This window comes from Triturus cristatus, chromosome 11 (assembly GCF_964204655.1).
Source record: "Triturus cristatus chromosome 11, aTriCri1.1, whole genome shotgun sequence".
Classification (NCBI taxonomy): domain Eukaryota; kingdom Metazoa; phylum Chordata; class Amphibia; order Caudata; family Salamandridae; genus Triturus; species Triturus cristatus.
Window position 1 is genome coordinate 586,540,575 of NC_140594.1, and position 144,179 is coordinate 586,684,753.

Sequence of the window (144,179 nt, forward strand, 5' to 3'; positions counted from 1 at the left end):
CCTGAAATTGGTCGAAATTGAAGCTTCTGAGTAGGAGAAAAAGTCTGTAAAAATGGCAATTTTGGTCACATTGAGGCTTTAAAAAGTAGTTATTCAACACGAGGCCCAATCCAAGTGACATTTTGAATCAATTTTTCTACAGTCCAAAAAATTTATTTTCTGATGAAAAACGATGACCCGTGACCTGTCGAACCTTCTACAGATGGTCAGAAATGGTAATTTTTTAATGTTTAATTTTTTGACTGTAAATGACTATTGCATGTGAATTATCACTTTTGGAACAAAAATAAGTGTGTTTAGAGTCATTTTAATGCCTGAAATTGGTTGAAATAGAAGCTTCTGAGTAGGAGAAACAGTCTGTAAAAATGGCAATTTTGGTCACATTGAGGCTTTAAAAAGTAGTTATTCAACATGAGGCACAATCCAAGTGACATTTTGAATCAATTTTTCTACAGTCAAAAAAATCAATTTTCTGATGAAAAACGATGACCCGGGACCTGTTGAACTTTCTCCAGATGGTCAGAAATGGTAATTTTTTAATTTTTAATTTTTTGACTGTAAATGACTATTGCATGTGAATTATCACTTTTGGAACAAAAATACGTTTGTTTAGAGTCATTTTAATGCCTGAAATTGGTCGAAATAGAAGCTTCTGAGTAGGAGTAAAAGGTGCGATCACAATCCGGTAAAAACCGGGTACGAACCGTCGGACGGAGCATATTCTCCGTCCGACGCGTACCCGGTCGTCAAAATATACAAACATGGAATTACGATTCGCACGGGTACACCATTACCGTACGAATCGTAAAAAAGACCGACCGAACAAAAAACACCTACCAATGCGATCCGGGAAAGCGCCGACCTGACGTCGGGACGCACGCAGCCAGCCATTCACGACCCAGGAATCACGATTCGCACCGACGTCACCCCGCACGGTGAATATTTTGCGGCAGCCAAAAACTGCCGGGAAATCAGGACGACGCGAACAAGGACCACCAGTACGCGACGGACAGACGACGACGCGAACAAGGAGGACCAGTACGTGACGGACAGACATGGACCCGAATCTACGAGTCATCCCTGCCCTCATAGCAGTCCACCTCCTCTACAGGTTACGACGCAGACGCCGCAGAAGGTCAGAATAACTAAGGGAGGGGGGAAAGTGGGGTGGGGTGGGGGTGGCACTACCAGGGCAGGCCACAAAACAACCACATGAGTGACACACTACACATGGCCTGGACATACCTGACTCCCATGCCCTGGTCACCACGAGGGGGTGGGGGCGTGTCCTGATAATCCAGCGACCGCCACAACGGAAGTCCGTCACCACGCGAACCGGCAACACAACCAGACAGGTACGTCCCGTACCCACGCCTGAAGAGCGTGGGTACGAGTCGGACCACGCCCACACACGTCACCCCAACAATGGCGGGACGGATCGCACCCACGTGGCAAAGGCCTGGGTACGGGCCGCACAAACATCACATAGCGTGGGGACGGATATGTACGGACCCTACCCCCACCCCGTATGCAAGGAGCGTACCCCCCACCCCAACAGTGAAAGTACGACCCGTACCCCCACCCGCGTATGCAAGGAGCGTACCCCCCTGCCCAACAGTGTAAGTACGACCCGTACCCCCACCCACGAATGCATGGAGCGTACCCCCCTGCCCAACAGTGTAAGTACGACCCGTACCCCCACCCACGAATGCAAGGAGCGTACCCCCCACCCCAACAGTGTAAGTACGACCCGTACCCCCACCCGCGAATGCAAGGAGCGTACCCCCCTGCCCAACAGTGTAAGTACGACCCGTACCCACACCCGCGGACGTACGGAGCGTACCCCCAGCCCAACAGTGTAAGTACGACCCGTACCCACACCCGCGGACGTACGGAGCGTACCCCCAGCCCAACAGTGTAAGTACGACCCGTACCCCCACCCGGGGACGTACGGAGCGTACCCCCAGCCCAACAGTGTAAGTACGACCCGTACCCCCACCCGCGAATGCAAGGAGCGTACCCCCCTGCCCAACAGTGTAAGTACGACCCGTACCCCCACCCGCGAATGCAAGGAGCGTACCCCCCTGCCCAACAGTGTAAGTACGACCCGTACCCCCACCCGCGGACGTACGGAGCGTACCCCCAGCCCAACAGTGTAAGTACGACCCGTACCCCCACCCGCGGACGTACGGAGCGTACCCCCAGCCCAACAGTGTAAGTACGACCCGTACCCCCACCCGCAGACGTACGGAGCGTACCCCCAGCCCAACAGTGTAAGTACGACCCGTACCCCCACCCGCGGACGTACGGAGCGTACCCCCAGCCCAACAGTGTAAGTACGACCCGTACCCCCACCCGCGGACGTACGGAGCGTACCCCCAGCCCAACAGTGTAAGTACGACCCGTACCCCCACCCGCGAATGCAAGGAGCGTACCCCCCTGCCCAACAGTGTAAGTACGACCCGTACCCCCACCCGCGTATGCATGGAGCGTACCCCCCATGCCAACAGTGTAAGTACGACTCGAACCCCCACCCACGAATGCAAGGAGCGTACCCCCCTGCCCAACAGTGTAAGTACGACCCGTACCCACACCCGCGGACGTACGGAGCGTACCCCCACCACACCAGTGTCAGTAGACTCGTACCCTCACCTCTAATGCAGTGTGCGTAACCCCACCGTGTATGTGCCAAGCGCACATATCCAGAAATCGGAGGTGTGTGTGCAGAGTCCACCCAGCAGTGCCCTGAGACAGGAGTGGTGGGTGTGGAGTCCTCCCAGCAGTGCCCTGAGACAGGAGGGGTGGGTGCCCATCACTCCCAGCAGTGCCCAGAGACAGGAGGGGTGTGTGCAGAGTCCTCCCAGCAGTGCCCTGAGACAGGAGGGGTGGGTGCAGAGTCCTCCCAGCAGTGCCCTGAGACAGGAGGGGTGGGTGCCCATCACTCCCAGCAGTGCCCAGAGACAGGAGGGGTGGGTGCAGAGTCCTCCCAGCAGTGCCCTGACACAGGAGGGGTGGGTGCAGAGTCCTCCCAGCAGTGCCCAGACACAGGAGGTGTGGGTGTGGAGTCCTCCCAGCAGTGCCCTGACACAGGAGGGGTGGGTGCAGAGTCCTCCCAGCAGTGCCCTGACACAGGAGGGGTGGGTGCAGAGTCCTCCCAGCAGTGCCCTGACACAGGAGGGGTGGGTGCAGAGTCCTCCCAGCAGTGCCCAGACACAGGAGGGGTGGGTGTGGAGTCCTCCCAGCAGTGCCCTGAGACAGGAGGGGTGGGTGCAGAGTCCTCCCAGCAGTGCCCTGACACAGGAGGGGTGGGTGCAGAGTCCTCCCAGCAGTGCCCAGACACAGGAGGGGTGGGTGTGGAGTCCTCCCAGCAGTGCCCTGAGACAGGAGGGGTGGGTGCAGAGTCCTCCCAGCAGTGCCCTGACACAGGAGGGGTGGGTGCAGAGTCCTCCCAGCAGTGCCCAGACACAGGAGGGGTGGGTGTGGAGTCCTCCCAGCAGTGCCCTGAGACAGGAGGGGTGGGTGTGGAGTCCTCCCAGCAGTGCCCTGACACAGGAGGGGTGGGTGCAGAGTCCTCCCAGCAGTGCCCTGACACAGGAGGGGTGGGTGCAGAGTCCTCCCAGCAGTGCCCTGACACAGGAGGGGTGGGTGCAGAGTCCTCCCAGCAGTGCCCAGACACAGGAGGGGTGGGTGTGGAGTCCTCCCAGCAGTGCCCTGAGACAGGAGGTGTGGGTGTGGAGTCCTCCCAGCAGTGCCCTGACACAGGAGGGGTGGGTGCAGAGTCCTCCCAGCAGTGCCCTGACACAGGAGGGGTGGGTGCAGAGTCCTCCCAGCAGTGCCCAGACACAGGAGGGGTGGGTGTGGAGTCCTCCCAGCAGTGCCCTGAGACAGGAGGGGTGGGTGCAGAGTCCTCCCAGCAGTGCCCTGAGACTGGAGGGGTGTAACACATGTGTGTGAGGCCAGAATTATCCACATGCATACTGGCTACAAGGGAACATGTCCCCATGAACTCATGTCAACAGACTCCACACACAAGTACAGTGATCACCAAGGATGCCACGATTGTCGCAGGTGGAGACATGGCCCTGCATGCATGGCCAAAGTAGAAGGGCTCCGTCACACACACAGCTCATGTAGACACAGCTCTGCGCTAAACATTGGGAACACCCTGCAGGGAAGAAAGCTGGGTACACAGAGGAAGGAATACACCCTTGGACAAGTGCACCATGCAGTAACTGCCTACATGAACAAAGAAAGTTAGCCAACACCTTGTGATGGCACACAGATCACAGGGTCCCACCAATGAGCAGTACACTACTACATATCCCACACACCCAAACCCTTACACACCACCCAAAACCATGTAGCAGCCCCACCAACACCAATACCAGCATAGCAGTAGTGTGATAATGAAAACAAAATTAAGCTTTATTCTGCAGGAGCACAATGTCCGTGGATCGCAGGCAGTTCAATCTTCACAAAGCCCATAGGGCAGTCAATGATTCTCAGCTGGATGGGGGACACAGTGGGATGCGTGTCCCCTACCTTGCCTGCACAGTCAAATGGCATCGTCTTCCACACTGGTGAGGGCATCAGGGGGGGGGGGAGCAACAGGCACCGCAGGGACATCAGGGCAAAGGGGCGGCGTTGTGGGTGCAGGGATGGAGGAGTCCACCACAGGGGGTGGGTCAGTGCCAAAGGCGGAGGCCAGGATGGCACTACACACCTTTGCAAGGTCATCCAGGGAGTCCCCTGCACCCGAAGGGACCTCAGGCCCCAAGGAGGGGGGGGGGTCAGAGGGATGGGTCGCAGCGCCACCGGGGGAGGGTGGAGACAGGGGGGGAGACTCAACCACCCTGACCGGGGACCTCCGTGACCGCTTGCGTGGTGGTGTAACTGTGGGGCTCAGGGACAGAGCGGCCATGAAGGAGTCCTTGGGGGAGATGTGGCCAGGAGAGCTGAGGGGAGGGGATTTGGAGGGAGTGGACTGGGTGGAATGCGGACTCCCACTATGGCTGCGTGTCACACGTTTGCCCCCCGACCCAGTGGGTGTGCCTACCTCACCCTGTGTGTGCGTGTCAGGAGGAGTGCGGTGGACCTTCCCTGCTGGTGTGGTGCCCGTGTCCGTTGATGTGGGTGCATGCCGACGTCTGGGTGTACGTGTGACAGGCATGGGAGTGGGAAGTGTGGATGGGGCAGGGGTAGGTGGGGGGAGGTCGCGCTGCAGGAGACCCACTGCTGCAGTCAGTGTGGAGTCGATGGACCTCAGCAAGTTGCGTTGGTCAGCCTGCGATGAATGAATGCCCTCCAAGAAAGCCTCGATGTTGGTGAGGGTTTTGCCGTGGGCATGGAGGACATTAAGGATCGCAGCCTGACCAACCTGCAGTTGCCGCTGGATGTCCACAGACTCTGCATTGGCGGCAGCAGTGGAGACAGGGGCAGGGGGCGCGGTGCCTGGCAGGAAGGAGACATGCTGTGACCGGGCACGCTGGGAAGGGACACGAGCAAGTGGGAGGCGGCTGGTGGAAACTGAGGGGGCGGTGCGAGGTGTTGTTCCGCTGTCAGCTGCTGGTGCAGCCTCCGCCCACTCGGAGACATCGTCCCCGGACCTGTCAGCTTCGTAGTCTGATGTGCCAGTCGACAGGTCCTCGGCCACACTCTCCTCCGCCTCTGTCCCACTCGATGTGCCAGCCCCGATGTCACGGCTGGCACTGGTGCTCGGTCCCTCCGCCTGGTCTGTGTCCATGTCTCCCTCTGTGTCCCCCGACGATGCTGTGGGCAGGGTGGAGAGACAGAAATTATTCAGACACCTGTACACATCTGTCACATGAGTCCAATCTACATAGGTAACATTGCATGGCCTGAAAAGGAAGATCACTAACATCTACTGAACAGGGTACCGATGTAGGGCATGCAACACACAGTTGGTTGAGCCACCATGCCACTGAAATACCATGGAGAGCATGAGACAATAGCTAAACACAGGAAAAGGAGTCTGACATAGCACCCAGGTCCTGGGGACAATCCAGCACTGCATCTGCACCACACAGCGTTTGCGAAAATACCGATGACCAGGGACCATATCCATGAACTTGAGACACATGCTGCATAGGTAATGCTGAAAACATGCACAACATGACTCGGTCACTGCACATTGCGTGTGTGTCCAGGCACATCACACACTGCCCAGACCCAGCAAGTGGTAATCAGGATTTAACACATAGGCATTGCCCGCCCCAACAAGACCCTACACGAGGCAAATTGTGGAGACACAGGTGGCACCAACATCTCATGGTCTGGGTGATACACACAGGGGCAGGCAAAAAGCAAGATTGGACGCCAAACAGCCAAGGTGTGCGCCTGTACAAATAATGAGGTACCAGTGCCCATCCTCAGATGAGTATAACAAGACACACAGGCACTGGCAACTGTGAGTATGAAGAAGGACAATCAGGTCAGGCTGCACAGTGGACACCTGTACAAATTAGCACGTCTATATACATGGTGACAGGGGACAATGGCACAGAGCACAACTTACGCTGTAGACACTGACAGTGGCCACGTTCATGATGACACATACACCACTGAGGAAAAGGTGCCCCAGGGGACAGTAGTGGGCACGCAACTACATGCTACTGAATGGTAATGACAGCAACACACGTCACCATCCCTGCACTATGTGTATCGCACAGTCATGCACATCATGTCACAGGCCACTACATAGGACATGCGCGCTGTAAGGCATGACACATGAGAGACCAACTCCCATGTCTGGAGTCAGCATCAGTGCCAACTGACATGGAACCCACATGCAGTGAACTTGACAGTGCACAGGCAAGGTCCCACAACCTGTTACACACCACCCCCACACATGATGCTACAGACATTGTTCCCGTGGACAAAGCGCCAGCCTACATTACCCTGGGAAGGAGTGACTACACACAGACCAGGGAACACATTGCAAGGAGGGGAAGGGTGGCAGGGGCACAGCGCTATACTGGGCCAAACAGGATCTGCACAGCACCTTTAAACCCTGCCAGTGGATTCATGCTACTGTGCCCTTACAAATGCCGGTGACACACAACAAACACACATGTACCTACCCCCTTCCGGCTGCTGCATCGCCTGTAAGCGCCTCTCCAGGTCTGGAAAGACCACCGGCAGCACACGCCTGTGGAGGTGGCTCAGACGGCGGCGGCCGCGGTTCTTGTGGCTCTCAGGTGAGTCCCCCAGCAGGAGCCGTGCAATCCTCCGCGTCCAGCACCGGATATCCTGCCAGCGTTTCCTCACCTGGGCCAGGCGCCGCCTCCGACCATCCACACCCCTCACGGCACTGACGGCGGTCAGCCAGATCTGCTCCTTGGCAGTGGCGCCTACCTGTGAGGAGGAACAAGTGACACCACATCAATACACCAGCCACATGTCACAGAGAGACATATGGGTACAAATTAGCTGGTAACAACAAGGCATGTCATGCAGCCAACGCATTGCACCTTTGTCATAGGGACATCATCCCCTGGTGAGGGAAAAAGCAGTACGTGCCACAGTGGGTACACAGGTGGAATGATGGCAATGTCACAATCAATGATCTAGGCTCACACTGTGCATCACACCCACCCCTCCTGGCTCAGGGCACTGCTGTGAGGACTCCACACCCACCCCTCCTGTCTCAGGGCACTGCTGGGAGGACTCTGAACCCACCCCTCCTGTCTCAGGGCACTGCTGGGAGGACTCTGCACACACCCCTCCTGTCTCAGGGCACTGCTGGGAGGACTCTGCACACACCCCTCCTGTCTCAGGGCACTGCTGTGAGTGATAGGCCCCCACCCCTCCTGTCTCAGGGCACTGCTGTGAGGACTCCACACCCACCCCTCCTGTCTCAGGGCACTGCTGTGAGGACTCCACACCCACCCCTCCTGTCTCAGGGCACTGCTGTGAGGACTCCGCACCCACCCCTCCTGTCTCAGGGCACTGCTGGGAGGACTCTGCACCCACCCCTCCTGTCTCAGGGCACTGCTGGGAGGACTCTGCACACACCCCTCCTGTCTCAGGGCACTGCTGGGAGGACTCTGCACCCACCCCTCCTGTGTCAGGGCACTGCTGTGAGGACTCTGCACCCACCCCTCCTGTGTCAGGGCACTGCTGTGAGGACTCTGCACCCACCCCTCCTGTCTCAGGGCACTGCTGTGAGGACTCTGCACACACCCCTCCTGTCTCTGGGCACTGCTGTGAGGACTCTGCACACACCCCTCCTGTCTCTGGGCACTGCTGTGAGGACTCTGCACACACCCCTCCTGTCTCAGGGCACTGCTGTGAGGACTCTGCACACACCCCTCCTGTCTCTGGGCACTGCTGTGAGGACTCTGCACACACCCCTCCTGTCTCTGGGCACTGCTGTGAGGACTCTGCACCCACCCCTCCTGTGTCAGGGCACTGCTGTGAGGACTCTGCACACACCCCTCCTGTCTCTGGGCACTGCTGTGAGGACTCTGCACACACCCCTCCTGTCTCAGGGCACTGCTGGGAGGACTCTGCACCCACCCCTCCTGTGTCAGGGCACTGCTGGGAGGACTCTGCACCCACCCCTCCTGTGTCAGGGCACTGCTGTGAGGACTCCACACCCACCCCTCCTGTCTCAGGGCACTGCTGTGAGGACTCCACACCCACCCCTCCTGTCTCAGGGCACTGCTGGGAGGACTCTGCACCCACCCCTCCTGTGTCAGGGCACTGCTGGGAGGACTCTGCACCCACCCCTCCTGTGTCAGGGCACTGCTGTGAGGACTCCACACCCACCCCTCCTGTCTCAGGGCACTGCTGTGAGGACTCCACACCCACCCCTCCTGTCTCAGGGCACTGCTGGGAGGACTCTGCACCCACCCCTCCTGTCTCAGGGCACTGCTGGGAGGACTCTGCACACACCCCTCCTGTCTCAGGGCACTGCTGGGAGGACTCTGCACCCACCCCTCCTGTGTCAGGGCACTGCTGTGAGTGATAGGCCCCCACCCCTCCTGTCTCAGGGCACTGCTGGAGACATCAGGCACCCCCCCCCCTGGGACCCCCCCGACAGTACATGGCATGTGTGTTACACCTGGACGCAATGGCAGAAGTCACAGTCACCACATAGGGACAGTCTGTGGCAGTGGCCTATGCACTCACCTGATAACCTGGTCGCCCATACAGCATGGAGTACTGTGGGAGGATCACATCCAGCAGAGCCATGTTCTCCTCCAGGGTGAATGGCTGTGTCCTCTCCACAGCCCTTGACATGGTTCCAGGGAATCAGTAGCAGCAGCTGGGTCGACGAATGCAAAGATGTGCAGGCAAGTGCTCCCTCATGGGACCTGGCTGCCTTATATGTGCCCTTCTGCCCAGTCTCATGCACAGGAGTACAGAGAGATTGGTCACTCACATTTGCATCCTATGTTTCCACCAATCCCTTCAAACCTAGCAGTCTGTGGGTTCTCTATCGGTTTCATTCTCCTGCATGATGTCAGCCCCACAAACACATTGCAACAAAGTAGACAAATCCCAACTGACTTCTGCTGTGCACCTTCCAGAACAATTTCCAATTTTGAACTTGGTCTCCATGACAACCAGCATGCATGTAGGCCTTAATACTTGTCCCCCATGTAATTTTGAGCATCACACACAGGTACGGTGCGTGTGGGGGCCCTAGGGCACCCCAAATGCATGGCAACGGCCCGTACATGCATGCCTACGCTCTCCATCACTTTTGGTCTGCACGCGTATGCGTACTCGTAGTGGTACGGACCGAACACTCGCATCTACGCTCACTATCACTACGGGTACGCATACGTGTGCAGACCCATAGTGATAGTGAGCGTAGATGCGAGTGTACGGTCCGTACCACTACGGGTACGCATACGCGTGCAGACCCATAGTGATAGTGAGCGTAGATGCGAGTGTACGGTCCGTACCACTACGGGTACGCATACGCGTGCAGACCCATAGTGATAGTGAGCGTAGATGCGAGTGTACGGTCCGTACCACTACGGGTACGCATACGCGTGCAGACCCATAGTGATAGTGAGCGTAGATGCGAGTGTACGGTCCGTACCACTACGGGTACGCATACGCGTGCAGACCCATAGTGATAGTGAGCGTAGATGCGAGTGTACGGTCCGTACCACTACGGGTACGCATACGCGTGCAGACCCATAGTGGTATGGACCGCACACTCGCATCTACGCTCACTATCACTATGGGTCTGCACGCGTATGCGTACCCGTAGTGGTACGGACCGTACACTCGCATCTACGCTCACTATCACTATGGGTCTGCACGCGTATGCGTACCCGTAGTGGTACGGACCGTACACTCGCATCTACGCTCACTATCACTATGGGTCTGCACGCGTATGCGTACCCGTAGTGGTACGGACCGTACACTCGCATCTACGCTCGCCATCACGATGGGTACACATACGGCAGCACTCCCACAGTGATTTGGGAACATGCACAGGCCCTCTCAGCAGCAGTACGGCGGATTTTACACATCACTGTGGTGATAGGCGACACACCTGTCGGAATAGGGCGGACATACTTGTCCATGGATGGACATACTTGTCCAGGAATGGACACCAAGGCATCGTCTGTGCATTACCACATGTGTTGGGCACAGGTGTCACAGGCTGTGATGTGGAACATGACTCCTGAGTGGAGAAGGCACCAGATGTATGATGAGATGTGTACATGTGTACTGTGTGAGGGTGCAATGTGTGCCAGGCATGCCCTTGACTCCTTTGACATGTGTGCATGTGGGACTGCGCACTTGGGGTGAGCGTCACTGGCATGGCACGGACACCAACACACGGAAGTGTCCCATGATGCCCGGTACAGGGGTCATGACACATGACTCATCACTACCCACAGTGCACAATGTGACTATGCCATATATGTGTCCGGGATTTACATCGGGTTGATGTTGTTGCACCCTCAAAAGCTGCAGCCGTTGCAGCAACCAACATGTGGCTGTGTGTAGATTGTCATTGCACACTGTTCCCAACACCATGCCTCATGTGTTACCGGATGTGAGGTGCACATGTATGCAAGGGACACGGAGTAGCGTGACAAGGCCATGTCAGCAAACTCACAAGGAATGTGTGGGGAGTCATGACATGTGCACCTTCATGGCAAGGTGTGTGGGCTGGACTAGTGTAATGTCATGTGACCTGTGGCTCAAGTGTTCCGCTGCCAGTCTCTGCAATCAGCATCACACTTCTGCTGATGTGTGGGTGTATGTCACTCCTGTCTTGCGTCGGGCAGTGCACTTGCACTGGGACACAGCTATTCCCATGGCGTGGCATGGGGAGGTTCTCAATCACCGTGTGTAGCTGGGTCTTGGAAGGAGTGTCACCTTGCATCCATACGTGTCCTGGGCATGTAGCACATGCCTGACTCCCTATGTGGCATGTGTGTATTGGCAGATTTACATGTGCTCAGTAGACATGAGTTGTTCTCGTAGTGCACTCACTCTTCCTTGTCACTTCCAAATTACTGCAGAGCGCCTCCTGTTGCCCGAAGAATTCCAGACTTGGCCACCATGCAGGAGAATGACAGGATCCGGCTCTACCGCTTCACCCAACCGTTGATTCTGGAGCTGACGGCGAGACTGGCACCACACCTGCAACCGCAGCACAGGTATCCTACGGCACTGACACCCCAGCTGAAGGTAATGGCTGCCCTACATTTCCTTGCCACGGGTACCTTCCAATATACCATAGCTCATGTTGGTGGCATGTCCCAGAGCATGTTCAGCGGTGTGCTGCATGATTTCTTGGAGGCCATGTTGATTCACCTGGATGACTTCATCAAGTTCCCAACCCCTGAACAGATGACTGAGGTCAAGCGTGGTTTCTATGCCCTGGGAGGGATGCCCCATGTCATTGGGTCCATAGATGGGACACATGTAGGTTTGGTACCACCACACGCACGGGAGGTGGCGTACCGCAATCGGAAGCACTACCACTCCATCAATGCCCTTGTGGTGTGTCTGTCCAACATGGTGATTTCACATGTCTGTGCTCGTTTTCCAGGATCAGCACACGATGCCTACATCATGAGGCGTAGCGGGATGCCTGATATGATGATGCAGCTGCGCAACGAACGTGCATGTGTTGTTGGTGGGTACAGTCTGTCTGTCCTGTATTCTGTTTGGCCGAGCAGCACTACCGCTTCGCCAGTTCTAACGATATCCATGTGCTTTCCATTTAGGGGACGCTGGCTATCCCAACATGCCTTGGCTGCTGACACCTCTCCGCAACCCCATCACGCCGGCCCAGCTCCGCTACAACACCGCCCATGGCCGGACAAGGCGAGTGATAGAGAGGACGTTTGGCATGCTGAAGAGCCGATTCCGGTGCCTGCACAAGACCGGCGGCGCACTCCCATATGCCCCGGCGAAGGTCTGCAAGATCTTCATGGTCTGCTGCATGCTGCACAACATGGCAGTTGAAAGAGCTGTGCCCCTCATCCTGGATCAAGATGACGAGGACCATCCACCCGTGGAGGACGAAGGGCTTGGCAATGGGGCTAGTGATGTGGAGGATGTGGAGCCGCAAGAGGACATCCGGACTCGGCTCATACGCGACTTCTTTGCTTAGTGGTGAGTACCAGGGTCTGAGTGTGCACGCATTGGTCCCCGTGTGGCATGCGTTGTGATGTGTGTCTCCACCTGCATGTATGGCACGTGGGTCAGAGGTGTGTGTGGGTGTGTCACTGGAGTGATGGTGGCAGTGATGGTAGTATTTCCCCAGGCATAATTGTGACCTAGCATGTTGTCATACATACATGTGTCGAGTAAATGCACATGCAAGTGGCTGTGCTTCTTGTGGCTGACTTCTTGTGTGTCTCTCTTCCCCAGGTACCTGCGCATGCCGTTTGCTGGTTGCATTGTTGTGGCACTGCTATTCCTCATGGACATGGCATCGTGGGCTGACTCAGCGTTACAGGCACGGACACGTTTGGAAGTCTCCATGGGGTAAGGGATGCATCTGGGGTGTATTGGGTGTGGCAGTTGTTCACGATGTGTGCACACTGCCCCGGTCTGGGTTTGGGTCCTCTGCAGACATGTGGCATCCCCATGGGACACGACATGCAGCTGGGTACACCTGAATAGATGGGCTGCCTGGTTGTCAGTCATCAGTGATGGGATGGTGGATTGTGATGAAGGCATCAATGTGTGTGACACTGCCCTCGGACACATACGGTTAACATTGTCTTGACATGGCGTGGGACTTCCACATCAGCGGATGTATGGTGTATGGCAGGCTCTCCGTGAGCAGCTGTGGGTATTTAGCTATTATCCGACACTTGTGTGCCAGTCCCATGGCTATCACGCATTTGTGCTGCAGAAGGGGGGTGCCAGTGTTGGAGCCACATGTTACTCCACATGATGTGTTCATGTGTACTTCAAGTTGCCTCTGCAATCCCAAACACATGACTATTAAAGGTGTCCCTATGCCTCCAAGGTGCCTCTTCTCAGTCAATGCTGGTGTGTTGGCACGGTGCATCCTGCATGTCTGGCATGGTATTCCCTGATTGTGGCTATGTGTCAATGTGTCGAGTGGCAAGATGCCAGCTGTGTGTGTGTGCTGAGACTGTGTAATGGGCATGATGTCCATGACTGTGTGGGTATTGTGACATGTGCCATCCCCATGCATCCAACGTTGTCCATGACCCCATTCTCTGCATCCACCGGACTCAAGCTTGCAGGACATGGTTCTGCCACCTGTCTACACGTACCTGGGTGCCCCCCAGGACACGGGCCAGGATCCCTGACCTCTGCGCATGACTGTTGCTGTACTCAATGTGTCTGTCAGCACGGTTGTTCGGCCACCCCCTCAGCTGGTTCTGACCATCACGGGTGTGTATGGTGCTCCATGTCTGTCTTGCCTAGAAAACTGTGACCCATGTGTCCTGTGCCAGACTCAGGCCCCAGGGTGTGGATGGTTGAAGTGAACAGATGACTCAGGCATGTTTAGACTGTACAAGACACATGTTAGGTAATAATGCTACCAGCAGGCATCTACTCTTAATAGTGTGATTTATTATTGGGGGGGGGGGGGCCAAGTGAGGGCCTTTCCGGGATTAGGGAATCCAAAGTTCAGTAGGGGAGTTGGTGTCCTTGCCATTGGAAATCCTCAGAGTCCATGCCACAGTCTTTGTCAACATTGGTCAGCCAGTGACCAGCAGGGCCATGTGGCAGAGAATGTCTCTTGATGCTGTGATGCTGTTGCTCCAGTGGGCCAGGTGCCAGGCCAGGTGTCCTGGGAGATGGTGATGTAGCAGCCACCCTCACGGTCCTTTCCGTGGACGACCGGGCTTCCTGCGGGGAACCTCAGCAGCAGGCCGTGACGACGTCTGGGATGCTCCGTCGGATGTTTCCTCCTCCTCCTCATGATCCCTCCCTGTGGGTGGTGATGTTCTCCGCCTTCTGGCACAGGGAGGGTCGGCCATGGTGTCGGCCATCCGACGGAGTTCAGCGTGAATCCCCTGGGACGCCGTCACTTGCTGAGCCTGTCTGTCCTCCATCCTCCGTTGGTGTAGCTGTAGACAGGCTATTAGCTCCGCATGTTGCTGGGCCTGCTGGACCTTGATCCCCTCGAGGACGGACACAACCTGGGCCATGCCCGTGGTGTCCTGCCGGTATGAGTCCAGGATGTTACGGACATGGGAAAATACCGGATCCCCAGCCAACTGGTCAGGCTCGCGCCTCCGCCGCTCTCCACTCCCACCACCCCTGCCCACTTGCGTCTGGCCTGCACTTGTGGGCACATGGGGTCTCCGGGACCCCTGAGGGGTGGCATTGGCGTTGTCGCCTGCCTCCTCCTGGGTGCCCGGGACACCGTGTTCCTCCTGGCGAGCCTGGCTGCATTGTGGTGTTGGGGCAGGGATCCTGGGTGTCTCCTGGGATGTGGCAGGAGTGGGGGTGGTGGTTGGCACGGTTGTACCTGACGCAGGTGCTGCAGGTGGTTGGACACCAGAGGGGCCAGGTCGGTCGGGGTCGTCCGCAGAGTGGTGAGAGTGGTCGCTGCCGGTGGGATCGGTCTCCTGCAGATCCGGGTCCTGTGAGTGTTCCCCCCCAGTGTTGGGGGGTGCAGCACGACGTTGACCTGTGTGTGAGAGAGACAATGTTAATTTTGATCCATGCAACATCCATGTTTCATCCGTTACAAAGTTGGCACATTTCCTCTTGGAATTAGGATCTGTCTTGCATTCCACTCACAGTGCACTTGTGCATGTGTGTGTCCCTTGGGCACCAATTTGGCCCCTTTAACTATGTGTGGCACAGTCTTACTTGCTGCGTCAAGTGTGACTGCAGTCAGCAGTGGAGTGTGCATGTGTGCCGAGCTATGCGTTTGCGCCTTCCTTGTAGCACTGTACATGTGCACATGGAGTGGATCCACACACTCATATGATGCAGGTGGCTGTCCTTGTGCTCGTGTACAGGTTGTAACATGGCCCTGCGTTTTGCCATGATGAAGAGGGGGGGTTCTGGCACTGGGCACCCTTGTCTACATGCACGCAGTCCACCTGCTGACGAGCAGACATTCCCACACACCAAAGGACTGATTTGCTCTCCCTGTGTCTCCCTCCTTCTCTGTCCCCCTCTCCCTCCCTCTCTGTCCCCCTCTCCCTCCCTCCGTGTGTCAGCCTCCTCCCTCTGTCCGTCTCCCTCCCTCTCTGTCCCCCTCTCCCTCCCTCTCTGTCCCCCTCTCCCTCCCTCTCTGTCCCCCTCTCCCTCCCTCTGTGTCCCCCTCTCCCTCCCTCCGTGTGTCAGCCTCCTCCCTCTGTCCGTCTCCCTCCCTCTCAGTCCCCCTCTCCCTCCCTCTCTGTCCCCCTCTCCCTCCCTCTCTGTCCCCCTCTCCCTCCCTCCGTGTGTCAGCCTCCTCCCTCTGTCCGTCTCCCTCCCTCTCTGTCCCCCTCTCCCTCCCTCTCTGTCCCCCTCTCCCTCCCTCTCTGTCCCCCTCTCCCTCCCTCTCTGTCCCCCTCTCCCTCCCTCCGTGTGTCAGCCTCCTCCCTCTGTCCGTCTCCCTCCCTCTCTGTCCCCCTCTCCCTCCCTCTCTGTCCCCCTCTCCCTCCCTCTCAGTCCCCCTCTCCCTCCCTCTGTGTCCCCCTCTCCCTCCCTCTCTGTCCCCCTCTCCCTCCCTCTGTGTGTCAGCCTCCTCCCTCTGTCCGTCTCCCTCCCTCTCAGTCCCCCTCTCCCTCCCTCTGTGTCCCCCTCTCCCTCCCTCCGTGTGTCACCCTCTGTCACCTTGGCCCAGCTTCCTGGGCACACACTGTTAGCAGATCTTTGAGTGGCCCTTAGCCTGTTGATGTGAGTTTGTTTCTGATCTCCAGGCACCCATTTTGTCTGCTGTGTGTCTGTGCGCTGCTGCTGTGGTGGTGTGTGCTGCCACTCTTTCACACTGTTGGCTGTTCATTAGCTGCTGGCATGTGCAAAACAGTGCCTTCACCCCCATGTGTTGATGCAAGGCGTCCGCCATTTGCTGGCAAGTCATTCCTGTGTTGGGACGCAGTGTTTGTCTGGCTGTGACCTAGGCCATATGGGCAGAGGGCATTGTTGTCTGCTTTGGAGTCGCACTATGTGATTCTTGGTGCCCAGCCTCCCGCCATCCGGGTTACCGTGTCATGTGTTGTTGTCTTCTGTGGCCTGTGACTTGACATTGTCCAGCTGGGTGCATGGGGCATGGTGGCAGCAGTGGCATGTGCCTGCTCATGGAGTGTGGTTGAGTAATGCGATGGCTTGTGGTGGTTGCGTGCCTGTTATTGATTTTGGTTGTGGTTGCAGTTCCCCCCATGTGAGGTGCGTTGTTTGTGTACTCACCCGGGTCTCGGAGTCCTTCTACTCCTTCAACTGCCTCCACCGGCAGTATGGCCATCACCCTCTCCTCCCAGGGATGGTACTGTACGGCTCTGCGGGAGGGCCCTCCTCCGGTGGCGTTGGCCTGGTCGTGTTCCTCCTGCCTCTTGGCTCTGACCCTCCTCCGCAGATCGTACCACCTGTTCTGGCAATCCTGCTTGGTCCTCCTGGTGTCCGCAACAGCATTCACAGCATCGACGATGGTCTGCCACATGGCTGTTTTGGCTGCCTGGCTGGTGCTTCTGACCAATGTTCCAAAGATCTGTGGCTCGACTCTGAGGATTTGATCAACAAGGACCTCCAACTCTCGGTGACTGAACTTTGGATTCTTGGTAGTGGGCATGGTGAGGGGTGTGGGTGGGGATGGTGTGGGTGTGGGGGGGGTGTGGATGTTGGGGGGGGGGTGTGGATGGTTGTGTGTGTGTGTGAATGTGATGAGAGGGTGTTTGTGAGGGTGGTCGTTTGAAGGTGTGCAAGTGTAAGGTGTGGTGTAGCTTGTAGTCTGGTTCTGTGGTGTCTGGCAGCAGTGAGTCTGTTGGAAAGGCTCATGGTTTGTGTGTGTGGGCCCTTTTTATTGGTCCATGGGTGGGTGTGGCAGTTTTTGAATTTTGGGTGGGTGTGTTATAAGGAGTGGTGGTGTATTGGGCCTCTGTTTGTTTTTGGCAGTTGCAGGTCAGTGATTGTGTTATTTAAGTGGTTGTTGGCCATGTTTAGTGGCTGTGTGCCTTTCGACTGGTGTATTCTTGTGTTGTTTTATTTTGTCCTGGTTGTGTACGTGCGTTTTGAGCGTGTGTACGGTGTGTACATGGGCCATTTGGTTGTACGATTTTGTCCTTGTGTGTGGCTTTGTAAGACTCGTACATGCGGTTGTGATGTTGGGGCATGGGGTGCGCTCCGTACTTAGGAGGTTGTGTTGGGGGTGCGCCAGGAACGTACTGGGGTGGGGGTACGACTGGAACGTACTTGGGTGTAGGTACACGGGGGGTACGACACGTCCAGGGGTGGGGGTACGACTGGAACGTACTTGGGTGTAGGTACACGGGGGGGTACGACACGTCCTGGGGTGGGGGTACGACTCGAACGTACTTGGGTGTAGGTACACGGGGGGTACGACACGTACTGGGGTGGGGGGGTGTACATTGACGGTGGTACGACACGTACTGGGGTGGGGGGGGTGTACATTGACGGTGGTACGACACGTACTGGGGTGGGGGTACGACTGGAACGTACTGGGGCGTCGGTACACGGGGGTACGACACGTACTGGGGTGGGGGGGTGTACATTGACGGTGGTACGACACGTACTGGGGTGGGGGGGTGTACATTGACGGTGGTACGACACGTACTGGGGTGGGGGTACGACTGGAACGTACTGGGGTGTCGGTACATGGGGGGTACGACACGTCCAGGGGTGGGGGTACGACTGGAACGTACTGGGGTGTAGGTACACGGGGGGTACGACACGTACAGGGGTGGGGGGTGTACATTGACGGTGGTACGACACGTCCTGGGGTGGGGGTACGACTGGAACATACTGGGGTGTAGGTACATGGGGGGTACGACACGTGCAGGGGTGGGGGGTGTACATTGACGGTGGTACGACACGTACTGGGGTGGGGGTACGACTGGAACGTACTGGGGTGTAGGTACACAGGGGGTACGACACGTACAGGGGTGGGGGGTGTACATTGACGGTGGTACGACACGTACTGGGGTGGGGGTACGACTGGAACGTACTGGGGTGTAGGTGCACGGGGGGTACGACACGTACAGGGGTGGGGGGTGTACATTGACGGTGGTACGACACGTACTGGGGTGGGGGTACGACTGGAACGTACTGGGGTGTAGGTACACGGGGGTACGACACGTCCTGGGGTGGGGGTACGACTGGAACGTACTTGGGTGTAGGTACACGGGGGGTACGACACGTCCAGGGGTGGGGGTACGACTGGAACGTACTTGGGTGTAGGTACACGGGGGGGTACGACACGTCCTGGGGTGGGGGTACGACTCGAACGTACTTGGGTGTAGGTACACGGGGGGTACGACACGTACTGGGGTGGGGGGGTGTACATTGACGGTGGTACGACACGTACTGGGGTGGGGGGGTGTACATTGACGGTGGTACGACACGTACTGGGGTGGGGGTACGACTGGAACGTACTGGGGTGTCGGTACACGGGGGGTACGACACGTACTGGGGTGGGGGGGTGTACATTGACGGTGGTACGACACGTACTGGGGTGGGGGGGTGTACATTGACGGTGGTACGACACGTACTGGGGTGGGGGTACGACTGGAACGTACTGGGGTGTCGGTACACGGGGGGTACGACACGTCCAGGGGTGGGGGTACGACTGGAACGTACTGGGGTGTAGGTACACGGGGGGTACGACACGTACAGGGGTGGGGGGTGTACATTGACGGTGGTACGACACGTCCTGGGGTGGGGGTACGACTGGAACGTACTGGGGTGTAGGTACACGGGGGGTACGACACGTGCAGGGGTGGGGGGTGTACATTGACGGTGGTACGACACGTACTGGGGTGGGGGTACGACTGGAACGTACTGGGGTGTAGGTACACGGGGGGTACGACACGTACAGGGGTGGGGGGTGTACATTGACGGTGGTACGACACGTACTGGGGTGGGGGTACGACTGGAACGTACTGGGGTGTAGGTGCACGGGGGGTATGACACGTACAGGGGTGGGGGGTGTACATTGACGGTGGTACGACACGTACTGGGGTGGGGGTACGACTGGAACGTACTGGGGTGTAGGTACACGGGGGTACGACACGTCCTGGGGTGGGGGTACGACTCGAACGTACTGGGGTGTAGGTGCACGGGGGGTACGACACGTACAGGGGTGGGGGGGTGTACATTGACGGGGGTATGACACGTACTGGGGTGGGGGTTCGACTGGAACGTACTGGGGTGTACCTAGACGGGTGGGGGTATACATACACGGGGGGTACGTGTCGGACGTACGGGGGCTGGGGGGAGTGTTGGGCGCGTATGCGGGCACATGTCTCCATGGTTGCTATGGGTGTTCGGTGCGGACGGTGTTTTTTCCATACGGTTGTACGCTCGGACGCACGGGATGGATCGTGATTCCTCGGTCGGACTTGGCTTTTCACGTTTGTAAGGTAAATCGTCCGAGGACGTGTCGGACACATTTTCCGACCCGAGGACGTGTGGGGAATGATTCCCAGTGCGGTTCGTATGGACTTTTTACCATGCGAATCGTGATTGCCAGTTCGTACGGCACTTGTACGATTCGTACGGTAAAAAGACCCGATACGAGTCACACGGGGGAATTTTTTACCGGATTGTGATCGGCACCTAAGTCTGTAAAAATGGCAATTTTGGTCACATTGAGGCTTTAAAAAGTAGTTATTCAACATGAGGCACAATCCAAGTGACATTTTGAATCAATTTTTCTACAGTCAAAAAAAGCAATTTTCTGATGAAAAACGATGACCCGGGACCTGTCGAACCTTGTCTAGATGGTCAGAAATGGTAATTTTTTAATTTTTAATTTTTTTACTGTAAATGACTATTGCATGTGAATTATCACTTTTGGAACAAAAATAAGTGTGTTTAGAGTCATTTTAATGCCTGAAATTGGTTGAAATAGAAGCTTCTGAGTATAAGAAAAAGTCTGTAAAAATGGCAATTTTATTCACATTGAGGCTTTAAAAAGTAGTTATTCAACATGAGGCACAATCCAAGTGACATTTTGAATCAATTTTTCTACAGTCAAAAAAATCAATTTTCTGGTGAAAAACGATGACCCGGGACCTGTTGAACCTTCTCCAGATGGTCAGAAATGGTAATTTTTTAATGTTTAATTTTTTGACTGTAAATGACTATTGCATGTGAATTATCACTTTTGGAACAAAAAAAAGTGTGTTTAGAGTCATTTTAATGTCTGAAATTGGTCGAAATAGAAGCTTCTGAGTAGGAGAAAAAGTCTGTAAAAATGGCAATTTTGGTCACATTGAGGCTTTAAAAAGTAGTTATTCAACATGAGGCACAATCCAAGTGACATTTTGAATCAATTTTTCTACAGTCAAAAAAACTCAATTTTCTGATTTTAATGCCTGAAATTGGTCGAAATAGAAGCTTCTGAGTAGGAGAAAATGGTCATCGTTTTTCATCAGAAAATTGATTTTTTTGACTGTAGAAAAATTGATTCAAAATGTCACTTGGATTGTGCCTCATGTTGAATAACTACTTTTTAAAGCCTCAATGTGACCAAAATTGCAATTTTTACAGACTTTTTCTCCTACTCAGAAGCTTCTATTTCGACCAATTTCAGGCATTAAAATGACTCTAAACACACTTATTTTTGTTCCAAAAGTGATAATTCACATGCAATAGTCATTTACAGTCAAAAAATTAAACATTAAAAAATTACCATTTCTGACCATCTGGAGAAGGTCCGACAGGTCACGGGTCATCGTTTTTCATCAGAAAATTGATTTTTTGGACTGTAGAAAAATTGATTCAAAATGTCACTTGGATTGTGCCTCATGTTGAATAACTACTTTTTAAAGCCTCAATGTGACCAAAATTGCCATTTTTACAGACTTTTTCTCCTATTCAGAAGCTTCTATTTCGACCAATTTCAGGCATTAAAATGACTCTAAACACACTTACTTTTGTTAGAAACGTGATAATTCACATGCAATAGTCATTTACAGTCAAAAAATGTAACATTAAAAAATTACCATTTCTGACTATCTGGAGAAAGTTCAACAGGTTCTGGGTCATCGTTTTTCACCAGAAAATTGATTTTTTTGACTGTTGAAAAATTGATTCAAAATGTCACTTGGATTGTGCCTCATGTTGAATAACTACTTTTTAAAGCCTCAATGTGACCAAAATTACCATTTTTACAGACTTTTTCTCCTACTCAGAAGCTTCTATTTCAACCAATTTCAGGCATTAAAATGACTCTAAACACACTTATTTTTCTTCCAAAAGTGATAATTCACATGCAATAGTCATTTACAGTCAAAAAATGAAAAATAAAAAAATTACCATTTCTGACCATCTGGAGAAAGTTCAACAGGTCCCGGGTCATCGTTTTCATCAGAAAATTGATTTTTTTGACTGTAGAAAAATTGATTCAAAATGTCACTTGGATTGTGCCTCATGTTGAATAACTACTTTTTAAAGCCTCAATGTGACCAAAATTGCCATTTTTACAGACTTTTTCTCCTGCTCAGAAAAATTTCAGGCATTAAAATGAATCTCAACACACTTATTTTTGTTCCAAAAGTGATAATTCACATGCAATAGTCATTTACAGTCAAAAAATTAAACATTAAATAATTACCATTTCTGACCATCTGGAGAAGGTTCGACAGGTCACGGGTCATCGTTTTTCATCAGAAAATTGATTTTTTTGACTGTAGAAAAATTCATTCAAAATGTCACTTGGATTGTGCCTCATGTTGAATAACTACTTTTTAAAGCCTCAATGTGACCAAAATTGCCATTTTTACAGACCTTTTCTCCTACTCAGAAGCTTTTATTTCAACCAATTTCAGGCATTAAAATGACTTTAAACACACTTATTTTTGTTCCAAAAGTGATCATTCACATGCAATAGTCATTTACAGTCTAAAAACTTTAACATTAAATAATTACCATTTCTGACCATCTGGAGAAGGTTCGACAGGTCACCGGTCATCGTTTTTCATCAGAAAATTGATTATTTTGATTGTAGAAAAATTGATTCAAAATGTCACTTGGATTGTGCCTCATGTTGAATAACTACTTTTTAAAGCCTCAATGTGACCAAAATTGCCATTTTTACAGACTTTTTCTCCTACTCAGAAGCCTCTATTTCAACCAATTTCACGCATTAAAATGACTTTAAACGCACTTATTTTTGTTCCAAAAATGATAATACACATGCAATAGTCATTTACAGTCAAAAAATTAAACAATAAAAAATTACCATTTCTGGCCATCTGGAGAAGGTTCGACAGGTCACGGGTCATCGTTTTTCATCAGAAAATTGATTTTTTTGATTGTAGAAAAATTGATTCAAAATGTCACTTGGATTGTGCCTCATGTTGAATAACTACTTTTTAAAGCCTCAATGTGACCAAAATTGCCATTTTTACAGACTTTTTCTCCTACTCAGAAGCTTCTATTTCGACCAATTTCAGGCATTAAAATGACTCTAAACACACTTATTTTTTATTCTAAAAGTGATAATTCACATGCAATAGTCATTTACAGTCAAAAAACTTAAACATTAAAAAATTACCATTTCTGACCATCTGGAGAAGGTTCAAAAGGTCACGGGTCATCGTTTTTCATCAGAAAATAGATTTTTTGGACTGTAAAAAAATTGATTCAAAATGTCACTTGGATTGTGCCTCATGTTGAATAACTACTTTTTAAAGCCTCAATGTGACCACAATTGCCATTTTTACAGACTTTTTCTCCTACTCAGAAGCTTCTATTTCAACCAATTTCAGGCATTAAAATGACTCTAAACACACTTATTTGTGTTCCAAAAGTGATAATTCACATGCAATAGTCATTTACAGTAAAAAAATTAAACATTTAAAAATCACTATTTCTGACCATCTGGAGAAAGTTCGACAGGTCACGGGTCATCGTTTTTCATCTGAAAATTGATTTTTTGCACTGTAGAAAAATTGATTCAAAATGTCACTTGGATTGTGCCTCATGTTGAAAAACTACTTTTTAAAGCCTCAATGTGACCAAAATTGCCATTTTTACAGACTTTTTCTCCTGCTCAGAAAAATTTCAGGCATTAAAATGAATCTCAACACACTTATTTTTGTTCCAAAAGTGATAATTCACATGCAATAGTCATTTACAGTCAAAAAACTTAAACATTAAATAATTACCATTTCTGACCATCTGGAGAAGGTTCGACAGGTCACGGGTCATCGTTTTTCATAAGAAAATTGATTTTTTGGACTGTAGAAATATTGATTCAAAATGTCACTTGGATTGTGCCTCATGTTGAATAACTACTTTTTAAAGCCTCAATGTGACCAAAATTGCCATTTTTACAGACCTTTTCTCCTACTCAGAAGCTTTTATTTCAACCAATTTCAGGCATTAAAATGACTTTAAACACACTTATTTTTGTTCCAAAAGTGATCATTCACATGCAATAGTCATTTACAGTCTAAAAACTTTAACATTAAATAATTACCATTTCTGACCACCTGGAGAAGGTTCGACAGGTCACGGGTCATCGTTTTTCATCAGAAAATTGATTATTTTGATTGTAGAAAAATTGATTCAAAATGTCACTTGGATTGTGCCTCATGTTGAATAACTACTTTTTAAAGCCTCAATGTGACCAAAATTTCCATTTTTACAGACTTTTTCTCCTACTCAGAAGCTTCTATTTCAACCAATTTCACGCATTAAAATGACTTTAAACGCACTTATTTTTGTTCCAAAAATGATAATACACATGCAATAGTCATTTACAGTCAAAAAATTAAACAATAAAAAATTACCATTTCTGGCCATCTGGAGAAGGTTCGACAGGTCACGGGTCATCGTTTTTCATCAGAAAATTGATTTTTTTGATTGTAGAAAAATTGATTCAAAATGTCACTTGGATTGTGCCTCATGTTGAATAACTACTTTTTAAAGCCTCAATGTGACCAAAATTGCCATTTTTACAGACTTTTTCTCCTACTCAGAAGCTTCTATTTCGACCAATTTCAGGCATTAAAATTACTCTAAACACACTTATTTTTGTTCTAAAAGTGATAATTCACATGCAATAGTCATTTACAGTCAAAAAACTTAAACATTAAAAAATTACCATTTCTGACCATCTGGAGAAGGTTCAAAAGGTCACGGGTCATCGTTTTTCATCAGAAAATAGATTTTTTGGACTGTAAAAAAATTGATTCAAATTGTCACTTGGATTGTGCCTCATGTTGAATAACTACTTTTTAAAGCCTCAATGTGACCAAAATTGCCATTTTTACAGACTTTTTCTCCTACTCAGAAGCTTCTATTTCGACCAATTTCAGGCATTAAAATGACTCTAAACACACTTATTTGTGTTCCAAAAGTGATAATTCACGTGCAATAGTCATTTACAGTAAAAAAATTAAACATTAAAAAATCACTATTTCTGACCATCTGGAGAAAGTTCGACAGGTCACGGGTCATCGTTTTTCATCAGAAAATTGATTTTTTGCACTGTAGAAAAATTGATTCAAAATGTCACTAGGATTGTGCCTCATGTTGAATAACTACTTTTTAAAGCCTCAATGTGACCAAAATTGCCATTTTTACAGACTTTTTCTCCTGCTCAGAAAAATTTCAGGCATTAAAATGAATCTAAACACACTTATTTTTGTTCCAAAAGTGATAATTCACATGCAATAGTCATTTACAGTAAAAAAATTAAACATTAAATAATTACCATTTCTGACCATCTGGAGAAGGTTCGACAGGTCACGGGTCATCGTTTTTCATCAGAAAATTGATTTTTTTGACTGTAGAAAAATTGATTCAAAATGTCACTTGGATTGTGCCTCATGTTGAATAACTACTTTTTAAAGCCTCAATGTGACCAAAATTGCCAGTTTTACAGACCTTTTCTCCTACTCAGAAGCTTTTATTTCAACCAATTTCAGGCATTAAAATGACTTTAAACACACTTATTTTTGTTCCAAAAGTGATCATTCACATGCAATAGTCATTTACAGTCTAAAAACTTTAACATTAAATAATTACCATTTCTGACCATCTGGAGAAGGTTCGACAGGTCACGGGTCATCGTTTTTCATCAGAAAATTGATTATTTTGATTGTAGAAAAATTGATTCAAAATGTCACTTGGATTGTGCCTCATGTTGAATAACTACTTTTTAAAGCCTCAATGTGACCAAAATTTCCATTTTTACAGACTTTTTCTCCTACTCAGAAGCTTCTATTTCAACCAATTTCACGCATTAAAATGACTTTAAACGCACTTATTTTTGTTCCAAAAAATGATAATTCACATGCAATAGTCATTTACAGTCAAAAAATTAAACAATAAAAAATTACCATTTCTGGCCATCTGGAGAAGGTTCGACAGGTCACGGGTCATCGTTTTTCATCAGAAAATTGATTTTTTGATTGTAGAAAAATTGATTCAAAATGTCACTTGGATTGTGCCTCATGTTGAATAACTACTTTTTAAAGCCTCAATGTGACCAAAATTGCCATTTTTACAGACTTTTTCTCCTACTCAGAAGCTTCTATTTCGACCAATTTCAGGCATTAAAATGACTCTAAACACACTTATTTTTGTTCTAAAAGTGATAATTTACATGCAATAGTCATTTACAGTCAAAAAACTTAAACATTAACAAATTACCATTTCTGACCATCTGGAGAAGGTTCAAAAGGTCACGGGTCATCGTTTTTCATCAGAAAATAGATTTTTTGGACTGTAAAAAAATTGATTCAAAATGTCACTTGGATTGTGCCTCATGTTGAATAACTACTTTTTAAAGCCTCAATGTGACCAAAATTGCCATTTTTACAGACTTTTTCTCCTACTCAGAAGCTTCTATTTCAACCAATTTCAGGCATTAAAATGACTCTAAACACACTTATTTTTCTTCCAAAAGTGATAATTCACATGCAATAGTCATTTACAGTCAAAAAATGAAAAATAAAAAAATTACCATTTCTGACCATCTGGAGAAAGTTCAACAGGTCCCGGGTCATCGTTTTCATCAGAAAATTGATTTTTTTGACTGTAGAAAAATTGATTCAAAATGTCACTTGGATTGTGCCTCATGTTGAATAACTACTTTTTAAAGCCTCAATGTGACCAAAATTGCCATTTTTACAGACTTTTTCTCCTGCTCAGAAAAATTTCAGGCATTAAAATGAATCTCAACACACTTATTTTTGTTCCAAAAGTGATAATTCACATGCAATAGTCATTTACAGTCAAAAAATTAAACATTAAATAATTACCATTTCTGACCATCTGGAGAAGGTTCGACAGGTCACGGGTCATCGTTTTTCATCAGAAAATTGATTTTTTTGACTGTAGAAAAATTCATTCAAAATGTCACTTGGATTGTGCCTCATGTTGAATAACTACTTTTTAAAGCCTCAATGTGACCAAAATTGCCATTTTTACAGACCTTTTCTCCTACTCAGAAGCTTTTATTTCAACCAATTTCAGGCATTAAAATGACTTTAAACACACTTATTTTTGTTCCAAAAGTGATCATTCACATGCAATAGTCATTTACAGTCTAAAAACTTTAACATTAAATAATTACCATTTCTGACCATCTGGAGAAGGTTCGACAGGTCACCGGTCATCGTTTTTCATCAGAAAATTGATTATTTTGATTGTAGAAAAATTGATTCAAAATGTCACTTGGATTGTGCCTCATGTTGAATAACTACTTTTTAAAGCCTCAATGTGACCAAAATTGCCATTTTTACAGACTTTTTCTCCTACTCAGAAGCCTCTATTTCAACCAATTTCACGCATTAAAATGACTTTAAACGCACTTATTTTTGTTCGAAAAATGATAATACACATGCAATAGTCATTTACAGTCAAAAAATTAAACAATAAAAAATTACCATTTCTGGCCATCTGGAGAAGGTTCGACAGGTCACGGGTCATCGTTTTTCATCAGAAAATTGATTTTTTTGATTGTAGAAAAATTGCTTCAAAATGTCACTTGGATTGTGCCTCATGTTGAATAACTACTTTTTAAAGCCTCAATGTGACCAAAATTGCCATTTTTACAGACTTTTTCTCCTACTCAGAAGCTTCTATTTCGACCAATTTCAGGCATTAAAATGACTCTAAACACACTTATTTTTTATTCTAAAAGTGATAATTCACATGCAATAGTCATTTACAGTCAAAAAACTTAAACATTAAAAAATTACCATTTCTGACCATCTGGAGAAGGTTCAAAAGGTCACGGGTCATCGTTTTTCATCAGAAAATAGATTTTTTGGACTGTAAAAAAATTGATTCAAAATGTCACTTGGATTGTGCCTCATGTTGAATAACTACTTTTTAAAGCCTCAATGTGACCACAATTGCCATTTTTACAGACTTTTTCTCCTACTCAGAAGCTTCTATTTCAACCAATTTCAGGCATTAAAATGACTCTAAACACACTTATTTGTGTTCCAAAAGTGATAATTCACATGCAATAGTCATTTACAGTAAAAAAATTAAACATTTAAAAATCACTATTTCTGACCATCTGGAGAAAGTTCGACAGGTCACGGGTCATCGTTTTTCATCTGAAAATTGATTTTTTGCACTGTAGAAAAATTGATTCAAAATGTCACTTGGATTGTGCCTCATGTTGAATAACTACTTTTTAAAGCCTCAATGTGACCAAAATTGCCATTTTTACAGACTTTTTCTCCTGCTCAGAAAAATTTCAGGCATTAAAATGAATCTCAACACACTTATTTTTGTTCCAAAAGTGATAATTCACATGCAATAGTCATTTACAGTCAAAAAACTTAAACATTAAATAATTACCATTTCTGACCATCTGGAGAAGGTTCGACAGGTCACGGGTCATCGTTTTTCATAAGAAAATTGATTTTTTGGACTGTAGAAATATTGATTCAAAATGTCACTTGGATTGTGCCTCATGTTGAATAACTACTTTTTAAAGCCTCAATGTGACCAAAATTGCCATTTTTACAGACCTTTTCTCCTACTCAGAAGCTTTTATTTCAACCAATTTCAGGCATTAAAATGACTTTAAACACACTTATTTTTGTTCCAAAAGTGATCATTCACATGCAATAGTCATTTACAGTCTAAAAACTTTAACATTAAATAATTACCATTTCTGACCATCTGGAGAAGGTTCGACAGGTCACGGGTCATCGTTTTTCATCAGAAAATTGATTATTTTGATTGTAGAAAAATTGATTCAAAATGTCACTTGGATTGTGCCTCATGTTGAATAACTACTTTTTAAAGCCTCAATGTGACCAAAATTTCCATTTTTACAGACTTTTTCTCCTACTCAGAAGCTTCTATTTCAACCAATTTCACGCATTAAAATGACTTTAAACGCACTTATTTTTGTTCCAAAAATGATAATACACATGCAATAGTCATTTACAATCAAAAAATTAAACAATAAAAAATTACCATTTCTGGCCATCTGGAGAAGGTTCGACAGGTCACGGGTCATCGTTTTTCATCAGAAAATTGATTTTTTTGATTGTAGAAAAATTGATTCAAAATGTCACTTGGATTGTGCCTCATGTTGAATAACTACTTTTTAAAGCCTCAATGTGACCAAAATTGCCATTTTTACAGACTTTTTCTCCTACTCAGAAGCTTCTATTTCGACCAATTTCAGGCATTAAAATGACTCTAAACACACTTATTTTTGTTCTAAAAGTGATAATTCACATGCAATAGTCATTTACAGTCAAAAAACTTAAACATTAAAAAATTACCATTTCTGACCATCTGGAGAAGGTTCAAAAGGTCACGGGTCATCGTTTTTCATCAGAAAATAGATTTTTTGGACTGTAAAAAAATTGATTCAAAATGTCACTTGGATTGTGCCTCATGTTGAATAACTACTTTTTAAAGCCTCAATGTGACCACAATTGCCATTTTTACAGACTTTTTCTCCTACTCAGAAGCTTCTATTTCAACCAATTTCAGGCATTAAAATGACTCTAAACACACTTATTTGTGTTCCAAAAGTGATAATTCACATGCAATAGTCATTTACAGTAAAAAAATTAAACATTTAAAAATCACTATTTCTGACCATCTGGAGAAAGTTCGACAGGTCACGGGTCATCGTTTTTCATCTGAAAATTGATTTTTTGCACTGTAGAAAAATTGATTCAAAATGTCACTTGGATTGTGCCTCATGTTGAATAACTACTTTTTAAAGCCTCAATGTGACCAAAATTGCCATTTTTACAGACTTTTTCTCCTGCTCAGAAAAATTTCAGGCATTAAAATGAATCTCAACACACTTATTTTTGTTCCAAAAGTGATAATTCACATGCAATAGTCATTTACAGTCAAAAAACTTAAACATTAAATAATTACCATTTCTGACCATCTGGAGAAGGTTCGACAGGTCACGGGTCATCGTTTTTCATAAGAAAATTGATTTTTTGGACTGTAGAAATATTGATTCAAAATGTCACTTGGATTGTGCCTCATGTTGAATAACTACTTTTTAAAGCCTCAATGTGACCAAAATTGCCATTTTTACAGACCTTTTCTCCTACTCAGAAGCTTTTATTTCAACCAATTTCAGGCATTAAAATGACTTTAAACACACTTATTTTTGTTCCAAAAGTGATCATTCACATGCAATAGTCATTTACAGTCTAAAAACTTTAACATTAAATAATTACCATTTCTGACCATCTGGAGAAGGTTCGACAGGTCACGGGTCATCGTTTTTCATCAGAAAATTGATTATTTTGATTGTAGAAAAATTGATTCAAAATGTCACTTGGATTGTGCCTCATGTTGAATAACTACTTTTTAAAGCCTCAATGTGACCAAAATTTCCATTTTTACAGACTTTTTCTCCTACTCAGAAGCTTCTATTTCAACCAATTTCACGCATTAAAATGACTTTAAACGCACTTATTTTTGTTCCAAAAATGATAATACACATGCAATAGTCATTTACAGTCAAAAAATTAAACAATAAAAAATTACCATTTCTGGCCATCTGGAGAAGGTTCGACAGGTCACGGGTCATCGTTTTTCATCAGAAAATTGATTTTTTTGATTGTAGAAAAATTGATTCAAAATGTCACTTGGATTGTGCCTCATGTTGAATAACTACTTTTTAAAGCCTCAATGTGACCAAAATTGCCATTTTTACAGACTTTTTCTCCTACTCAGAAGCTTCTATTTCGACCAATTTCAGGCATTAAAATTACTCTAAACACACTTATTTTTGTTCTAAAAGTGATAATTCACATGCAATAGTCATTTACAGTCAAAAAACTTAAACATTAAAAAATTACCATTTCTGACCATCTGGAGAAGGTTCAAAAGGTCACGGGTCATCGTTTTTCATCAGAAAATAGATTTTTTGGACTGTAAAAAAATTGATTCAAATTGTCACTTGGATTGTGCCTCATGTTGAATAACTACTTTTTAAAGCCTCAATGTGACCAAAATTGCCATTTTTACAGACTTTTTCTCCTACTCAGAAGCTTCTATTTCGACCAATTTCAGGCATTAAAATGACTCTAAACACACTTATTTGTGTTCCAAAAGTGATAATTCACGTGCAATAGTCATTTACAGTAAAAAAATTAAACATTAAAAAATCACTATTTCTGACCATCTGGAGAAAGTTCGACAGGTCACGGGTCATCGTTTTTCATCAGAAAATTGATTTTTTGCACTGTAGAAAAATTGATTCAAAATGTCACTAGGATTGTGCCTCATGTTGAATAACTACTTTTTAAAGCCTCAATGTGACCAAAATTGCCATTTTTACAGACTTTTTCTCCTGCTCAGAAAAATTTCAGGCATTAAAATGAATCTAAACACACTTATTTTTGTTCCAAAAGTGATAATTCACATGCAATAGTCATTTACAGTAAAAAAATTAAACATTAAATAATTACCATTTCTGACCATCTGGAGAAGGTTCGACAGGTCACGGGTCATCGTTTTTCATCAGAAAATTGATTTTTTTGACTGTAGAAAAATTGATTCAAAATGTCACTTGGATTGTGCCTCATGTTGAATAACTACTTTTTAAAGCCTCAATGTGACCAAAATTGCCAGTTTTACAGACTTTTTCTCCTACTCAGAAGCTTCTATTTCAACCAATTTCAGGCATTAAATTGACTTTAAACACACTTATTTTTGTTCCAAAAGTGATAATTCACATACAATAGTCATTTACAGTCAAAAAATTAAACATTAAAAAATTACCATTTCTGACCATCTGGAGAAGGTTCGACAGGTCACGGGTCATCGTTTTTCATAAGAACATTGATTTTTTGGACTGTAGAAATATTGATTCAAAATGTCACTTGGATTGTGCCTCATGTTGAATAACTACTTTTTTTTGCCTCAATGTGACCAAAATTGCCATTTTTACAGACCTTTTCTCCTACTCAGAAGCTTTTATTTCAACCAATTTCAGGCATTAAAATGACTTTAAACACACTTATTTTTGTTCCAAAAGTGATCATTCACATGCAATAGTCATTTACAGTCTAAAAACTTTAACATTAAATAATTACCATTTCTGACCATCTGGAGAAGGTTCGACAGGTCACGGGTCATCGTTTTTCATCAGAAAATTGATTATTTTGATTGTAGAAAAATTGATTCAAAATGTCACTTGGATTGTGCCTCATGTTGAATAACTACTTTTTAAAGCCTCAATGTGACCAAAATTTCCATTTTTACAGACTTTTTCTCCTACTCAGAAGCTTCTATTTCAACCAATTTCACGCATTAAAATGACTTTAAACGCACTTATTTTTGTTCCAAAAAATGATAATTCACATGCAATAGTCATTTACAGTCAAAAAATTAAACAATAAAAAATTACCATTTCTGGCCATCTGGAGAAGGTTCGACAGGTCACGGGTCATCGTTTTTCATCAGAAAATTGATTTTTTGATTGTAGAAAAATTGATTCAAAATGTCACTTGGATTGTGCCTCATGTTGAATAACTACTTTTTAAAGCCTCAATGTGACCAAAATTGCCATTTTTACAGACTTTTTCTCCTACTCAGAAGCTTCTATTTCGACCAATTTCAGGCATTAAAATGACTCTAAACACACTTATTTTTGTTCTAAAAGTGATAATTTACATGCAATAGTCATTTACAGTCAAAAAACTTAAACATTAAAAAATTACCATTTCTGACCATCTGGAGAAGGTTCAAAAGGTCACGGGTCATCGTTTTTCATCAGAAAATAGATTTTTTGGACTGTAAAAAAATTGATTCAAAATGTCACTTGGATTGTGCCTCATGTTGAATAACTACTTTTTAAAGCCTCAATGTGACCAAAATTGCCATTTTTACAGACTTTTTCTCCTACTCAGAAGCTTCTATTTCAACCAATTTCAGGCATTAAAATGACTCTAAACACACTTATTTTTCTTCCAAAAGTGATAATTCACATGCAATAGTCATTTACAGTCAAAAAATTAAAAATAAAAAAATTACCATTTCTGACCATCTGGAGAAAGTTCAACAGGTCCCGGGTCATCGTTTTTCATCAGAAAATTGATTTTTTTAACTGTAGAAAAATTGATTCAAAATGTCACTTGGATTGTGCCTCATGTTGAATAACTACTTTTTAAAGCCTCAATGTGACCAAAATTGCCATTTTTACAGACTTTTTCTCCTACTCAGAAGCTTCTATTTCGACCAATTTCAGGCATTAAAATGACTCTAAACACACTTATTTGTGTTCCAAAAGTGATAATTCACGTGCAATAGTCATTTACAGTAAAAAAATTAAACATTAAAAAATCACTATTTCTGACCATCTGGAGAAAGTTCGACAGGTCACGGGTCATCGTTTTTCATCAGAAAATTGATTTTTTGCACTGTAGAAAAATTGATTCAAAATGTCACTAGGATTGTGCCTCATGTTGAATAACTACTTTTTAAAGCCTCAATGTGACCAAAATTGCCATTTTTACAGACTTTTTCTCCTGCTCAGAAAAATTTCAGGCATTAAAATGAATCTAAACACACTTATTTTTGTTCCAAAAGTGATAATTCACATGCAATAGTCATTTACAGTCAAAAAATTAAACATTAAATAATTACCATTTCTGACCATCTGGAGAAGGTTCGACAGGTCACGGGTCATCGTTTTTCATCAGAAAATTGATTTTTTTGACTGTAGAAAAATTGATTCAAAATGTCACTTGGATTGTGCCTCATGTTGAATAACTACTTTTTAAAGCCTCAATGTGACCAAAATTGCCATTTTTACAGACTTTTTCTCCTACTCAGAAGCTTCTATTTCAACCAATTTCAGGCATTAAAATGACTTTAAACACACTTATTTTTGTTCCAAAAGTGATAATTCACATGCAATAGTCATTTACAGTCAAAAAATTAAACATTAAAAAATTACCATTTCTGACCATCTGGAGAAGGTTCGACAGGTCACGGGTCATCGTTTTTCATAAGAAAATGGATTTTTTGGACTGTAGAAATATTGATTCAAAATGTCACTTGGATTGTGCCTCATGTTGAATAACTACTTTTTAAAGCCTCAATGTGACCAAAATTGCCATTTTTACAGACCTTTTCTCCTACTCAGAAGCTTTTATTTCAACCAATTTCAGGCATTAAAATGACTTTAAACACACTTATTTTTGTTCCAAAAGTGATCATTCACATGCAATAGTCATTTACAGTCTAAAAACTTTAACATTAAATAATTACCATTTCTGACCATCTGGAGAAGGTTCGACAGGTCACGGGTCATCGTTTTTCATCAGAAAATTGATTATTTTGATTGTAGAAAAATTGATTCAAAATGTCACTTGGATTGTGCCTCATGTTGAATAACTACTTTTTAAAGCCTCAATGTGACCAACATTTCCATTTTTACAGACTTTTTCTCCTACTCAGAAGCTTCTATTTCAACCAATTTCACGCATTAAAATGACTTTAAACGCACTTATTTTTGTTCCAAAAAATCATAATTCACATGCAATAGTCATTTACAGTCAAAAAATTAAACAATAAAAAATTACCATTTCTGGCCATCTGGAGAAGGTTCGACAGGTCACGGGTCATCGTTTTTCATCAGAAAATTGATTTTTTTGATTGTAGAAAAATTGATTCAAAATGTCACTTGGATTGTGCCTCATGTTGAATAACTACTTTTTAAAGCCTCAATGTGACCAAAATTGCCATTTTTACAGACTTTTTCTCCTACTCAGAAGCTTCTATTAGGACCAATTTCAGGCATTAAAATTACTCTAAACACACTTATTTGTGTTCCAAAAGTGATAATTCACATGCAATAGTCATTTACAGTCAAAAAATTAAACATTAAAAATTTACCATTTCTGACCATCTGGAGAAGGTTCGACAGGTCACGGGTCATCGTTTTTCATAAGAAAATTGATTTTTTGGACTGTAGAAAAATTGATTCAAAATGTCACTTGGATTGTGCCTCATGTTGAATAACTACTTTTTAAAGCCTCAATGTGACCAAAATTGCCATTTTTACAGACTTTTTCTCCTACTCAGAAGCTTTTATTTCAACCAATTTCAGACATTAAAATGACTTTAAACACACTTATTTTTGTTCCAAAAGTGATCATTCACATGCAATAGTCATTTACAGTCTAAAAACTTTAACATTAAATAATTACCATTTCTGACCATCTGGAGAAGGTTCGACAGGTCACGGGTCATCGTTTTTCATCAGAAAATTGATTTTTTTGATTGTAGAAAAATTGATTCAAAATGTCACTTGGATTGTGCCTCATGTTGATAACTACTTTTTAAAGCCTCAATGTGACCAAAATTTCCATTTTTACAGACTTTTTCTCCTACTCAGAAGCTTCTATTTCAACCAATTTCACGCATTAAAATGACTTTAAACGCACTTATTTTTGTTCCAAAAATGATAATTCACATGCAATAGTCATTTACAGTCAAAAAATTAAACAATAAAAAATTACCATTTCTGGCCATCTGGAGAAGGTTCGACAGGTCACGGGTCATCGTTTTTCATCAGAAAATTGATTTTTTGATTGTAGAAAAATTGATTCAAAATGTCACTTGGATTGTGCCTCATGTTGAATAACTACTTTTTAAAGCCTCAATGTGACCAAAATTGCCATTTTTACAGACTTTTTCTCCTACTCAGAAGCTTCTATTTCGACCAATTTCAGGCATTAAAATGACTCTAAACACACTTATTTTTGTTCTAAAAGTGATAATTTACATGCAATAGTCATTTACAGTCAAAAAACTTAAACATTAAAAAATTACCATTTCTGACCATCTGGAGAAGGTTCAAAAGGTCACGGGTCATCGTTTTTCATCAGAAAATAGATTTTTTGGACTGTAAAAAAATTGATTCAAAATGTCACTTGGATTGTGCCTCATGTTGAATAACTACTTTTTAAAGCCTCAATGTGACCAAAATTGCCATTTTTACAGACTTTTTCTCCTACTCAGAAGCTTCTATTTCAACCAATTTCAGGCATTAAAATGACTCTAAACACACTTATTTTTCTTCCAAAAGTGATAATTCACATGCAATAGTCATTTACAGTCAAAAAATGAAAAATAAAAAAATTACCATTTCTGACCATCTGGAGAAAGTTCAACAGGTCACGGGTCATCGTTTTTCATCAGAAAATTGATTTTTTGCACTGTAGAAAAATTGATTCAAAATGTCACTAGGATTGTGCCTCATGTTGAATAACTACTTTTTAAAGCCTCAATGTGACCAAAATTGCCATTTTTACAGACTTTTTCTCCTACTCAGAAGCTTCTATTTCGACCAATTTCAGGCATTAAAATGACTCTAAACACACTTATTTGTGTTCCAAAAGTGATAATTCACGTGCAATAGTCATTTACAGTAAAAAAATTAAACATTAAAAAATCACTATTTCTGACCATCTGGAGAAAGTTCGACAGGTCACGGGTCATCGTTTTTCATCAGAAAATTGATTTTTTGCACTGTAGAAAAATTGATTCAAAATGTCACTAGGATTGTGCCTCATGTTGAATAACTACTTTTTAAAGCCTCAATGTGACCAAAATTGCCATTTTTACAGACTTTTTCTCCTACTCAGAAGCTTCTATTTCAACCAATTTCAGGCATTAAAATGACTCTAAACACACTTATTTTTCTTCCAAAAGTGATAATTCACATGCAATAGTCATTTACAGTCAAAAAATGAAAAATAAAAAAATTACCATTTCTGACCATCTGGAGAAAGTTCAACAGGTCCCGGGTCATCGTTTTTCATCAGAAAATTGATTTTTTTAACTGTAGAAAAATTGATTCAAAATGTCACTTGGATTGTGCCTCATGTTGAATAACTACTTTTTAAAGCCTCAATGTGACCAAAATTGCCATTTTTACAGACTTTTTCTCCTACTCAGAAGCTTCTATTTCGACCAATTTCAGGCATTAAAATGACTCTAAACACACTTATTTGTGTTCCAAAAGTGATAATTCACGTGCAATAGTCATTTACAGTAAAAAAATTAAACATTAAAAAATCACTATTTCTGACCATCTGGAGAAGGTTCGACAGGTCACGGGTCATCGTTTTTCATCAGAAAATTGATTTTTTTGACTGTAGAAAAATTGATTCAAAATGTCACTTGGATTGTGCCTCATGTTGAATAACTACTTTTTAAAGCCTCAATGTGACCAAAATTGCCATTTTTACAGACTTTTTCTCCTACTCAGAAGCTTCTATTTCAACCAATTTCAGGCATTAAAATGACTTTAAACACACTTATTTTTGTTCCAAAAGTGATAATTCACATGCAATAGTCATTTACAGTCAAAAAATTAAACATTAAAAAATTACCATTTCTGACCATCTGGAGAAGGTTCGACAGGTCACGGGTCATCGTTTTTCATAAGAAAATGGATTTTTTGGACTGTAGAAATATTGATTCAAAATGTCACTTGGATTGTGCCTCATGTTGAATAACTACTTTTTAAAGCCTCAATGTGACCAAAATTGCCATTTTTACAGACCTTTTCTCCTACTCAGAAGCTTCTATTTCGACCAATTTCAGGCATTAAAATGACTCTAAACACACTTATTTTTGTTCTAAAAGTGATAATTTACATGCAATAGTCATTTACAGTCAAAAAACTTAAACATTAAAAAATTACCATTTCTGACCATCTGGAGAAGGTTCAAAAGGTCACGGGTCATCGTTTTTCATCAGAAAATAGATTTTTTTGACTGTAGAAAAATTGATTCAAAATGTCGCTTGGATTGTGCCTCATGTTGAATAACTACTTTTTAAAGCCTCAATGTGACCAAAATTGCCATTTTTACAGACTTTTTCTCCTACTCAGAAGCTTCAATTTCGACCAATTTCAGGCATTAAAATGACTCTAAACATACTTATTTTTGTTCCAAAAGTGATGATTCACATGCAATAGTCATTTACAGTCAAAAAATTAAAAATTAAAAAATTACCATTTCTGACCATCTGGAGAAAGTTCAACAGGTCCCGGGTCATCGTTTTTCATCAGAAAATTGAGTTTTTTTGACTGTAGAAAAATTGATTCAAAATGTCACTTGGATTGTGCCTCATGTTGAATAACTACTTTTTAAAGCCTCAATGTGACCAAAATTGCCATTTTTACAGACCTTTTCTCCTACTCAGAAGCTTTTATTTCAACCAATTTCAGGCATTAAAATGACTTTAAACACACTTATTTTTGTTCCAAAAGTGATCATTCACATGCAATAGTCATTTACAGTCTAAAAACTTTAACATTAAATAATTACCATTTCTGACCATCTGGAGAAGGTTCGACAGGTCACGGGTCATCGTTTTTCATCAGAAAATTGATTATTTTGATTGTAGAAAAATTGATTCAAAATGTCACTTGGATTGTGCCTCATGTTGAATAACTACTTTTTAAAGCCTCAATGTGACCAAAATTGCCATTTTTACAGACTTTTTCTCCTACTCAGAAGCTTCTATTTCGAACAATTTCAGGCATTAAAATGACTCTAAAAACACTTATTTTTGTTCCAAAAGTGATAATTCACATGCAATAGTCTTTTACAGTCAAAAAATTAAACATTAAAAATTTACCATTTCTGACCATCTGGAGAAGGTTCGACAGGTCACGGGTCATCGTTTTCCATCAGAAAATTGATTTTTTGGACTGTAGAAAAATTGATTCAAAATGTCACTTGGATTGTGCCTCATGTTGAATAACTACTTTTTAAAGCCTCAATGTGACCAAAATTGCCATTTTTACAGACTTTTTCTCCTACTCAGAAGCTTTTATTTCAACCAATTTCAGACATTAAAATGACTTTAAACACACTTATTTTTGTTCCAAAAGTGATCATTCACATGCAATAGTCATTTACAGTCTAAAAACTTTAACATTAAATAATTACCATTTCTGACCATCTGGAGAAGGTTCGACAGGTCACGGGTCATCGTTTTTCATCAGAAAATTGATTTTTTTGATTGTAGAAAAATTGATTCAAAATGTCACTTGGATTGTGCCTCATGTTGATAACTACTTTTTAAAGCCTCAATGTGACCAAAATTTCCATTTTTACAGACTTTTTCTCCTACTCAGAAGCTTCTATTTCAACCAATTTCACGCATTAAAATGACTTTAAACGCACTTATTTTTGTTCCAAAAATGATAATTCACATGCAATAGTCATTTACAGTCAAAAAATTAAACATTAAAAAATTACCATTTCTGGCCATCTGGAGAAGGTTCGACAGGTCACAGGTCATCGTTTTTCATCAGAAAATTGATTTTTTTGATTGTAGAAAAATTGATTCAAAATGTCACTTGGATTGTGCCTCATGTTGAATAACTACTTTTTAAAGCCTCAATGTGACCAAAATTGCCATTTTTACAGACTTTTTCTCCTACTCAGAAGCTTCTATTTCGACCAATTTCAGGCATTAAAATGACTCTAAACACACTTATTTGTGTTCCAAAAGTGATAATTCACATGCAATAGTCATTTACAGTCAAAAAATTAAACATTAAAAAATTACCATTTCTGACCATCTGGAGAAGGTTCGACAGGTCACGGGTCATCGTTTTTTATCAGAAAATTGATTTTGTGCACTGTAGAAAAATTGATTCAAAATGTCACTTGGATTGTGCCTCATGTTGAATAACTACTTTTTAAAGCCTCAATGTGACCAAAATTGCAATTTTTACAGACTTTTTCTCCTACTCAGAAGCTTCTATTTCGACCAATTTCAGGCATTAAAATGACTCTAAACACACTTATTTTTGTTCCAAAAGTGATCATTCACATGCAATAGTCATTTACAGTCAAAAAACTTTAACATTAAATAATTACCATTTCTGACCATCTGGAGAAGGTTCGACAGGTCACGGGTCATCGTTTTTCATCAGAAAATTGATTGTTTTGACTGTAGAGAAATTGATTCAAAATGTCACTTGGATTGTGGCTCATGTTGAATAACTACTTTTTAAAGCCTCAATGTGACCAAAGTTGCGATTTTTACAGACTTTTTCTCCTACTCAGAAGCTTCTATTTCGACCAATTTCAGGCATTAAAATGACTCTAAACACACTTTTTTTGTTCCAAAAGTGATAATTCACATGCAATAGTCATTTACAGTAAAAAAATTAATCATTAAAAAAATACCATTTGTGACCATCTGGAGAAGGTTCGACAGGTCCCGGGTCATCATTTTTCATCAGAAAATGGATTTTTTTGACTGTAGAAAAATTGATTCAAAATGTCACTTGGATTGTGCCTCATGTTGAATAATTACTTTTTAAAGCCTCAATGTGACCAAAATTGCCATTTTTACAGACTTTTTCTCCTACTCAGAAGCTTCTATTTCGACCAATTTCAGGCATTAAAATGACTCTAAACACACTTATTTTTGTTCCAAAAGTGATAATTCACATGCAATAGTCATTTACAGTCAAAAAATTAAACATTAAATAATTACCATTTCTGACCATCTGTAGAAGGTTTGACAGGTCACGGGTCATCGTTTTTCATCAGAAAATTGATTTTTTTGACTGTAGAAAAATTGATTCAAAATGTCACTTGGATTGTGCCTCATGTTGAATAACTACTTTTTAAACCCTCAATGTGAATAAAATTGCCATTTTTACAGACTTTTTCTTATACTCAGAAGCTTCTATTTCAACCAATTTCAGGCATTAAAATGACTCTAAACACACTTATTTTTGTTCCAAAAGTGATAATTCACATGCAATAGTCATTTACAGTCAAAAAATTATTCATTAAAAAAATACAATTTCTGACCATCTAGAGAAGGTTCGACAGGTCCCGGGTCATCATTTTTCATCAGAAAATTGATTTTTTTGACTGTAGAAATATTGATTCAAAATGTCACTTGGATTGTGCCTCATGTTGAATAACTACTTTTTAAAGCCTCAATGTGACCAAAAGTGCCATTTTTACAGACTTTTTCTCCTACTCAGAAGCTTTTATTTCAACCAATTTCAGGCATTAAAATGACTTTAAACACACTTATTTTTGTTCCAAAAGTGATCATTCACATGCAATAGTCATTTACAGTCAAAAAACTTTAACATTAAATAATTACCATTTCTGACCATCTGGAGAAGGTTCGACAGGTCACGGGTCATCGTTTTTCATCAGAAAATTGATTTTTTTGACTGTAGAGAAATTGATTCAAAATGTCACTTGGATTGTGCCTCATGTTGAATAACTACTTTTTAAAGCCTCAATGTGACCAAAATTGCGATTTTTACAGACTTTTTCTCCTACTCAGAAGCTTCTATTTCGACCAATTTCAGGCATTAAAATGACTCTAAACACACTTATTTTTGTTCCAAAAGTGATAATTCACATGCAATAGTCATTTACAGTAAAAAAAATTAATCATTAAAAAAATACCATTTGTGACCATCTGGAGAAGGTTCGACAGGTCCCGGGTCATCGTTTTTCATCAGAAAATTGATTTTTTTGACTGTAGAGAAATTGATTCAAAATGTCACTTGGATTGTGGCTCATGTTGAATAACTACTTTTTAAAGCCTCAATGTGACCAAAATTGCGATTTTTACAGACTTTTTCTCCTACACAGAAGCTTCTATTTCGACCAATTTCAGGCATTAAAATGACTCTAAATTTACTTATTTTTGTTCCAAAAGTGATAATTCACATGCAATAGTCATTTACAGTAAAAAAATTAATCATTAAAAAAATACCATTTCTGACCATCTGGAGAAGGTTCGACAGGTCCCGGGTCATAATTTTTCATCAGAAAATGGATTTTTTTGACTGTAGAAAAATTGATTCAAAATGTCACTTGGATTGTGCCTCATGTTGAATAATTACTTTTTAAAGCCTCAATGTGACCAAAATTGCCATTTTTACAGACTTTTTCTCCTACTCAGAAGCTTCTATTTCAACCAATTTCAGGCATTAAAATGACTTTAAACACACTTATTTTTGTTCCAAAAGTGATCATTCACATGCAATAGTCATTTACAGTCAAAAAATTTAACATTAAATAATTACCATTTCTGACCATCTGGAGAAGGTTCGACAGGTCACGGGTCATCGTTTTTCATCAGAAAATTGATTTTTTTGATTGTAGAAAAATTGATTCAAAATGTCACTTGGATTGTGCCTCATGTTGAATAACTACTTTTTAAAGCCTCAATGTGACCAAAATTGCCATTTTTACAGACTTTTTCTCCTACTCAGAAGCTTCTATTTCAAACAATTTCACGCATTAAAATGACTTTAAACGCACTTATTTTTGTTCCAAAATTGATAATTCACATGCAATAGTCATTTACAGTCAAAAATTTAAACAATAAAAAAATTACCATTTCTGGCCATCTGGAGAAGGTTCGAGAGGTCACGGGTCATCGTTTTTCATCAGAAAATTGAGTTTTTTTGATTGTAGAAAAATTGATTTAAAATGTCACTTGGATTGTGCCTCATGTTGATTAACTACTTTTTAAAGCCTCAATTTGACCAAAATTGCCATTTTTACAGACTTTTTCTTCTACTCAGAAGCTTCTATTTCAACCAATTTCAGGCATTAAAATGACTCTAAACACACTTATTTTTGTTCCAAAAGTGATAATTCACATGCAATAGTCATTTACAGTAAAAAAATTAATCATTAAAAAAATACCATTTCTGACCATCTGGAGAAGGTTCGACAGGTCCCGGGTCATCGTTTTTCATCAGAAAATTTATTTTTTTGACTGTAGAGAAATTGATTCAAAATGTCACTGGGATTGTGCCTCATGTTGAATAACTACTATTTAAAGCCTCAATGTGACCAAAATTGCCATTTTTACAGACTTTTTCTCCTACTCAGAAGCTTCTATTTCGACCAATTTCAGGCATTAAAATGACTCTAAACATACTTATTTTTGTTCCAAAAGTGATAATTCACATGCAATAGTCATTTACAGTAAAAAAATTAATCATTAAAAAAATACCATTTCTGACCATCTGGAGAAGGTTCGACAGGTCCCGGGTCATCGTTTTTCATCAGAAAATGGATTTTTTTGTCTGTAGAAAAATTGATTCAAAATGTCACTTGGATTGTGCCTCATGTTGAATAACTACTTTTTAAAGCCTCAATGTGACCAAAATTTCCATTTTTACAGACTTTTTCTCCTACTCAGAAGCTTCTATTTCAACCAATTTCACGCATTAAAATGACTTTAAACGCACTTATTTTTGTTCCAAAAAATGATAATTCACATGCAATAGTCATTTACAGTCAAAAAATTAAACAATAAAAAATTACCATTTCTGGCCATCTGGAGAAGGTTCGACAGGTCATCGTTTTTCATCAGAAAATTGATTTTTTTGATTGTAGAAAAATTGATTCAAAATGTCACTTGGATTGTGCCTCATGTTGAATAACTACTTTTTAAAGCCTCAATGTGACCAAAATTGCCATTTTTACAGACTTTTTCTCCTACTCAGAAGCTTCTATTAGGACCAATTTCAGGCATTAAAATTACTCTAAACACACTTATTTGTGTTCCAAAAGTGATAATTCACATGCAATAGTCATTTACAGTCAAAAAATTAAACATTAAAAAATTACCATTTCTGACCATCTGGAGAAGGTTCGACAGGTCCCGGGTCATCGTTTTTCATAAGAAAATTGATTTTTTGGACTGTAGAAATATTGATTCAAAATGTCACTTGGATTGTGCCTCATGTTGAATAACTACTTTTTAAAGCCTCAATGTGACCAAAATTGCCATTTTTACAGACTTTTTCTCCTACTCAGAAGCTTTTATTTCAACCAATTTCAGGCATTAAAATGACTTTAAACACACTTATTTTTGTTCCAAAAGTGATCATTCACATGCAATAGTCATTTACAGTCTAAAAACTTTAACATTAAATAATTACCATTTCTGACCATCTGGAGAAGGTTTGACAGGTCACGGGTCATCGTTTTTCATCAGAAAATTGATTTTTTTGATTGTAGAAAAATTGATTCAAAATGTCACTTGGATTGTGCCTCATGTTGATAACTACTTTTTAAAGCCTCAATGTGACCAAAATTTCCATTTTTACAGACTTTTTCTCCTACTCAGAAGCTTCTATTTCAACCAATTTCAGGCATTAAAATGACTTTAAACACACTTATTTTTGTTCCAAAAGTGATCATTCACATGCAATAGTCATTTACAGTCAAAAAATTTAACATTAAATAATTACCATTTCTGACCATCTGGAGAAGGTTCGACAGGTCACGGGTCATCGTTTTTCATCAGAAAATTGATTTTTTTGATTGTAGAAAAATTGATTCAAAATGTCACTTGGATTGTGCCTCATGTTGAATAACTACTTTTTAAAGCCTCAATGTGACCAAAATTGCCATTTTTACAGACTTTTTCTCCTACTCAGAAGCTTCTATTTCAACCAATTTCACGCATTAAAATGACTTTAAACGCACTTATTTTTGTTCCAAAAAATGATAATTCACATGCAATAGTCATTTACAGTAAAAAAATTAAACAATAAAAAAATACCATTTCTGACCATCTGGAGAAGGTTCGACAGGTCCCGGGTCATCGTTTTTCATCAGAAAATGGATTTTTTTGTCTGTAGAAAAATTGATTCAAAATGTCACTTGGATTGTGCCTCATGTTGAATAACTACTTTTTAAAGCCTCAATGTGACCAAAATTTCCATTTTTACAGACTTTTTCTCCTACTCAGAAGCTTCTATTTCAACCAATTTCACGCATTAAAATGACTTTAAACGCACTTATTTTTGTTCCAAAAAATGATAATTCACATGCAATAGTCATTTACAGTCAAAAAATTAAACAATAAAAAATTACCATTTCTGGCCATCTGGAGAAGGTTCGACAGGTCATGGGTCATCGTTTTTCATCAGAAAATTGATTTTTTTGATTGTAGAAAAATTGATTCAAAATGTCACTTGGATTGTGCCTCATGTTGAATAACTACTTTTTAAAGCCTCAATGTGACCAAAATTGCCATTTTTACAGACTTTTTCTCCTACTCAGAAGCTTCTATTAGGACCAATTTCAGGCATTAAAATTACTCTAAACACACTTATTTGTGTTCCAAAAGTGATAATTCACATGCAATAGTCATTTACAGTCAAAAAATTAAACATTAAAAAATTACCATTTCTGACCATCTGGAGAAGGTTCGACAGGTCCCGGGTCATCGTTTTTCATCAGAAAATTGATTTTTTTGACTGTAGAGAAATTGATTCAAAATGTCACTTGGATTGTGCCTCATGTTGAATAACTACTTTTTAAAGCCTCAATGTGACCAAAATTGCAATTTTTACAGACTTTTTCTCCTACTCAGAAGCTTCTATTTCGACCAATTTCAGGCATTAAAATGACTCTAAACACACTTATTTTTGTTCCAAAAGTGATCATTCACATGCAATAGTCATTTACAGTCAAAAAACTTTAACATTAAATAATTACCATTTCTGACCATCTGGAGAAGGTTCGACAGGTCACGGGTCATCGTTTTTCATCAGAAAATTGATTGTTTTGACTGTAGAGAAATTGATTCAAAATGTCACTTGGATTGTGGCTCATGTTGAATAACTACTTTTTAAAGCCTCAATGTGACCAAAGTTGCGATTTTTACAGACTTTTTCTCCTACTCAGAAGCTTCTATTTCGACCAATTTCAGGCATTAAAATGACTCTAAACACACTTATTTTTGTTCCAAAAGTGATAATTCACATGCAATAGTCATTTACAGTAAAAAAATTAATCATTAAAAAAATACCATTTGTGACCATCTGGAGAAGGTTCGACAGGTCCCGGGTCATCGTTTTTCATCAGAAAATTGATTTTTTTGACTGTAGAGAAATTGATTCAAAATGTCACTTGGATTGTGGCTCATGTTGATAACTACTTTTTAAAGCCTCAATGTGACCAAAATTGCGATTTTTACAGACTTTTTCTCCTACACAGAAGCTTCTATTTCGACCAATTTCAGGCATTAAAATGACTCTAAATTTACTTATTTTTGTTCCAAAAGTGATAATTCACATGCAATAGTCATTTACAGTAAAAAAATTAATCATTAAAAAAATACCATTTCTGACCATCTGGAGAAGGTTCGACAGGTCCCGGGTCATCATTTTTCATCAGAAAATGGATTTTTTTGACTGTAGAAAAATTGATTCAAAATGTCACTTGGATTGTGCCTCATGTTGAATAATTACTTTTTAAAGCCTCAATGTGACCAAAATTGCCATTTTTACAGACTTTTTCTCCTACTCAGAAGCTTCTATTTCGACCAATTTCAGGCATTAAAATGACTCTAAACACACTTATTTTTGTTCCAAAAGTGATAATTCACATGCAATAGTCATTTACAGTCAAAAAATTAAACATTAAATAATTACCATTTCTGACCATCTGTAGAAGGTTTGACAGGTCACGGGTCATCGTTTTTCATCAGAAAATTGATTTTTTTGACTGTAGAAAAATTGATTCAAAATGTCACTTGGATTGTGCCTCATGTTGAATAACTACTTTTTAAACCCTCAATGTGAATAAAATTGCCATTTTTACAGACTTTTTCTTATACTCAGAAGCTTCTATTTCAACCAATTTCAGGCATTAAAATGACTCTAAACACACTTATTTTTGTTCCAAAAGTGATAATTCACATGCAATAGTCATTTACAGTCAAAAAATTATTCATTAAAAAAATACAATTTCTGACCATCTAGAGAAGGTTCGACAGGTCCCGGGTCATCATTTTTCATCAGAAAATTGATTTTTTTGACTGTAGAAATATTGATTCAAAATGTCACTTGGATTGTGCCTCATGTTGAATAACTACTTTTTAAAGCCTCAATGTGACCAAAAGTGCCATTTTTACAGACTTTTTCTCCTACTCAGAAGCTTTTATTTCAACCAATTTCAGGCATTAAAATGACTTTAAACACACTTATTTTTGTTCCAAAAGTGATCATTCACATGCAATAGTCATTTACAGTCAAAAAACTTTAACATTAAATAATTACCATTTCTGACCATCTGGAGAAGGTTCGACAGGTCACGGGTCATCGTTTTTCATCAGAAAATTGATTTTTTTGACTGTAGAGAAATTGATTCAAAATGTCACTTGGATTGTGCCTCATGTTGAATAACTACTTTTTAAAGCCTCAATGTGACCAAAATTGCGATTTTTACAGACTTTTTCTCCTACTCAGAAGCTTCTATTTCGACCAATTTCAGGCATTAAAATGACTCTAAACACACTTATTTTTGTTCCAAAAGTGATAATTCACATGCAATAGTCATTTACAGTAAAAAAATTAATCATTAAAAAAATACCATTTGTGACCATCTGGAGAAGGTTCGACAGGTCCCGGGTCATCGTTTTTCATCAGAAAATTGATTTTTTTGACTGTAGAGAAATTGATTCAAAATGTCACTTGGATTGTGGCTCATGTTGAATAACTACTTTTTAAAGCCTCAATGTGACCAAAATTGCGATTTTTACAGACTTTTTCTCCTACACAGAAGCTTCTATTTCGACCAATTTCAGGCATTAAAATGACTCTAAATTTACTTATTTTTGTTCCAAAAGTGATAATTCACATGCAATAGTCATTTACAGTAAAAAAATTAATCATTAAAAAAATACCATTTCTGACCATCTGGAGAAGGTTCGACAGGTCCCGGGTCATAATTTTTCATCAGAAAATGGATTTTTTTGACTGTAGAAAAATTGATTCAAAATGTCACTTGGATTGTGCCTCATGTTGAATAATTACTTTTTAAAGCCTCAATGTGACCAAAATTGCCATTTTTACAGACTTTTTCTCCTACTCAGAAGCTTCTATTTCAACCAATTTCAGGCATTAAAATGACTTTAAACACACTTATTTTTGTTCCAAAAGTGATCATTCACATGCAATAGTCATTTACAGTCAAAAAATTTAACATTAAATAATTACCATTTCTGACCATCTGGAGAAGGTTCGACAGGTCACGGGTCATCGTTTTTCATCAGAAAATTGATTTTTTTGATTGTAGAAAAATTGATTCAAAATGTCACTTGGATTGTGCCTCATGTTGAATAACTACTTTTTAAAGCCTCAATGTGACCAAAATTGCCATTTTTACAGACTTTTTCTCCTACTCAGAAGCTTCTATTTCAAACAATTTCACGCATTAAAATGACTTTAAACGCACTTATTTTTGTTCCAAAATTGATAATTCACATGCAATAGTCATTTACAGTCAAAAAATTAAACAATAAAAAAATTACCATTTCTGGCCATCTGGAGAAGGTTCGAGAGGTCACGGGTCATCGTTTTTCATCAGAAAATTGAGTTTTTTTGATTGTAGAAAAATTGATTTAAAATGTCACTTGGATTGTGCCTCATGTTGATTAACTACTTTTTAAAGCCTCAATTTGAACAAAATTGCCATTTTTACAGACTTTTTCTTCTACTCAGAAGCTTCTATTTCAACCAATTTCAGGCATTAAAATGACTCTAAACACACTTATTTTTGTTCCAAAAGTGATAATTCACATGCAATAGTCATTTACAGTAAAAAAATTAATCATTAAAAAAATACCATTTCTGACCATCTGGAGAAGGTTCGACAGGTCCCGGGTCATCGTTTTTCATCAGAAAATTGATTTTTTTGACTGTAGAGAAATTGATTCAAAATGTCACTGGGATTGTGCCTCATGTTGAATAACTACTATTTAAAGCCTCAATGTGACCAAAATTGCCATTTTTACAGACTTTTTCTCCTACTCAGAAGCTTCTATTTCGACCAATTTCAGGCATTAAAATGACTCTAAACATACTTATTTTTGTTCCAAAAGTGATAATTCACATGCAATAGTCATTTACAGTAAAAAAATTAATCATTAAAAAAATACCATTTGTGACCATCTGGAGAAGGTTCGACAGGTCCCGGGTCATCGTTTTTCATCAGAAAATTGATTTTTTTGACTGTAGAGAAATTGATTCAAAATGTCACTTGGATTGTGGCTCATGTTGAATAACTACTTTTTAAAGCCTCAATGTGACCAAAATTGCGATTTTTACAGACTTTTTCTCCTACACAGAAGCTTCTATTTCGACCAATTTCAGGCATTCAAATGACTCTAAATTTACTTATTTTTGTTCCAAAAGTGATAATTCACATGCAATAGTCATTTACAGTAAAAAAATTAATCATTAAAAAAATACCATTTCTGACCATCTGGAGAAGGTTCGACAGGTCCCGGGTCATAATTTTTCATCAGAAAATGGATTTTTTTGACTGTAGAAAAATTGATTCAAAATGTCACTTGGATTGTGCCTCATGTTGAATAATTACTTTTTAAAGCCTCAATGTGACCAAAATTGCCATTTTTACAGACTTTTTCTCCTACTCAGAAGCTTCTATTTCAACCAATTTCAGGCATTAAAATGACTTTAAACACACTTATTTTTGTTCCAAAAGTGATCATTCACATGCAATAGTCATTTACAGTCAAAAAATTTAACATTAAATAATTACCATTTCTGACCATCTGGAGAAGGTTCGACAGGTCACGGGTCATCGTTTTTCATCAGAAAATTGATTTTTTTGATTGTAGAAAAATTGATTCAAAATGTCACTTGGATTGTGCCTCATGTTGAATAACTACTTTTTAAAGCCTCAATGTGACCAAAATTGCCATTTTTACAGACTTTTTCTCCTACTCAGAAGCTTCTATTTCAAACAATTTCACGCATTAAAATGACTTTAAACGCACTTATTTTTGTTCCAAAATTGATAATTCACATGCAATAGTCATTTACAGTCAAAAAATTAAACAATAAAAAAATTACCATTTCTGGCCATCTGGAGAAGGTTCGAGAGGTCACGGGTCATCGTTTTTCATCAGAAAATTGAGTTTTTTTGATTGTAGAAAAATTGATTTAAAATGTCACTTGGATTGTGCCTCATGTTGATTAACTACTTTTTAAAGCCTCAATTTGAACAAAATTGCCATTTTTACAGACTTTTTCTTCTACTCAGAAGCTTCTATTTCAACCAATTTCAGGCATTAAAATGACTCTAAACACACTTATTTTTGTTCCAAAAGTGATAATTCACATGCAATAGTCATTTACAGTAAAAAAATTAATCATTAAAAAAATACCATTTCTGACCATCTGGAGAAGGTTCGACAGGTCCCGGGTCATCGTTTTTCATCAGAAAATTGATTTTTTTGACTGTAGAGAAATTGATTCAAAATGTCACTGGGATTGTGCCTCATGTTGAATAACTACTATTTAAAGCCTCAATGTGACCAAAATTGCCATTTTTACAGACTTTTTCTCCTACTCAGAAGCTTCTATTTCGACCAATTTCAGGCATTAAAATGACTCTAAACATACTTATTTTTGTTCCAAAAGTGATAATTCACATGCAATAGTCATTTACAGTAAAAAAATTAATCATTAAAAAAATACCATTTCTGACCATCTGGAGAAGGTTCGACAGGTCCCGGGTCATCGTTTTTCATCAGAAAATGGATTTTTTTGTCTGTAGAAAAATTGATTCAAAATGTCACTTGGATTGTGCCTCATGTTGAATAACTACTTTTTAAAGCCTCAATGTGACCAAAATTTCCATTTTTACAGACTTTTTCTCCTACTCAGAAGCTTCTATTTCAACCAATTTCACGCATTAAAATGACTTTAAACGCACTTATTTTTGTTCCAAAAAATGATAATTCACATGCAATAGTCATTTACAGTCAAAAAATTAAACAATAAAAAATTACCATTTCTGGCCATCTGGAGAAGGTTCGACAGGTCATCGTTTTTCATCAGAAAATTGATTTTTTTGATTGTAGAAAAATTGATTCAAAATGTCACTTGGATTGTGCCTCATGTTGAATAACTACTTTTTAAAGCCTCAATGTGACCAAAATTGCCATTTTTACAGACTTTTTCTCCTACTCAGAAGCTTCTATTAGGACCAATTTCAGGCATTAAAATTACTCTAAACACACTTATTTGTGTTCCAAAAGTGATAATTCACATGCAATAGTCATTTACAGTCAAAAAATTAAACATTAAAAAATTACCATTTCTGACCATCTGGAGAAGGTTCGACAGGTCCCGGGTCATCGTTTTTCATAAGAAAATTGATTTTTTGGACTGTAGAAATATTGATTCAAAATGTCACTTGGATTGTGCCTCATGTTGAATAACTACTTTTTAAAGCCTCAATGTGACCAAAATTGCCATTTTTACAGACTTTTTCTCCTACTCAGAAGCTTTTATTTCAACCAATTTCAGGCATTAAAATGACTTTAAACACACTTATTTTTGTTCCAAAAGTGATCATTCACATGCAATAGTCATTTACAGTCTAAAAACTTTAACATTAAATAATTACCATTTCTGACCATCTGGAGAAGGTTTGACAGGTCACGGGTCATCGTTTTTCATCAGAAAATTGATTTTTTTGATTGTAGAAAAATTGATTCAAAATGTCACTTGGATTGTGCCTCATGTTGATAACTACTTTTTAAAGCCTCAATGTGACCAAAATTTCCATTTTTACAGACTTTTTCTCCTACTCAGAAGCTTCTATTTCAACCAATTTCAGGCATTAAAATGACTTTAAACACACTTATTTTTGTTCCAAAAGTGATCATTCACATGCAATAGTCATTTACAGTCAAAAAATTTAACATTAAATAATTACCATTTCTGACCATCTGGAGAAGGTTCGACAGGTCACGGGTCATCGTTTTTCATCAGAAAATTGATTTTTTTGATTGTAGAAAAATTGATTCAAAATGTCACTTGGATTGTGCCTCATGTTGAATAACTACTTTTTAAAGCCTCAATGTGACCAAAATTGCCATTTTTACAGACTTTTTCTCCTACTCAGAAGCTTCTATTTCAACCAATTTCACGCATTAAAATGACTTTAAACGCACTTATTTTTGTTCCAAAAAATGATAATTCACATGCAATAGTCATTTACAGTAAAAAAATTAAACAATAAAAAAATACCATTTCTGACCATCTGGAGAAGGTTCGACAGGTCCCGGGTCATCGTTTTTCATCAGAAAATGGATTTTTTTGTCTGTAGAAAAATTGATTCAAAATGTCACTTGGATTGTGCCTCATGTTGAATAACTACTTTTTAAAGCCTCAATGTGACCAAAATTTCCATTTTTACAGACTTTTTCTCCTACTCAGAAGCTTCTATTTCAACCAATTTCACGCATTAAAATGACTTTAAACGCACTTATTTTTGTTCCAAAAAATGATAATTCACATGCAATAGTCATTTACAGTCAAAAAATTAAACAATAAAAAATTACCATTTCTGGCCATCTGGAGAAGGTTCGACAGGTCACGGGTCATCGTTTTTCATCAGAAAATTGATTTTTTTGATTGTAGAAAAATTGATTCAAAATGTCACTTGGATTGTGCCTCATGTTGAATAACTACTTTTTAAAGCCTCAATGTGACCAAAATTGCCATTTTTACAGACTTTTTCTCCTACTCAGAAGCTTCTATTAGGACCAATTTCAGGCATTAAAATTACTCTAAACACACTTATTTGTGTTCCAAAAGTGATAATTCACATGCAATAGTCATTTACAGTCAAAAAATTAAACATTAAAAAATTACCATTTCTGACCATCTGGAGAAGGTTCGACAGGTCCCGGGTCATCGTTTTTCATAAGAAAATTGATTTTTTGGACTGTAGAAATATTGATTCAAAATGTCACTTGGATTGTGCCTCATGTTGAATAACTACTTTTTAAAGCCTCAATGTGACCAAAATTGCCATTTTTACAGACTTTTTCTCCTACTCAGAAGCTTTTATTTCAACCAATTTCAGGCATTAAAATGACTTTAAACACACTTATTTTTGTTCCAAAAGTGATCATTCACATGCAATAGTCATTTACAGTCTAAAAACTTTAACATTAAATAATTACCATTTCTGACCATCTGGAGAAGGTTTGACAGGTCACGGGTCATCGTTTTTCATCAGAAAATTGATTTTTTTGATTGTAGAAAAATTGATTCAAAATGTCACTTGGATTGTGCCTCATGTTGATAACTACTTTTTAAAGCCTCAATGTGACCAAAATTTCCACTTTTACAGACTTTTTCTCCTACTCAGAAGCTTCTATTTCAACCAATTTCAGGCATTAAAATGACTTTAAACACACTTATTTTTGTTCCAAAAGTGATCATTCACATGCAATAGTCATTTACAGTCAAAAAATTTAACATTAAATAATTACCATTTCTGACCATCTGGAGAAGGTTCGACAGGTCACGGGTCATCGTTTTTCATCAGAAAATTGATTTTTTTGATTGTAGAAAAATTGATTCAAAATGTCACTTGGATTGTGCCTCATGTTGAATAACTACTTTTTAAAGCCTCAATGTGACCAAAATTGCCATTTTTACAGACTTTTTCTCCTACTCAGAAGCTTCTATTTCGACCAATTTCAGGCATTAAAATGACTCTAAACATACTTATTTTTGTTCCAAAAGTGATAATTCACATGCAATAGTCATTTACAGTAAAAAAATTAATCATTAAAAAAATACCATTTCTGACCATCTGGAGAAGGTTCGACAGGTCCCGGGTCATCGTTTTTCATCAGAAAATGGATTTTTTTGTCTGTAGAAAAATTGATTCAAAATGTCACTTGGATTGTGCCTCATGTTGAATAACTACTTTTTAAAGCCTCAATGTGACCAAAATTTCCATTTTTACAGACTTTTTCTCCTACTCAGAAGCTTCTATTTCAACCAATTTCACGCATTAAAATGACTTTAAACGCACTTATTTTTGTTCCAAAAAATGATAATTCACATGCAATAGTCATTTACAGTCAAAAAATTAAACAATAAAAAATTACCATTTCTGGCCATCTGGAGAAGGTTCGACAGGTCACGGGTCATCGTTTTTCATCAGAAAATTGATTTTTTTGATTGTAGAAAAATTGATTCAAAATGTCACTTGGATTGTGCCTCATGTTGAATAACTACTTTTTAAAGCCTCAATGTGACCAAAATTGCCATTTTTACAGACTTTTTCTCCTACTCAGAAGCTTCTATTAGGACCAATTTCAGGCATTAAAATTACTCTAAACACACTTATTTGTGTTCCAAAAGTGATAATTCACATGCAATAGTCATTTACAGTCAAAAAATTAAACATTAAAAAATTACCATTTCTGACCATCTGGAGAAGGTTCGACAGGTCCCGGGTCATCGTTTTTCATAAGAAAATTGATTTTTTGGACTGTAGAAATATTGATTCAAAATGTCACTTGGATTGTGCCTCATGTTGAATAACTACTTTTTAAAGCCTCAATGTGACCAAAATTGCCATTTTTACAGACTTTTTCTCCTACTCAGAAGCTTTTATTTCAACCAATTTCAGGCATTAAAATGACTTTAAACACACTTATTTTTGTTCCAAAAGTGATCATTCACATGCAATAGTCATTTACAGTCTAAAAACTTTAACATTAAATAATTACCATTTCTGACCATCTGGAGAAGGTTTGACAGGTCACGGGTCATCGTTTTTCATCAGAAAATTGATTTTTTTGATTGTAGAAAAATTGATTCAAAATGTCACTTGGATTGTGCCTCATGTTGATAACTACTTTTTAAAGCCTCAATGTGACCAAAATTTCCATTTTTACAGACTTTTTCTCCTACTCAGAAGCTTCTATTTCAACCAATTTCACGCATTAAAATGAATTTAAACGCACTTATTTTTGTTCCAAAAATGATAATTCACATGCAATAGTCATTTACAGTCAAAAAATTAAACAATAAAAAATTACCATTTCTGGCCATCTGGAGAAGGTTCGACAGGTCACAGGTCATCGTTTTTCATCAGAAAATTGATTTTTTTGATTGTAGAAAAATTGATTCAAAATGTCACTTGGATTGTGCCTCATGTTGAATAACTACTTTTTAAAGCCTGAATGTGACCAAAATTGCAATTTTTACAGACTTTTTCTCCTACTCAGAAGCTTCTATTTCGACCAATTTCAGGCATTAAAATGACTCTAAACACACTTATTTTTGTTCCAAAAGTGATAATTCACATGCAATAGTCATTTACAGTCAAAAAATTAAACATTAAGGGCCTCATGTAGGAAGCCAAATACCGGTCGGTAACGGCCGATTTTCGGTAATAATACCGTTACCGACCGGTATTTTGGCCATTGGTATGTAGGGGGACATATTTTGCTTTCGGAATTTACCGAATCGGTAAAATTACCGATTCGGTGATAATACCGAATCGGTAATGTTACCGAATCGGTAACTTTTCCGAATCGGTAATTTTACCGATTCGGTAAATTCCGAAAGCAAAATCGAGATGTAGGGGGAGTGTGTGTGTGTGTTTATGAGTCGTATTTACCACCAACTTATAGTTGGTGGTAAATAATGAATGTATGTGTAAATGCATTTGTACGCGCGTAGCAGTGTGCAATGTGGCATACATACATGCCCTTAGGGCATGTATGTGTGCCACATGTGCACACATGGCCGAAACAGGGGTGCAACAGGGTGTCAATGTGACACCCTGCCACCCTTGTATGTGTTCCCCCCATTACCGAATCGGTATTTACCGATTCGGTAATGAGGCATACCTTCCCATCAATGGGAAGGTATGCCTCATTACCGAATCGGTAAATACCGATTCGGTAATCACCGACTAGTAACGAATCGGTAAAAATTACCGACTCATTACCTACATACGAGTTACCACTTCTTAAATACCGAGTCGGTACGGCTCGGTATTTAAGAAGTGGTAACTGGTACGCTACCTACATGAGGCCCTAAATAATTACCATTTCTGACCATCTGTAGAAGGTTTGACAGGTCACGGGTCATCGTTTTTCATCAGAAAATTGATTTTTTTGACTGTAGAAAAATTGATTCAAAATGTCACTTGGATTGTGGCTCATGTTGAATAACTACTTTTTTAAGCCTCAATGTGACCAAAATTGCGATTTTTACAGACTTTTTCTCCTACACAGAAGCTTCTATTTCGACCAATTTCAGGCATTAAAATGACTCTAAATTTACTTATTTTTGTTCCAAAAGTGATAATTCACATGCAATAGTCATTTACAGTAAAAAAATTAATCATTAAAAAAATACCATTTCTGACCATCTGGAGAAGGTTCGACAGGTCCCGGGTCATAATTTTTCATCAGAAAATGGATTTTTTTGACTGTAGAAAAATTGATTCAAAATGTCACTTGGATTGTGCCTCATGTTGAATAATTACTTTTTAAAGCCTCAATGTGACCAAAATTGCCATTTTTACAGACTTTTTCTCCTACTCAGAAGCTTCTATTTCAACCAATTTCAGGCATTAAAATGACTTTAAACACACTTATTTTTGTTCCAAAAGTGATCATTCACATGCAATAGTCATTTACAGTCAAAAAATTTAACATTAAATAATTACCATTTCTGACCATCTGGAGAAGGTTCGACAGGTCACGGGTCATCGTTTTTCATCAGAAAATTGATTTTTTTGATTGTAGAAAAATTGATTCAAAATGTCACTTGGATTGTGCCTCATGTTGAATAACTACTTTTTAAAGCCTCAATGTGACCAAAATTGCCATTTTTACAGACTTTTTCTCCTACTCAGAAGCTTCTATTTCAAACAATTTCACGCATTAAAATGACTTTAAACGCACTTATTTTTGTTCCAAAATTGATAATTCACATGCAATAGTCATTTACAGTCAAAAATTTAAACAATAAAAAAATTACCATTTCTGGCCATCTGGAGAAGGTTCGAGAGGTCACGGGTCATCGTTTTTCATCAGAAAATTGAGTTTTTTTGATTGTAGAAAAATTGATTTAAAATGTCACTTGGATTGTGCCTCATGTTGATTAACTACTTTTTAAAGCCTCAATTTGACCAAAATTGCCATTTTTACAGACTTTTTCTTCTACTCAGAAGCTTCTATTTCAACCAATTTCAGGCATTAAAATGACTCTAAACACACTTATTTTTGTTCCAAAAGTGATAATTCACATGCAATAGTCATTTACAGTAAAAAAATTAATCATTAAAAAAATACCATTTCTGACCATCTGGAGAAGGTTCGACAGGTCCCGGGTCATCGTTTTTCATCAGAAAATTGATTTTTTTGACTGTAGAGAAATTGATTCAAAATGTCACTGGGATTGTGCCTCATGTTGAATAACTACTATTTAAAGCCTCAATGTGACCAAAATTGCCATTTTTACAGACTTTTTCTCCTACTCAGAAGCTTCTATTTCGACCAATTTCAGGCATTAAAATGACTCTAAACATACTTATTTTTGTTCCAAAAGTGATAATTCACATGCAATAGTCATTTACAGTAAAAAAATTAATCATTAAAAAAATACCATTTCTGACCATCTGGAGAAGGTTCGACAGGTCCCGGGTCATTGTTTTTCATCAGAAAATGGATTTTTTTGTCTGTAGAAAAATTGATTCAAAATGTCACTTGGATTGTGCCTCATGTTGAATAACTACTTTTTAAAGCCTCAATGTGATCAAAATTTCCATTTTTACAGACTTTTTCTCCTACTCAGAAGCTTCTATTTCAACCAATTTCACGCATTAAAATGACTTTAAACGCACTTATTTTTGTTCCAAAAAATGATAATTCACATGCAATAGTCATTTACAGTCAAAAAATTAAACAATAAAAAATTACCATTTCTGGCCATCTGGAGAAGGTTCGACAGGTCATCGTTTTTCATCAGAAAATTGATTTTTTTGATTGTAGAAAAATTGATTCAAAATGTCACTTGGATTGTGCCTCATGTTGAATAACTACTTTTTAAAGCCTCAATGTGACCAAAATTGCCATTTTTACAGACTTTTTCTCCTACTCAGAAGCTTCTATTAGGACCAATTTCAGGCATTAAAATTACTCTAAACACACTTATTTGTGTTCCAAAAGTGATAATTCACATGCAATAGTCATTTACAGTCAAAAAATTAAACATTAAAAAATTACCATTTCTGACCATCTGGAGAAGGTTCGACAGGTCCCGGGTCATCGTTTTTCATAAGAAAATTGATTTTTTGGACTGTAGAAATATTGATTCAAAATGTCACTTGGATTGTGCCTCATGTTGAATAACTACTTTTTAAAGCCTCAATGTGACCAAAATTGCCATTTTTACAGACTTTTTCTCCTACTCAGAAGCTTTTATTTCAACCAATTTCAGGCATTAAAATGACTTTAAACACACTTATTTTTGTTCCAAAAGTGATCATTCACATGCAATAGTCATTTACAGTCTAAAAACTTTAACATTAAATAATTACCATTTCTGACCATCTGGAGAAGGTTTGACAGGTCACGGGTCATCGTTTTTCATCAGAAAATTGATTTTTTTGATTGTAGAAAAATTGATTCAAAATGTCACTTGGATTGTGCCTCATGTTGATAACTACTTTTTAAAGCCTCAATGTGACCAAAATTTCCATTTTTACAGACTTTTTCTCCTACTCAGAAGCTTCTATTTCAACCAATTTCAGGCATTAAAATGACTTTAAACACACTTATTTTTGTTCCAAAAGTGATCATTCACATGCAATAGTCATTTACAGTCAAAAAATTTAACATTAAATAATTACCATTTCTGACCATCTGGAGAAGGTTCGACAGGTCACGGGTCATCGTTTTTCATCAGAAAATTGATTTTTTTGATTGTAGAAAAATTGATTCAAAATGTCACTTGGATTGTGCCTCATGTTGAATAACTACTTTTTAAAGCCTCAATGTGACCAAAATTTCCATTTTTACAGACTTTTTCTCCTACTCAGAAGCTTCTATTTCAACCAATTTCACGCATTAAAATGACTTTAAACGCACTTATTTTTGTTCCAAAAAATGATAATTCACATGCAATAGTCATTTACAGTCAAAAAATTAAACAATAAAAAATTACCATTTCTGGCCATCTGGAGAAGGTTCGACAGGTCACGGGTCATCGTTTTTCATCAGAAAATTGATTTTTTTGATTGTAGAAAAATTGATTCAAAATGTCACTTGGATTGTGCCTCATGTTGAATAACTACTTTTTAAAGCCTCAATGTGACCAAAATTGCCATTTTTACAGACTTTTTCTCCTACTCAGAAGCTTCTATTAGGACCAATTTCAGGCATTAAAATTACTCTAAACACACTTATTTGTGTTCCAAAAGTGATAATTCACATGCAATAGTCATTTACAGTCAAAAAATTAAACATTAAAAAATTACCATTTCTGACCATCTGGAGAAGGTTCGACAGGTCCCGGGTCATCGTTTTTCATCAGAAAATTGATTTTTTTGACTGTAGAGAAATTGATTCAAAATGTCACTTGGATTGTGCCTCATGTTGAATAACTACTTTTTAAAGCCTCAATGTGACCAAAATTGCAATTTTTACAGACTTTTTCTCCTACTCAGAAGCTTCTATTTCGACCAATTTCAGGCATTAAAATGACTCTAAACACACTTATTTTTGTTCCAAAAGTGATCATTCACATGCAATAGTCATTTACAGTCAAAAAACTTTAACATTAAATAATTACCATTTCTGACCATCTGGAGAAGGTTCGACAGGTCACGGGTCATCGTTTTTCATCAGAAAATTGATTGTTTTGACTGTAGAGAAATTGATTCAAAATGTCACTTGGATTGTGGCTCATGTTGAATAACTACTTTTTAAAGCCTCAATGTGACCAAAGTTGCGATTTTTACAGACTTTTTCTCCTACTCAGAAGCTTCTATTTCGACCAATTTCAGGCATTAAAATGACTCTAAACACACTTATTTTTGTTCCAAAAGTGATAATTCACATGCAATAGTCATTTACAGTAAAAAAATTATTCATTAAAAAAATACAATTTCTGACCATCTAGAGAAGGTTCGACAGGTCCCGGGTCATCATTTTTCATCAGAAAATTGATTTTTTTGACTGTAGAAATATTGATTCAAAATGTCACTTGGATTGTGCCTCATGTTGAATAACTACTTTTTAAAGCCTCAATGTGACCAAAAGTGCCATTTTTACAGACTTTTTCTCCTACTCAGAAGCTTTTATTTCAACCAATTTCAGGCATTAAAATGACTTTAAACACACTTATTTTTGTTCCAAAAGTGATCATTCACATGCAATAGTCATTTACAGTCAAAAAACTTTAACATTAAATAATTACCATTTCTGACCATCTGGAGAAGGTTCGACAGGTCACGGGTCATCGTTTTTCATCAGAAAATTGATTTTTTTGACTGTAGAGAAATTGATTCAAAATGTCACTTGGATTGTGCCTCATGTTGAATAACTACTTTTTAAAGCCTCAATGTGACCAAAATTGCGATTTTTACAGACTTTTTCTCCTACTCAGAAGCTTCTATTTCGACCAATTTCAGGCATTAAAATGACTCTAAACACACTTATTTTTGTTCCAAAAGTGATAATTCACATGCAATAGTCATTTACAGTAAAAAAATTAATCATTAAAAAAATACCATTTGTGACCATCTGGAGAAGGTTCGACAGGTCCCGGGTCATCGTTTTTCATCAGAAAATTGATTTTTTTGACTGTAGAGAAATTGATTCAAAATGTCACTTGGATTGTGGCTCATGTTGAATAACTACTTTTTAAAGCCTCAATGTGACCAAAATTGCGATTTTTACAGACTTTTTCTCCTACACAGAAGCTTCTATTTCGACCAATTTCAGGCATTAAAATGACTCTAAATTTACTTATTTTTGTTCCAAAAGTGATAATTCACATGCAATAGTCATTTACAGTAAAAAAATTAATCATTAAAAAAATACCATTTCTGACCATCTGGAGAAGGTTCGACAGGTCCCGGGTCATAATTTTTCATCAGAAAATGGATTTTTTTGACTGTAGAAAAATTGATTCAAAATGTCACTTGGATTGTGCCTCATGTTGAATAATTACTTTTTAAAGCCTCAATGTGACCAAAATTGCCATTTTTACAGACTTTTTCTCCTACTCAGAAGCTTCTATTTCAACCAATTTCAGGCATTAAAATGACTTTAAACACACTTATTTTTGTTCCAAAAGTGATCATTCACATGCAATAGTCATTTACAGTCAAAAAATTTAACATTAAATAATTACCATTTCTGACCATCTGGAGAAGGTTCGACAGGTCACGGGTCATCGTTTTTCATCAGAAAATTGATTTTTTTGATTGTAGAAAAATTGATTCAAAATGTCACTTGGATTGTGCCTCATGTTGATAACTACTTTTTAAAGCCTCAATGTGACCAAAATTGCCATTTTTACAGACTTTTTCTCCTACTCAGAAGCTTCTATTTCAAACAATTTCAGGCATTAAAATGACTTTAAACACACTTATTTTTGTTCCAAAAGTGATCATTCACATGCAATAGTCATTTACAGTCAAAAAATTTAACATTAAATAATTACCATTTCTGACCATCTGGAGAAGGTTCGACAGGTCACGGGTCATCGTTTTTCATCAGAAAATTGATTTTTTTGATTGTAGAAAAATTGATTCAAAATGTCACTTGGATTGTGCCTCATGTTGAATAACTACTTTTTAAAGCCTCAATGTGACCAAAATTGCCATTTTTACAGACTTTTTCTCCTACTCAGAAGCTTCTATTTCAACCAATTTCACGCATTAAAATGACTTTAAACGCACTTATTTTTGTTCCAAAAAATGATAATTCACATGCAATAGTCATTTACAGTCAAAAAATTAAACAATAAAAAAATACCATTTCTGACCATCTGGAGAAGGTTCGACAGGTCCCGGGTCATCGTTTTTCATCAGAAAATGGATTTTTTTGTCTGTAGAAAAATTGATTCAAAATGTCACTTGGATTGTGCCTCATGTTGAATAACTACTTTTTAAAGCCTCAATGTGACCAAAATTTCCATTTTTACAGACTTTTTCTCCTACTCAGAAGCTTCTATTTCAACCAATTTCAGGCATTAAAATGACTTTAAACACACTTATTTTTGTTCCAAAAGTGATCATTCACATGCAATAGTCATTTACAGTCTAAAAACTTTAACATTAAATAATTACCATTTCTGACCATCTGGAGAAGGTTTGACAGGTCACGGGTCATCGTTTTTCATCAGAAAATAGATTTTTTTGATTGTAGAAAAATTGATTCAAAATGTCACTTGGATTGTGCCTCATGTTGATAACTACTTTTTAAAGCCTCAATGTGACCAAAATTTCCATTTTTACAGACTTTTTCTCCTACTCAGAAGCTTCTATTTCAACCAATTTCAGGCATTAAAATGACTTTAAACACACTTATTTTTGTTCCAAAAGTGATCATTCACATGCAATAGTCATTTACAGTCAAAAAATTTAACATTAAATAATTACCATTTCTGACCATCTGGAGAAGGTTCGACAGGTCACGGGTCATCGTTTTTCATCAGAAAATTGATTTTTTTGATTGTAGAAAAATTGATTCAAAATGTCACTTGGATTGTGCCTCATGTTGAATAACTACTTTTTAAAGCCTCAATGTGACCAAAATTTCCATTTTTACAGACTTTTTCTCCTACTCAGAAGCTTCTATTTCAACCAATTTCATGCATTAAAATGACTTTAAACGCACTTATTTTTGTTCCAAAAAATGATAATTCACATGCAATAGTCATTTACAGTCAAAAAATTAAACAATAAAAAATTACCATTTCTGGCCATCTGGAGAAGGTTCGACAGGTCACGGGTCATCGTTTTTCATCAGAAAATTGATTTTTTTGATTGTAGAAAAATTGATTCAAAATGTCACTTGGATTGTGCCTCATGTTGAATAACTACTTTTTAAAGCCTCAATGTGACCAAAATTGCCATTTTTACAGACTTTTTCTCCTACTCAGAAGCTTCTATTAGGACCAATTTCAGGCATTAAAATTACTCTAAACACACTTATTTGTGTTCCAAAAGTGATAATTCACATGCAATAGTCATTTACAGTCAAAAAATTAAACATTAAAAAATTACCATTTCTGACCATCTGGAGAAGGTTCGACAGGTCACGGGTCATCGTTTTTCATCAGAAAATTGATTGTTTTGACTGTAGAGAAATTGATTCAAAATGTCACTTGGATTGTGGCTCATGTTGAATAACTACTTTTTAAAGCCTCAATGTGACCAAAGTTGCGATTTTTACAGACTTTTTCTCCTACTCAGAAGCTTCTATTTCGACCAATTTCAGGCATTAAAATGACTCTAAACACACTTATTTTTGTTCCAAAAGTGATAATTCACATGCAATAGTCATTTACAGTAAAAAAATTATTCATTAAAAAAATACAATTTCTGACCATCTAGAGAAGGTTCGACAGGTCCCGGGTCATCATTTTTCATCAGAAAATTGATTTTTTTGACTGTAGAAATATTGATTCAAAATGTCACTTGGATTGTGCCTCATGTTGAATAACTACTTTTTAAAGCCTCAATGTGACCAAAAGTGCCATTTTTACAGACTTTTTCTCCTACTCAGAAGCTTTTATTTCAACCAATTTCAGGCATTAAAATGACTTTAAACACACTTATTTTTGTTCCAAAAGTGATCATTCACATGCAATAGTCATTTACAGTCAAAAAACTTTAACATTAAATAATTACCATTTCTGACCATCTGGAGAAGGTTCGACAGGTCACGGGTCATCGTTTTTCATCAGAAAATTGATTTTTTTGACTGTAGAGAAATTGATTCAAAATGTCACTTGGATTGTGCCTCATGTTGAATAACTACTTTTTAAAGCCTCAATGTGACCAAAATTGCGATTTTTACAGACTTTTTCTCCTACTCAGAAGCTTCTATTTCGACCAATTTCAGGCATTAAAATGACTCTAAACACACTTATTTTTGTTCCAAAAGTGATAATTCACATGCAATAGTCATTTACAGTAAAAAAATTAATCATTAAAGAAATACCATTTGTGACCATCTGGAGAAGGTTCGACAGGTCCCGGGTCATCGTTTTTCATCAGAAAATTGATTTTTTTGACTGTAGAGAAATTGATTCAAAATGTCACTTGGATTGTGGCTCATGTTGAATAACTACTTTTTAAAGCCTCAATGTGACCAAAATTGCGATTTTTACAGACTTTTTCTCCTACACAGAAGCTTCTATTTCGACCAATTTCAGGCATTAAAATGACTCTAAATTTACTTATTTTTGTTCCAAAAGTGATAATTCACATGCAATAGTCATTTACAGTAAAAAAATTAATCATTAAAAAAATACCATTTCTGACCATCTGGAGAAGGTTCGACAGGTCCCGGGTCATAATTTTTCATCAGAAAATGGATTTTTTTGACTGTAGAAAAATTGATTCAAAATGTCACTTGGATTGTGCCTCATGTTGAATAATTACTTTTTAAAGCCTCAATGTGACCAAAATTGCCATTTTTACAGACTTTTTCTCCTACTCAGAAGCTTCTATTTCAACCAATTTCAGGCATTAAAATGACTTTAAACACACTTATTTTTGTTCCAAAAGTGATCATTCACATGCAATAGTCATTTACAGTCAAAAAATTTAACATTAAATAATTACCATTTCTGACCATCTGGAGAAGGTTCGACAGGTCACGGGTCATCGTTTTTCATCAGAAAATTGATTTTTTTGATTGTAGAAAAATTGATTCAAAATGTCACTTGGATTGTGCCTCATGTTGAATAACTACTTTTTAAAGCCTCAATGTGACCAAAATTGCCATTTTTACAGACTTTTTCTCCTACTCAGAAGCTTCTATTTCAAACAATTTCACGCATTAAAATGACTTTAAACGCACTTATTTTTGTTCCAAAATTGATAATTCACATGCAATAGTCATTTACAGTCAAAAAATTAAACAATAAAAAAATTACCATTTCTGGCCATCTGGAGAAGGTTCGAGAGGTCACGGGTCATCGTTTTTCATCAGAAAATTGAGTTTTTTTGATTGTAGAAAAATTGATTTAAAATGTCACTTGGATTGTGCCTCATGTTGATTAACTACTTTTTAAAGCCTCAATTTGACCAAAATTGCCATTTTTACAGACTTTTTCTTCTACTCAGAAGCTTCTATTTCAACCAATTTCAGGCATTAAAATGACTCTAAACACACTTATTTTTGTTCCAAAAGTGATAATTCACATGCAATAGTCATTTACAGTAAAAAAATTAATCATTAAAAAAATACCATTTCTGACCATCTGGAGAAGGTTCGACAGGTCCCGGGTCATCGTTTTTCATCAGAAAATTGATTTTTTTGACTGTAGAGAAATTGATTCAAAATGTCACTGGGATTGTGCCTCATGTTGAATAACTAATATTTAAAGCCTCAATGTGACCAAAATTGCCATTTTTACAGACTTTTTCTCCTACTCAGAAGCTTCTATTTCGACCAATTTCAGGCATTAAAATGACTCTAAACATACTTATTTTTGTTCCAAAAGTGATAATTCACATGCAATAGTCATTTACAGTAAAAAAATTAATCATTAAAAAAATACCATTTCTGACCATCTGGAGAAGGTTCGACAGGTCCCGGGTCATCGTTTTTCATCAGAAAATGGATTTTTTTGTCTGTAGAAAAATTGATTCAAAATGTCACTTGGATTGTGCCTCATGTTGAATAACTACTTTTTAAAGCCTCAATGTGACCAAAATGTCCATTTTTACAGACTTTTTCTCCTACTCAGAAGCTTCTATTTCAACCAATTTCACGCATTAAAATGACTTTAAACGCACTTATTTTTGTTCCAAAAAATGATAATTCACATGCAATAGTCATTTACAGTCAAAAAATTAAACAATAAAAAATTACCATTTCTGGCCATCTGGAGAAGGTTCGACAGGTCATCGTTTTTCATCAGAAAATTGATTTTTTTGATTGTAGAAAAATTGATTCAAAATGTCACTTGGATTGTGCCTCATGTTGAATAACTACTTTTTAAAGCCTCAATGTGACCAAAATTGCCATTTTTACAGACTTTTTCTCCTACTCAGAAGCTTCTATTAGGACCAATTTCAGGCATTAAAATTACTCTAAACACACTTATTTGTGTTCCAAAAGTGATAATTCACATGCAATAGTCATTTACAGTCAAAAAATTAAACATTAAAAAATTACCATTTCTGACCATCTGGAGAAGGTTCGACAGGTCCCGGGTCATCGTTTTTCATAAGAAAATTGATTTTTTGGACTGTAGAAATATTGATTCAAAATGTCACTTGGATTGTGCCTCATGTTGAATAACTACTTTTTAAAGCCTCAATGTGACCAAAATTGCCATTTTTACAGACTTTTTCTCCTACTCAGAAGCTTTTATTTCAACCAATTTCAGGCATTAAAATGACTTTAAACACACTTATTTTTGTTCCAAAAGTGATCATTCACATGCAATAGTCATTTACAGTCTAAAAGCTTTAACATTAAATAATTACCATTTCTGACCATCTGGAGAAGGTTTGACAGGTCACGGGTCATCGTTTTTCATCAGAAAATTGATTTTTTTGATTGTAGAAAAATTGATTCAAAATGTCACTTGGATTGTGCCTCATGTTGATAACTACTTTTTAAAGCCTCAATGTGACCAAAATTTCCATTTTTACAGACTTTTTCTCCTACTCAGAAGCTTCTATTTCAACCAATTTCAGGCATTAAAATGACTTTAAACACACTTATTTTTGTTCCAAAAGTGATCATTCACATGCAATAGTCATTTACAGTCAAAAAATTTAACATTAAATAATTACCATTTCTGACCATCTGGAGAAGGTTCGACAGGTCACGGGTCATCGTTTTTCATCAGAAAATTGATTTTTTTGATTGTAGAAAAATTGATTCAAAATGTCACTTGGATTGTGCCTCATGTTGAATAACTACTTTTTAAAGCCTCAATGTGACCAAAATTGCCATTTTTACAGACTTTTTCTCCTACTCAGAAGCTTCTATTTCAACCAATTTCACGCATTAAAATGACTTTAAACGCACTTATTTTTGTTCCAAAAAATGATAATTCACATGCAATAGTCATTTACAGTCAAAAAATTAAACAATAAAAAAATACCATTTCTGACCATCTGGAGAAGGTTCGACAGGTCCCGGGTCATCGTTTTTCATCAGAAAATGGATTTTTTTGTCTGTAGAAAAATTGATTCAAAATGTCACTTGGATTGTGCCTCATGTTGAATAACTACTTTTTAAAGCCTCAATGTGACCAAAATTTCCATTTTTACAGACTTTTTCTCCTACTCAGAAGCTTCTATTTCAACCAATTTCACGCATTAAAATGACTTTAAACGCACTTATTTTTGTTCCAAAAAATGATAATTCACATGCAATAGTCATTTACAGTCAAAAAATTAAACAATAAAAAATTACCATTTCTGGCCATCTGGAGAAGGTTCGACAGGTCACGGGTCATCGTTTTTCATCAGAAAATTGATTTTTTTGATTGTAGAAAAATTGATTCAAAATGTCACTTGGATTGTGCCTCATGTTGAATAACTACTTTTTAAAGCCTCAATGTGACCAAAATTGCCATTTTTACAGACTTTTTCTCCTACTCAGAAGCTTCTATTAGGACCAATTTCAGGCATTAAAATTACTCTAAACACACTTATTTGTGTTCCAAAAGTGATAATTCACATGCAATAGTCATTTACAGTCAAAAAATTAAACATTAAAAAATTACCATTTCTGACCATCTGGAGAAGGTTCGACAGGTCCCGGGTCATCGTTTTTCATAAGAAAATTGATTTTTTGGACTGTAGAAATATTGATTCAAAATGTCACTTGGATTGTGCCTCATGTTGAATAACTACTTTTTAAAGCCTCAATGTGACCAAAATTGCCATTTTTACAGACTTTTTCTCCTACTCAGAAGCTTTTATTTCAACCAATTTCAGGCATTAAAATGACTTTAAACACACTTATTTTTGTTCCAAAAGTGATCATTCACATGCAATAGTCATTTACAGTCTAAAAACTTTAACATTAAATAATTACCATTTCTGACCATCTGGAGAAGGTTTGACAGGTCACGGGTCATCGTTTTTCATCAGAAAATTGATTTTTTTGATTGTAGAAAAATTGATTCAAAATGTCACTTGGATTGTGCCTCATGTTGATAACTACTTTTTAAAGCCTCAATGTGACCAAAATTTCCATTTTTACAGACTTTTTCTCCTACTCAGAAGCTTCTATTTCAACCAATTTCAGGCATTAAAATGACTTTAAACACACTTATTTTTGTTCCAAAAGTGATCATTCACATGCAATAGTCATTTACAGTCAAAAAATTTAACATTAAATAATTACCATTTCTGACCATCTGGAGAAGGTTCGACAGCTCACGGGTCATCGTTTTTCATCAGAAAATTGATTTTTTTGATTGTAGAAAAATTGATTCAAAATGTCACTTGGATTGTGCCTCATGTTGAATAACTACTTTTTAAAGCCTCAATGTGACCAAAATTGCCATTTTTACAGACTTTTTCTCCTACTCAGAAGCTTCTATTTCGACCAATTTCAGGCATTAAAATGACTCTAAACATACTTATTTTTGTTCCAAAAGTGATAATTCACATGCAATAGTCATTTACAGTAAAAAAATTAATCATTAAAAAAATACCATTTCTGACCATCTGGAGAAGGTTCGACAGGTCCCGGGTCATCGTTTTTCATCAGAAAATGGATTTTTTTGTCTGTAGAAAAATTGATTCAAAATGTCACTTGGATTGTGCCTCATGTTGAATAACTACTTTTTAAAGCCTCAATGTGATCAAAATTTCCATTTTTACAGACTTTTTCTCCTACTCAGAAGCTTCTATTTCAACCAATTTCACGCATTAAAATGACTTTAAACGCACTTATTTTTGTTCCAAAAAATGATAATTCACATGCAATAGTCATTTACAGTCAAAAAATTAAACAATAAAAAATTACCATTTCTGGCCATCTGGAGAAGGTTCGACAGGTCATCGTTTTTCATCAGAAAATTGATTTTTTTGATTGTAGAAAAATTGATTCAAAATGTCACTTGGATTGTGCCTCATGTTGAATAACTACTTTTTAAAGCCTCAATGTGACCAAAATTGCCATTTTTACAGACTTTTTCTCCTACTCAGAAGCTTCTATTAGGACCAATTTCAGGCATTAAAATTACTCTAAACACACTTATTTGTGTTCCAAAAGTGATAATTCACATGCAATAGTCATTTACAGTCAAAAAATTAAACATTAAAAAATTACCATTTCTGACCATCTGGAGAAGGTTCGACAGGTCCCGGGTCATCGTTTTTCATAAGAAAATTGATTTTTTGGACTGTAGAAATATTGATTCAAAATGTCACTTGGATTGTGCCTCATGTTGAATAACTACTTTTTAAAGCCTCAATGTGACCAAAATTTCCATTTTTACAGACTTTTTCTCCTACTCAGAAGCTTCTATTTCAACCAATTTCAGGCATTAAAATGACTTTAAACACACTTATTTTTGTTCCAAAAGTGATCATTCACATGCAATAGTCATTTACAGTCAAAAAATTTAACATTAAATAATTACCATTTCTGACCATCTGGAGAAGGTTCGACAGGTCACGGGTCATCGTTTTTCATCAGAAAATTGATTTTTTTGATTGTAGAAAAATTGATTCAAAATGTCACTTGGATTGTGCCTCATGTTGAATAACTACTTTTTAAAGCCTCAATGTGACCAAAATTGCCATTTTTACAGACTTTTTCTCCTACTCAGAAGCTTCTATTTCAAACAATTTCACGCATTAAAATGACTTTAAACGCACTTATTTTTGTTCCAAAATTGATAATTCACATGCAATAGTCATTTACAGTCAAAAATTTAAACAATAAAAAAATTACCATTTCTGGCCATCTGGAGAAGGTTCGAGAGGTCACGGGTCATCGTTTTTCATCAGAAAATTGAGTTTTTTGACTGTAGAGAAATTGATTCAAAATGTCACTGGGATTGTGCCTCATGTTGAATAACTACTATTTAAAGCCTCAATGTGACCAAAATTGCCATTTTTACAGACTTTTTCTCCTACTCAGAAGCTTCTATTTCGACCAATTTCAGGCATTAAAATGACTCTAAACATACTTATTTTTGTTCCAAAAGTGATAATTCACATGCAATAGTCATTTACAGTAAAAAAATTAATCATTAAAAAAATACCATTTCTGACCATCTGGAGAAGGTTCGACAGGTCCCGGGTCATCGTTTTTCATCAGAAAATGGATTTTTTTGTCTGTAGAAAAATTGATTCAAAATGTCACTTGGATTGTGCCTCATGTTGAATAACTACTTTTTAAAGCCTCAATGTGATCAAAATTTCCATTTTTACAGACTTTTTCTCCTACTCAGAAGCTTCTATTTCAACCAATTTCACGCATTAAAATGACTTTAAACGCACTTATTTTTGTTCCAAAAAATGATAATTCACATGCAATAGTCATTTACAGTCAAAAAATTAAACAATAAAAAATTACCATTTCTGGCCATCTGGAGAAGGTTCGACAGGTCATCGTTTTTCATCAGAAAATTGATTTTTTTGATTGTAGAAAAATTGATTCAAAATGTCACTTGGATTGTGCCTCATGTTGAATAACTACTTTTTAAAGCCTCAATGTGACCAAAATTGCCATTTTTACAGACTTTTTCTCCTACTCAGAAGCTTCTATTAGGACCAATTTCAGGCATTAAAATTACTCTAAACACACTTATTTGTGTTCCAAAAGTGATAATTCACATGCAATAGTCATTTACAGTCAAAAAATTAAACATTAAAAAATTACCATTTCTGACCATCTGGAGAAGGTTCGACAGGTCCCGGGTCATCGTTTTTCATAAGAAAATTGATTTTTTGGACTGTAGAAATATTGATTCAAAATGTCACTTGGATTGTGCCTCATGTTGAATAACTACTTTTTAAAGCCTCAATGTGACCAAAATTGCCATTTTTACAGACTTTTTCTCCTACTCAGAAGCTTTTATTTCAACCAATTTCAGGCATTAAAATGACTTTAAACACACTTATTTTTGTTCCAAAAGTGATCATTCACATGCAATAGTCATTTACAGTCTAAAAACTTTAACATTAAATAATTACCATTTCTGACCATCTGGAGAAGGTTTGACAGGTCACGGGTCATCGTTTTTCATCAGAAAATTGATTTTTTTGATTGTAGAAAAATTGATTCAAAATGTCACTTGGATTGTGCCTCATGTTGATAACTACTTTTTAAAGCCTCAATGTGACCAAAATTTCCATTTTTACAGACTTTTTCTCCTACTCAGAAGCTTCTATTTCAACCAATTTCAGGCATTAAAATGACTTTAAACACACTTATTTTTGTTCCAAAAGTGATCATTCACATGCAATAGTCATTTACAGTCAAAAAATTTAACATTAAATAATTACCATTTCTGACCATCTGGAGAAGGTTCGACAGGTCACGGGTCATCGTTTTTCATCAGAAAATTGATTTTTTTGATTGTAGAAAAATTGATTCAAAATGTCACTTGGATTGTGCCTCATGTTGAATAACTACTTTTTAAAGCCTCAATGTGACCAAAATTTCCATTTTTACAGACTTTTTCTCCTACTCAGAAGCTTCTATTTCAACCAATTTCACGCATTAAAATGACTTTAAACGCACTTATTTTTGTTCCAAAAAATGATAATTCACATGCAATAGTCATTTACAGTCAAAAAATTAAACAATAAAAAATTACCATTTCTGGCCATCTGGAGAAGGTTCGACAGGTCACGGGTCATCGTTTTTCATCAGAAAATTGATTTTTTTGATTGTAGAAAAATTGATTCAAAATGTCACTTGGATTGTGCCTCATGTTGAATAACTACTTTTTAAAGCCTCAATGTGACCAAAATTGCCATTTTTACAGACTTTTTCTCCTACTCAGAAGCTTCTATTAGGACCAATTTCAGGCATTAAAATTACTCTAAACACACTTATTTGTGTTCCAAAAGTGATAATTCACATGCAATAGTCATTTACAGTCAAAAAATTAAACATTAAAAAATTACCATTTCTGACCATCTGGAGAAGGTTCGACAGGTCCCGGGTCATCGTTTTTCATCAGAAAATTGATTTTTTTGACTGTAGAGAAATTGATTCAAAATGTCACTTGGATTGTGCCTCATGTTGAATAACTACTTTTTAAAGCCTCAATGTGACCAAAATTGCAATTTTTACAGACTTTTTCTCCTACTCAGAAGCTTCTATTTCGACCAATTTCAGGCATTAAAATGACTCTAAACACACTTATTTTTGTTCCAAAAGTGATCATTCACATGCAATAGTCATTTACAGTCAAAAAACTTTAACATTAAATAATTACCATTTCTGACCATCTGGAGAAGGTTCGACAGGTCACGGGTCATCGTTTTTCATCAGAAAATTGATTGTTTTGACTGTAGAGAAATTGATTCAAAATGTCACTTGGATTGTGGCTCATGTTGAATAACTACTTTTTAAAGCCTCAATGTGACCAAAGTTGCGATTTTTACAGACTTTTTCTCCTACTCAGAAGCTTCTATTTCGACCAATTTCAGGCATTAAAATGACTCTAAACACACTTATTTTTGTTCCAAAAGTGATAATTCACATGCAATAGTCATTTACAGTAAAAAAATTATTCATTAAAAAAATACAATTTCTGACCATCTAGAGAAGGTTCGACAGGTCCCGGGTCATCATTTTTCATCAGAAAATTGATTTTTTTGACTGTAGAAATATTGATTCAAAATGTCACTTGGATTGTGCCTCATGTTGAATAACTACTTTTTAAAGCCTCAATGTGACCAAAAGTGCCATTTTTACAGACTTTTTCTCCTACTCAGAAGCTTTTATTTCAACCAATTTCAGGCATTAAAATGACTTTAAACACACTTATTTTTGTTCCAAAAGTGATCATTCACATGCAATAGTCATTTACAGTCAAAAAACTTTAACATTAAATAATTACCATTTCTGACCATCTGGAGAAGGTTCGACAGGTCACGGGTCATCGTTTTTCATCAGAAAATTGATTTTTTTGACTGTAGAGAAATTGATTCAAAATGTCACTTGGATTGTGCCTCATGTTGAATAACTACTTTTTAAAGCCTCAATGTGACCAAAATTGCGATTTTTACAGACTTTTTCTCCTACTCAGAAGCTTCTATTTCGACCAATTTCAGGCATTAAAATGACTCTAAACACACTTATTTTTGTTCCAAAAGTGATAATTCACATGCAATAGTCATTTACAGTAAAAAAATTAATCATTAAAAAAATACCATTTGTGACCATCTGGAGAAGGTTCGACAGGTCCCGGGTCATCGTTTTTCATCAGAAAATTGATTTTTTTGACTGTAGAGAAATTGATTCAAAATGTCACTTGGATTGTGGCTCATGTTGAATAACTACTTTTTAAAGCCTCAATGTGACCAAAATTGCGATTTTTACAGACTTTTTCTCCTACACAGAAGCTTCTATTTCGACCAATTTCAGGCATTAAAATGACTCTAAATTTACTTATTTTTGTTCCAAAAGTGATAATTCACATGCAATAGTCATTTACAGTAAAAAAATTAATCATTAAAAAAATACCATTTCTGACCATCTGGAGAAGGTTCGACAGGTCCCGGGTCATAATTTTTCATCAGAAAATGGATTTTTTTGACTGTAGAAAAATTGATTCAAAATGTCACTTGGATTGTGCCTCATGTTGAATAATTACTTTTTAAAGCCTCAATGTGACCAAAATTGCCATTTTTACAGACTTTTTCTCCTACTCAGAAGCTTCTATTTCAACCAATTTCAGGCATTAAAATGACTTTAAACACACTTATTTTTGTTCCAAAAGTGATCATTCACATGCAATAGTCATTTACAGTCAAAAAATTTAACATTAAATAATTACCATTTCTGACCATCTGGAGAAGGTTCGACAGGTCACGGGTCATCGTTTTTCATCAGAAAATTGATTTTTTTGATTGTAGAAAAATTGATTCAAAATGTCACTTGGATTGTGCCTCATGTTGAATAACTACTTTTTAAAGCCTCAATGTGACCAAAATTGCCATTTTTACAGACTTTTTCTCCTACTCAGAAGCTTCTATTTCAAACAATTTCACGCATTAAAATGACTTTAAACGCACTTATTTTTGTTCCAAAATTGATAATTCACATGCAATAGTCATTTACAGTCAAAAAATTAAACAATAAAAAAATTACCATTTCTGGCCATCTGGAGAAGGTTCGAGAGGTCACGGGTCATCGTTTTTCATCAGAAAATTGAGTTTTTTTGATTGTAGAAAAATTGATTTAAAATGTCACTTGGATTGTGCCTCATGTTGATTAACTACTTTTTAAAGCCTCAATTTGACCAAAATTGCCATTTTTACAGACTTTTTCTTCTACTCAGAAGCTTCTATTTCAACCAATTTCAGGCATTAAAATGACTCTAAACACACTTATTTTTGTTCCAAAAGTGATAATTCACATGCAATAGTCATTTACAGTAAAAAAATTAATCATTAAAAAAATACCATTTCTGACCATCTGGAGAAGGTTCGACAGGTCCCGGGTCATCGTTTTTCATCAGAAAATTGATTTTTTTGACTGTAGAGAAATTGATTCAAAATGTCACTGGGATTGTGCCTCATGTTGAATAACTACTATTTAAAGCCTCAATGTGACCAAAATTGCCATTTTTACAGACTTTTTCTCCTACTCAGAAGCTTCTATTTCGACCAATTTCAGGCATTAAAATGACTCTAAACATACTTATTTTTGTTCCAAAAGTGATAATTCACATGCAATAGTCATTTACAGTAAAAAAATTAATCATTAAAAAAATACCATTTCTGACCATCTGGAGAAGGTTCGACAGGTCCCGGGTCATCGTTTTTCATCAGAAAATGGATTTTTTTGTCTGTAGAAAAATTGATTCAAAATGTCACTTGGATTGTGCCTCATGTTGAATAACTACTTTTTAAAGCCTCAATGTGACCAAAATTTCCATTTTTACAGACTTTTTCTCCTACTCAGAAGCTTCTATTTCAACCAATTTCACGCATTAAAATGACTTTAAACGCACTTATTTTTGTTCCAAAAAATGATAATTCACATGCAATAGTCATTTACAGTCAAAAAATTAAACAATAAAAAATTACCATTTCTGGCCATCTGGAGAAGGTTCGACAGGTCATCGTTTTTCATCAGAAAATTGATTTTTTTGATTGTAGAAAAATTGATTCAAAATGTCACTTGGATTGTGCCTCATGTTGAATAACTACTTTTTAAAGCCTCAATGTGACCAAAATTGCCATTTTTACAGACTTTTTCTCCTACTCAGAAGCTTCTATTAGGACCAATTTCAGGCATTAAAATTACTCTAAACACACTTATTTGTGTTCCAAAAGTGATAATTCACATGCAATAGTCATTTACAGTCAAAAAATTAAACATTAAAAAATTACCATTTCTGACCATCTGGAGAAGGTTCGACAGGTCCCGGGTCATCGTTTTTCATAAGAAAATTGATTTTTTGGACTGTAGAAATATTGATTCAAAATGTCACTTGGATTGTGCCTCATGTTGAATAACTACTTTTTAAAGCCTCAATGTGACCAAAATTGCCATTTTTACAGACTTTTTCTCCTACTCAGAAGCTTTTATTTCAACCAATTTCAGGCATTAAAATGACTTTAAACACACTTATTTTTGTTCCAAAAGTGATCATTCACATGCAATAGTCATTTACAGTCTAAAAGCTTTAACATTAAATAATTACCATTTCTGACCATCTGGAGAAGGTTTGACAGGTCACGGGTCATCGTTTTTCATCAGAAAATTGATTTTTTTGATTGTAGAAAAATTGATTCAAAATGTCACTTGGATTGTGCCTCATGTTGATAACTACTTTTTAAAGCCTCAATGTGACCAAAATTTCCATTTTTACAGACTTTTTCTCCTACTCAGAAGCTTCTATTTCAACCAATTTCAGGCATTAAAATGACTTTAAACACACTTATTTTTGTTCCAAAAGTGATCATTCACATGCAATAGTCATTTACAGTCAAAAAATTTAACATTAAATAATTACCATTTCTGACCATCTGGAGAAGGTTCGACAGGTCACGGGTCATCGTTTTTCATCAGAAAATTGATTTTTTTGATTGTAGAAAAATTGATTCAAAATGTCACTTGGATTGTGCCTCATGTTGAATAACTACTTTTTAAAGCCTCAATGTGACCAAAATTGCCATTTTTACAGACTTTTTCTCCTACTCAGAAGCTTCTATTTCAACCAATTTCACGCATTAAAATGACTTTAAACGCACTTATTTTTGTTCCAAAAAATGATAATTCACATGCAATAGTCATTTACAGTCAAAAAATTAAACAATAAAAAAATACCATTTCTGACCATCTGGAGAAGGTTCGACAGGTCCCGGGTCATCGTTTTTCATCAGAAAATGGATTTTTTTGTCTGTAGAAAAATTGATTCAAAATGTCACTTGGATTGTGCCTCATGTTGAATAACTACTTTTTAAAGCCTCAATGTGACCAAAATTTCCATTTTTACAGACTTTTTCTCCTACTCAGAAGCTTCTATTTCAACCAATTTCACGCATTAAAATGACTTTAAACGCACTTATTTTTGTTCCAAAAAATGATAATTCACATGCAATAGTCATTTACAGTCAAAAAATTAAACAATAAAAAATTACCATTTCTGGCCATCTGGAGAAGGTTCGACAGGTCACGGGTCATCGTTTTTCATCAGAAAATTGATTTTTTTGATTGTAGAAAAATTGATTCAAAATGTCACTTGGATTGTGCCTCATGTTGAATAACTACTTTTTAAAGCCTCAATGTGACCAAAATTGCCATTTTTACAGACTTTTTCTCCTACTCAGAAGCTTCTATTAGGACCAATTTCAGGCATTAAAATTACTCTAAACACACTTATTTGTGTTCCAAAAGTGATAATTCACATGCAATAGTCATTTACAGTCAAAAAATTAAACATTAAAAAATTACCATTTCTGACCATCTGGAGAAGGTTCGACAGGTCCCGGGTCATCGTTTTTCATAAGAAAATTGATTTTTTGGACTGTAGAAATATTGATTCAAAATGTCACTTGGATTGTGCCTCATGTTGAATAACTACTTTTTAAAGCCTCAATGTGACCAAAATTGCCATTTTTACAGACTTTTTCTCCTACTCAGAAGCTTTTATTTCAACCAATTTCAGGCATTAAAATGACTTTAAACACACTTATTTTTGTTCCAAAAGTGATCATTCACATGCAATAGTCATTTACAGTCTAAAAACTTTAACATTAAATAATTACCATTTCTGACCATCTGGAGAAGGTTTGACAGGTCACGGGTCATCGTTTTTCATCAGAAAATTGATTTTTTTGATTGTAGAAAAATTGATTCAAAATGTCACTTGGATTGTGCCTCATGTTGATAACTACTTTTTAAAGCCTCAATGTGACCAAAATTTCCATTTTTACAGACTTTTTCTCCTACTCAGAAGCTTCTATTTCAACCAATTTCAGGCATTAAAATGACTTTAAACACACTTATTTTTGTTCCAAAAGTGATCATTCACATGCAATAGTCATTTACAGTCAAAAAATTTAACATTAAATAATTACCATTTCTGACCATCTGGAGAAGGTTCGACAGCTCACGGGTCATCGTTTTTCATCAGAAAATTGATTTTTTTGATTGTAGAAAAAGTGATTCAAAATGTCACTTGGATTGTGCCTCATGTTGAATAACTACTTTTTAAAGCCTCAATGTGACCAAAATTGCCATTTTTACAGACTTTTTCTCCTACTCAGAAGCTTCTATTTCGACCAATTTCAGGCATTAAAATGACTCTAAACATACTTATTTTTGTTCCAAAAGTGATAATTCACATGCAATAGTCATTTACAGTAAAAAAATTAATCATTAAAAAAATACCATTTCTGACCATCTGGAGAAGGTTCGACAGGTCCCGGGTCATCGTTTTTCATCAGAAAATGGATTTTTTTGTCTGTAGAAAAATTGATTCAAAATGTCACTTGGATTGTGCCTCATGTTGAATAACTACTTTTTAAAGCCTCAATGTGACCAAAATTTCCATTTTTACAGACTTTTTCTCCTACTCAGAAGCTTCTATTTCAACCAATTTCACGCATTAAAATGACTTTAAACGCACTTATTTTTGTTCCAAAAAATGATAATTCACATGCAATAGTCATTTACAGTCAAAAAATTAAACAATAAAAAATTACCATTTCTGGCCATCTGGAGAAGGTTCGACAGGTCACGGGTCATCGTTTTTCATCAGAAAATTGATTTTTTTGATTGTAGAAAAATTGATTCAAAATGTCACTTGGATTGTGCCTCATGTTGAATAACTACTTTTTAAAGCCTCAATGTGACCAAAATTGCCATTTTTACAGACTTTTTCTCCTACTCAGAAGCTTCTATTAGGACCAATTTCAGGCATTAAAATTACTCTAAACACACTTATTTGTGTTCCAAAAGTGATAATTCACATGCAATAGTCATTTACAGTCAAAAAATTAAACATTAAAAAATTACCATTTCTGACCATCTGGAGAAGGTTCGACAGGTCCCGGGTCATCGTTTTTCATAAGAAAATTGATTTTTTGGACTGTAGAAATATTGATTCAAAATGTCACTTGGATTGTGCCTCATGTTGAATAACTACTTTTTAAAGCCTCAATGTGACCAAAATTGCCATTTTTACAGACTTTTTCTCCTACTCAGAAGCTTTTATTTCAACCAATTTCAGGCATTAAAATGACTTTAAACACACTTATTTTTGTTCCAAAAGTGATCATTCACATGCAATAGTCATTTACAGTCTAAAAACTTTAACATTAAATAATTACCATTTCTGACCATCTGGAGAAGGTTTGACAGGTCACGGGTCATCGTTTTTCATCAGAAAATTGATTTTTTTGATTGTAGAAAAATTGATTCAAAATGTCACTTGGATTGTGCCTCATGTTGATAACTACTTTTTAAAGCCTCAATGTGACCAAAATTTCCATTTTTACAGACTTTTTCTCCTACTCAGAAGCTTCTATTTCAACCAATTTCACGCATTAAAATGAATTTAAACGCACTTATTTTTGTTCCAAAAATGATAATTCACATGCAATAGTCATTTACAGTCAAAAAATTAAACAATAAAAAATTACCATTTCTGGCCATCTGGAGAAGGTTCGACAGGTCACAGGTCATCGTTTTTCATCAGAAAATTGATTTTTTTGATTGTAGAAAAATTGATTCAAAATGTCACTTGGATTGTGCCTCATGTTGAATAACTACTTTTTAAAGCCTCAATGTGACCAAAATTGCAATTTTTACAGACTTTTTCTCCTACTCAGAAGCTTCTATTTCGACCAATTTCAGGCATTAAAATGACTCTAAACACACTTATTTTTGTTCCAAAAGTGATAATTCACATGCAATAGTCATTTACAGTCAAAAAATTAAACATTAAGGGCCTCATGTAGGAAGCCAAATACCGGTCGGTAACGGCCGATTTTCGGTAATAATACCGTTACCGACCGGTATTTTGGCCATTGGTATGTAGGGGGACATATTTTGCTTTCGGAATTTACCGAATCGGTAAAATTACCGATTCGGTGATAATACCGAATCGGTAATGTTACCGAATCGGTAACTTTTCCGAATCGGTAATTTTACCGATTCGGTAAATTCCGAAAGCAAAATCGAGATGTAGGGGGAGTGTGTGTGTGTGTTTATGAGTCGTATTTACCACCAACTTATAGTTGGTGGTAAATAATGAATGTATGTGTAAATGCATTTGTACGCGCGTAGCAGTGTGCAATGTGGCATACATACATGCCCTTAGGGCATGTATGTGTGCCACATGTGCACACATGGCCGAAACAGGGGTGCAACAGGGTGTCAATGTGACACCCTGCCACCCTTGTATGTGTTCCCCCCATTACCGAATCGGTATTTACCGATTCAGTAATGAGGCATACCTTCCCATCAATGGGAAGGTATGCCTCATTACCGAATCGGTAAATACCGATTCGGTAATCACCGACTAGTAACGAATCGGTAAAAATTACCGACTCATTACCTACATACGAGTTACCACTTCTTAAATACCGAGTCGGTACGGCTCGGTATTTAAGAAGTGGTAACTGGTACGCTACCTACATGAGGCCCTAAATAATTACCATTTCTGACCATCTGTAGAAGGTTTGACAGGTCACGGGTCATCGTTTTTCATCAGAAAATTGATTTTATTGACTGTAGAAAAATTGATTCAAAATGTCACTTGGATTGTGCCTCATGTTGAATAACTACTTTTTAAACCCTCAATGTGAATAAAATTGCCATTTTTACAGACTTTTTCTTATACTCAGAAGCTTCTATTTCAACCAATTTCAGGCATTAAAATGACTCTAAACTCACTTATTTTTGTTCCAAAAGTGATAATTCACATGCAATAGTCATTTACAGTCAAAAAATTATTCATTAAAAAAATACAATTTCTGACCATCTAGAGAAGGTTCGACAGGTCCCGGGTCATCGTTTTTCATCAGAAAATTGATTTTTTTGACTGTAGAAATATTGATTCAAAATGTCACTTGGATTGTGCCTCATGTTGAATAACTACTTTTTAAAGCCTCAATGTGACCAAAAGTGCCATTTTTACAGACTTTTTCTCCTACTCAGAAGCTTTTATTTCAACCAATTTCAGGCATTAAAATGACTTTAAACACACTTATTTTTGTTCCAAAAGTGATCATTCACATGCAATAGTCATTTACAGTCAAAAAACTTTAACATTAAATAATTACCATTTCTGACCATCTGGAGAAGGTTCGACAGGTCACGGGTCATCGTTTTTCATCAGAAAATTGATTTTTTGCACTGTAGAAAAATTGATTCAAAATGTCACTTGGATTGTGCCTCATGTTGAATAACTACTTTTTAAAGCCTCAATGTGACCAAAATTGCAATTTTTACGGACTTTTTCTCCTACTCAGAAGCTTCTATTTCGACCAATTTCAGGCATTAAAATGACTCTAAACACACTTATTTTTGTTCCAAAAGTGATAATTCACATGCAATAGTCATTTACAGTCAAAAAATTAAACATTAAAAAATTACCATTTCTGACCATCTGGAGAAGGTTCGACAGGTCACGGGTCATCGTTTTTCATCAGAAAATTGATTTTGTGCACTGTAGAAAAATTGATTCAAAATGTCACTTGGATTGTGCCTCATGTTGAATAACTACTTTTTAAAGCCTCAATGTGACCAAAATTGCAATTTTTACAGACTTTTTCTCCTACTCAGAAGCTTCTATTTCGACCAATTTCAGGCATTAAAATGACTCTAAACACACTTATTTTTGTTCCAAAAGTGATAATTCACATGCAATAGTCATTTACAGTCAAAAAATTAAATATTAAATAATTACCATTTCTGACCATCTGTAGAAGGTTTGACAGGTCACGGGTCATCGTTTTTCATCAGAAAATTGATTTTTTTGACTGTAGAAAAATTGATTCAAAATGTCACTTGGATTGTGCCTCATGTTGAATAACTACTTTTTAAACCCTCAATGTGAATAAAATTGCCATTTTTACAGACTTTTTCTTATACTCAGAAGCTTCTATTTCAACCAATTTCAGGCATTAAAATGACTCTAAACTCACTTATTTTTGTTCCAAAAGTGATAATTCACATGCAATAGTCATTTACAGTCAAAAAATTATTCATTAAAAAAATACAATTTCTGACCATCTAGAGAAGGTTCGACAGGTCCCGGGTCATCGTTTTTCATCAGAAAATTGATTTTATTGACTGTAGAAATATTGATTCAAAATGTCACTTGGATTGTGCCTCATGTTGAATAACTACTTTTTAAAGCCTCAATGTGACCAAAAGTGCCATTTTTACAGACTTTTTCTCCTACTCAGAAGCTTTTATTTCAACCAATTTCAGGCATTAAAATGACTTTAAACACACTTATTTTTGTTCCAAAAGTGATCATTCACATGCAATAGTCATTTACAGTCAAAAAACTTTAACATTAAATAATTACCATTTCTGACCATCTGGAGAAGGTTCGACAGGTCACGGGTCATCGTTTTTCATCAGAAAATTGATTTTTTTGACTGTAGAGAAATTGATTCAAAATGTCACTGGGATTGTGCCTCATGTTGAATAACTACTATTTAAAGCCTCAATGTGACCAAAATTGCCATTTTTACAGACTTTTTCTCCTACTCAGAAGCTTCTATTTCGACCAATTTCAGGCATTAAAATGACTCTAAACATACTTATTTTTGTTCCAAAAGTGATAATTCACATGCAATAGTCATTTACAGTAAAAAAATTAATCATTAAAAAAATACCATTTCTGACCATCTGGAGAAGGTTCGACAGGTCCCGGGTCATCGTTTTTCATCAGAAAATGGATTTTTTTGTCTGTAGAAAAATTGATTCAAAATGTCACTTGGATTGTGCCTCATGTTGAATAACTACTTTTTAAAGCCTCAATGTGACCAAAATTGCCATTTTTACAGACTTTTTCTCCTACTCAGAAGCTTTTATTTCAACCAATTTCAGGCATTAAAATGACTTTAAACACACTTATTTTTGTTCCAAAAGTGATCATTCACATGCAATAGTCATTTACAGTCAAAAAACTTTAACATTAAATAATTACCATTTCTGACCATCTGGAGAAGGTTCGACAGGTCACGGGTCATCGTTTTTCATCAGAAAATTGATTTTTTGCACTGTAGAAAAATTGATTCAAAATGTCACTTGGATTGTGCCTCATGTTGAATAACTACTTTTTAAAGCCTCAATGTGACCAAAATTGCCATTTTTACAGACTTTTTCTCCTACTCAGAAGCTTTTATTTCAACCAATTTCAGGCATTAAAATGACTTTAAACACACTTATTTTTGTTCCAAAAGTGATCATTCACATGCAATAGTCATTTACAGTCTAAAAACTTTAACATTAAATAATTACCATTTCTGACCATCTGGAGAAGGTTTGACAGGTCACGGGTCATCGTTTTTCATCAGAAAATTGATTTTTTTGATTGTAGAAAAATTGATTCAAAATGTCACTTGGATTGTGCCTCATGTTGATAACTACTTTTTAAAGCCTCAATGTGACCAAAATTTCCATTTTTACAGACTTTTTCTCCTACTCAGAAGCTTCTATTTCAACCAATTTCAGGCATTAAAATGACTTTAAACACACTTATTTTTGTTCCAAAAGTGATCATTCACATGCAATAGTCATTTACAGTCAAAAAATTTAACATTAAATAATTACCATTTCTGACCATCTGGAGAAGGTTCGACAGGTCACGGGTCATCGTTTTTCATCAGAAAATTGATTTTTTTGATTGTAGAAAAATTGATTCAAAATGTCACTTGGATTGTGCCTCATGTTGAATAACTACTTTTTAAAGCCTCAATGTGACCAAAATTGCCATTTTTACAGACTTTTTCTCCTACTCAGAAGCTTCTATTTCAAACAATTTCACGCATTAAAATGACTTTAAACGCACTTATTTTTGTTCCAAAATTGATAATTCACATGCAATAGTCATTTACAGTCAAAAAATTAAACAATAAAAAAATTACCATTTCTGGCCATCTGGAGAAGGTTCGAGAGGTCACGGGTCATCGTTTTTCATCAGAAAATTGATTTTTTTGACTGTGGAGAAATTGATTCAAAATGTCACTGGGATTGTGCCTCATGTTGAATAACTACTATTTAAAGCCTCAATGTGACCAAAATCGCCATTTTTACAGACTTTTTCTCCTACTCAGAAGCTTCTATTTCGACCAATTTCAGGCATTAAAATGACTCTAAACATACTTATTTTTGTTCCAAAAGTGATAATTCACATGCAATAGTCATTTACAGTAAAAAAATTAATCATTAAAAAAATACCATTTCTGACCATCTGGAGAAGGTTCGACAGGTCCCGGGTCATCGTTTTTCATCAGAAAATGGATTTTTTTGTCTGTAGAAAAATTGATTCAAAATGTCACTTGGATTGTGCCTCATGTTGAATAACTACTTTTTAAAGCCTCAATGTGACCAAAATTTCCATTTTTACAGACTTTTTCTCCTACTCAGAAGCTTCTATTTCAACCAATTTCACGCATTAAAATGACTTTAAACGCACTTATTTTTGTTCCAAAAAATGATAATTCACATGCAATAGTCATTTACAGTCAAAAAATTAAACAATAAAAAATTACCATTTCTGGCCATCTGGAGAAGGTTCGACAGGTCACGGGTCATCGTTTTTCATCAGAAAATTGATTTTTTTGATTGTAGAAAAATTGATTCAAAATGTCACTTGGATTGTGCCTCATGTTGAATAACTACTTTTTAAAGCCTCAATGTGACCAAAATTGCCATTTTTACAGACTTTTTCTCCTACTCAGAAGCTTCTATTAGGACCAATTTCAGGCATTAAAATTACTCTAAACACACTTATTTGTGTTCCAAAAGTGATAATTCACATGCAATAGTCATTTACAGTCAAAAAATTAAACATTAAAAAATTACCATTTCTGACCATCTGGAGAAGGTTCGACAGGTCCCGGGTCATCGTTTTTCATAAGAAAATTGATTTTTTGGACTGTAGAAATATTGATTCAAAATGTCACTTGGATTGTGCCTCATGTTGAATAACTACTTTTTAAAGCCTCAATGTGACCAAAATTGCCATTTTTACAGACTTTTTCTCCTACTCAGAAGCTTTTATTTCAACCAATTTCAGGCATTAAAATGACTTTAAACACACTTATTTTTGTTCCAAAAGTGATCATTCACATGCAATAGTCATTTACAGTCTAAAAACTTTAACATTAAATAATTACCATTTCTGACCATCTGGAGAAGGTTTGACAGGTCACGGGTCATCGTTTTTCATCAGAAAATTGATTTTTTTGATTGTAGAAAAATTGATTCAAAATGTCACTTGGATTGTGCCTCATGTTGATAACTACTTTTTAAAGCCTCAATGTGACCAAAATTTCCATTTTTACAGACTTTTTCTCCTACTCAGAAGCTTCTATTTCAACCAATTTCACGCATTAAAATGAATTTAAACGCACTTATTTTTGTTCCAAAAATGATAATTCACATGCAATAGTCATTTACAGTCAAAAAATTAAACAATAAAAAATTACCATTTCTGGCCATCTGGAGAAGGTTCGACAGGTCACAGGTCATCGTTTTTCATCAGAAAATTGATTTTTTTGATTGTAGAAAAATTGATTCAAAATGTCACTTGGATTGTGCCTCATGTTGAATAACTACTTTTTAAAGCCTCAATGTGACCAAAATTGCCATTTTTACAGACTTTTTCTCCTACTCAGAAGCTTCTATTTCGACCAATTTCAGGCATTAAAATGACTCTAAACACACTTATTTTTGTTCCAAAAGTGATAATTCACATGCAATAGTCATTTACAGTCAAAAAATTAAACATTAAAAAATTACCATTTCTGACCATCTGGAGAAGGTTCGACAGGTCACGGGTCATCGTTTTTCATCAGAAAATTGATTTTTTGCACTGTAGAAAAATTGATTCAAAATGTCACTTGGATTGTGCCTCATGTTGAATAACTACTTTTTAAAGCCTCAATGTGACCAAAATTGCAATTTTTACGGACTTTTTCTCCTACTCAGAAGCTTCTATTTCGACCAATTTCAGGCATTAAAATGACTCTAAACACACTTATTTTTGTTCCAAAAGTGATAATTCACATGCAATAGTCATTTACAGTCAAAAAATTAAACATTAAAAAATTACCATTTCTGACCATCTGGAGAAGGTTCGACAGGTCACGGGTCATCGTTTTTCATCAGAAAATTGATTTTGTGCACTGTAGAAAAATTGATTCAAAATGTCACTTGGATTGTGCCTCATGTTGAATAACTACTTTTTAAAGCCTCAATGTGACCAAAATTGCAATTTTTACAGACTTTTTCTCCTACTCAGAAGCTTCTATTTCGACCAATTTCAGGCATTAAAATGACTCTAAACACACTTATTTTTGTTCCAAAAGTGATAATTCACATGCAATAGTCATTTACAGTCAAAAAATTAAATATTAAATAATTACCATTTCTGACCATCTGTAGAAGGTTTGACAGGTCACGGGTCATCGTTTTTCATCAGAAAATTGACTTTTTTGACTGTAGAAAAATTGATTCAAAATGTCACTTGGATTGTGCCTCATGTTGAATAACTACTTTTTAAACCCTCAATGTGAATAAAATTGCCATTTTTACAGACTTTTTCTTATACTCAGAAGCTTCTATTTCAACCAATTTCAGGCATTAAAATGACTCTAAACTCACTTATTTTTGTTCCAAAAGTGATAATTCACATGCAATAGTCATTTACAGTCAAAAAATTATTCATTAAAAAAATACAATTTCTGACCATCTAGAGAAGGTTCGACAGGTCCCGGGTCATCGTTTTTCATCAGAAAATTGATTTTTTTGACTGTAGAAATATTGATTCAAAATGTCACTTGGATTGTGCCTCATGTTGAATAACTACTTTTTAAAGCCTCAATGTGACCAAAAGTGCCATTTTTACAGACTTTTTCTCCTACTCAGAAGCTTTTATTTCAACCAATTTCAGGCATTAAAATGACTTTAAACACACTTATTTTTGTTCCAAAAGTGATCATTCACATGCAATAGTCATTTACAGTCAAAAAACTTTAACATTAAATAATTACCATTTCTGACCATCTGGAGAAGGTTCGACAGGTCACGGGTCATCGTTTTTCATCAGAAAATTGATTTTTTGCACTTTAGAAAAATTGATTCAAAATGTCACTTGGATTGTGCCTCATGTTGAATAACTACTTTTTAAAGCCTCAATGTGACCAAAATTGCAATTTTTACGGACTTTTTCTCCTACTCAGAAGCTTCTATTTCGACCAATTTCAGGCATTAAAATGACTCTAAACACACTTATTTTTGTTCCAAAAGTGATAATTCACATGCAATAGTCATTTACAGTAAAAAAATTAATCATTAAAAAAATACCATTTGTGACCATCTGGAGAAGGTTCGACAGGTCCCGGGTCATCGTTTTTCATCAGAAAATTGATTTTTTTGACTGTAGAGAAATTGATTCAAAATGTCACTGGGATTGTGCCTCATGTTGAATAACTACTATTTAAAGCCTCAATGTGACCAAAATTGCCATTTTTACAGACTTTTTCTCCTACTCAGAAGCTTCTATTTCGACCAATTTCAGGCATTAAAATGACTCTAAACATACTTATTTTTGTTCCAAAAGTGATAATTCACATGCAATAGTCATTTACAGTAAAAAAATTAATCATTAAAAAAATACCATTTCTGACCATCTGGAGAAGGTTCGACAGGTCCCGGGTCATCGTTTTTCATCAGAAAATGGATTTTTTTGTCTGTAGAAAAATTGATTCAAAATGTCACTTGGATTGTGCCTCATGTTGAATAACTACTTTTTAAAGCCTCAATGTGACCAAAATTGCCATTTTTACAGACTTTTTCTCCTACTCAGAAGCTTTTATTTCAACCAATTTCAGGCATTAAAATGACTTTAAACACACTTATTTTTGTTCCAAAAGTGATCATTCACATGCAATAGTCATTTACAGTCAAAAAACTTTAACATTAAATAATTACCATTTCTGACCATCTGGAGAAGGTTCGACAGGTCACGGGTCATCGTTTTTCATCAGAAAATTGATTTTTTGCACTGTAGAAAAATTGATTCAAAATGTCACTTGGATTGTGCCTCATGTTGAATAACTACTTTTTAAAGTCTCAATGTGACCAAAATTGCAATTTTTACAGACTTTTTCTCCTACTCAGAAGCTTTTATTTCAACCAATTTCAGACATTAAAATGACTTTAAACACACTTATTTTTGTTCCAAAAGTGATCATTCACATGCAATAGTCATTTACAGTCTAAAAACTTTAACATTAAATAATTACCATTTCTGACCATCTGGAGAAGGTTCGACAGGTCACAGGTCATCGTTTTTCATCAGAAAATTGATTTTTTTGATTGTAGAAAAATTGATTCAAAATGTCACTTGGATTGTGCCTCATGTTGAATAACTACTTTTTAAAGCCTCAATGTGACCAAAATTGCCATTTTTACAGACTTTTTCTCCTACTCAGAAGCTTCTATTTCGACCAATTTCAGGCATTAAAATGACTCTAAACACACTTATTTGTGTTCCAAAAGTGATAATTCACATGCAATAGTCATTTACAGTCAAAAAATTAAACATTAAAAAATTACCATTTCTGACCATCTGGAGAAGGTTCGACAGGTCACGGGTCATCGTTTTTCATCAGAAAATTGATTTTGTGCACTGTAGAAAAATTGATTCAAAATGTCACTTGGATTGTGCCTCATGTTGAATAACTACTTTTTAAAGCCTCAATGTGACCAAAATTGCAATTTTTACAGACTTTTTCTCCTACTCAGAAGCTTCTATTTCGACCAATTTCAGGCATTAAAATGACTCTAAACACACTTATTTTTGTTCCAAAAGTGATCATTCACATGCAATAGTCATTTACAGTCAAAAAACTTTTACATTAAATAATTACCATTTCTGACCATCTGGAGAAGGTTCGACAGGTCACGGGTCATCGTTTTTCATCAGAAAATTGATTTTTTTGACTGTAGAGAAATTGATTCAAAATGTCACTTGGATTGTGGCTCATGTTGAATAACTACTTTTTAAAGCCTCAATGTGACCAAAATTGCGATTTTTACAGACTTTTTCTCCTACACAGAAGCTTCTATTTCGACCAATTTCAGGCATTAAAATGACTCTAAATTTACTTATTTTTGTTCCAATAGTGATAATTCACATGCAATAGTCATTTACAGTAAAAAAATTAATCATTAAAAAAATACCATTTCTGACCATCTGGAGAAGGTTCGACAGGTCCCGGGTCATCGTTTTTCATCAGAAAATGGATTTTTTTGACTGTAGAAAAATTGATTCAAAATGTCACTTGGATTGTGCCTCATGTTGAATAATTACTTTTTAAAGCCTCAATGTGACCAAAATTGCCATTTTTACAGACTTTTTCTCCTACTCAGAAGCTTCTATTTCGACCAATTTCAGGCATTAAAATGACTCTAAACACACTTATTTTTGTTCCAAAAGTGATAATTCACATGCAATAGTCATTTACAGTCAAAAAATTAAACATTAAATAATTACCATTTCTGACCATCTGTAGAAGGTTTGACAGGTCACGGGTCATCGTTTTTCATCAGAAAATTGATTTTTTTGACTGTAGAAAAATTGATTCAAAATGTCACTTGGATTGTGCCTCATGTTGAATAACTACTTTTTAAAACCTCAATGTGAATAAAATTGCCATTTTTACAGACTTTTTCTTATACTCAGAAGCTTCTATTTCAACCAATTTCAGGCATTAAAATGACTCTAAACACACTTATTTTTGTTCCAAAAGTGATAATTCACATGCAATAGTCATTTACAGTCAAAAAATTATTCATTAAAAAAATACAATTTCTGACCATCTAGAGAAGGTTCGACAGGTCCCGGGTCATCGTTTTTCATCAGAAAATTGATTTTTTTGACTGTAGAAATATTGATTCAAAATGTCACTTGGATTGTGCCTCATGTTGAATAACTACTTTTTAAAGCCTCAATGTGACCAAAAGTGCCATTTTTACAGACTTTTTCTCCTACTCAGAAGCTTTTATTTCAACCAATTTCAGGCATTAAAATGACTTTAAACACACTTATTTTTGTTCCAAAAGTGATCATTCACATGCAATAGTCATTTACAGTCAAAAAACTTTAACATTAAATAATTACCATTTCTGACCATCTGGAGAAGGTTCGACAGGTCACGGGTCATCGTTTTTCATCAGAAAATTGATTTTTTTGACTGTAGAGAAATTGATTCAAAATGTCACTGGGATTGTGCCTCATGTTGAATAACTACTTTTTAAAGCCTCAATGTGACCAAAATTGCGATTTTTACAGACTTTTTCTCCTACTCAGAAGCTTCTATTTCGACCAATTTCAGGCATTAAAATGACTCTAAACACACTTATTTTTGTTCCAAAAGTGATAATTCACATGCAAAAGTCATTTACAGTAAAAAAATTAATCATTAAAAAAATACCATTTGTGACCATCTGGAGAAGGTTCGACAGGTCCCGGGTCATCGTTTTTCATCAGAAAATTGATTTTTTTGACTGTAGAGAAATTGATTCAAAATGTCACTTGGATTGTGGCTCATGTTGAATAACTACTTTTTAAAGCCTCAATGTGACCAAAATTGCGATTTTTACAGACTTTTTCTCCTACACAGAAGCTTCTATTTCGACCAATTTCAGGCATTAAAATGACTCTAAATTTACTTATTTTTGTTCCAAAAGTGATAATTCACATGCAATAGTCATTTACAGTAAAAAAATTAATCATTAAAAATATACCATTTCTGACCATCTGGAGAAGGTTCGACAGGTCCCGGGTCATCGTTTTTCATCAGAAAATGGATTTTTTTGACTGTAGAAAAATTGATTCAAAATGTCACTTGGATTGTGCCTCATGTTGAATAATTACTTTTTAAAGCCTCAATGTGACCAAAATTGCCATTTTTACAGACTTTTTCTCCTACTCAGAAGCTTCTATTTCAACCAATTTCAGGCATTAAAATGACTTTAAACACACTTATTTTTGTTCCAAAAGTGATCATTCACATGCAATAGTCATTTACAGTCAAAAAACTTTAACATTAAATAATTACCATTTCTGACCATCTGGAGAAGGTTCGACAGGTCACGGGTCATCGTTTTTCATCAGAAAATTGATTTTTTGCACTGTAGAAAAATTGATTCAAAATGTCACTTGGATTGTGCCTCATGTTGAATAACTACTTTTTAAAGTCTCAATGTGACCAAAATTGCAATTTTTACAGACTTTTTCTCCTACTCAGAAGCTTTTATTTCAACCAATTTCAGACATTAAAATGACTTTAAACACACTTATTTTTGTTCCAAAAGTGATCATTCACATGCAATAGTCATTTACAGTCTAAAAACTTTAACATTAAATAATTACCATTTCTGACCATCTGGAGAAGGTTCGACAGGTCACAGGTCATCGTTTTTCATCAGAAAATTGATTTTTTTGATTGTAGAAAAATTGATTCAAAATGTCACTTGGATTGTGCCTCATGTTGAATAACTACTTTTTAAAGCCTCAATGTGACCAAAATTGCCATTTTTACAGACTTTTTCTCCTACTCAGAAGCTTCTATTTCGACCAATTTCAGGCATTAAAATGACTCTAAACACACTTATTTGTGTTCCAAAAGTGATAATTCACATGCAATAGTCATTTACAGTCAAAAAATTAAACATTAAAAAATTACCATTTCTGACCATCTGGAGAAGGTTCGACAGGTCACGGGTCATCGTTTTTCATCAGAAAATTGATTTTGTGCACTGTAGAAAAATTGATTCAAAATGTCACTTGGATTGTGCCTCATGTTGAATAACTACTTTTTAAAGCCTCAATGTGACCAAAATTGCAATTTTTACAGACTTTTTCTCCTACTCAGAAGCTTCTATTTCGACCAATTTCAGGCATTAAAATGACTCTAAACACACTTATTTTTGTTCCAAAAGTGATCATTCACATGCAATAGTCATTTACAGTCAAAAAACTTTTACATTAAATAATTACCATTTCTGACCATCTGGAGAAGGTTCGACAGGTCACGGGTCATCGTTTTTCATCAGAAAATTGATTTTTTTGACTGTAGAGAAATTGATTCAAAATGTCACTTGGATTGTGGCTCATGTTGAATAACTACTTTTTAAAGCCTCAATGTGACCAAAATTGCGATTTTTACAGACTTTTTCTCCTACACAGAAGCTTCTATTTCGACCAATTTCAGGCATTAAAATGACTCTAAATTTACTTATTTTTGTTCCAATAGTGATAATTCACATGCAATAGTCATTTACAGTAAAAAAATTAATCATTAAAAAAATACCATTTCTGACCATCTGGAGAAGGTTCGACAGGTCCCGGGTCATCGTTTTTCATCAGAAAATGGATTTTTTTGACTGTAGAAAAATTGATTCAAAATGTCACTTGGATTGTGCCTCATGTTGAATAATTACTTTTTAAAGCCTCAATGTGACCAAAATTGCCATTTTTACAGACTTTTTCTCCTACTCAGAAGCTTCTATTTCGACCAATTTCAGGCATTAAAATGACTCTAAACACACTTATTTTTGTTCCAAAAGTGATAATTCACATGCAATAGTCATTTACAGTCAAAAAATTAAACATTAAATAATTACCATTTCTGACCATCTGTAGAAGGTTTGACAGGTCACGGGTCATCGTTTTTCATCAGAAAATTGATTTTTTTGACTGTAGAAAAATTGATTCAAAATGTCACTTGGATTGTGCCTCATGTTGAATAACTACTTTTTAAAACCTCAATGTGAATAAAATTGCCATTTTTACAGACTTTTTCTTATACTCAGAAGCTTCTATTTCAACCAATTTCAGGCATTAAAATGACTCTAAACACACTTATTTTTGTTCCAAAAGTGATAATTCACATGCAATAGTCATTTACAGTCAAAAAATTATTCATTAAAAAAATACAATTTCTGACCATCTAGAGAAGGTTCGACAGGTCCCGGGTCATCGTTTTTCATCAGAAAATTGATTTTTTTGACTGTAGAAATATTGATTCAAAATGTCACTTGGATTGTGCCTCATGTTGAATAACTACTTTTTAAAGCCTCAATGTGACCAAAAGTGCCATTTTTACAGACTTTTTCTCCTACTCAGAAGCTTTTATTTCAACCAATTTCAGGCATTAAAATGACTTTAAACACACTTATTTTTGTTCCAAAAGTGATCATTCACATGCAATAGTCATTTACAGTCAAAAAACTTTAACATTAAATAATTACCATTTCTGACCATCTGGAGAAGGTTCGACAGGTCACGGGTCATCGTTTTTCATCAGAAAATTGATTTTTTTGACTGTAGAGAAATTGATTCAAAATGTCACTGGGATTGTGCCTCATGTTGAATAACTACTTTTTAAAGCCTCAATGTGACCAAAATTGCGATTTTTACAGACTTTTTCTCCTACTCAGAAGCTTCTATTTCGACCAATTTCAGGCATTAAAATGACTCTAAACACACTTATTTTTGTTCCAAAAGTGATAATTCACATGCAATAGTCATTTACAGTAAAAAAATTAATCATTAAAAAAATACCATTTGTGACCATCTGGAGAAGGTTCGACAGGTCCCGGGTCATCGTTTTTCATCAGAAAATTGATTTTTTTGACTGTAGAGAAATTGATTCAAAATGTCACTTGGATTGTGGCTCATGTTGAATAACTACTTTTTAAAGCCTCAATGTGACCAAAATTGCGATTTTTACAGACTTTTTCTCCTACACAGAAGCTTCTATTTCGACCAATTTCAGGCATTAAAATGACTCTAAATTTACTTATTTTTGTTCCAAAAGTGATAATTCACATGCAATAGTCATTTACAGTAAAAAAATTAATCATTAAAAATATACCATTTCTGACCATCTGGAGAAGGTTCGACAGGTCCCGGGTCATCGTTTTTCATCAGAAAATGGATTTTTTTGACTGTAGAAAAATTGATTCAAAATGTCACTTGGATTGTGCCTCATGTTGAATAATTACTTTTTAAAGCCTCAATGTGACCAAAATTGCCATTTTTACAGACTTTTTCTCCTACTCAGAAGCTTCTATTTCAACCAATTTCAGGCATTAAAATGACTTTAAACACACTTATTTTTGTTCCAAAAGTGATCATTCACATGCAATAGTCATTTACAGTCAAAAAATTTAACATTAAATAATTACCATTTCTGACCATCTGGAGAAGGTTCGACAGGTCACGGGTCATCGTTTTTCATCAGATAATTGATTTTTTTGATTGTAGAAAAATTGATTCAAAATGTCACTTGGATTGTGCCTCATGTTGAATAACTACTTTTTAAAGCCTCAATGTGACCAAAATTGCCATTTTTACAGACTTTTTCTCCTACTCAGAAGCTTCTATTTCGACCAATTTCAGGCATTAAAATGACTCTAAACATACTTATTTTTGTTCCAAAAGTGATAATTCACATGCAATAGTCATTTACAGTAAAAAAATTAATCATTAAAAAAATACCATTTCTGACCATCTGGAGAAGGTTCGACAGGTCCCGGGTCATCGTTTTTCATCAGAAAATGGATTTTTTTGTCTGTAGAAAAATTGATTCAAAATGTCACTTGGATTGTGCCTCATGTTGAATAACTACTTTTTAAAGCCTCAATGTGACCAAAATTTCCATTTTTACAGACTTTTTCTCCTACTCAGAAGCTTCTATTTCAACCAATTTCACGCATTAAAATGACTTTAAACGCACTTATTTTTGTTCCAAAATTGATAATTCACATGCAATAGTCATTTACAGTCAAAAAATTAAACAATAAAAAAATTACCATTTCTGGCCATCTGGAGAAGGTTCGAGAGGTCACGGGTCATCGTTTTTCATCAGAAAATTGATTTTTTTGATTGTAGAAAAATTGATTTAAAATGTCACTTGGATTGTGCCTCATGTTGATTAACTACTTTTTAAAGCCTCAATTTGACCAAAATTGCCATTTTTACAGACTTTTTCTTCTACTCAGAAGCTTCTATTTCAACCAATTTCAGGCATTAAAATGACTCGAAAACACACTTATTTTTGTTCCAAAAGTGATAATTCACATGCAATAGTCATTTACAGTAAAAAAATTAATCATTAAAAAAATACCATTTCTGACCATCTGGAGAAGGTTCGACAGGTCCCGGGTCATCGTTTTTCATCAGAAAATTGATTTTTTTGACTGTAGAGAAATTGATTCAAAATGTCACTGGGATTGTGCCTCATGTTGAATAACTACTATTTAAAGCCTCAATGTGACCAAAATTGCCATTTTTACAGACTTTTTCTCCTACTCAGAAGCTTCTATTTCGACCAATTTCAGGCATTAAAATGACTCTAAACATACTTATTTTTGTTCCAAAAGTGATAATTCACATGCAATAGTCATATACAGTAAAAAAATTAATCATTAAAAAAATACCATTTCTGACCATCTGGAGAAGGTTCGACAGGTCCCGGGTCATCGTTTTTCATCAGAAAATGGATTTTTTTGTCTGTAGAAAAATTGATTCAAAATGTCACTTGGATTGTGCCTCATGTTGAATAACTACTTTTTAAAGCCTCAATGTGACCAAAATTTCCATTTTTACAGACTTTTTCTCCTACTCAGAAGCTTCTATTTCAACCAATTTCACGCATTAAAATGACTTTAAACGCACTTATTTTTGTTCCAAAAAATGATAATTCACATGCAATAGTCATTTACAGTCAAAAAATTAAACAATAAAAAATTACCATTTCTGGCCATCTGGAGAAGGTTCGACAGGTCACGGGTCATCGTTTTTCATCAGAAAATTGATTTTTTTGATTGTAGAAAAATTGATTCAAAATGTCACTTGGATTGTGCCTCATGTTGAATAACTACTTTTTAAAGCCTCAATGTGACCAAAATTGCCATTTTTACAGACTTTTTCTCCTACTCAGAAGCTTCTATTAGGACCAATTTCAGGCATTAAAATTACTCTAAACACACTTATTTGTCTTCCAAAAGTGATAATTCACATGCAATAGTCATTTACAGTCAAAAAAATAAACATTAAAAAATTACCATTTCTGACCATCTGGAGAAGGTTCGACAGGTCCCGGGTCATCGTTTTTCATAAGAAAATTGATTTTTTGGACTGTAGAAATATTGATTCAAAATGTCACTTGGATTGTGCCTCATGTTGAATAACTACTTTTTAAAGCCTCAATGTGACCAAAATTGCCATTTTTACAGACTTTTTCTCCTACTCAGAAGCTTTTATTTCAACCAATTTCAGGCATTAAAATGACTTTAAACACACTTATTTTTGTTCCAAAAGTGATCATTCACATGCAATAGTCATTTACAGTCTAAAAACTTTAACATTAAATAATTACCATTTCTGACCATCTGGAGAAGGTTTGACAGGTCACGGGTCATCGTTTTTCATCAGAAAATTGATTTTTTTGATTGTAGACAAATTGATTCAAAATGTCACTTGGATTGTGCCTCATGTTGATAACTACTTTTTAAAGCCTCAATGTGACCAAAATTTCCATTTTTACAGACTTTTTCTCCTACTCAGAAGCTTCTATTTCAACCAATTTCACGCATTAAAATGAATTTAAACGCACTTATTTTTGTTCCAAAAATGATAATTCACATGCAATAGTCATTTACAGTCAAAAAATTAAACAATAAAAAATTACCATTTCTGGCCATCTGGAGAAGGTTCGACAGGTCACAGGTCATCGTTTTTCATCAGAAAATTGATTTTTTTGATTGTAGAAAAATTGATTCAAAATGTCACTTGGATTGTGCCTCATGTTGAATAACTACTTTTTAAAGCCTCAATGTGACCAAAATTGCCATTTTTACAGACTTTTTCTCCTACTCAGAAGCTTCTATTTCGACCAATTTCAGGCATTAAAATGACTCTAAACACACTTATTTTTGTTCCAAAAGTGATAATTCACATGCAATAGTCATTTACAGTCAAAAAATTAAACATTAAATAATTACCATTTCTGACCATCTGTAGAAGGTTTGACAGGTCACGGGTCATCGTTTTTCATCAGAAAATTGATTTTTTTGACTGTAGAAAAATTGATTCAAAATGTCACTTGGATTGTGCCTCATGTTGAATAACTACTTTTTAAACCCTCAATGTGAATAAAATTGCCATTTTTACAGACTTTTTCTTATACTCAGAAGCTTCTATTTCAACCAATTTCAGGCATTAAAATGACTCTAAACACACTTATTTTTGTTCCAAAAGTGATAATTCACATGCAATAGTCATTTACAGTCAAAAAATTCTTCATTAAAAAAATACAATTTCTGACCATCTAGAGAAGGTTCGACAGGTCCCGGGTCATCGTTTTTCATCAGAAAATTGATTTTTTTGACTGTAGAAATATTGATTCAAAATGTCACTTGGATTGTGCCTCATGTTGAATAACTACTTTTTAAAGCCTCAATGTGACCAAAAGTGCCATTTTTACAGACTTTTTCTCCTACTCAGAGCTTTTATTTCAACCAATTTCAGGCATTAAAATGACTTTAAACACACTTATTTTTGTTCCAAAAGTGATCATTCACATGCAATAGTCATTTACAGTCAAAAAACTTTAACATTAAATAATTACCATTTCTGACCATCTGGAGAAGGTTCGACAGGTCACGGGTCATCGTTTTTCATCAGAAAATTGATTTTTTGCACTGTAGAAAAATTGATTCAAAATGTCACTTGGATTGTGCCTCATGTTGAATAACTACTTTTTAAAGCCTCAATGTGACCAAAATTGCAATTTTTACGGACTTTTTCTCCTACTCAGAAGCTTCTATTTCGACCAATTTCAGGCATTAAAATGACTCTAAAAACACTTATTTTTGTTCCAAAAGTGATAATTCACATGCAATAGTCATTTACAGTAAAAAAATTAATCATTAGAAAAATACCATTTGTGACCATCTGGAGAAGGTTCGACAGGTCCCGGGTCATCGTTTTTCATCAGAAAATTGATTTTTTTGACTGTAGAGAAATTGATTCAAAATGTCACTGGGATTGTGCCTCATGTTGAATAACTACTATTTAAAGCCTCAATGTGACCAAAATTGCCATTTTTACAGACTTTTTCTCCTACTCAGAAACTTCTATTTCGACCAATTTCAGGCATTAAAATGACTCTAAACATACTTATTTTTGTTCCAAAAGTGATAATTCACATGCAATAGTCATTTACAGTAAAAAAATTAATCATTAAAAAAATACCATTTCTGACCATCTGGAGAAGGTTCGACAGGTCCCGGGTCATCGTTTTTCATCAGAAAATGGATTTTTTTGTCTGTAGAAAAATTGATTCAAAATGTCACTTGGATTGTGCCTCATGTTGAATAACTACTTTTTAAACCCTCAATGTGACCAAAATTGCCATTTTTACAGACTTTTTCTCCTACTCAGAAGCTTTTATTTCAACCAATTTCAGGCATTAAAATGACTTTAAACACACTTATTTTTGTTCCAAAAGTGATCATTCACATGCAATAGTCATTTACAGTCAAAAAACTTTAACATTAAATAATTACCATTTCTGACCATCTGGAGAAGGTTCGACAGGTCACGGGTCATCGTTTTTCATCAGAAAATTGATTTTTTGCACTGTAGAAAAATTGATTCAAAATGTCACTTGGATTGTGCCTCATGTTGAATAACTACTTTTTAAAGCCTCAATGTGACCAAAATTGCAATTTTTACAGACTTTTTCTCCTACTCAGAAGCTTCTATTTCGACCAATTTCAGGCATTAAAATGACTCTAAACACACTTATTTTTGTTCCAAAAGTGATAATTCACATGCAATAGTCATTTACAGTAAAAAAATTAATCATTAAAAAAATACCATTTGTGACCATCTGGAGAAGGTTCGACAGGTCCCGGGTCATCGTTTTTCATCAGAAAATTGATTTTTTTGACTGTAGAGAAATTGATTCAAAATGTCACTTGGATTGTGGCTCATGTTGAATAACTACTTTTTAAAGCCTCAATGTGACCAAAATTGCGATTTTTACAGACTTTTTCTCCTACACAGAAGCTTCTATTTCGACCAATTTCAGGCATTAAAATGACTCTAAATTTACTTATTTTTGTTCCAAAAGTGATAATTCACATGCAATAGTCATTTACAGTAAAAAAATTAATCATTAAAAAAATACCATTTCTGACCATCTGGAGAAGGTTCGACAGGTCCCGGGTCATCGTTTTTCATCAGAAAATGGATTTTTTTGACTGTAGAAAAATTGATTCAAAATGTCACTTGGATTGTGCCTCATGTTGAATAACTACTTTTTAAAGCCTCAATGTGACCAAAATTGCCATTTTTACAGACTTTTTCTCCTACTCAGAAGCTTCTATTTCAAAAAATTTCACGCATTAAAATGACTTTAAACGCACTTATTTTTGTTCCAAAATTGATAATTCACATGCAATAGTCATTTTCAGTCAAAAAATTAAACAATAAAAAAATTACCATTTCTGGCCATCTGGAGAAGGTTCGAGAGGTCACGGGTCATCGTTTTTCATCAGAAAATTGATTTTTTTGATTGTAGAAAAATTGATTCAAAATGTCACTTGGATTGTGCCTCATGATGAATAACTACTTTTTAAAGCCTCAATGTGCCCAAAATTGCCATTTTTACAGACTTTTTCTCCTACTCAGAAGCTTTTATTTCAACCAATTTCACGCATTAAAATGACTTTAAACACACTTATTTTTGTTCCAAAAGTGATAATTCACATGCAATAGTCATTTACAGTCAAAAAATTAAACATTAAAAAATTACCATTTCTGACCATCTGGAGAAGGTTCGACAGGTCACGGGTCATCGTTTTTCATCAGAAAATTGATTTTTTGGACTGTAGAAAATTGATTCAAAATGTCACTTGGATTGTGCCTCATGTTGAATAACTACTTTTTAAAGCCTCAATGTGACCAAACTTGCCATTTTTACAGACTTTTTCTCCTACTCAGAAGCTTCTATTTCGACCAATTTCAGGCATTAAAATGACTCTAAACACACTTATTTTTGTTCCAAAAGTGATAATTCACATGCAATAGTCATTTACAGTCAAAATATTAAACATTAAATAATTTCATTTCTGACCATCTGGAGAAGGTTCGACAGGTCATGGGTCATCTTTTTTCATCAGAAAATTAATTTTTTTACTGTAGAAAAATTGATTCTAAATGTCACTTGGATTGTGCCTCATGTTGAATAACTACTTTTTAAAGCCTCAATGTGACCAAAATTGCCATTTTTACAGACTTTTTCCCCTACTCAGAAGCTTCTATTTCGACCAATTTCAGGCATTAAAATGACTCTAAACACACTTATTTGTGTTCCAAAAGTGATAATTCACGTGCAATAGTCATTTACAGTAAAAAAAATTAAACATTAAAAAATCAACATTTCTGACCATCGGGAGAAAGTTCGACAGGTCACGGGTCATCTTTTTTCATCAGAAAATTGATTTTTTTTACTGTAGAAAAATTGATTCTAAATGTCACTTGGATTGTGCCTCATGTTGAATAACTACTTTTTAAAGCCTCAATGTGACCAAAATTGCCATTTTTACAGACTTTTTCTCCTACTCAGAAGCTTCTATTTCGACCAATTTCAGGCATTAAAATGACTCTAAACACACTTATTTTTGTTAGAAAAGTGATAATTCACATGCAATAGTCATTTACAGTCAAAAAATTAAACATTAAAAAATTACCATTTCTGACCATCTGGAGAAAGTTCAACAGGTTCCGGGTCATCGTTTTTCATCAGAAAATTTATTTTTTTGACTGTAGAAAAATTGATTCAAAATGTCACTTGGATTGTGCCTCATGTTGAATAACTACTTTTTAAAGCCTCAATGTGACCAAAATTGCCATTTTTACAGACTTTTTCTCCTACTCAGAAGCTTCTATTTCGACCAATTTCAGGCATTAAAATGACTCTAAACACACTTATTTTTCTTCCAAAAGTGATAATTCACATGCAATAGTCATGTACAGTCAAAAAATGAAAAATAAAAAAATTACCATTTCTGACCATCTGGAGAAAGTTCAACAGGTCCCGGGTCATCGTTTTTCATCAGAAAATTGATTTTTTTAACTGTAGAAAAATTGATTCAAAATGTCACTTGGATTGTGCCTCATGTTGAATAACTACTTTTTAAAGCCTCAATGTGACCAAATTGCCATTTTTACAGACTTTTTCTCCTACTCAGAAGCTTCTATTTCGACCAATTTCAGGCATTAAAATGACACTAAACACACTTATTTGTGTTCCAAAAGTGATCATTCACGTGCAATAGTCATTTACAGTAAAAAAATTAAACATTAAAAAATCACTATTTCTGACCATCTGGAGAAAGTTCGACAGGTCACGGGTCATCGTTTTTCATCAGAAAATTGATTTTTTGCACTGTAGAAAAATTGATTCAAAATGTCACTTGGATTGTGCCTCATGTTGAATAACTACTTTTTAAAGCCTCAATGTGACCAAAATTGCCATTTTTACAGACTTTTTCTCCTGCTCAGAAAAATTTCAGGCAATAAAATGAATCTAAACACACTTATTTTTGTTCCAAAAGTGATAATTCACATGCAATAGTCATTTACAGTCAAAAAATTAAACATTAAATAATTACCATTTCTGACCATCTGGAGAAGGTTCGACAGGTCACGGGTCATCGTTTTTCATCAGAAAATTGATTTCTTTGACTGTAGAAAAATTGATTCAAAATGTCACTTGGATTGTGCCTCATGTTGAATAACTACTTTTTAAAGCCTCAATGTGACCAAAATTGCCATTTTTACAGACTTTTTCTCCTACTCAGAAGCTTCTATTTCAACCAATTTCAGGCATTAAAATGACTTTAAACTCACTTATTTTTGTTCCAAAAGTGATAATTCACATGCAATAGTCATTTACAGTCAAAAAATTAAACATTAAAAAATTACCATTTCTGACCATCTGGAGAAGGTTCGACAGGTCACGGGTCATCGTTTTTCATAAGAAAATTGATTATTTGGACTGTAGAAATATTGATTCAAAATGTCACTTGGATTGTGCCTCATGTTGAATAACTACTTTTTAAAGCCTCAATGTGACCAAAATTGCCATATTTACAGACCTTTTCTCCTACTCAGAAGCTTTTATTTCAACCAATTTCAGGCATTAAAATGACTTTAAACACACTTATTTTTGTTCCAAAAGTGATCATTCACATGCAATAGTCATTTACAGTCTAAAAACTTTAACATTAAATAATTACCATTTCTGACCATCTGGAGAAGGTTTGACAGGTCACGGGTCATCGTTTTTCATCAGAAAATTGATTTTTTTGATTGTAGAAAAATTGATTCAAAATGTCACTTGGATTGTGCCTCATGTTGAATAACTACTTTTTAAAGCCTCAATGTGACCAAAATTTCCATTTTTACAGACTTTTTCTCCTACTCAGAAGCTTCTATTTCAACCAATTTCACGCATTAAAATGACTTTAAACGCACTTATTTTTGTTCCAAAAATGATAATTCACATGCAATAGTCATTTACAGTAAAAAAATTAAACAATAAAAAATTACCATTTCTGGCCATCTGGAGAAGGTTCGACAGGTCACGGGTCATCGTTTTTCATCAGAAAATTGATTTTTTTGATTGTAGAAAAATTGATTCAAAATGTCATTTGGATTGTGCCTCATGTTGAATAACTACTTTTTAAAGCCTCAATGTGACCAAAATTGCCATTTTTACAGACTTTTTCTCCTACTCAGAAGCTTCTATTTCGACCAATTTCAGGCATTAAAATGACTCTAAACACACTTATTTTTGTTCCAAAAGTGATAATTCACATGCAATAGTCATTTACAGTCAAAAAATTAAACATTAAAAAATTACCATTTCTGACCATCTGGAGAAGGTTCGACAGGTCACGGGTCATCGTTTTTCATCAGAAAATTGATTTTTTTGGACTGTAGAAAAATTGATTCAAAATGTCACTTGGATTGTGCCTCATGTTTAATGCCTGAAATTGGTCGAAATAGAAGCTTCTGAGTAGGAGAAAAAGTCTGTAAAAATGGCAATTTTGGTCACATTGAGGCTTTAAAAAGTAGTTATTCAACATGAGGCACAATCCAAGTGACATTTTGAATCAATTTTTCTACAGTCCAAAAAATCTATTTTCTGATGAAAAACGATGACCCGTGACCTTTTGAACCTTCTCCAGATGGTCAGAAATGGTAATTTTTTAATGTTTAATTTTTTGACTGTAAATGACTATTGCATGTGAATTATCACTTTTAGAACAAAAATAAGTGTGTTTAGAGTCATTTTAATGCCTGAAATTGGTCGCAATAAAAGCTTCTGAGTAGGAGAAAAAGTCTGTAAAAATGACAAGTTTGGTCACATTGAGGCTTTAAAAAGTAGTTATTCAACATGAGGCACAATCCAAGTGACATTTTGAATCAATTTTTCTACAGTCCAAAAAATTAATTTTCTGATGAAAAACGATGACCCGTGACCTGTCGAACCTTCTCCAGATGGTCAGAAATGGTAATTTTTTAATGTTTAATTTTTTGACTGTAAATGACTATTGCATGTGAATTATCACTTTTGGAACAAAAATAAGTGTGTTTAAACTCATTTTAATGCCTGAAATTGGTTGAAATAGAAGCTTCTGAGTAGGAGAAAAAGTCTGTAAAAATGGCAATTTTGGTCACATTGAGGCTTTAAAAAGTAGTTATTCAACATGAGGCACAATCCAAGTGACATTTTGAATCCATTTTTCTACAGTCAAAAAAATCAATTTTCTGATGAAAAACGATGACCCGTGACCTGTCGAACCTTCTCCAGATGGTCAGAAATGGTAATTTTTTAATGTTTAATTTTTTGACTGTAAATGACTATTGCATGTGAATGATCACTTTTGGAACAAAAATAAGTGTGTTTAAAGTCATTTTAATGCCTGAAATTGAAGCTTCTGAGTAGGAGAAAAAGTCTGTAAAAATGGCAATTTTGGTCACATTGAGGCTTTAAAAAGTAGTTATTCAACATGAGGCACAATCCAAGTGACATTTTGAATCCATTTTTCTACAGTCAAAAAAATCAATTTTCTGATGAAAAACGATGACCCGTGACCTGTCGAACCTTCTCCAGATGGTCAGAAATGGTAATTTTTTAATGTTTAATTTTTTGACTGTAAATGACTATTGCATGTGAATGATCACTTTTGGAACAAAAATAAGTGTGTTTAAAGTCATTTTAATGCCTGAAATTGGTTGAAATAGAAGCTTCTGAGTAGGAGAAAAAGTCTGTAAAAATGGCTATTTTGGTCACATTGAGGCTTTAAAAAGTAGTTATTCAACATGAGGCACAATCCAAGTGACATTTTGAATCCATTTTTCTACAGTCAAAAAAATCAATTTTCTGATGAAAAACGATGACCCGTGACCTGTCGAACCTTCTCCAGATTGTCAGAAATGGTAATTTTTTAATGTTTAATTTTTTGACTGTAAATGACTATTGCATGTGAATTATCACTTTTGGAACACAAATAAGTGTGTTTAAAGTCATTTCAATGCCTGAAATTGGTTGAAATAGAAGCTTCCGAGTAGGAGAAAAAGTCTGTAAAAATGGCAATTTTGGTCACATTGAGGCTTCAAAATGTAGTTATTCAACATGAGGCACAATTCAAATGACATTTTGAGTCAATTTTTCTACAGTCCAAAAATCAATTTTCTGATGAAAACCGATGACCTGTTGAACTTTCTCCAGATGGTCAGAAATGGTAATTTTTTTATGTTTAAGTTTTTTTACTGTAAATGACTATTGTATGTGAATTATCACTTTTGGGACTAAAATAAGTGTGTTTAGAGTAATTTTAGTGCCTGAAATTGGTCAAAACAGAAGCTTCTGAGTATTAGGAAAAGTGTGTAAAAATGGCAATTTTGGTCACATTGAAGCTTTAAAAAGTAGGTATTCAACATGAGGCACAATCCAAATGACATTTTGAATACATTTTTCTACAGTCCAAAAGATCAATTTTCTGATGAAAAACGATGACCCGTGACCTGTCGAACATTCTCCAGATCGTCAGAAATGGTAATTTTTTAATGTTTAATTTAAACGCACTTATTTTTGTTCCAAAAATGATAATTCACATGCAATAGTCATTTACAGTCAAAAAATTAAACAATAAAAAATTACCATTTCTGGCCATCTGGAGAAGGTTCGACAGGTCACAGGTCATCGTTTTTCATCAGAAAATTGATTTTTTGATTGTAGAAAAATTGATTCAAAATGTCACTTGGATTGTGCCTCATGCTGAATAACTACTTTTTAAAGCCTCAATGTGACCAAAATTGCCATTTTTACAGACTTTTTCTCCTACTCAGAAGCTTCTATTTTGACCAATTTCAGGCATTAAAATGACTCTAAACACACTTATTTTTGTTCCAAAAGTGATAATTCACATGCAATAGTCATTTACAGTCAAAAAATTAAACATTAAATAATTACCATTTCTGACCATCTGTAGAAGGTTTGACAGGTCACGGGTCATCGTTTTTCATCAGAAAATTGATTTTTTTGACTGTAGAAAAATTGATTCAAAATGTCACTTGGATTGTGCCTCATGTTGAATAACTACTTTTTAAACCCTCAATGTGAATAAAATTGCCATTTTTACAGACTTTTTCTTATACTCAGAAGCTTCTATTTCAACCAATTTCAGGCATTAAAATGACTCTAAACACACTTATTTTTGTTCCAAAAGTGATAATTCACATGCAATAGTCATTTACAGTCAAAAAATTATTCATTAAAAAATACAATTTCTGACCATCTAGAGAAGGTTCGACAGGTCCCGGGTCATCGTTTTTCATCAGAAAATTGATTTTTTTGACTGTAGAAATATTGATTCAAAATGTCACTTGGATTGTGCCTCATGTTGAATAACTACTTTTTAAAGCCTCAATGTGACCAAAAGTGCCATTTTTACAGACTTTTTCTCCTACTCAGAAGCTTTTATTTCAACCAATTTCAGGCATTAAAATGACTTTAAACACACTTATTTTTGTTCCAAAAGTGATCATTCACATGCAATAGTCATTTACAGTCAAAAAACTTTAACATTAAATAATTACCATTTCTGACCATCTGGAGAAGGTTCGACAGGTCACGGGTCATCGTTTTTCATCAGAAAATTGATTTTTTGCACTGTAGAAAAATTGATTCAAAATGTCACTTGGATTGTGCCTCATGTTGAATAACTACTTTTTAAAGCCTCAATGTGACCAAAATTGCAATTTTTACGGACTTTTTCTCCTACTCAGAAGCTTCTATTTCGACCAATTTCAGGCATTAAAATGACTCTAAACACACTTATTTTTGTTCCAAAAGTGATAATTCACATGCAATAGTCATTTACAGTAAAAAAATTAATCATTAAAAAAATACCATTTGTGACCATCTGGAGAAGGTTCGACAGGTCCCGGGTCATCGTTTTTCATCAGAAAATTGATTTTTTTGACTGTAGAGAAATTGATTCAAAATGTCACTGGGATTGTGCCTCATGTTGAATAACTACTATTTAAAGCCTCAATGTGACCAAAATTGCCATTTTTACAGACTTTTTTTCCTACTCAGAAACTTCTATTTCGACCAATTTCAGGCATTAAAATGACTCTAAACATACTTATTTTTGTTCCAAAAGTGATAATTCACATGCAATAGTCATTTACAGTAAAAAAATTAATCATTAAAAAAATACCATTTCTGACCATCTGGAGAAGGTTCGACAGGTCCCGGGTCATCGTTTTTCATCAGAAAATGGATTTTTTTGTCTGTAGAAAAATTGATTCAAAATGTCACTTGGATTGTGCCTCATGTTGAATAACTACTTTTTAAAGCCTCAATGTGACCAAAATTGCCATTTTTACAGACTTTTTCTCCTACTCAGAAGCTTTTATTTCAACCAATTTCAGGCATTAAAATGACTTTAAACACACTTATTTTTGTTCCAAAAGTGATCATTCACATGCAATAGTCATTTACAGTCAAAAAACTTTAACATTAAATAATTACCATTTCTGACCATCTGGAGAAGGTTCGACAGGTCACGGGTCATCGTTTTTCATCAGAAAATTGATTTTTTGCACTGTAGAAAAATTGATTCAAAATGTCACTTGGATTGTGCCTCATGTTGAATAACTACTTTTTAAAGCCTCAATGTGACCAAAATTGCAATTTTTACAGACTTTTTCTCCTACTCAGAAGCTTCTATTTCGACCAATTTCAGGCATTAAAATGACTCTAAACACACTTATTTTTGTTCCAAAAGTGATAATTCACATGCAATAGTCATTTACAGTAAAAAAAATTAATCATTAAAAAAATACCATTTGTGACCATCTGGAGAAGGTTCGACAGGTCCCGGGTCATCGTTTTTCATCAGAAAATTGATTTTTTTGACTGTAGAGAAATTGATTCAAAATGTCACTTGGATTGTGGCTCATGTTGAATAACTACTTTTTAAAGCCTCAATGTGACCAAAATTGCGATTTTTACAGACTTTTTCTCCTACACAGAAGCTTCTATTTCGACCAATTTCAGGCATTAAAATGACTCTAAATTTACTTATTTTTGTTCCAAAAGTGATAATTCACATGCAATAGTCATTTACAGTAAAAAAATTAATCATTAAAAAAATACCATTTCTGACCATCTGGAGAAGGTTCGACAGGTCCCGGGTCATCGTTTTTCATCAGAAAATGGATTTTTTTGACTGTAGAAAAATTGATTCAAAATGTCACTTGGATTGTGCCTCATGTTGAATAATTACTTTTTAAAGCCTCAATGTGACCAAAATTGCCATTTTTACAGACTTTTTCTCCTACTCAGAAGCTTCTATTTCAAACAATTTCACGCATTAAAATGACTTTAAACGCACTTATTTTTGTTCCAAAATTGATAATTCACATGCAATAGTCATTTACAGTCAAAAAATTAAACAATAAAAAAATTACCATTTCTGGCCATCTGGAGAAGGTTCGAGAGGTCACGGGTCATCGTTTTTCATCAGAAAATTGATTTTTTTGATTGTAGAAAAATTGATTCAAAATGTCACTTGGATTGTGCCTCATGATGAATAACTACTTTTTAAAGCCTCAATGTGCCCAAAATTGCCATTTTTACAGACTTTTTCTCCTACTCAGAAGCTTTTATTTCAACCAATTTCACGCATTAAAATGACTTTAAACACACTTATTTTTGTTCCAAAAGTGATAATTCACATGCAATAGTCATTTACAGTCAAAAAATTAAACATTAAAAAATTACCATTTCTGACCATCTGGAGAAGGTTCGACAGGTCACGGGTCATCGTTTTTCATCAGAAAATTGATTTTTTGGACTGTAGAAAATTGATTCAAAATGTCACTTGGATTGTGCCTCATGTTGAATAACTACTTTTTAAAGCCTCAATGTGACCAAACTTGCCATTTTTACAGACTTTTTCTCCTACTCAGAAGCTTCTATTTCGACCAATTTCAGGCATTAAAATGACTCTAAACACACTTATTTTTCTTCCAAAAGGGATAATTCACATGCAATAGTCATTTACAGTCAAAAAATAAAAAATTTAAAAATTACCATTTCTGACCATCTGGAGAAAGTTCAACAGGTCCCGGGTCATCGTTTTTCATCAGAAAATTGATTTTTTTGACTGTAGAAAAATTGATTCAAAATGTCACTTGGATTGTGCCTCATGTTGAATAACTACTTTTTAAAGCCTCAATGTGACCAAAATTGCCATTTCTACACACTTTTTCTCCTACTCAGAAGCTTCTATTTCAACCAATTTCAGGCATTAAAATGACTTTAAACACACTTAGTTTTGTTCCAAAAGTGATAATTCACATGCAATAGTCATTTACAGTCAAAATATTAAACATTAAATAATTTCATTTCTGACCATCTGGAGAAGGTTCGACAGGTCATGGGTCATCTTTTTTCATCAGAAAATTGATTTTTTTTACTGTAGAAAAATTGATTCTAAATGTCACTTGGATTGTGCCTCATGTTGAATAACTACTTTTTAAAGCCTCAATGTGACCAAAATTGCCATTTTTACAGACTTTTTCCCCTACTCAGAAGCTTCTATTTCGACCAATTTCAGGCATTAAAATGACTCTAAACACACTTATTTGTGTTCCAAAAGTGATAATTCACGTGCAATAGTCATTTACAGTAAAAAAAATTAAACATTAAAAAATCAACATTTCTGACCATCGGGAGAAAGTTCGACAGGTCACGGGTCATCTTTTTTCATCAGAAAATTGATTTTTTTTACTGTAGAAAAATTGATTCTAAATGTCACTTGGATTGTGCCTCATGTTGAATAACTACTTTTTAAAGCCTCAATGTGACCAAAATTGCCATTTTTACAGACTTTTTCTCCTACTCAGAAGCTTCTATTTCGACCAATTTCAGGCATTAAAATGACTCTAAACACACTTATTTTTGTTAGAAAAGTGATAATTCACATGCAATAGTCATTTACAGTCAAAAAATTAAACATTAAAAAATTACCATTTCTGACCATCTGGAGAAAGTTCAACAGGTTCCGGGTCATCGTTTTTCATCAGAAAATTTATTTTTTTGACTGTAGAAAAATTGATTCAAAATGTCACTTGGATTGTGCCTCATGTTGAATAACTACTTTTTAAAGCCTCAATGTGACCAAAATTGCCATTTTTACAGACTTTTTCTCCTACTCAGAAGCTTCTATTTCGACCAATTTCAGGCATTAAAATGACTCTAAACACACTTATTTTTCTTCCAAAAGTGATAATTCACATGCAATAGTCATGTACAGTCAAAAAATGAAAAATAAAAAAATTACCATTTCTGACCATCTGGAGAAAGTTCAACAGGTCCCGGGTCATCGTTTTTCATCAGAAAATTGATTTTTTTAACTGTAGAAAAATTGATTCAAAATGTCACTTGGATTGTGCCTCATGTTGAATAACTACTTTTTAAAGCCTCAATGTGACCAAATTGCCATTTTTACAGACTTTTTCTCCTACTCAGAAGCTTCTATTTCGACCAATTTCAGGCATTAAAATGACTCTAAACACACTTATTTGTGTTCCAAAAGTGATAATTCACGTGCAATAGTCATTTACAGTAAAAAAATTAAACATTAAAAAATCACTATTTCTTACCATCTGGAGAAAGTTCGACAGGTCACGGGTCATCGTTTTTCATCAGAAAATTGATTTTTTGCACTGTAGAAAAATTGATTCAAAATGTCACTTGGATTGTGCCTCATGTTGAATAACTACTTTTTAAAGCCTCAATGTGACCAAAATTGCCATTTTTACAGACTTTTTCTCCTGCTCAGAAAAATTTCAGGCATTAAAATGAATCTAAACACACTTATTTTTGTTCCAAAAGTGATAATTCACATGCAATAGTCATTTACAGTCAAAAAATTAAACATTAAATAATTACCATTTCTGACCATCTGGAGAAGGTTCGACAGGTCACGGGTCATCGTGTTTCATCAGAAAATTGATTTCTTTGACTGTAGAAAAATTGATTCAAAATGTCACTTGGATTGTGCCTCATGTTGAATAACTACTTTTTAAAGCCTCAATGTGACCAAAATTGCCATTTTTACAGAATTTTTCTCCTACTCAGAAGCTTCTATTTCAACCAATTTCAGGCATTAAAATGACTTTAAACTCACTTATTTTTGTTCCAAAAGTGATAATTCACATGCAATAGTCATTTACAGTCAAAAAATTAAACATTAAATAATTACCATTTCTGACCATCTGTAGAAGGTTTGACAGGTCACGGGTCATCGTTTTTCATCAGAAAATTGATTTTTTTGACTGTAGAAAAATTGATTCAAAATGTCACTTGGATTGTGCCTCATGTTGAATAACTACTTTTTAAACCCTCAATGTGAATAAAATTGCCATTTTTACAGACTTTTTCTTATACTCAGAAGCTTCTATTTCAACCAATTTCAGGCATTAAAATGACTCTAAACACACTTATTTTTGTTCCAAAAGTGATAATTCACATGCAATAGTCATTTACAGTCAAAAAATTATTCATTAAAAAATACAATTTCTGACCATCTAGAGAAGGTTCGACAGGTCCCGGGTCATCGTTTTTCATCAGAAAATTGATTTTTTTGACTGTAGAAATATTGATTCAAAATGTCACTTGGATTGTGCCTCATGTTGAATAACTACTTTTTAAAGCCTCAATGTGACCAAAAGTGCCATTTTTACAGACTTTTTCTCCTACTCAGAAGCTTTTATTTCAACCAATTTCAGGCATTAAAATGACTTTAAACACACTTATTTTTGTTCCAAAAGTGATCATTCACATGCAATAGTCATTTACAGTCAAAAAACTTTAACATTAAATAATTACCATTTCTGACCATCTGGAGAAGGTTCGACAGGTCACGGGTCATCGTTTTTCATCAGAAAATTGATTTTTTGCACTGCAGAAAAATTGATTCAAAATGTCACTTGGATTGTGCCTCATGTTGAATAACTACTTTTTAAAGCCTCAATGTGACCAAAATTGCAATTTTTACGGACTTTTTCTCCTACTCAGAAGCTTCTATTTCGACCAATTTCAGGCATTAAAATGACTCTAAACACACTTATTTTTGTTCCAAAAGTGATAATTCACATGCAATAGTCATTTACAGTAAAAAAATTAATCATTAAAAAAATACCATTTGTGACCATCTGGAGAAGGTTCGACAGGTCCCGGGTCATCGTTTTTCATCAGAAAATTGATTTTTTTGACTGTAGAGAAATTGATTCAAAATGTCACTGGGATTGTGCCTCATGTTGAATAACTACTATTTAAAGCCTCAATGTGACCAAAATTGCCATTTTTACAGACTTTTTCTCCTACTCAGAAGCTTCTATTTCGACCAATTTCAGGCATTAAAATGACTCTAAACATACTTATTTTTGTTCCAAAAGTGATAATTCACATGCAATAGTCATATACAGTAAAAAAATTAATCATTAAAAAAATACCATTTCTGACCATCTGGAGAAGGTTCGACAGGTCCCGGGTCATCGTTTTTCATCAGAAAATGGATTTTTTTGTCTGTAGAAAAATTGATTCAAAATGTCACTTGGATTGTGCCTCATGTTGAATAACTACTTTTTAAAGCCTCAATGTGACCAAAATTTCCATTTTTACAGACTTTTTCTCCTACTCAGAAGCTTCTATTTCAACCAATTTCACGCATTAAAATGACTTTAAACGCACTTATTTTTGTTCCAAAAAATGATAATTCACATGCAATAGTCATTTACAGTCAAAAAATTAAACAATAAAAAATTACCATTTCTGGCCATCTGGAGAAGGTTCGACAGGTCACGGGTCATCGTTTTTCATCAGAAAATTGATTTTTTTGATTGTAGAAAAATTGATTCAAAATGTCACTTGGATTGTGCCTCATGTTGAATAACTACTTTTTAAAGCCTCAATGTGACCAAAATTGCCATTTTTACAGACTTTTTCTCCTACTCAGAAGCTTCTATTAGGACCAATTTCAGGCATTAAAATTACTCTAAACACACTTATTTGTCTTCCAAAAGTGATAATTCACATGCAATAGTCATTTACAGTCAAAAAAATAAACATTAAAAAATTACCATTTCTGACCATCTGGAGAAGGTTCGACAGGTCCCGGGTCATCGTTTTTCATAAGAAAATTGATTTTTTGGACTGTAGAAATATTGATTCAAAATGTCACTTGGATTGTGCCTCATGTTGAATAACTACTTTTTAAAGCCTCAATGTGACCAAAATTGCCATTTTTACAGACTTTTTCTCCTACTCAGAAGCTTTTATTTCAACCAATTTCAGGCATTAAAATGACTTTAAACACACTTATTTTTGTTCCAAAAGTGATCATTCACATGCAATAGTCATTTACAGTCTAAAAACTTTAACATTAAATAATTACCATTTCTGACCATCTGGAGAAGGTTTGACAGGTCACGGGTCATCGTTTTTCATCAGAAAATTGATTTTTTTGATTGTAGACAAATTGATTCAAAATGTCACTTGGATTGTGCCTCATGTTGATAACTACTTTTTAAAGCCTCAATGTGACCAAAATTTCCATTTTTACAGACTTTTTCTCCTACTCAGAAGCTTCTATTTCAACCAATTTCACGCATTAAAATGAATTTAAACGCACTTATTTTTGTTCCAAAAATGATAATTCACATGCAATAGTCATTTACAGTCAAAAAATTAAACAATAAAAAATTACCATTTCTGGCCATCTGGAGAAGGTTCGACAGGTCACAGGTCATCGTTTTTCATCAGAAAATTGATTTTTTTGATTGTAGAAAAATTGATTCAAAATGTCACTTGGATTGTGCCTCATGTTGAATAACTACTTTTTAAAGCCTCAATGTGACCAAAATTGCCATTTTTACAGACTTTTTCTCCTACTCAGAAGCTTCTATTTCGACCAATTTCAGGCATTAAAATGACTCTAAACACACTTATTTTTGTTCCAAAAGTGATAATTCACATGCAATAGTCATTTACAGTCAAAAAATTAAACATTAAATAATTACCATTTCTGACCATCTGTAGAAGGTTTGACAGGTCACGGGTCATCGTTTTTCATCAGAAAATTGATTTTTTTGACTGTAGAAAAATTGATTCAAAATGTCACTTGGATTGTGCCTCATGTTGAATAACTACTTTTTAAACCCTCAATGTGAATAAAATTGCCATTTTTACAGACTTTTTCTTATACTCAGAAGCTTCTATTTCAACCAATTTCAGGCATTAAAATGACTCTAAACACACTTATTTTTGTTCCAAAAGTGATAATTCACATGCAATAGTCATTTACAGTCAAAAAATTCTTCATTAAAAAAATACAATTTCTGACCATCTAGAGAAGGTTCGACAGGTCCCGGGTCATCGTTTTTCATCAGAAAATTGATTTTTTTGACTGTAGAAATATTGATTCAAAATGTCACTTGGATTGTGCCTCATGTTGAATAACTACTTTTTAAAGCCTCAATGTGACCAAAAGTGCCATTTTTACAGACTTTTTCTCCTACTCAGAGCTTTTATTTCAACCAATTTCAGGCATTAAAATGACTTTAAACACACTTATTTTTGTTCCAAAAGTGATCATTCACATGCAATAGTCATTTACAGTCAAAAAACTTTAACATTAAATAATTACCATTTCTGACCATCTGGAGAAGGTTCGACAGGTCACGGGTCATCGTTTTTCATCAGAAAATTGATTTTTTGCACTGTAGAAAAATTGATTCAAAATGTCACTTGGATTGTGCCTCATGTTGAATAACTACTTTTTAAAGCCTCAATGTGACCAAAATTGCAATTTTTACGGACTTTTTCTCCTACTCAGAAGCTTCTATTTCGACCAATTTCAGGCATTAAAATGACTCTAAAAACACTTATTTTTGTTCCAAAAGTGATAATTCACATGCAATAGTCATTTACAGTAAAAAAATTAATCATTAGAAAAATACCATTTGTGACCATCTGGAGAAGGTTCGACAGGTCCCGGGTCATCGTTTTTCATCAGAAAATTGATTTTTTTGACTGTAGAGAAATTGATTCAAAATGTCACTGGGATTGTGCCTCATGTTGAATAACTACTATTTAAAGCCTCAATGTGACCAAAATTGCCATTTTTACAGACTTTTTCTCCTACTCAGAAACTTCTATTTCGACCAATTTCAGGCATTAAAATGACTCTAAACATACTTATTTTTGTTCCAAAAGTGATAATTCACATGCAATAGTCATTTACAGTAAAAAAATTAATCATTAAAAAAATACCATTTCTGACCATCTGGAGAAGGTTCGACAGGTCCCGGGTCATCGTTTTTCATCAGAAAATGGATTTTTTTGTCTGTAGAAAAATTGATTCAAAATGTCACTTGGATTGTGCCTCATGTTGAATAACTACTTTTTAAAGCCTCAATGTGACCAAAATTGCCATTTTTACAGACTTTTTCTCCTACTCAGAAGCTTTTATTTCAACCAATTTCAGGCATTAAAATGACTTTAAACACACTTATTTTTGTTCCAAAAGTGATCATTCACATGCAATAGTCATTTACAGTCAAAAAACTTTAACATTAAATAATTACCATTTCTGACCATCTGGAGAAGGTTCGACAGGTCACGGGTCATCGTTTTTCATCAGAAAATTGATTTTTTGCACTGTAGAAAAATTGATTCAAAATGTCACTTGGATTGTGCCTCATGTTGAATAACTACTTTTTAAAGCCTCAATGTGACCAAAATTGCAATTTTTACAGACTTTTTCTCCTACTCAGAAGCTTCTATTTCGACCAATTTCAGGCATTAAAATGACTCTAAACACACTTATTTTTGTTCCAAAAGTGATAATTCACATGCAATAGTCATTTACAGTAAAAAAATTAATCATTAAAAAAATACCATTTGTGACCATCTGGAGAAGGTTCGACAGGTCCCGGGTCATCGTTTTTCATCAGAAAATTGATTTTTTTGACTGTAGAGAAATTGATTCAAAATGTCACTTGGATTGTGGCTCATGTTGAATAACTACTTTTTAAAGCCTCAATGTGACCAAAATTGCGATTTTTACAGACTTTTTCTCCTACACAGAAGCTTCTATTTCGACCAATTTCAGGCATTAAAATGACTCTAAATTTACTTATTTTTGTTCCAAAAGTGATAATTCACATGCAATAGTCATTTACAGTAAAAAAATTAATCATTAAAAAAATACCATTTCTGACCATCTGGAGAAGGTTCGACAGGTCCCGGGTCATCGTTTTTCATCAGAAAATGGATTTTTTTGACTGTAGAAAAATTGATTCAAAATGTCACTTGGATTGTGCCTCATGTTGAATAACTACTTTTTAAAGCCTCAATGTGACCAAAATTGCCATTTTTACAGACTTTTTCTCCTACTCAGAAGCTTCTATTTCAAACAATTTCACGCATTAAAATGACTTTAAACGCACTTATTTTTGTTCCAAAATTGATAATTCACATGCAATAGTCATTTTCAGTCAAAAAATTAAACAATAAAAAAATTACCATTTCTGGCCATCTGGAGAAGGTTCGAGAGGTCACGGGTCATCGTTTTTCATCAGAAAATTGATTTTTTTGATTGTAGAAAAATTGATTCAAAATGTCACTTGGATTGTGCCTCATGATGAATAACTACTTTTTAAAGCCTCAATGTGCCCAAAATTGCCATTTTTACAGACTTTTTCTCCTACTCAGAAGCTTTTATTTCAACCAATTTCACGCATTAAAATGACTTTAAACACACTTATTTTTGTTCCAAAAGTGATAATTCACATGCAATAGTCATTTACAGTCAAAAAATTAAACATTAAAAAATTACCATTTCTGACCATCTGGAGAAGGTTCGACAGGTCACGGGTCATCGTTTTTCATCAGAAAATTGATTTTTTGGACTGTAGAAAATTGATTCAAAATGTCACTTGGATTGTGCCTCATGTTGAATAACTACTTTTTAAAGCCTCAATGTGACCAAACTTGCCATTTTTACAGACTTTTTCTCCTACTCAGAAGCTTCTATTTCGACCAATTTCAGGCATTAAAATGACTCTAAACACACTTATTTTTGTTCCAAAAGTGATAATTCACATGCAATAGTCATTTACAGTCAAAATATTAAACATTAAATAATTTCATTTCTGACCATCTGGAGAAGGTTCGACAGGTCATGGGTCATCTTTTTTCATCAGAAAATTAATTTTTTTACTGTAGAAAAATTGATTCTAAATGTCACTTGGATTGTGCCTCATGTTGAATAACTACTTTTTAAAGCCTCAATGTGACCAAAATTGCCATTTTTACAGACTTTTTCCCCTACTCAGAAGCTTCTATTTCTACCAATTTCAGGCATTAAAATGACTCTAAACACACTTATTTGTGTTCCAAAAGTGATAATTCACGTGCAATAGTCATTTACAGTAAAAAAAATTAAACATTAAAAAATCAACATTTCTGACCATCGGGAGAAAGTTCGACAGGTCACGGGTCATCTTTTTTCATCAGAAAATTGATTTTTTTTACTGTAGAAAAATTGATTCTAAATGTCACTTGGATTGTGCCTCATGTTGAATAACTACTTTTTAAAGCCTCAATGTGACCAAAATTGCCATTTTTACAGACTTTTTCTCCTACTCAGAAGCTTCTATTTCGACCAATTTCAGGCATTAAAATGACTCTAAACACACTTATTTTTGTTAGAAAAGTGATAATTCACATGCAATAGTCATTTACAGTCAAAAAATTAAACATTAAAAAATTACCATTTCTGACCATCTGGAGAAAGTTCAACAGGTTCCGGGTCATCGTTTTTCATCAGAAAATTTATTTTTTTGACTGTAGAAAAATTGATTCAAAATGTCACTTGGATTGTGCCTCATGTTGAATAACTACTTTTTAAAGCCTCAATGTGACCAAAATTGCCATTTTTACAGACTTTTTCTCCTACTCAGAAGCTTCTATTTCGACCAATTTCAGGCATTAAAATGACTCTAAACACACTTATTTTTCTTCCAAAAGTGATAATTCACATGCAATAGTCATGTACAGTCAAAAAATGAAAAATAAAAAAATTACCATTTCTGACCATCTGGAGAAAGTTCAACAGGTCCCGGGTCATCGTTTTTCATCAGAAAATTGATTTTTTTAACTGTAGAAAAATTGATTCAAAATGTCACTTGGATTGTGCCTCATGTTGAATAACTACTTTTTAAAGCCTCAATGTGACCAAATTGCCATTTTTACAGACTTTTTCTCCTACTCAGAAGCTTCTATTTCGACCAATTTCAGGCATTAAAATGACACTAAACACACTTATTTGTGTTCCAAAAGTGATCATTCACGTGCAATAGTCATTTACAGTAAAAAAATTAAACATTAAAAAATCACTATTTCTGACCATCTGGAGAAAGTTCGACAGGTCACGGGTCATCGTTTTTCATCAGAAAATTGATTTTTTGCACTGTAGAAAAATTGATTCAAAATGTCACTTGGATTGTGCCTCATGTTGAATAACTACTTTTTAAAGCCTCAATGTGACCAAAATTGCCATTTTTACAGACTTTTTCTCCTGCTCAGAAAAATTTCAGGCAATAAAATGAATCTAAACACACTTATTTTTGTTCCAAAAGTGATAATTCACATGCAATAGTCATTTACAGTCAAAAAATTAAACATTAAATAATTACCATTTCTGACCATCTGGAGAAGGTTCGACAGGTCACGGGTCATCGTTTTTCATCAGAAAATTGATTTCTTTGACTGTAGAAAAATTGATTCAAAATGTCACTTGGATTGTGCCTCATGTTGAATAACTACTTTTTAAAGCCTCAATGTGACCAAAATTGCCATTTTTACAGACTTTTTCTCCTACTCAGAAGCTTCTATTTCAACCAATTTCAGGCATTAAAATGACTTTAAACTCACTTATTTTTGTTCCAAAAGTGATAATTCACATGCAATAGTCATTTACAGTCAAAAAATTAAACATTAAAAAATTACCATTTCTGACCATCTGGAGAAGGTTTGACAGGTCACGGGTCATCGTTTTTCATCAGAAAATTGATTTTTTTGACTGTAGAAAAATTGATTCAAAATGTCACTTGGATTGTGCCTCATGTTGAATAACTACTTTTTAAACCCTCAATGTGAATAAAATTGCCATTTTTACAGACTTTTTCTTATACTCAGAAGCTTCTATTTCAACCAATTTCAGGCATTAAAATGACTCTAAACACACTTATTTTTGTTCCAAAAGTGATAATTCACATGCAATAGTCATTTACAGTCAAAAAATTATTCATTAAAAAATACAATTTCTGACCATCTAGAGAAGGTTCGACAGGTCCCGGGTCATCGTTTTTCATCAGAAAATTGATTTTTTTGACTGTAGAAATATTGATTCAAAATGTCACTTGGATTGTGCCTCATGTTGAATAACTACTTTTTAAAGCCTCAATGTGACCAAAAGTGCCATTTTTACAGACTTTTTCTCCTACTCAGAAGCTTTTATTTCAACCAATTTCAGGCATTAAAATGACTTTAAACACACTTATTTTTGTTCCAAAAGTGATCATTCACATGCAATAGTCATTTACAGTCAAAAAACTTTAACATTAAATAATTACCATTTCTGACCATCTGGAGAAGGTTCGACAGGTCACGGGTCATCGTTTTTCATCAGAAAATTGATTTTTTGCACTGTAGAAAAATTGATTCAAAATGTCACTTGGATTGTGCCTCATGTTGAATAACTACTTTTTAAAGCCTCAATGTGACCAAAATTGCAATTTTTACGGACTTTTTCTCCTACTCAGAAGCTTCTATTTCGACCAATTTCAGGCATTAAAATGACTCTAAACACACTTATTTTTGTTCCAAAAGTGATAATTCACATGCAATAGTCATTTACAGTAAAAAAATTAATCATTAAAAAAATACCATTTGTGACCATCTGGAGAAGGTTCGACAGGTCCCGGGTCATCGTTTTTCATCAGAAAATTGATTTTTTTGACTGTAGAGAAATTGATTCAAAATGTCACTGGGATTGTGCCTCATGTTGAATAACTACTATTTAAAGCCTCAATGTGACCAAAATTGCCATTTTTACAGACTTTTTTTCCTACTCAGAAACTTCTATTTCGACCAATTTCAGGCATTAAAATGACTCTAAACATACTTATTTTTGTTCCAAAAGTGATAATTCACATGCAATAGTCATTTACAGTAAAAAAATTAATCATTAAAAAAATACCATTTCTGACCATCTGGAGAAGGTTCGACAGGTCCCGGGTCATCGTTTTTCATCAGAAAATGGATTTTTTTGTCTGTAGAAAAATTGATTCAAAATGTCACTTGGATTGTGCCTCATGTTGAATAACTACTTTTTAAAGCCTCAATGTGACCAAAATTGCCATTTTTACAGACTTTTTCTCCTACTCAGAAGCTTTTATTTCAACCAATTTCAGGCATTAAAATGACTTTAAACACACTTATTTTTGTTCCAAAAGTGATCATTCACATGCAATAGTCATTTACAGTCAAAAAACTTTAACATTAAATAATTACCATTTCTGACCATCTGGAGAAGGTTCGACAGGTCACGGGTCATCGTTTTTCATCAGAAAATTGATTTTTTGCACTGTAGAAAAATTGATTCAAAATGTCACTTGGATTGTGCCTCATGTTGAATAACTACTTTTTAAAGCCTCAATGTGACCAAAATTGCAATTTTTACAGACTTTTTCTCCTACTCAGAAGCTTCTATTTCGACCAATTTCAGGCATTAAAATGACTCTAAACACACTTATTTTTGTTCCAAAAGTGATCATTCACATGCAATAGTCATTTACAGTCTAAAAACTTTAACATTAAATAATTACCATTTCTGACCATCTGGAGAAGGTTTGACAGGTCACGGGTCATCGTTTTTCATCAGAAAATTGATTTTTTTGATTGTAGAAAAATTGATTCAAAATGTCACTTGGATTGTGCCTCATGTTGAATAACTACTTTTTAAAGCCTCAATGTGACCAAAATTTCCATTTTTACAGACTTTTTCTCCTACTCAGAAGCTTCTATTTCAACCAATTTCACGCATTAAAATGACTTTAAACGCACTTATTTTTGTTCCAAAAATGATAATTCACATGCAATAGTCATTTACAGTAAAAAAATTAAACAATAAAAAATTACCATTTCTGGCCATCTGGAGAAGGTTCGACAGGTCACGGGTCATCGTTTTTCATCAGAAAATTGATTTTTTTGATTGTAGAAAAATTGATTCAAAATGTCATTTGGATTGTGCCTCATGTTGAATAACTACTTTTTAAAGCCTCAATGTGACCAAAATTGCCATTTTTACAGACTTTTTCTCCTACTCAGAAGCTTCTATTTCGACCAATTTCAGGCATTAAAATGACTCTAAACACACTTATTTTTGTTCCAAAAGTGATAATTCACATGCAATAGTCATTTACAGTCAAAAAATTAAACATTAAAAAATTACCATTTCTGACCATCTGGAGAAGGTTCGACAGGTCACGGGTCATCGTTTTTCATCAGAAAATTGATTTTTTTGGACTGTAGAAAAATTGATTCAAAATGTCACTTGGATTGTGCCTCATGTTTAATGCCTGAAATTGGTCGAAATAGAAGCTTCTGAGTAGGAGAAAAAGTCTGTAAAAATGGCAATTTTGGTCACATTGAGGCTTTAAAAAGTAGTTATTCAACATGAGGCACAATCCAAGTGACATTTTGAATCAATTTTTCTACAGTCCAAAAAATCTATTTTCTGATGAAAAACGATGACCCGTGACCTTTTGAACCTTCTCCAGATGGTCAGAAATGGTAATTTTTTAATGTTTAATTTTTTGACTGTAAATGACTATTGCATGTGAATTATCACTTTTAGAACAAAAATAAGTGTGTTTAGAGTCATTTTAATGCCTGAAATTGGTCGCAATAAAAGCTTCTGAGTAGGAGAAAAAGTCTGTAAAAATGACAAGTTTGGTCACATTGAGGCTTTAAAAAGTAGTTATTCAACATGAGGCACAATCCAAGTGACATTTTGAATCAATTTTTCTACAGTCCAAAAAATTAATTTTCTGATGAAAAACGATGACCCGTGACCTGTCGAACCTTCTCCAGATGGTCAGAAATGGTAATTTTTTAATGTTTAATTTTTTGACTGTAAATGACTATTGCATGTGAATTATCACTTTTGGAACAAAAATAAGTGTGTTTAAACTCATTTTAATGCCTGAAATTGGTTGAAATAGAAGCTTCTGAGTAGGAGAAAAAGTCTGTAAAAATGGCAATTTTGGTCACATTGAGGCTTTAAAAAGTAGTTATTCAACATGAGGCACAATCCAAGTGACATTTTGAATCCATTTTTCTACAGTCAAAAAAATCAATTTTCTGATGAAAAACGATGACCCGTGACCTGTCGAACCTTCTCCAGATGGTCAGAAATGGTAATTTTTTAATGTTTAATTTTTTGACTGTAAATGACTATTGCATGTGAATGATCACTTTTGGAACAAAAATAAGTGTGTTTAAAGTCATTTTAATGCCTGAAATTGAAGCTTCTGAGTAGGAGAAAAAGTCTGTAAAAATGGCAATTTTGGTCACATTGAGGCTTTAAAAAGTAGTTATTCAACATGAGGCACAATCCAAGTGACATTTTGAATCCATTTTTCTACAGTCAAAAAAATCAATTTTCTGATGAAAAACGATGACCCGTGACCTGTCGAACCTTCTCCAGATGGTCAGAAATGGTAATTTTTTAATGTTTAATTTTTTGACTGTAAATGACTATTGCATGTGAATGATCACTTTTGGAACAAAAATAAGTGTGTTTAAAGTCATTTTAATGCCTGAAATTGGTTGAAATAGAAGCTTCTGAGTAGGAGAAAAAGTCTGTAAAAATGGCTATTTTGGTCACATTGAGGCTTTAAAAAGTAGTTATTCAACATGAGGCACAATCCAAGTGACATTTTGAATCCATTTTTCTACAGTCAAAAAAATCAATTTTCTGATGAAAAACGATGACCCGTGACCTGTCGAATCTTCTCCAGATTGTCAGAAATGGTAATTTTTTAATGTTTAATTTTTTGACTGTAAATGACTATTGCATGTGAATTATCACTTTTGGAACACAAATAAGTGTGTTTAAAGTCATTTCAATGCCTGAAATTGGTTGAAATAGAAGCTTCCGAGTAGGAGAAAAAGTCTGTAAAAATGGCAATTTTGGTCACATTGAGGCTTCAAAATGTAGTTATTCAACATGAGGCACAATTCAAATGACATTTTGAGTCAATTTTTCTACAGTCCAAAAATCAATTTTCTGATGAAAACCGATGACCTGTTGAACTTTCTCCAGATGGTCAGAAATGGTAATTTTTTTATGTTTAAGTTTTTTTACTGTAAATGACTATTGTATGTGAATTATCACTTTTGGGACTAAAATAAGTGTGTTTAGAGTAATTTTAGTGCCTGAAATTGGTCAAAACAGAAGCTTCTGAGTATTAGGAAAAGTGTGTAAAAATGGCAATTTTGGTCACATTGAAGCTTTAAAAAGTAGGTATTCAACATGAGGCACAATCCAAATGACATTTTGAATACATTTTTCTACAGTCCAAAAGATCAATTTTCTGATGAAAAACGATGACCCGTGACCTGTCGAACATTCTCCAGATCGTCAGAAATGGTAATTTTTTAATGTTTAATTTAAACGCACTTATTTTTGTTCCAAAAATGATAATTCACATGCAATAGTCATTTACAGTCAAAAAATTAAACAATAAAAAATTACCATTTCTGGCCATCTGGAGAAGGTTCGACAGGTCACAGGTCATCGTTTTTCATCAGAAAATTGATTTTTTTGATTGTAGAAAAATTGATTCAAAATGTCACTTGGATTGTGCCTCATGCTGAATAACTACTTTTTAAAGCCTCAATGTGACCAAAATTGCCATTTTTACAGACTTTTTCTCCTACTCAGAAGCTTCTATTTTGACCAATTTCAGGCATTAAAATGACTCTAAACACACTTATTTTTGTTCCAAAAGTGATAATTCACATGCAATAGTCATTTACAGTCAAAAAATTAAACATTAAATAATTACCATTTCTGACCATCTGTAGAAGGTTTGACAGGTCACGGGTCATCGTTTTTCATCAGAAAATTGATTTTTTTGACTGTAGAAAAATTGATTCAAAATGTCACTTGGATTGTGCCTCATGTTGAATAACTACTTTTTAAACCCTCAATGTGAATAAAATTGCCATTTTTACAGACTTTTTCTTATACTCAGAAGCTTCTATTTCAACCAATTTCAGGCATTAAAATGACTCTAAACACACTTATTTTTGTTCCAAAAGTGATAATTCACATGCAATAGTCATTTACAGTCAAAAAATTATTCATTAAAAAATACAATTTCTGACCATCTAGAGAAGGTTCGACAGGTCCCGGGTCATCGTTTTTCATCAGAAAATTGATTTTTTTGACTGTAGAAATATTGATTCAAAATGTCACTTGGATTGTGCCTCATGTTGAATAACTACTTTTTAAAGCCTCAATGTGACCAAAAGTGCCATTTTTACAGACTTTTTCTCCTACTCAGAAGCTTTTATTTCAACCAATTTCAGGCATTAAAATGACTTTAAACACACTTATTTTTGTTCCAAAAGTGATCATTCACATGCAATAGTCATTTACAGTCAAAAAACTTTAACATTAAATAATTACCATTTCTGACCATCTGGAGAAGGTTCGACAGGTCACGGGTCATCGTTTTTCATCAGAAAATTGATTTTTTGCACTGTAGAAAAATTGATTCAAAATGTCACTTGGATTGTGCCTCATGTTGAATAACTACTTTTTAAAGCCTCAATGTGACCAAAATTGCAATTTTTACGGACTTTTTCTCCTACTCAGAAGCTTCTATTTCGACCAATTTCAGGCATTAAAATGACTCTAAACACACTTATTTTTGTTCCAAAAGTGATAATTCACATGCAATAGTCATTTACAGTAAAAAAATTAATCATTAAAAAAATACCATTTGTGACCATCTGGAGAAGGTTCGACAGGTCCCGGGTCATCGTTTTTCATCAGAAAATTGATTTTTTTGACTGTAGAGAAATTGATTCAAAATGTCACTGGGATTGTGCCTCATGTTGAATAACTACTATTTAAAGCCTCAATGTGACCAAAATTGCCATTTTTACAGACTTTTTTTCCTACTCAGAAACTTCTATTTCGACCAATTTCAGGCATTAAAATGACTCTAAACATACTTATTTTTGTTCCAAAAGTGATAATTCACATGCAATAGTCATTTACAGTAAAAAAATTAATCATTAAAAAAATACCATTTCTGACCATCTGGAGAAGGTTCGACAGGTCCCGGGTCATCGTTTTTCATCAGAAAATGGATTTTTTTGTCTGTAGAAAAATTGATTCAAAATGTCACTTGGATTGTGCCTCATGTTGAATAACTACTTTTTAAAGCCTCAATGTGACCAAAATTGCCATTTTTACAGACTTTTTCTCCTACTCAGAAGCTTTTATTTCAACCAATTTCAGGCATTAAAATGACTTTAAACACACTTATTTTTGTTCCAAAAGTGATCATTCACATGCAATAGTCATTTACAGTCAAAAAACTTTAACATTAAATAATTACCATTTCTGACCATCTGGAGAAGGTTCGACAGGTCACGGGTCATCGTTTTTCATCAGAAAATTGATTTTTTGCACTGTAGAAAAATTGATTCAAAATGTCACTTGGATTGTGCCTCATGTTGAATAACTACTTTTTAAAGCCTCAATGTGACCAAAATTGCAATTTTTACAGACTTTTTCTCCTACTCAGAAGCTTCTATTTCGACCAATTTCAGGCATTAAAATGACTCTAAACACACTTATTTTTGTTCCAAAAGTGATCATTCACATGCAATAGTCATTTACAGTCTAAAAACTTTAACATTAAATAATTACCATTTCTGACCATCTGGAGAAGGTTTGACAGGTCACGGGTCATCGTTTTTCATCAGAAAATTGATTTTTTTGATTGTAGAAAAATTGATTCAAAATGTCACTTGGATTGTGCCTCATGTTGAATAACTACTTTTTAAAGCCTCAATGTGACCAAAATTTCCATTTTTACAGACTTTTTCTCCTACTCAGAAGCTTCTATTTCAACCAATTTCACGCATTAAAATGACTTTAAACGCACTTATTTTTGTTCCAAAAATGATAATTCACATGCAATAGTCATTTACAGTAAAAAAATTAAACAATAAAAAATTACCATTTCTGGCCATCTGGAGAAGGTTCGACAGGTCACGGGTCATCGTTTTTCATCAGAAAATTGATTTTTTTGATTGTAGAAAAATTGATTCAAAATGTCATTTGGATTGTGCCTCATGTTGAATAACTACTTTTTAAAGCCTCAATGTGACCAAAATTGCCATTTTTACAGACTTTTTCTCCTACTCAGAAGCTTCTATTTCGACCAATTTCAGGCATTAAAATGACTCTAAACACACTTATTTTTGTTCCAAAAGTGATAATTCACATGCAATAGTCATTTACAGTCAAAAAATTAAACATTAAAAAATTACCATTTCTGACCATCTGGAGAAGGTTCGACAGGTCACGGGTCATCGTTTTTCATCAGAAAATTGATTTTTTTGGACTGTAGAAAAATTGATTCAAAATGTCACTTGGATTGTGCCTCATGTTTAATGCCTGAAATTGGTCGAAATAGAAGCTTCTGAGTAGGAGAAAAAGTCTGTAAAAATGGCAATTTTGGTCACATTGAGGCTTTAAAAAGTAGTTATTCAACATGAGGCACAATCCAAGTGACATTTTGAATCAATTTTTCTACAGTCCAAAAAATCTATTTTCTGATGAAAAACGATGACCCGTGACCTTTTGAACCTTCTCCAGATGGTCAGAAATGGTAATTTTTTAATGTTTAATTTTTTGACTGTAAATGACTATTGCATGTGAATTATCACTTTTAGAACAAAAATAAGTGTGTTTAGAGTCATTTTAATGCCTGAAATTGGTCGCAATAAAAGCTTCTGAGTAGGAGAAAAAGTCTGTAAAAATGACAAGTTTGGTCACATTGAGGCTTTAAAAAGTAGTTATTCAACATGAGGCACAATCCAAGTGACATTTTGAATCAATTTTTCTACAGTCCAAAAAATTAATTTTCTGATGAAAAACGATGACCCGTGACCTGTCGAACCTTCTCCAGATGGTCAGAAATGGTAATTTTTTAATGTTTAATTTTTTGACTGTAAATGACTATTGCATGTGAATTATCACTTTTGGAACAAAAATAAGTGTGTTTAAACTCATTTTAATGCCTGAAATTGGTTGAAATAGAAGCTTCTGAGTAGGAGAAAAAGTCTGTAAAAATGGCAATTTTGGTCACATTGAGGCTTTAAAAAGTAGTTATTCAACATGAGGCACAATCCAAGTGACATTTTGAATCCATTTTTCTACAGTCAAAAAAATCAATTTTCTGATGAAAAACGATGACCCGTGACCTGTCGAACCTTCTCCAGATGGTCAGAAATGGTAATTTTTTAATGTTTAATTTTTTGACTGTAAATGACTATTGCATGTGAATGATCACTTTTGGAACAAAAATAAGTGTGTTTAAAGTCATTTTAATGCCTGAAATTGAAGCTTCTGAGTAGGAGAAAAAGTCTGTAAAAATGGCAATTTTGGTCACATTGAGGCTTTAAAAAGTAGTTATTCAACATGAGGCACAATCCAAGTGACATTTTGAATCCATTTTTCTACAGTCAAAAAAATCAATTTTCTGATGAAAAACGATGACCCGTGACCTGTCGAACCTTCTCCAGATGGTCAGAAATGGTAATTTTTTAATGTTTAATTTTTTGACTGTAAATGACTATTGCATGTGAATGATCACTTTTGGAACAAAAATAAGTGTGTTTAAAGTCATTTTAATGCCTGAAATTGGTTGAAATAGAAGCTTCTGAGTAGGAGAAAAAGTCTGTAAAAATGGCTATTTTGGTCACATTGAGGCTTTAAAAAGTAGTTATTCAACATGAGGCACAATCCAAGTGACATTTTGAATCCATTTTTCTACAGTCAAAAAAATCAATTTTCTGATGAAAAACGATGACCCGTGACCTGTCGAATCTTCTCCAGATTGTCAGAAATGGTAATTTTTTAATGTTTAATTTTTTGACTGTAAATGACTATTGCATGTGAATTATCACTTTTGGAACACAAATAAGTGTGTTTAAAGTCATTTCAATGCCTGAAATTGGTTGAAATAGAAGCTTCCGAGTAGGAGAAAAAGTCTGTAAAAATGGCAATTTTGGTCACATTGAGGCTTCAAAATGTAGTTATTCAACATGAGGCACAATTCAAATGACATTTTGAGTCAATTTTTCTACAGTCCAAAAATCAATTTTCTGATGAAAACCGATGACCTGTTGAACTTTCTCCAGATGGTCAGAAATGGTAATTTTTTTATGTTTAAGTTTTTTTACTGTAAATGACTATTGTATGTGAATTATCACTTTTGGGACTAAAATAAGTGTGTTTAGAGTAATTTTAGTGCCTGAAATTGGTCAAAACAGAAGCTTCTGAGTATTAGGAAAAGTGTGTAAAAATGGCAATTTTGGTCACATTGAAGCTTTAAAAAGTAGGTATTCAACATGAGGCACAATCCAAATGACATTTTGAATACATTTTTCTACAGTCCAAAAGATCAATTTTCTGATGAAAAACGATGACCCGTGACCTGTCGAACATTCTCCAGATCGTCAGAAATGGTAATTTTTTAATGTTTAATTTAAACGCACTTATTTTTGTTCCAAAAATGATAATTCACATGCAATAGTCATTTACAGTCAAAAAATTAAACAATAAAAAATTACCATTTCTGGCCATCTGGAGAAGGTTCGACAGGTCACAGGTCATCGTTTTTCATCAGAAAATTGATTTTTTTGATTGTAGAAAAATTGATTCAAAATGTCACTTGGATTGTGCCTCATGCTGAATAACTACTTTTTAAAGCCTCAATGTGACCAAAATTGCCATTTTTACAGACTTTTTCTCCTACTCAGAAGCTTCTATTTTGACCAATTTCAGGCATTAAAATGACTCTAAACACACTTATTTTTGTTCCAAAAGTGATAATTCACATGCAATAGTCATTTACAGTCAAAAAATTAAACATTAAATAATTACCATTTCTGACCATCTGTAGAAGGTTTGACAGGTCACGGGTCATCGTTTTTCATCAGAAAATTGATTTTTTTGACTGTAGAAAAATTGATTCAAAATGTCACTTGGATTGTGCCTCATGTTGAATAACTACTTTTTAAACCCTCAATGTGAATAAAATTGCCATTTTTACAGACTTTTTCTTATACTCAGAAGCTTCTATTTCAACCAATTTCAGGCATTAAAATGACTCTAAACACACTTATTTTTGTTCCAAAAGTGATAATTCACATGCAATAGTCATTTACAGTCAAAAAATTATTCATTAAAAAATACAATTTCTGACCATCTAGAGAAGGTTCGACAGGTCCCGGGTCATCGTTTTTCATCAGAAAATTGATTTTTTTGACTGTAGAAATATTGATTCAAAATGTCACTTGGATTGTGCCTCATGTTGAATAACTACTTTTTAAAGCCTCAATGTGACCAAAAGTGCCATTTTTACAGACTTTTTCTCCTACTCAGAAGCTTTTATTTCAACCAATTTCAGGCATTAAAATGACTTTAAACACACTTATTTTTGTTCCAAAAGTGATCATTCACATGCAATAGTCATTTACAGTCAAAAAACTTTAACATTAAATAATTACCATTTCTGACCATCTGGAGAAGGTTCGACAGGTCACGGGTCATCGTTTTTCATCAGAAAATTGATTTTTTGCACTGTAGAAAAATTGATTCAAAATGTCACTTGGATTGTGCCTCATGTTGAATAACTACTTTTTAAAGCCTCAATGTGACCAAAATTGCAATTTTTACGGACTTTTTCTCCTACTCAGAAGCTTCTATTTCGACCAATTTCAGGCATTAAAATGACTCTAAACACACTTATTTTTGTTCCAAAAGTGATAATTCACATGCAATAGTCATTTACAGTAAAAAAATTAATCATTAAAAAAATACCATTTGTGACCATCTGGAGAAGGTTCGACAGGTCCCGGGTCATCGTTTTTCATCAGAAAATTGATTTTTTTGACTGTAGAGAAATTGATTCAAAATGTCACTGGGATTGTGCCTCATGTTGAATAACTACTATTTAAAGCCTCAATGTGACCAAAATTGCCATTTTTACAGACTTTTTTTCCTACTCAGAAACTTCTATTTCGACCAATTTCAGGCATTAAAATGACTCTAAACATACTTATTTTTGTTCCAAAAGTGATAATTCACATGCAATAGTCATTTACAGTAAAAAAATTAATCATTAAAAAAATACCATTTCTGACCATCTGGAGAAGGTTCGACAGGTCCCGGGTCATCGTTTTTCATCAGAAAATGGATTTTTTTGTCTGTAGAAAAATTGATTCAAAATGTCACTTGGATTGTGCCTCATGTTGAATAACTACTTTTTAAAGCCTCAATGTGACCAAAATTGCCATTTTTACAGACTTTTTCTCCTACTCAGAAGCTTTTATTTCAACCAATTTCAGGCATTAAAATGACTTTAAACACACTTATTTTTGTTCCAAAAGTGATCATTCACATGCAATAGTCATTTACAGTCAAAAAACTTTAACATTAAATAATTACCATTTCTGACCATCTGGAGAAGGTTCGACAGGTCACGGGTCATCGTTTTTCATCAGAAAATTGATTTTTTGCACTGTAGAAAAATTGATTCAAAATGTCACTTGGATTGTGCCTCATGTTGAATAACTACTTTTTAAAGCCTCAATGTGACCAAAATTGCAATTTTTACAGACTTTTTCTCCTACTCAGAAGCTTCTATTTCGACCAATTTCAGGCATTAAAATGACTCTAAACACACTTATTTTTGTTCCAAAAGTGATAATTCACATGCAATAGTCATTTACAGTAAAAAAAATTAATCATTAAAAAAATACCATTTGTGACCATCTGGAGAAGGTTCGACAGGTCCCGGGTCATCGTTTTTCATCAGAAAATTGATTTTTTTGACTGTAGAGAAATTGATTCAAAATGTCACTTGGATTGTGGCTCATGTTGAATAACTACTTTTTAAAGCCTCAATGTGACCAAAATTGCGATTTTTACAGACTTTTTCTCCTACACAGAAGCTTCTATTTCGACCAATTTCAGGCATTAAAATGACTCTAAATTTACTTATTTTTGTTCCAAAAGTGATAATTCACATGCAATAGTCATTTACAGTAAAAAAATTAATCATTAAAAAAATACCATTTCTGACCATCTGGAGAAGGTTCGACAGGTCCCGGGTCATCGTTTTTCATCAGAAAATGGATTTTTTTGACTGTAGAAAAATTGATTCAAAATGTCACTTGGATTGTGCCTCATGTTGAATAATTACTTTTTAAAGCCTCAATGTGACCAAAATTGCCATTTTTACAGACTTTTTCTCCTACTCAGAAGCTTCTATTTCAAACAATTTCACGCATTAAAATGACTTTAAACGCACTTATTTTTGTTCCAAAATTGATAATTCACATGCAATAGTCATTTACAGTCAAAAAATTAAACAATAAAAAAATTACCATTTCTGGCCATCTGGAGAAGGTTCGAGAGGTCACGGGTCATCGTTTTTCATCAGAAAATTGATTTTTTTGATTGTAGAAAAATTGATTCAAAATGTCACTTGGATTGTGCCTCATGATGAATAACTACTTTTTAAAGCCTCAATGTGCCCAAAATTGCCATTTTTACAGACTTTTTCTCCTACTCAGAAGCTTTTATTTCAACCAATTTCACGCATTAAAATGACTTTAAACACACTTATTTTTGTTCCAAAAGTGATAATTCACATGCAATAGTCATTTACAGTCAAAAAATTAAACATTAAAAAATTACCATTTCTGACCATCTGGAGAAGGTTCGACAGGTCACGGGTCATCGTTTTTCATCAGAAAATTGATTTTTTGGACTGTAGAAAATTGATTCAAAATGTCACTTGGATTGTGCCTCATGTTGAATAACTACTTTTTAAAGCCTCAATGTGACCAAACTTGCCATTTTTACAGACTTTTTCTCCTACTCAGAAGCTTCTATTTCGACCAATTTCAGGCATTAAAATGACTCTAAACACACTTATTTTTCTTCCAAAAGGGATAATTCACATGCAATAGTCATTTACAGTCAAAAAATAAAAAATTTAAAAATTACCATTTCTGACCATCTGGAGAAAGTTCAACAGGTCCCGGGTCATCGTTTTTCATCAGAAAATTGATTTTTTTGACTGTAGAAAAATTGATTCAAAATGTCACTTGGATTGTGCCTCATGTTGAATAACTACTTTTTAAAGCCTCAATGTGACCAAAATTGCCATTTCTACACACTTTTTCTCCTACTCAGAAGCTTCTATTTCAACCAATTTCAGGCATTAAAATGACTTTAAACACACTTAGTTTTGTTCCAAAAGTGATAATTCACATGCAATAGTCATTTACAGTCAAAATATTAAACATTAAATAATTTCATTTCTGACCATCTGGAGAAGGTTCGACAGGTCATGGGTCATCTTTTTTCATCAGAAAATTGATTTTTTTTACTGTAGAAAAATTGATTCTAAATGTCACTTGGATTGTGCCTCATGTTGAATAACTACTTTTTAAAGCCTCAATGTGACCAAAATTGCCATTTTTACAGACTTTTTCCCCTACTCAGAAGCTTCTATTTCGACCAATTTCAGGCATTAAAATGACTCTAAACACACTTATTTGTGTTCCAAAAGTGATAATTCACGTGCAATAGTCATTTACAGTAAAAAAAATTAAACATTAAAAAATCAACATTTCTGACCATCGGGAGAAAGTTCGACAGGTCACGGGTCATCTTTTTTCATCAGAAAATTGATTTTTTTTACTGTAGAAAAATTGATTCTAAATGTCACTTGGATTGTGCCTCATGTTGAATAACTACTTTTTAAAGCCTCAATGTGACCAAAATTGCCATTTTTACAGACTTTTTCTCCTACTCAGAAGCTTCTATTTCGACCAATTTCAGGCATTAAAATGACTCTAAACACACTTATTTTTGTTAGAAAAGTGATAATTCACATGCAATAGTCATTTACAGTCAAAAAATTAAACATTAAAAAATTACCATTTCTGACCATCTGGAGAAAGTTCAACAGGTTCCGGGTCATCGTTTTTCATCAGAAAATTTATTTTTTTGACTGTAGAAAAATTGATTCAAAATGTCACTTGGATTGTGCCTCATGTTGAATAACTACTTTTTAAAGCCTCAATGTGACCAAAATTGCCATTTTTACAGACTTTTTCTCCTACTCAGAAGCTTCTATTTCGACCAATTTCAGGCATTAAAATGACTCTAAACACACTTATTTTTCTTCCAAAAGTGATAATTCACATGCAATAGTCATGTACAGTCAAAAAATGAAAAATAAAAAAATTACCATTTCTGACCATCTGGAGAAAGTTCAACAGGTCCCGGGTCATCGTTTTTCATCAGAAAATTGATTTTTTTAACTGTAGAAAAATTGATTCAAAATGTCACTTGGATTGTGCCTCATGTTGAATAACTACTTTTTAAAGCCTCAATGTGACCAAATTGCCATTTTTACAGACTTTTTCTCCTACTCAGAAGCTTCTATTTCGACCAATTTCAGGCATTAAAATGACTCTAAACACACTTATTTGTGTTCCAAAAGTGATAATTCACGTGCAATAGTCATTTACAGTAAAAAAATTAAACATTAAAAAATCACTATTTCTTACCATCTGGAGAAAGTTCGACAGGTCACGGGTCATCGTTTTTCATCAGAAAATTGATTTTTTGCACTGTAGAAAAATTGATTCAAAATGTCACTTGGATTGTGCCTCATGTTGAATAACTACTTTTTAAAGCCTCAATGTGACCAAAATTGCCATTTTTACAGACTTTTTCTCCTGCTCAGAAAAATTTCAGGCATTAAAATGAATCTAAACACACTTATTTTTGTTCCAAAAGTGATAATTCACATGCAATAGTCATTTACAGTCAAAAAATTAAACATTAAATAATTACCATTTCTGACCATCTGGAGAAGGTTCGACAGGTCACGGGTCATCGTGTTTCATCAGAAAATTGATTTCTTTGACTGTAGAAAAATTGATTCAAAATGTCACTTGGATTGTGCCTCATGTTGAATAACTACTTTTTAAAGCCTCAATGTGACCAAAATTGCCATTTTTACAGAATTTTTCTCCTACTCAGAAGCTTCTATTTCAACCAATTTCAGGCATTAAAATGACTTTAAACTCACTTATTTTTGTTCCAAAAGTGATAATTCACATGCAATAGTCATTTACAGTCAAAAAATTAAACATTAAATAATTACCATTTCTGACCATCTGTAGAAGGTTTGACAGGTCACGGGTCATCGTTTTTCATCAGAAAATTGATTTTTTTGACTGTAGAAAAATTGATTCAAAATGTCACTTGGATTGTGCCTCATGTTGAATAACTACTTTTTAAACCCTCAATGTGAATAAAATTGCCATTTTTACAGACTTTTTCTTATACTCAGAAGCTTCTATTTCAACCAATTTCAGGCATTAAAATGACTCTAAACACACTTATTTTTGTTCCAAAAGTGATAATTCACATGCAATAGTCATTTACAGTCAAAAAATTATTCATTAAAAAATACAATTTCTGACCATCTAGAGAAGGTTCGACAGGTCCCGGGTCATCGTTTTTCATCAGAAAATTGATTTTTTTGACTGTAGAAATATTGATTCAAAATGTCACTTGGATTGTGCCTCATGTTGAATAACTACTTTTTAAAGCCTCAATGTGACCAAAAGTGCCATTTTTACAGACTTTTTCTCCTACTCAGAAGCTTTTATTTCAACCAATTTCAGGCATTAAAATGACTTTAAACACACTTATTTTTGTTCCAAAAGTGATCATTCACATGCAATAGTCATTTACAGTCAAAAAACTTTAACATTAAATAATTACCATTTCTGACCATCTGGAGAAGGTTCGACAGGTCACGGGTCATCGTTTTTCATCAGAAAATTGATTTTTTGCACTGCAGAAAAATTGATTCAAAATGTCACTTGGATTGTGCCTCATGTTGAATAACTACTTTTTAAAGCCTCAATGTGACCAAAATTGCAATTTTTACGGACTTTTTCTCCTACTCAGAAGCTTCTATTTCGACCAATTTCAGGCATTAAAATGACTCTAAACACACTTATTTTTGTTCCAAAAGTGATAATTCACATGCAATAGTCATTTACAGTAAAAAAATTAATCATTAAAAAAATACCATTTGTGACCATCTGGAGAAGGTTCGACAGGTCCCGGGTCATCGTTTTTCATCAGAAAATTGATTTTTTTGACTGTAGAGAAATTGATTCAAAATGTCACTGGGATTGTGCCTCATGTTGAATAACTACTATTTAAAGCCTCAATGTGACCAAAATTGCCATTTTTACAGACTTTTTTTCCTACTCAGAAACTTCTATTTCGACCAATTTCAGGCATTAAAATGACTCTAAACATACTTATTTTTGTTCCAAAAGTGATAATTCACATGCAATAGTCATTTACAGTAAAAAAATTAATCATTAAAAAAATACCATTTCTGACCATCTGGAGAAGGTTCGACAGGTCCCGGGTCATCGTTTTTCATCAGAAAATGGATTTTTTTGTCTGTAGAAAAATTGATTCAAAATGTCACTTGGATTGTGCCTCATGTTGAATAACTACTTTTTAAAGCCTCAATGTGACCAAAATTGCCATTTTTACAGACTTTTTCTCCTACTCAGAAGCTTTTATTTCAACCAATTTCAGGCATTAAAATGACTTTAAACACACTTATTTTTGTTCCAAAAGTGATCATTCACATGCAATAGTCATTTACAGTCAAAAAACTTTAACATTAAATAATTACCATTTCTGACCATCTGGAGAAGGTTCGACAGGTCACGGGTCATCGTTTTTCATCAGAAAATTGATTTTTTGCACTGTAGAAAAATTGATTTAAAATGTCACTTGGATTGTGCCTCATGTTGAATAACTACTTTTTAAAGCCTCAATGTGACCAAAATTGCAATTTTTACAGACTTTTTCTCCTACTCAGAAGCTTCTATTTCGACCAATTTCAGGCATTAAAATGACTCTAAACACACTTATTTTTGTTCCAAAAGTGATAATTCACATGCAATAGTCATTTACAGTAAAAAAAATTAATCATTAAAAAAATACCATTTGTGACCATCTGGAGAAGGTTCGACAGGTCCCGGGTCATCGTTTTTCATCAGAAAATTGATTTTTTTGACTGTAGAGAAATTGATTCAAAATGTCACTTGGATTGTGGCTCATGTTGAATAACTACTTTTTAAAGCCTCAATGTGACCAAAATTGCGATTTTTACAGACTTTTTCTCCTACACAGAAGCTTCTATTTCGACCAATTTCAGGCATTAAAATGACTCTAAATTTACTTATTTTTGTTCCAAAAGTGATAATTCACATGCAATAGTCATTTACAGTAAAAAAATTAATCATTAAAAAAATACCATTTCTGACCATCTGGAGAAGGTTCGACAGGTCCCGGGTCATCGTTTTTCATCAGAAAATGGATTTTTTTGACTGTAGAAAAATTGATTCAAAATGTCACTTGGATTGTGCCTCATGTTGAATAATTACTTTTTAAAGCCTCAATGTGACCAAAATTGCCATTTTTACAGACTTTTTCTCCTACTCAGAAGCTTCTATTTCAAACAATTTCACGCATTAAAATGACTTTAAACGCACTTATTTTTGTTCCAAAATTGATAATTCACATGCAATAGTCATTTACAGTCAAAAAATTAAACAATAAAAAAATTACCATTTCTGGCCATCTGGAGAAGGTTCGAGAGGTCACGGGTCATCGTTTTTCATCAGAAAATTGATTTTTTTGATTGTAGAAAAATTGATTCAAAATGTCACTTGGATTGTGCCTCATGATGAATAACTACTTTTTAAAGCCTCAATGTGCCCAAAATTGCCATTTTTACAGACTTTTTCTCCTACTCAGAAGCTTTTATTTCAACCAATTTCACGCATTAAAATGACTTTAAACACACTTATTTTTGTTCCAAAAGTGATAATTCACATGCAATAGTCATTTACAGTCAAAAAATTAAACATTAAAAAATTACCATTTCTGACCATCTGGAGAAGGTTCGACAGGTCACGGGTCATCGTTTTTCATCAGAAAATTGATTTTTTGGACTGTAGAAAATTGATTCAAAATGTCACTTGGATTGTGCCTCATGTTGAATAACTACTTTTTAAAGCCTCAATGTGACCAAACTTGCCATTTTTACAGACTTTTTCTCCTACTCAGAAGCTTCTATTTCGACCAATTTCAGGCATTAAAATGACTCTAAACACACTTATTTTTCTTCCAAAAGGGATAATTCACATGCAATAGTCATTTACAGTCAAAAAATAAAAAATTTAAAAATTACCATTTCTGACCATCTGGAGAAAGTTCAACAGGTCCCGGGTCATCGTTTTTCATCAGAAAATTGATTTTTTTGACTGTAGAAAAATTGATTCAAAATGTCACTTGGATTGTGCCTCATGTTGAATAACTACTTTTTAAAGCCTCAATGTGACCAAAATTGCCATTTCTACACACTTTTTCTCCTACTCAGAAGCTTCTATTTCAACCAATTTCAGGCATTAAAATGACTTTAAACACACTTAGTTTTGTTCCAAAAGTGATAATTCACATGCAATAGTCATTTACAGTCAAAATATTAAACATTAAATAATTTCATTTCTGACCATCTGGAGAAGGTTCGACAGGTCATGGGTCATCTTTTTTCATCAGAAAATTGATTTTTTTTACTGTAGAAAAATTGATTCTAAATGTCACTTGGATTGTGCCTCATGTTGAATAACTACTTTTTAAAGCCTCAATGTGACCAAAATTGCCATTTTTACAGACTTTTTCCCCTACTCAGAAGCTTCTATTTCGACCAATTTCAGGCATTAAAATGACTCTAAACACACTTATTTGTGTTCCAAAAGTGATAATTCACGTGCAATAGTCATTTACAGTAAAAAAAATTAAACATTAAAAAATCAACATTTCTGACCATCGGGAGAAAGTTCGACAGGTCACGGGTCATCTTTTTTCATCAGAAAATTGATTTTTTTTACTGTAGAAAAATTGATTCTAAATGTCACTTGGATTGTGCCTCATGTTGAATAACTACTTTTTAAAGCCTCAATGTGACCAAAATTGCCATTTTTACAGACTTTTTCTCCTACTCAGAAGCTTCTATTTCGACCAATTTCAGGCATTAAAATGACTCTAAACACACTTATTTTTGTTAGAAAAGTGATAATTCACATGCAATAGTCATTTACAGTCAAAAAATTAAACATTAAAAAATTACCATTTCTGACCATCTGGAGAAAGTTCAACAGGTTCCGGGTCATCGTTTTTCATCAGAAAATTTATTTTTTTGACTGTAGAAAAATTGATTCAAAATGTCACTTGGATTGTGCCTCATGTTGAATAACTACTTTTTAAAGCCTCAATGTGACCAAAATTGCCATTTTTACAGACTTTTTCTCCTACTCAGAAGCTTCTATTTCGACCAATTTCAGGCATTAAAATGACTCTAAACACACTTATTTTTCTTCCAAAAGTGATAATTCACATGCAATAGTCATGTACAGTCAAAAAATGAAAAATAAAAAAATTACCATTTCTGACCATCTGGAGAAAGTTCAACAGGTCCCGGGTCATCGTTTTTCATCAGAAAATTGATTTTTTTAACTGTAGAAAAATTGATTCAAAATGTCACTTGGATTGTGCCTCATGTTGAATAACTACTTTTTAAAGCCTCAATGTGACCAAATTGCCATTTTTACAGACTTTTTCTCCTACTCAGAAGCTTCTATTTCGACCAATTTCAGGCATTAAAATGACTCTAAACACACTTATTTGTGTTCCAAAAGTGATAATTCACGTGCAATAGTCATTTACAGTAAAAAAATTAAACATTAAAAAATCACTATTTCTTACCATCTGGAGAAAGTTCGACAGGTCACGGGTCATCGTTTTTCATCAGAAAATTGATTTTTTGCACTGTAGAAAAATTGATTCAAAATGTCACTTGGATTGTGCCTCATGTTGAATAACTACTTTTTAAAGCCTCAATGTGACCAAAATTGCCATTTTTACAGACTTTTTCTCCTGCTCAGAAAAATTTCAGGCATTAAAATGAATCTAAACACACTTATTTTTGTTCCAAAAGTGATAATTCACATGCAATAGTCATTTACAGTCAAAAAATTAAACATTAAATAATTACCATTTCTGACCATCTGGAGAAGGTTCGACAGGTCACGGGTCATCGTGTTTCATCAGAAAATTGATTTCTTTGACTGTAGAAAAATTGATTCAAAATGTCACTTGGATTGTGCCTCATGTTGAATAACTACTTTTTAAAGCCTCAATGTGACCAAAATTGCCATTTTTACAGAATTTTTCTCCTACTCAGAAGCTTCTATTTCAACCAATTTCAGGCATTAAAATGACTTTAAACTCACTTATTTTTGTTCCAAAAGTGATAATTCACATGCAATAGTCATTTACAGTCAAAAAATTAAACATTAAATAATTACCATTTCTGACCATCTGTAGAAGGTTTGACAGGTCACGGGTCATCGTTTTTCATCAGAAAATTGATTTTTTTGACTGTAGAAAAATTGATTCAAAATGTCACTTGGATTGTGCCTCATGTTGAATAACTACTTTTTAAACCCTCAATGTGAATAAAATTGCCATTTTTACAGACTTTTTCTTATACTCAGAAGCTTCTATTTCAACCAATTTCAGGCATTAAAATGACTCTAAACACACTTATTTTTGTTCCAAAAGTGATAATTCACATGCAATAGTCATTTACAGTCAAAAAATTATTCATTAAAAAATACAATTTCTGACCATCTAGAGAAGGTTCGACAGGTCCCGGGTCATCGTTTTTCATCAGAAAATTGATTTTTTTGACTGTAGAAATATTGATTCAAAATGTCACTTGGATTGTGCCTCATGTTGAATAACTACTTTTTAAAGCCTCAATGTGACCAAAAGTGCCATTTTTACAGACTTTTTCTCCTACTCAGAAGCTTTTATTTCAACCAATTTCAGGCATTAAAATGACTTTAAACACACTTATTTTTGTTCCAAAAGTGATCATTCACATGCAATAGTCATTTACAGTCAAAAAACTTTAACATTAAATAATTACCATTTCTGACCATCTGGAGAAGGTTCGACAGGTCACGGGTCATCGTTTTTCATCAGAAAATTGATTTTTTGCACTGCAGAAAAATTGATTCAAAATGTCACTTGGATTGTGCCTCATGTTGAATAACTACTTTTTAAAGCCTCAATGTGACCAAAATTGCAATTTTTACGGACTTTTTCTCCTACTCAGAAGCTTCTATTTCGACCAATTTCAGGCATTAAAATGACTCTAAACACACTTATTTTTGTTCCAAAAGTGATAATTCACATGCAATAGTCATTTACAGTAAAAAAATTAATCATTAAAAAAATACCATTTGTGACCATCTGGAGAAGGTTCGACAGGTCCCGGGTCATCGTTTTTCATCAGAAAATTGATTTTTTTGACTGTAGAGAAATTGATTCAAAATGTCACTGGGATTGTGCCTCATGTTGAATAACTACTATTTAAAGCCTCAATGTGACCAAAATTGCCATTTTTACAGACTTTTTTTCCTACTCAGAAACTTCTATTTCGACCAATTTCAGGCATTAAAATGACTCTAAACATACTTATTTTTGTTCCAAAAGTGATAATTCACATGCAATAGTCATTTACAGTAAAAAAATTAATCATTAAAAAAATACCATTTCTGACCATCTGGAGAAGGTTCGACAGGTCCCGGGTCATCGTTTTTCATCAGAAAATGGATTTTTTTGTCTGTAGAAAAATTGATTCAAAATGTCACTTGGATTGTGCCTCATGTTGAATAACTACTTTTTAAAGCCTCAATGTGACCAAAATTGCCATTTTTACAGACTTTTTCTCCTACTCAGAAGCTTTTATTTCAACCAATTTCAGGCATTAAAATGACTTTAAACACACTTATTTTTGTTCCAAAAGTGATCATTCACATGCAATAGTCATTTACAGTCAAAAAACTTTAACATTAAATAATTACCATTTCTGACCATCTGGAGAAGGTTCGACAGGTCACGGGTCATCGTTTTTCATCAGAAAATTGATTTTTTGCACTGTAGAAAAATTGATTCAAAATGTCACTTGGATTGTGCCTCATGTTGAATAACTACTTTTTAAAGCCTCAATGTGACCAAAATTGCAATTTTTACAGACTTTTTCTTCTACTCAGAAGCTTCTATTTCGACCAATTTCAGGCATTAAAATGACTCTAAACACACTTATTTTTGTTCCAAAAGTGATAATTCACATGCAATAGTCATTTACAGTAAAAAAAATTAATCATTAAAAAAATACCATTTGTGACCATCTGGAGAAGGTTCGACAGGTCCCGGGTCATCGTTTTTCATCAGAAAATTGATTTTTTTGACTGTAGAGAAATTGATTCAAAATGTCACTTGGATTGTGGCTCATGTTGAATAACTACTTTTTAAAGCCTCAATGTGACCAAAATTGCGATTTTTACAGACTTTTTCTCCTACACAGAAGCTTCTATTTCGACCAATTTCAGGCATTAAAATGACTCTAAATTTACTTATTTTTGTTCCAAAAGTGATAATTCACATGCAATAGTCATTTACAGTAAAAAAATTAATCATTAAAAAAATACCATTTCTGACCATCTGGAGAAGGTTCGACAGGTCCCGGGTCATCGTTTTTCATCAGAAAATGGATTTTTTTGACTGTAGAAAAATTGATTCAAAATGTCACTTGGATTGTGCCTCATGTTGAATAATTACTTTTTAAAGCCTCAATGTGACCAAAATTGCCATTTTTACAGACTTTTCTCCTACTCAGAAGCTTCTATTTCAAACAATTTCACGCATTAAAATGACTTTAAACGCACTTATTTTTGTTCCAAAATTGATAATTCACATGCAATAGTCATTTACAGTCAAAAAATTAAACAATAAAAAAATTACCATTTCTGGCCATCTGGAGAAGGTTCGAGAGGTCACGGGTCATCGTTTTTCATCAGAAAATTGATTTTTTTGATTGTAGAAAAATTGATTCAAAATGTCACTTGGATTGTGCCTCATGATGAATAACTACTTTTTAAAGCCTCAATGTGCCCAAAATTGCCATTTTTACAGACTTTTTCTCCTACTCAGAAGCTTTTATTTCAACCAATTTCACGCATTAAAATGACTTTAAACACACTTATTTTTGTTCCAAAAGTGATAATTCACATGCAATAGTCATTTACAGTCAAAAAATTAAACATTAAAAAATTACCATTTCTGACCATCTGGAGAAGGTTCGACAGGTCACGGGTCATCGTTTTTCATCAGAAAATTGATTTTTTGGACTGTAGAAAATTGATTCAAAATGTCACTTGGATTGTGCCTCATGTTGAATAACTACTTTTTAAAGCCTCAATGTGACCAAACTTGCCATTTTTACAGACTTTTTCTCCTACTCAGAAGCTTCTATTTCGACCAATTTCAGGCATTAAAATGACTCTAAACACACTTATTTTTCTTCCAAAAGGGATAATTCACATGCAATAGTCATTTACAGTCAAAAAATAAAAAATTTAAAAATTACCATTTCTGACCATCTGGAGAAAGTTCAACAGGTCCCGGGTCATCGTTTTTCATCAGAAAATTGATTTTTTTGACTGTAGAAAAATTGATTCAAAATGTCACTTGGATTGTGCCTCATGTTGAATAACTACTTTTTAAAGCCTCAATGTGACCAAAATTGCCATTTCTACACACTTTTTCTCCTACTCAGAAGCTTCTATTTCAACCAATTTCAGGCATTAAAATGACTTTAAACACACTTAGTTTTGTTCCAAAAGTGATAATTCACATGCAATAGTCATTTACAGTCAAAATATTAAACATTAAATAATTTCATTTCTGACCATCTGGAGAAGGTTCGACAGGTCATGGGTCATCTTTTTTCATCAGAAAATTGATTTTTTTTACTGTAGAAAAATTGATTCTAAATGTCACTTGGATTGTGCCTCATGTTGAATAACTACTTTTTAAAGCCTCAATGTGACCAAAATTGCCATTTTTACAGACTTTTTCCCCTACTCAGAAGCTTCTATTTCGACCAATTTCAGGCATTAAAATGACTCTAAACACACTTATTTGTGTTCCAAAAGTGATAATTCACGTGCAATAGTCATTTACAGTAAAAAAAATTAAACATTAAAAAATCAACATTTCTGACCATCGGGAGAAAGTTCGACAGGTCACGGGTCATCTTTTTTCATCAGAAAATTGATTTTTTTTACTGTAGAAAAATTGATTCTAAATGTCACTTGGATTGTGCCTCATGTTGAATAACTACTTTTTAAAGCCTCAATGTGACCAAAATTGCCATTTTTACAGACTTTTTCTCCTACTCAGAAGCTTCTATTTCGACCAATTTCAGGCATTAAAATGACTCTAAACACACTTATTTTTGTTAGAAAAGTGATAATTCACATGCAATAGTCATTTACAGTCAAAAAATTAAACATTAAAAAATTACCATTTCTGACCATCTGGAGAAAGTTCAACAGGTTCCGGGTCATCGTTTTTCATCAGAAAATTTATTTTTTTGACTGTAGAAAAATTGATTCAAAATGTCACTTGGATTGTGCCTCATGTTGAATAACTACTTTTTAAAGCCTCAATGTGACCAAAATTGCCATTTTTACAGACTTTTTCTCCTACTCAGAAGCTTCTATTTCGACCAATTTCAGGCATTAAAATGACTCTAAACACACTTATTTTTCTTCCAAAAGTGATAATTCACATGCAATAGTCATGTACAGTCAAAAAATGAAAAATAAAAAAATTACCATTTCTGACCATCTGGAGAAAGTTCAACAGGTCCCGGGTCATCGTTTTTCATCAGAAAATTGATTTTTTTAACTGTAGAAAAATGATTCAAAATGTCACTTGGATTGTGCCTCATGTTGAATAACTACTTT